We start from the raw sequence: 116026 nt of genomic DNA, 5'->3' as shown, positions 1-116026 counted from the left end.
AATCAAGGAATATCGAATTGATTAAAAATCCTTTTTTTTTTTTTTTTTTTTGTGAAATTATTTTAAGCTTAAATTAAAATAATGTTTTTTGTGTTTTTGGGAGAGTTCCTATGCCGTTTGATTTGTTTTCAGGATGGCACATCGGGCCACATCAAACGCTTATGCGGGCGGAATATGGTCCACGGACCGTAGGTTCAAAATGCATTGTAATAAGCGCTATAATTGTACAAATGAATAAAATGTATACATATATGTATTTGTTTTTCTTTAATTCCTTCATTTTTTTCCATTAAAAACCCAACAAAAATTTTATGCATGAAATAATTTCTTTATTGGAATTTTTTTTTTTTTACATCAAACCAGAAAAAAGAGTGAAATGACAAAAGTACACACACAAAAAAGTCAAATAAAAAGCATTGATTTCTAAATTCTGAATTTTTAAAAAAAATTATTCCGCATTTTGGTTGCGCTTTTTGGAATCATGTAATTATTGTACACACTCTTCCGTTATTGTGATAAAAATATATTTTTTAATTTACATATTTTCTTAGCATTTTATGGTTTTCTTTCTCAATTAAAAACTAAATCTCTCAAAATTTGGAGGTTCATGTTTTTCCATTGCGACGATTTATATTTTCACATTCGTTTTTTTTCCCCACATTGCGTTTTTTTTTTTTTTAATACCATGTTTTCCACTTTCTAACCTTGCGTTGTCATTTCCAGTCAAGCGGAAACTGGCAGACCTTCAAAGTGTCCCGCTGTCACCACATGGCACCCCCCTCGCCCCCTTATGTGCGACTCCTCTGCCCACTTGGCCCGCACTGCTAAGCTGTTTCTGACGGAAACACGGCCATTGCAATGCCTTTCATGGTACCGACCTGGATTCCCGCGTCAAAGTCGCTTAACCTTCACTGCGCCTTTTGTGTGCCGCGTCTTGTGGGCGGCCCTCACGTACGTGACTCCCCGCCGTCAGGTGAGCGAAGACTGTGGCTTCTCTCTTGGCATTCACCGCGTGCCTTAATTGTATTGAAATTAAATCAAGGTCCACTGTGAACACAAAGAGCACAAACCAAACACCGGAACCTCGTTGGCGTTACCCGCCGTGGATGCATCGGGACAACGTACACGAGCAATTGCAGCGGGGGGAGGAAAAAAAAAAGGCAACAAAAGACATGCATCCATGCGAGATATAGCGAGCTACCTTTCGGTGGCTGGAGACGGCCGGGGCTGCCGGCTCTCATTCCTGCACACAGCGCCATCACCCCTCTCCCCCCCGCACAAACCGCCGCTTAACATCTTTAAGCGTCGCATCGTTACAGTCGGTAAAGCCGCGTTGTTATCTCTCATCCACCTCTCTCGCTCCCTCCCTCTTACGTACTCCCACTCTCCCGTCACCTCTCTGCTGCTAACAGGCTCGAAATAAACAATTGGCAACGGTGAGGTTTTTAGCACAAATATTAGTCCAAGGAACTTTACAACTTTTTTTTTTCAACAATTAATCGGTTTACCTAGGAACAAAAATAACAAATGCACTTGTTGTCATATCCCAGTTGAGAACAGGAGAGGAGGCTGCAGTATTTCCTCTCGTTTTGCCGCATCCGTGGTCCTGATTCCGCATCCCGAGGTCCTCTTGCCGACTTGCAGGATAAAGGGGGGATGCTGGGCTGGCGGACAACAAGGGATGGGAGGCATGCAGTCAGGGAAATTAAAAAAAAAACAGGTAGGGAGGTTTAAAAAAAATGATGCATATATGTATACCGTTGTGGAGGAAAATCCATTCAGGGAAGGAAAAAAAGCCCAAAAGGATACATATATAAGCCAAGAAGGTATATATGTATGAGCATCCAAGGGAAGAGGAGATAAAGGGATGGAGGAGGAGGAGGAGTAGGAGGAAGAGGCGACTGGTTCGCGCTCAGACACACTGCGCCGAGGCGAAGGCACGAGCGGCAATTTATGCTTTCTGGTCGACACCACCCCCCACCTCACCAACACACACACACGCACACCCACCCACACACACACACACACACACTCACGCATAGACAGGAGCGTCCCGCCCCTATCTGCCCCTGTCCCGTACTGGATGCGTGGCCTATTTGATCAGTGCAGAGGGATTAACCAACGAGGCCAGCTGGCAGGGATTACACAGGAAAAACTGGGATGGGGGTGGGGTGGGGTGGATGTGACTATGCGATGGTTTTGGCTCAAAGGGGGTTGGGGGGGGGGTTGCACTGTCTTGTCTCTTTACATGCACATGTATGTGGCGAAATACGCAGCGTTCGTGCCTGAAAGCGTCGCACGACGATGTCGATGGAGGGGTCAGGGAAGTTCATGTATGATACGTCACATGGACGTGTCGTCATTGTTAAATGAATGACGGCGTATTGGGTTCACTGCAGAAAAGTCCCACAGTGCAAGAACATATTTGGTTGTATGTGGAAGAGCACATTAGACGTGAGGTTTGGCGGCTTTGCCGTGTATTGCATGCCATATCCGTTGTTCACTCTCGATTCACTGCACGAGTAGAGAGGAATTTTGCAGTACAATGCGACATTCACTGCGTGACCACTTATGAGGTTCACCGTATTGCCATAAATGTACTCGGTTCACATTACGAGAACATTCTAGTTTCTTTGTAGGGGAGGAGGGGGGGCGTTCGGTTCACTGCATGAGACCGTTCGATTCACTGCACGATGTGTGGTGCACTCGAAAAACTCAGAGAGCGTACTCAGTTCAACTTAAAAGAACTCTGTAGTTTATTTATTTATTTTATTTTGTTTAATATGTGGATGTATGAGATTCAATATGACAATTTACCATAAAATCCAGCAAATTGCACACACACACACAAACACCGTTAATTATTTAATTTATTATTTTTTTTAACTCTATACTTATGTATAATACGGTCCCCTGATTTGTATCCTTTATTATGAGAGTGAAAAATCTGAATGGCTAAAAACTAAAAAAAAGAGATTTCAAACGTACACAGTGCAGAAAATGGCAAAAAAAAGAAAAGGATTTAGTTCAAGGTTTGGTCTGTAGCATGTCAGCAAATAGTGAAAAATGTTCATCATTGTCTAAAATAAAAGCAGGGGTTTTCAAATATTGGACAATTTTCTTTTAAACATGGGCTCTGAATGGTAAATTATCTCAAAATAATTGCAGATTAATTTGATAAAATATTGTCAATAACAACAACGTAAATTCACTGTATGAAGTCAAATAGGATGCACTGTAGAAGTTCACTCCAGGAGAACTAAGTTAACTCTGACAGCATATTCGGTTCAAGGTATGAGAATCTGAGAACGTATGAGGTGCGCATTCTAGGTTTCCTCTATGAGCACATACGAGGTTCACCGTATGAGAGGATTAGATCCGCAACGTGAGAATATGAGGTTCAATGCATGAGACTACGTGCGGTTCATCGAGGTTATACAAGGTCTCTGGATTGGCTGAGGAGTGAGTTTTGTTCTTGGTGTTCTATTATATCTTTTCACAGAACAACACTGACCAAAAGTCATTTTGCTGCAATGTTGAGTGCTAATTGGACAGCAGTTGACGTGTACTGTCCTCACTAAATAAATCAATACGCAGATATCAATGTCTGAAATGCGAGTAACAAAAGTGACAACACCCTAAGGTGAAACTATCCAAAGTGCGCCCAGTTAGCCATCCCCGAGAAGCGTTCATGTAGAAGCGTCATACATGTAAGCGCAATGGCCGCCCCTTTTGCACTGCGCTTTTGATAAATGTATGTAAATGCTGCAGGAGACAGCACGCGAAGGGGGGGGGGGGCAGTGAAGGGAGGGGAACCCCCATGGGAGATGCGTTGAGGGTGGAAGGGGGGCGGCTGGGCTGACAATGCAAGGTTTTGCCCCCTGACCCCTTCCGCGCTCCATCATCCGTCAGCTGATCGCGGGAAACGGGACAGCCGCAGGAACAAAAAGCCCCAATCCACCCCCCCTCCTCCCACCACCCTTCTCCACCGCTAACGTCGCATCGAACGTACCTCCATCTCATGCTTCACCTCCTCAACCTTTACAACCGTATTGCATCCATCTGTTATGCTGCGCTTTTATTTTATCCCCTACATTTTTTTTATTTTTTTTAGCAAGTGCATTGACGGCCGTAGTAAATTTTAGGAAAAAAATATGATTCAATTCACCGCGTTTTATTTTTGGTTTACGCTCCACACTTAAGCTCCCGAATTGTTGATTTTTCATGGTATCTGTACTGTTCATTTGCATTTGATTGCCGCTGCTCAGACCACATTTAGACACACATGCCGCCTTTCATCTCCGTTTTCGTCAAGGCGTAAAATACCTATTTTAGTGTTGTGCAGCAAAAATGGTCAGAATTTATCACATTATTTTATAAGCACAAATAAAAGCGAGGTGCAATTTTTCGCTCGAGCTGCGTCGAGTGTTGCTATGTCGGTAAGCGTCGTTGCATGCTGTCGACTGCAGTTTGAGCTACAGTGCATAGGACAGACACACACACACGCACACACGCACACGCACACCCCCACATGCACGTGCAGGGCCATACAAGCGCTGCTGTAAAATCAAAGCGACATTTTTAGGCCCTCAAAGACGGCACAAAATGGCCTTTTTCTATAGCGGATATGAAGGACATGGTGGACGTGTGACCAGTAAAATGAGCTTAGATCGCCGACGTCGGACGTCAAATAACAGAAAAAAGGACTGACTCGTTCTTTGATTTAGGGAGTCACGGATTTTTTTTCTTTCTTGAATTCGGTAAGGACGATCAGCAAATTCCTTTTGATTTTCTTCATTTGCTCTTTAGGACGTACCCTTTCTTCCTTAACCTATATAAAGCACTCATTAGAATTTTTATATTTTAATACAAAAAGCTACTAGTCCCCGAATATAATTGTAGTGCATTACAAGACTTGTACTCAACTTTTCCTTTATCATCATCACTGTCATTACATCTGTAATTACACATGTAAAATATAATTATCATTCATTGTATATAATTTGAACTTGCACATTCTAATCACTGCCTTTTAATGCTAATAGATGGGAAGAAATCCCAAGGTTTTTCTGCCTTATACTGAGCGACGGTGTCCACTTTAATTTTGTCAAATATGGTAGGGCTTTATAGCACGGCATGGAAGGATGGACGAGATTGACTGTACGAAAACTTCTGCTGTTCACGCCCTAAGAATACACTTTATGAGGACATACTAGCTTCATTGCATGAGAATATGCTTGTCTTATTGTGTGAGAACCTAAAAGGATGACAATGAGAACATACTGCGGTTTTACTGGAAGAGAATGTATTCACTTTTTGCAAATGTACTCAGTTATTTTTGTATGAGAACGCGAGTTTCACCGTAGAACACATGAGGTTAAATATACGGAAACATAGCTTTGCTGTTTGAGGTCCACTGTATTAGAATTTACTCGGTTCACAACGAGAACACACATCTATATATATATATATATATATACATATATATATATATATATATATATATATATATATATACACATATATATATATTATTTTTTTTATATTGATGTTTTTGATGATTATTTATTTTTCTTAACTTTAAAATTTGGGCTGTGGAGATCTTTTAACACGTTATAAATTTATAAATACCATACCAACTATGGTTGTATCGTGTCAAATCGTATTCTCATTGAAGTAATCTGAATCAGATTGTTATACTTGACAATGTACCGTTCTTGAATCGTATCATACCGTTCGCATCAAGATACTAATCGAATCTTCTTTTATTGAAGAGATACACCCCCCTCGTGAGACTGTAACCACATTTTAGTTTCACAGTTTGAGAAAATGTGGTTTATTTCACGATAATGTCTGCGGTTCAGCGTATGGGGTGGGGGAATGAGGTTGATTGTGCAGTTCTAAGTATGAAAATTACACTGTACTGTGTACGAATTTTACCGTACGACAGCACACTTCGCTGCACAAGAACACAAGAGCTTCGGCGTCTATAAGAATTCCCATGCAGGAACAAGGCGGTTCGGAGTAGAGCCGGGTCGAGACGAATAGAGCGCAGGTTTCGTCCCCACTTGGGTAATCCGATGGAGAGATTAGCAAGAAGGCAGCATTTGGGCGGGATTAAGGAGTCATTAGAGAAGACTGGTGCCCCAGAGCCTCGCTCATGTGTTAATGTGGCTTTGCACATCCTCAGTCTGCACAGATTGTCTCCCATCGGCCACTAAATACACTCACGATATTAAAACAGGACCCACGTCCCTATTCATGTACCGTATCGCTCATTATAATTTATGTTAAAATACACAGATAATTTGTTTCTGGTTGTTGTAATCACTCTAGTGCTACGGAAAAATAGACAACAAAATATGAAGAATACATAAAGTGTACAGAGAGTCAATGAAAATATATTGAGTTATTTTAATTATTTCATGTTGCAGTGATGATTTAGACTTGCGGGGGTGATTTTTTCTTATTTCAATGAGTGTTTTTTTTTGTTTTTTTTTTGAGCAGTACATTGTAGCAAAGTACTGATTATTTTGATATTGGTGCCCAAAGAGAATTTATATAATGCATTTAAAAATGACTCAAAAATGTCCTGTGTGTGTGTCTGCAATATCTCTCCATATTTGTTTTTTTTTATTTATCCCATCCATTCATCTCAAATTCTGAAGTTTCCTGTCCACCATGAATCACTGCACTGGCTTTATATGTGAATATATTCTAAATTAAACACATTGGGTGTGTAGAATCACATCTGCTGCACTTTTAATGCGATATAAGACATTTACTAATTCAAATAAATAATCGAGAATGATTTGAACCTGCACAGATGTAAAATGATATCGCGTGATTGGGGGTAACGCGGCCTTCGTGATGACGAGCGAGTTTAATCGGGATCACGATGTGTGTGTGTGCGTGCGCACGCGTTTGTATCTCTGTGTGAGTCCGTGAGTGTGAGGGGAGGGCAACTGTGTAGTCTGTTCGATGGATTTTCTTTTATTTGTTGTGTAAGTATTAGTGCAAGCATGTGTGCATTTGGTGGGATGCTCTGTTCATTGACAGCTGATCAGTGCAGCCAGTGGGGTGTGTGTGCGTGCGTGTGGGTGTGAGTGTGTTTGTGTCACCGGTGTCCATGTGCTCCAGGGACCATAATGTCACTCCTTTATACCCCACCCCAAATAAATTTGTCACCGTTGGGGAGCCTTTCTGCAACTTTCCTTTAAGCATGCCGACACACACAAAAAAAAAATAATAATAATCCGCCGCATTCTTCCCCAAAAATAACAAAAATCCCACCGCCTCTGCACACACCGTGCCCCACTTCCCTTTACACCCCCCCACCCCCCAGCCTCCCTCTTTTTTTTTCTTTTTTTTTGTCAAATAAATTGCTTTGTGACCTACTTCCCGTTTTTGCACCGTTCCTCTCATGTTCACATGTTATTGTTTGACACACGACTGATTCGCTTTGGGGCGTACAGTGGGGAGGAAGAAAATACAGCAATAATGATATCAAGTGTAAAAAAAAAAAAAAGAAAAAGGAAACGACATACTGCGCTGAGTTAAACTCCAATTGACCTTTTTTTCTCAAAAATGCACTTAATGAAGAGGATAGACAAATCGACATCTACTAAACTAAATATTTTATCCATTGAATCTGATTTGTTCCTGCATTTTTTTTTTTCAATCAAAACACTGCCAAACAGTTACACGGTGTTGCATCTCATTAATGGTGGGCAATACTTTTTATCGCGTTGAGTGCATCTTAAAATGATAAGTACTCTGCTTTTTATTTTTTTAATCGTACTTGTAATGAAACTACATGGCTGACATATTCCGTGATGAACAATAACGCTCGCAGAATGTCACGCAGGCAAATCAATTTTGCAGCCTAGTTAAGCAGAAAGCACTGCACTCTTTTTTTTTTTTTTTAACTAATAAGCGCGACTAATTTATAGAATCTCGATGCATTTTTTTTTTTGGAAGTTCAGCGGCGTTAATAGACAGCGAGCCATGCGGGGTGCAATTCTCTGATTATACATTTACACACATTTTATTTCTTCGATAGTTGGTGTTCGGTTTACTGTATGAGTGTCAATTTACAAGGTTTACTCCTTTAGCCCATGTGAGATCGATTGTTGAGAACATAATGGATTTTGAGTATTCGAACATGCACCGTATGAGAACATTTAAGTTGTATTATTTGAGAAAAGCGCTGCATGAGACCAAATGAGGTCCGTTGAGCGCATCTGAGGTTCATTGGAGAGAACATTGGTCTGCTGTATGAGAATGTATTGTATTTTTTAAACTTTAAGGTCCTTATTTATTTATTTATTCGAATAGTTTGGCTGGTCCTGCAACTTAAACTCAGCTTCGTCGAGTAAATATTAAAATTAGAGCTCAGACTAGCAAACAAAATCCCTGTTTGCTAATTCTCTTGATTTTCAGTGGATGGCCGCTAATTTATTACATACATACAAACGTCGACGCGACCCATCCAAAGAATGTCGAAGAAGAAATGGAAGCGGAAGACGAACTAGAGGATGAACAAGAATGGTAGTCATGTCCACTAACGTGGGACGTAACTCTGCTGCAGCTGCGAACGTACAAGGATTTAAAAGGCGCGATTACCGAACAGGATTCAGACTTTTGCCGCAATGCAATATCGGATTCTAGTTAAAGGAAGTTATTTTAATCCAGAAAAAAAAAACAAAAAAAAAACTTGTTTGTTGTTCGACGTTTCATCCGAAATTAACTCTGACACCACTTTGAGAGTGTGTCTCTTCGGAGAGGCTGCACTCCCATGAATTTCCGAACGCAGCCTTGGTTACAAACCAGTCAGCAGATCGTGTTTGAACTGCTCCGACACTTTTTTGGGGCACTCTGAATAATCCAACGGCGCGTTTTTAACAATGCTATGATTTTTCCAAACCGTCGGAGTGAAGCAGATTTTGGGTGCGAGTCCGAGTTCCACTCTTCTTCGTCTTGGGTTTTTGTCAAATAAATGTTCCCCCCAAATGCAACTTACATACAATATTCTTGTTTATTTTGTTTGTTTATTTTCTTCATGATGTATTTTGGACTGGTATGACTCACCGTATACTCTGGAGTGACGTATATTCTGAAAAATATGGTACTCAGTTCATAGTATGAGATTATGAGACTTTCTGTATGAGAACACTGAAAATGTATTGTCGAGAGCTTGTGTAGTTGACTGCATATGGATTTCACTCTATCAGAAAATATGAAAGTCATTCGCTTCACACTGTATGAGAACGTCTGAGCTTTTTCAGTATGAGAACAAACTTCACCTCATGAAATGATTTGTGGTTCACTATATGAGAACTCCGTAGTTGGATTGACGCTAGGAGACCGTATTGAGTCACTGCATGAGAGTCTGTAGCACTCCATGTGGACATGCACAGCCGTCACCATGCAACAGTGGGCCGTGCCCGTCGTCCGATATAATACAACAATGTTTTTTTTTCAATATGAGATCAGGAGAGTCCTAATATTGGTTGGATGTGTATGGGTGAGTCATCATACTTCAGACACATGGCATACATATCTGATTTATCTCCACATACGAAAAAGGCCCAGGAATTGTACCGTTTATACTGCATGAAAAAGGTACACGTATAAAACTATAGGAGGAATTAAGTATTTGTTTCAGGCAAAATACTCTTGATGGACTGCTAATGTTAGCCGTGGCTAATTTGGGGGTCGTCAACTGTCTTATCGTGGGTTGAGGTTTTTTTTATATAATTTTCTGTTCTGCAGCGGTTGACAACACGCGGGACAATTACGAATGATTCAAATGCATGAGCAATGAGCAAGTGTTTAAAGCGCCGCCACATCACAGCAGTCCACTTCCTATCACTGCGCTAAAAGCGGCCAGGCTAAGCCACTCTTGGCCTACATACGAGCCTAAAACAGCAGATTAGGGAACTGTCCTTCTAATCCCATGCACCAGGGCATGTGCCACTGTCGCCATGCAGCCAGCAGCCAATAGCTTTGCCGCTACCCTCGCTCTAGCCCCGCCCCTACCAATCCATAACATCTCTTCTTTTTTTTGTGGGCATATCTCTATCAAAATAAAAGCGTACTGAGATTAACACCCCGCCCCCCCTTCTTCCTCCTACCATTTTGAACCACCTGGCTTCCTCTATGCACTCCCTCACCTAAAGCACCAGGCCTGAGATTAGGGTTAATCTGGACCTTGTGTCATCCCGCATCCATCCATCCATCCATCCATCCAGCAGCAAACCCCCACGCGGCTCCCTCTTTACCAAAGAGGCTTTGCTTTTCAAATCCTTTATGCCTCCATCCTCCCCTTGCGGTGTCTTTTCCGCCAACTTTTCCCTCCCGCCGCAGCCAATCGGCGAGCGGAGAACGTGTCCCCAAGCTACGCTGCTAAAGACACGGGAGCAAACTGATTCATTGTTTCCCCTGCTTTCAATGCATTCGCAATTGGCCACCGCTGCAGTGAAAAGTGGGTTGCGCGCAGTGGTGGATGGTGGCTCGCCGTACAATGGAGGGGCTTTTAAGTTATTTAGATGGAAGTCTAGAGGAGTCATCCCAAAAAAAAAAAAAAAAAAAAATCACCCATTAAGACAGCCGGGCCCTCGCTCAATCCTTGCCCGCAGGGTCAAAATGAAGGTTCCACAATGGTGGCGTCAGCAAACATATTGTTCCCCAGCGTCCTTTTCATCCATTTGGCTTTGTCTCAGCACATAAATGGCATCTTCTCCCCCAAGCAAAGTCTCTTCAGGAATAATAATGATTAAAAAAAAAAAAAAAGGAGAAGAAGCTGGTGGGACGGAGATTGAGCAAAAGATGTAGGCCAGAAATAGTTGGTAAATGAAGAAGGGGAGGGGGGGGGGGTAAGAGGGAAAGAAGACCCTCAAGCATTAGTAGAGATGCTGGAATGAGAAAAAGACTGCAGACCATCATAAAAATCGAAAGAGTCAGCATGCATTTTCCTGTTGGAAATTCAGCAGTGGATTGACTGAGTTGAAGTTGTTCCGTTGATCACGCTCATTGAAATTCCAGCTTCCCAATAAAACAGCAACGAAAAAATTGGAATATGTTTTGATACAACAGGAATTTTTGTATTATGGTTCCTTCATTGTGCGACTCCTTCTGACGATGGCGCCTTGGCTGAAAAGTGCTGTGGAAAACATTTTATATTCCTCAAAATATCATGAAATTATTAACAATGTTGTTTTACCCGTTCTCCATTTGTATAGAAAACACATTTTATGTGGAAAACACTCCTAATGAATAAAAGATAAATATAATTTTTTTTTTTCATTTTTCATCCCCCGGCACTGTGATTTAATGGCTAACACGTGCGCCTGACTTATGTTTGGAGTTCCACGGGAATGCAGAGGGTGGTGGCAGGGGGCATCCATCTGAGGGGGCACAGCCGCAACAGCCCAAAACCTTCAAACAACTTGTCCAATACACAAGAAACGGTAACACGTTCAAACAGCCGACAACGTTACGCGCACACGTTCTCTTTGCTCTGTGGGAACTGCTGAAGTTGATGTCTGATGACTCTGAATGCCTTCCAGTGGAGTTTAGTCGACCTTCCCTCGTCTACCTTTGATGCTCGGATGGCGCACGACTCTAAATTGAAACTTGCCTATGCATTATACTGGAAAAAGGCGATTGCTTAAAAAGATGATGTAATTGAAAGAAAATCGATGACTCTCCCAATGCTAGAGTGAATGTACGTTTAGGACAATAGTCCATACTTTTGTCACAAGAAATATGACTCAAAATCCGTCACGTCGTCGCTTTATGAAAACGAACCCCCGTGGTGTGTCACGCTGCTTATAACCGACCGTGGCAGAGCAATCAAACGCTTTTGTTTCGCACACCGTCCCACCTGCTCGCCGCCACGTCGGAGGGCCCTTTTGAAGCGGTGCGAGGCGGCGTGATTTATTATTCTAATTAGTGCAAAGTGAGACTCAAGCAACGGCCCGATTACACGCCAAAAACCGGTAAAAAAAAAAAAACACTCATCAGACTTGTGAGTCACACAGTTGCTTCCAGACAAACAAACCATTGCGTTCACGCTTCCCGGACGACAACATGGCGGCAGGCAGTGCCGTGTTCTCAATACACGGCACTGCGTGTGTTTATTCATTTCCAGGTCACTTGATAATCTCTTTGATACTTAAAGCACATCTGCACGTCGCTCTGCTCTTGTTGGCTCACAATGAAACAGCTGCAAGCTGGCGTACGCATTAAATCCTGCGGCACAGCACAAACACACACACACACGCACACACACGCACAGGCCTACACAGGCATGTACACACGCGAACACATACGCATGTACGCACATACTCTCACTCATAATTAACCTTTTATAGGACAAGGAACCATAGATGGTTGAAGTTCCAGATGGACCCTGAATGGCTCGCCTCGAAGCACCAATTCCAAGATTAAACAAAATAAGATAATAAATATGACATTTATCGCATATTGATTTGGAAATAAATATTTTTAAAAAATGATCATAAAAATGTAACATTATTTCACTTCAAGTTATCCAAATACTAATCTTTTTTTTTTTTTTAAATGCATATATATATATATATATATATATATATATATATATATATATATATATACATATGAAATCTTAAATTTCAAAATTAAGTTCTTCTGGGTACAGAAATTAACTTTTTATTTTTAAATGAAGTACCAAATAGTTCATGGTTAAATATTTGACAAGATTCCAGTTGCCCATTAAAATATAAAATTAGTTTGCTTTGCATTGTTACCCAAAAGGTTAACCTTAATTTATCATGGCGGCGCGGTGGACGGCCTTCCTGTGTGGAGTTTGCATGTTCTCCCCGTGCCTGCGTGGGTTTCCTCCGGGTACTCCGGTTTCCTCCCACATTCCAAAAACATGCACGACAGATTGTTTGGACACTCTAAATGGGGTGTGTGTGGGGGTGTGTGTGTGTGTGTGAGCGCGAGGATGGTTGTTTGTCTTTGTGTACGCTGCGATTGGCTGGCAACCCGTTCAGTGTGTACCCCGCCTACTGACCGATGGCGGGTGGGATAGGCAGTTTGACTAGAGCAGTATTGGTGGTAGCCGAGCGCGGGAACACCACCAACGGTCCCGTCATCTTGGTCTTGGACAGTCCGTCGAAATACGTGAAAGCGGTCGATGGTGCAAAAAGACCGCTGCCCTTAACTGTGCTAAATCAGCCAGCGGTCTCACATGGTCTCTGATTACAAGTCATAGCTGGGCAATTAATTGTTTGAGGAAAAACTGGAACTGTTGCCGAAGGCCACACAAACATGAGAACTCAGTTATGTTCAACATGATTTGAATGTTTTTGATTTATTTTTTTTCCCAATTAAGCAGTAAATTGTATCGCCACTTAGTAGTCCCGGTCTAGCTTGTTGTAATTAGAACATTAAAATTCAAACCTGGTGAAAAAAAATTAATCAGTCCCATATAATTATCTCCACATATTCACATTAAATCATTATTTCATAAACCATCACACAAACATCTATAACAGTGCCCATATATATATATATTTTTTTTATTTTTAAAGTGATGATTCAAGCTGTTCTTTTGATTACCAAATCATTGCAAGGAAATAAAACTGCTGCTAGCATGAGATTGTTGCTAACATGAGGAACAGTTGGTGTTGGTGCTATCCATATTAAAAAAAAAAATACAAGAATGGACAGCAAAGTCACTGATTACAGCGACAATCTATCTTAAATTGGCAACACTGAAAAGTCACTGTTCATGTTCGCTTGCACTGCCCACACATCCACATCAAAATTAAAAAAAAAAGCAGCGAGTACGTGACATTTTAGTTTGACTTTCGAAAGGCTGCAGAGACTGTGGACAGTCCGGCTGTACTCTTCCCAGATGTTCTGCAAATCCCGGTGTTCATTCATATGTGCAATAAATAAATTCTAAATAGCATTATTGCATCATACTAACGATGTGACAGAAAGGTTCTGGGGTTAATTGAATTTTAAAACAATTCTTGTTCATGACTTTCTTGACCATATAGAGCGTACATTAATGATTTCCTTTGGGAAATATTGCTTTGGTTTTCATGAGAGTGAATTTTAGTCAGACTCAAGAAAACCGAGGTTCCGCTTTATATTACAACTTGTGTCAAGTGGTACGGGAATAACACACAACACTGTGGAGCGACCACATCTCTTTACCTGCTTTACTAGAATGCTGATGGTCATGAAAGAAGCAATGTACACATAACAAGATCATTTTTAATACAGCACCTGTGCCAAGTCTCCACATTACGGGACTGCTTCAGGGCTGCTGTTTTGGTTAGCAGCATCACGTATTGGCCAATGGTCACAACAAAAACGCTATACCTTGTTTTACTGTCGTTGGTTGCACACGGCAATGCTACAGACATGTTTGCATACCCCTACCTCCCCTCCACATTCTCTCGACACCCCAACAGGCAGGTGAACCTGCCGCTTGGTTCATCTCTTTCTCTATTTCCTGTTCTCTTTCTTTCTGCCCCCCCCCCCATCCCACTCCGCTCTATTTCCATACATGCGCTTGCACTCCCCTCGTGTCGGGGTAATTACCTGGCATTTGCATTGCAAAGTCGCCCGTGCCGCCCTCAGCTCCTCCGCAGGTGATTGAGCTTCATTTCCCCGCCAGATAAGAGCAGGAAGAGGAATAGAGGGAGTTTAAAAAAAGGAGGGATAGAGAGTTGCAGCAGGGTGTGATCTTATTCTGGCTTGCAGTACATGCGCAGAAACACCGTCCTGACTTTTCCGTCACTTGTAGAGCACATAGGCGACATTAGGCGCCCACACATAAATAATCATCCTTATTACCGTCATATCGCTCCACAGTCACTGTACTGAAATCATGCAGGCCCGACAGGCATGCGGTTTCGTCTTTGGCCTTTTTTTTTTTTTTGGACATTATGATGAATACAATCAGTGTGATAATCTGTTAGCTGCTTTGTATGCTAAATGTTGTGCAGCCCTAATGATGAAATGAACCTGAAGGCAACTGATGGAAACTGCATACAATTCTGTGGATTCTTACATGACTGCGCATCTCACTCTTGCTAAATTGCTTACGAATGATAGATGACAGATTAGTAGGGGTGTGTATCTCTCCACAAAAGATGATTTGACACGGTTTAAAATACGCGTGGTGCGAAACGATTCAAGGACGATTTGATTTGAAAGCGAAACTATTCGATTCAGTCTGACTCGGCAGGATTCCGATTAGATTCGATATGGCATGGCTCGGTTAGAGAGGGTTTGGCACGATGGCTTTTTTTCACAAACATTTGATTGAACTTGTCAGTGCTGTTAATGCGCCATTTCCATCTACAATATTTATCTCGATTAAGAAAATATAACGCGTATCTCAATATATTTTAAAGTAGAACGTTTCGGTTTGATTTGACGCACTCGCATCTTTCAAGTTAAAACAATTTTTGGATTCAAATAGTTTTTTTGTTACACCCCTACTGTTGTTGAATATGTTTGTGATTGGTTGTTTCGGTTTGATGAAAGCAGATGACAAAGTCAGATTGTTCGCCCAGCTCCTAAAATGCAAACGGTCAAGTCAGGTCTCACTCTTCTTGACATCATAAATCATTTTCTGTGAACCAAGAAGCAGTCACCTAACTAACCATTGACAAGGCAACCACAAATTGTTCGTCTGTTATCATAATTGCCAAAGTCATTCTTTAACTTTAGCTCCAATAACTTGGTCCCCTGAGCAACAATGCAACTGTTTGAGTCCCATCCATCTTTAGAATCCGGCATTATTAATCACGTATAGAAGCAAACAAATTCATTGTTGGATTAAAGCAACGAGGGGTTTTTAAAATGTTACAAAGTGACAACATCGTTATTAACCGCATCGAGATGGTTCGAGGTTTTAATATGGCTGTTGGTGCGCATCATAGCAACGCTACAGTGAATTAAACATAACCAACTAAATGGCTTGTTTACAGACGATTTACTGTATTTGCATTATTTGGGATCCCGCCGCCATTTATTTTGCATGCGCTTTAACAAGCTATTATTCCTCTTTCCGGATTAACGCCTCCGAATCGGCAAAAAAAACAAAAAAAGCCACCGCTGCGGGCCGTGCTCCAACCTGCGAAGAGGCCTCTAAGCGCCGTGGAATGGCGCAAACTCATTTGCATGCACGCCACCGCCGATATTTATTTAAATTTAATTTCATTCCCGCACGCTGTGTGGTGTAGGCTTTTGTGCCAGAGTCATATTAACCCCTTGACTAGTTATTATGCGGTGCACGGCGTAGCCCACGCCCCATGAATATTCATATGTGGCGGTTTCCACCCAACGCCCTCCTCCTCATCCTCATATATGGTGGCTTGCAAATGTGCCACGCTCCGCCATTTGTCTCTCTCTTCTTTCTCTCTACCATCTTAACTACGTTTGCGTTGGTGTCCGCTGAGGCTTGAGTACATGTCAGATAAGACACAGATGCCGAGTAGGGAGTGCGCCCTTGCCGGGCGACAGGAGAAAATGGCTGTCACAGGTAATTAACGTCATGTCAGGGTGAGGTAATGGTGGTGGACTTTGTTGCGCCTCAACTTTGGCAGCAAAAAAAAAAAAAAAATGACCAGACACTCGGCACTAGAGTATAACGTCCGACGTAGCGATCACAGACGTTAGGATATTTCGAGACCGTCAAAGCTGCGGCATGCGCCACAAATTCACGCAGCAGGTCACGCAGTACTGATCTGAGAAAAAACAAACAAAACGTCGCCCTGTTTGTTGTCCCGGAAGTAATTTCTTTCGCCACTGCTGGAGTGGTCGGGGCGAAGCTATGTTGCGCGGCAGTAGTACGGGCTTTATTCGCACTGTGCATCACGAGTTGCGTGTTGATAAATAAACGATCCCACTAAAAAATAGCGTTTTAAACGTAGAGGAGACTGAGGGGTCGCTAAGCGTGCTAATCGTTCAAGTGAATTTAGAGTCGACCCCAAATAAGTGCTTAGGTGTTCAGTCGACTTTTAACAGATGTCTGGCTAGAACCGCATTGGGGTGTTGAGCCAGCAGCTAAGAACAGAAATGTTATATTACATTAAATACGTATCTAGACATGAAGTAAGGCGACGGCTACATTAGCTATTTAGCAGGCGCTGTCAGCCCGGAACACGTAAACGGTGACGTCATCTTGACGAAGAGGTTCGATGTCAAACATTAAATATCACCGCATCAATAGTTGCAGTAGTTTGCGCAACAGAGTTTTGAAATCTTCACAATAATAGCTCCCCAAATGATATATTTTAATCAATTTAGTTTTGCTAAGGGACAATGATTTTATTGTCATATAATTTGACATTTATGTAATAAGAAAATGCACATTAGTGCGAAATGCAAAATATTTTGGGGTTTAAAAATGCATATTCATAAACAATTACACATAAATACGAAATTATACTTGGCAGAAAGTAGTTTTTAAAAGCTTGAGAAAGAACTGCCGCTCTCACATCACCTCTTTAGTGTCCTTGCATTATTGCAGTTCAAGGTGTGTCGAGTAGCCAAAGATTCTACTCAAGTAAAAGTACTGCTACTTAAGTATAGTATGACTCAAGTAGAATTAAAAAGTAGTCCTCCAAATAATTAAAGTAAAAGTAAAAAAAAAGTATTTGGTAAAAACTCTACTTATGTACTGAGTAACTATAGCGACGGCTGATTTATTCTTGTATAATTTTTTAAACAACCATTCAATAAGACAAAATTACAAAATAATCATCTTCGGGTCCAAACCACCAATAGAATAAATTTGATTTAATGAAAAATAGCTTAAATTAAGGTGAATTCAAGTACTTTAATAAATATTAGAAAAATAATAGTATAAATAAAAAAAATAATTAGCACAAAATTTCAAACCGTTGTACTATTTTCAAACTTATTCGCTGCCATTGATGGATATCGAAGCCAAAAAATACATTCATCTTACATGGGCTGGCAGTGAATGAGTTAAACAAATGTAATCTGAAAGACAAACATTTGCCTATCTTCAGGGGGGGAAGAATAAAAAACGAATTTAGGAAATTTACCGCGACGTGTCTCCTCAAGTATGATGTTGAGTTCTTGAACGCTGAACCACGTTTGTTTAGGCAAACAAAGTAGACACTGCTTTGTGTAGCTGGTGTTTCCCACCCTTTTTAAGGGGGCATGCTTTTGATGTTAGGCCAGGGGTGTTCCTCCCCCTTCAGTGTCCGCATAGTCGGCATTGATGAGTGACATTTTTGATCCGTTCATTCTGAAAACGACTCTTTCCCGCTGCTGAAGTTGATTCTGGTCACGTGACGACTGACGAGACTGCAGGGTTACGACTGATTGGTGATACACAGTCACTTAGAAGGGCCTGGTGGATGTTTCTCTCTGACAAAATAAATGTGCCTTTCTCTGAGAGAGAGAGACAGATGCATACGGATTTAAGTATTGATTTCAATGTAGCCTAATGTAGCGGACTAAGAGTACAGTTTCTTCTTCAGGAATTTACTCAAATAAGAGTAAAAAGAATAGTACTTTAAAATTACTCCTCAAAGGACAAAATTTCCCAAAACTTAGTCAAGTAAATGTAGCGGAGTAAATGTAACTCGTTACTACCCACCTCTGATTACAGTAATAGCTTTTATTGTTTTTAATTGTATATTGGCATTTTCTGTCATGTTTGTTTGTACATTGTGATGAAAATCAAAAATTGAATCGCAATAGCTGTCAGAAAAATCGAATTTTTTTCTTCTAAAAGCATAAATTACTTGTGAATTTTTGAAAAAAGTTGGATGTGCAAATATGGGCGTGTGAGCTACAATACAAAAACCTGTCTCAGAATATATAACTAAATGTAAACAATATTATATTGTTTTTAAATAAAAAAAATAACTTGGTGAGATTTCTTCCTACAAGTTAAAAAAATATCCAATGATGTCTTAAAATTAGTGTTTTATACTCTCAACAATAGGCCGATACAGATTTTTTTTTGATTTTTTTTTTTTTAAGCTGATGCCATTTATAGATATTTAGCAGAATAAAATCCGCTGATAAATCAGCCGATTAATTAAAGAAAATATTTATTGAATTAAGAAAGTTTTTGGGGGGTCCCACAAAGCTGAATTACAGGCCAAACATTGGACAGTTTTGCAACTTTATCCTTTAGTATTTAACGTCACAACACAGAGAAAAAGCAGCAGAAATTGGCCTGATTTTGGCTGCTTGGGATGTTTGAACGTCTTTGTCTTATCTTTGTCTTATGTTTTAGTGTGTTCATGACTGTGTTAAAAATAATAATAATAATAACTATGAATCTACTATTAATGGATGAAATCTGCTGGCCAATTTATCAGTAAGACCCTAACCAACCTCCAAAGAATTATGGTGTTCTTTATTTTAAACTTGACTTAGAACCACTGAAAAAAATCTCACTAACAAGTTTTAATACCCTGTTAAGATTTTTAAGGAAAAAAACTGTGAAATATTCTGGTCACCTGTCATGCATTCTCAGTGAGTATCTTGTTTTTATTAGATAGTTTTATATTTACGGTGAAAAGGTTTTGTGTTGTCATGTTCAACTGTAATCATGAGTTTTCGACGACATTAGCGAGGGGTTCCATCAGAACGGAACGTGCAGCGACAGATTAAGATCAATATTTGACGCTTGTGTATCAAAACCGCACCACAAGACCAATATAATACGTACTGGTAATGTGTTTACAATCTGACATGTTTTGTTTAACTGGTGCTTCTCATCATCACCTTTCCGTTCTTCTTGCCAAAGTGCATCATGGGACGATGGGTCCAGAGGGCCCATCTGGGCATTACGCGCATGAAAGCTCCGCCCCATCATAAGTTCCTGCTCCGTCTGTCCAAGCAGCTCGGAGACACCGCGTGGCACAAATCTGTTCCACCCTCTATTCACGGCAGGGGCGATATGAGGGGCAGCTTAGTTTGTTTGAGTGCGGCCCTGGTGGGAGTTGGGGAAGTGCATATTTGCAAGCACGGTCAATTATACTTTTCCATACATGTGCACCCCCCCTTTTTTAAAATAAAGACCCCTTCTATTGAAGACTCTCCTAGTACTCCCCCTCCCTTCCTTGCCTACTGTCTTTCCAATGTACTCGCTGACCTTGGCGCGAACGATCCAGCGGCAGATTGCTACATGGTAGGGGCACACCTGCTATTGTTTTCAGCCAGCGCGGGTTAGAGTGCCAATATTTCTTCCAAGCAGGAGAGCAAAAGGCGGTGAGGCTGAGCTGACCAGTATCAATTTCGCTGCTTCATGCTTCATCATAACTCTTAAAAGTAGCTTCATGGGCGAGCTGCTTTTCCAGGACCGCGTTCAGAAAATGAAGCATCCGTAGTTCGAACAGTACATGAAAAAATGGCAACTGTTGTCTCTTAGAAAATGAATTGAATTCTCTTTATGCCTTTAAATCACTATAAATTTAATTCAAGGTGAACTAAAGGCTCTCTATCTCTGGTCCAGTCCTGATTATCTTGTGTTTTTTTCCCCGATGTTGTCCTTCAGGTTTTGCCACTTCGTTTTGAGATGAACTGAATTCATCATGGAATGTGTCTGCAGAATTTCAGTGGGTCTTTGGTCCCAATCTGGATGGACATTGATCTAATTCCATGCGACCTTTCATATATTGTTGATGTGTTTCCTAAAAGGAACATTTACTACTATTCATTCGTACACTGCTATTCTACTGTAATGGCGTTCGTCAACGTAACCGTTCTACGATTGATGAAGCAGCATCATGGGCATTCAGGGGTTTGATATCTGGTTCAAGGAGACTTTGCAATTGTCACGGGATGGACTTGTGGATCAAAATTGCAACCTTAGGGTTTGGAGACGACCACTCCAGCACCGAGGCCAATCTGCCCAATAGTCATCATCATGTCTCCTCGAATCATAATTGGATTTATATTGAACTGAAAGCGTCACCAACTTGGGGTTGGTTGGTGGTCAATAAAAACTGATTTGAGCTTTGGTTTACCAGAGTTCGCAGCCACATCCCTTGATGGGGTGGAGCCGTCTTTGTTGCGGGTCTACAGGTTCGCTCCCCCTTTGTCCCTTAGGCTTGGGGCAAATAAAGTACCCTTTTTGGCATGGGTGCCATGACCTTTTTGTACGCGTCTGATTGTTCCTTTGACCACTTGCACCTCCAGCAAGTCTCTTTTAGATTTGGCCTCTTAAGCATGTGTAATTACATAGGTGACTTGAGCGAGGCCATTGTATCGCTGTGATCTCTCTTTTGTTTGACTTGCTTATCGTTTGCACTCTGTGGCGCTCATCTAGTTGAATTCAGTTAAGACCATCAAGTAACTCAACAACACAGAAAAGAGATCCTTGGATGTATCTGGTTTGTTGAGCCATCCATTAAACTGTTTAACTCAGAATGAAAAGTCTTCTGGTAGTTACTGTTACCTTAATATCGTGAGCATTTAAGATAAAAGGACCGGTAAAGGTTCCTCAGAACTTGTCATCTTCATGATACTGTGCTTCGCCTGGCTGAAGGAGCGAAACAGAATTGGCATTGTAGTATGGCCAGCGGTGGGTGGTATACGACCTGACCACATGGTGCAATCCTTTCACGGTGGGCTAACAGAGTTAGTGGGTCTAAGCCAGGCGTGGGCAAAATACGGCCCAGGGGCCACATGTGGCCCGTTAAACGTTTCAATCCGGCCCGCCAAACTTGAAAAAAAAATAAGTGAATAAACCTTGTTAATGTTTTATTTTCTGAATATGGTGGTTTTTCAAAGAGATATTTATTGTTGAAATGCTTTTGTTCACTTTCATTTAAAATTAAATGTATTTTATTTTCTCAGATGAGGTGAGGTGACCAAAACACTCCATCCATCTGCTCCTGGTCCGGCCCCTCTGTCAAATATTAGAACCCATTGTGGCCCGCCAATCAAAAAGTTTTCCCACCCCTTGTCTTGGCCGTCCTCTGAACTTTCTTCAGATATGAGACAATCCCAATAGATTAGCATATTCAGCCCGATGCCATTCGGTATAGGCTTGTAGTTATGTTGCTCACTGCGCATGATTTAATGTGATGCTTATAATGCAACCCTGCTTACGGAGCTGATGGAAACGCAGACAGGTATTCTCTCTCAAAGACAAGAAAACTTCACACGACATGGAGTTTGATGAATGAGCCACCACAACGAGCCACAGCCACATTGTTTTGTTCATTTGGCTGTTACCAGTCTTGGAACACCTCCCCACCAGCCTTGCTTCCCCTCCCCTGTTACCCCTACTCCTCCTCACCCCCTTCCCATCCTCCCATACAGCAGAGGGTAGTTGGCACCAGTATAAAGCTTCAGCCCCCTTCCGACGACTCGTGCCTAGCTTGCTGCCAACCTGTGTGAAGCTGGGAAGACGAGTAGTGAGAGGGAGGGAAAAGGCTGAGCAAAGAGGGAATGGATTTTTTTTTTTTTTGTGGTGGTGGGGTGTGGTGGTGGGGTGGGGGGGGGGTGGAAAGGAACAAAACGAGCAGCCTGGAAGTCAACCTTGCCGTCACAGGTTTTGGCATCCGGGAATAGTGTCCCTTCCATGTTTTGCCGTCTGGACTGCACATTTCGGTGAGAACGACAAGGGCCACAGGTAAAACCGGAGGCTAATAAAGGCCAAATGCCCACTAACACTAGTCAAACTGGACTTTATTATGCTCTCACTCAAAAAATAATGGTGATTGTTTTGCCCTGGACCGCCGTTGACCGGCTGGGAGTTTGGTTCGGTCCAAATGCCTGTTTAACTGCAACAAAAGATGATCCGCAAATCTCGCAAGTTTGAAAACGAATGAACAGAAAGGGAATTTCCACTTAGAAAAACTCATTTTGGAGAATTCCTCTAGCCTTTTTTTTTTTAAATGTCTTTTTGTGTTTGGTGGAGTACTTGTTGAAGGAGGGTTGCGGATGATTTGGGAGGAGGGAGGTTTACGGGTAATGCTAGTGGAAGCCTGGCATAGTCTGGACTTCAGCCAGCTGCTCTATTCGATGGGAGGAGGCGGGTGTGCGGGGGGTGGGGCACACCCACAGCAAAGGCTGGTGTGAGAACAATCAGATTGCGTGCTTGTGCTTGGTGGAAATGCGTAAGGCATGTTGGGAAAGCTGTGCAAAGTGAAGCTGGTGAGCAGCTGGCACAAGCGAGATTTGTTTGGATGCGTTTTGTTGCATGCTATCACTTTGCTTCTTGTCATACTAAATGTGTATTTGTTTGCTTGATACCTTCACCAACAACAAAAATGCGAAGGCAGGTTTTATAAGAGGTTTTTGAGGTGATGACAGTTGCATGCATCTGTTTGCATTGGGGCCACATAGGAGTGGTAGTTATGTGGTTGTTGAGCTACTAATGTGCAACACTGCCACCGATAGGACTGGAGGGGAATTATATCACCGACACAGATTTGTTCGTCAAACAAGCCATATAGAACACATATCATTGTCTTTTGGCGGACACCTCTGTCCAAATTTGCTCAATTTTAATATCTTTTAATTCCTTTATTCTATAATTATTAACCTACAGATATAATATTCCTTTAGTCACTCTGTAATATATCTGTTCATGAAAAATCTAACTGGATGAAGTATACAGGCAGTACATATCATTTCTGTCAGACGATAAATAATGGCTTAATCAACATGTTTTTTTGTGAGAGGATTCTGTCCGACGCCAGCGCTTAGTATTCCAAATTTAACTACTCAACCCATTTGAACTTTTTGGCTTACCAAAAAAAGCAGCACCTTCTTTTGCGCATTTCTTGTGATGACTTTTAATGTTATTAGTCCCAGTGCAGTATTAAGATTGCGTTTAGATTTTATAGAGGCTTTTCTTTGACTTCACCTGCAATTAGCGCTCCAGTGGATTGACATGCGGTCGCTCCACAATGTTGTGTGACAATGTCATTAGTCATTAGTTCTGCGCTGTCTGCTTTGCTTATTTTGGGGGCATTTTATACAGTCGATTTTTGTTTCAAGGTTTAGAGGTTTGCTTGAAATGCTGTTAAAACTTGTAATATACCAGCAACAACAACTGTTGCATTTGAACCCTTTTGTCCCTTTGTTGCTTTGGTAAACCGATCTCTCCTCCTCCACTTCCAACACCACGCTTGTCTCGTTCATTGTTCTCTCGCTCACTGTGACGGCATAGTAAGCACACTTTTTATTTAACACGTTATCACGTATTTTATCACCAATATACAGTCGTTGTTTGGGTAGAATCTCTACCGCCTACAGTATTTGTTATTCTTTATGACTGAGAAGGTTGAGCAAAAGCAGTCACGTTTGTACTTGCAGCTTGGTTGCAGTTGGCAGAACACTTTCATTTCGGCTGGCAGTGGTGCTGTAAAGACAGCAGAGGGCTGCCTTAGGGCCACAGGTGACGATTCAAAACTTTGTTCTGCTTCTGTGATACGTTTGGGGTTTTTTCCCCGCATTTAAGTCTTGAATGTATACTTTTGAGCACAGAACAGCTATTTCCAGACTTTTTCAGTCTTTCAAATATGAACTTGCCCTAAAGCAGGGATTCTCAACCGGTGGTTCGGGACCTAAATGTGGGTCCGAAGTAGATTTTGGATTGGTCATGCACGGATGGGAAAAATATTGGAGGTCTTTTTGCTGCTATATTTGAGCCACAAATACGAGACAGTTAGGTGATGCTGCTTTGTGAGAGATTTGAGTTGTGGTTATGTGGCAAAGCATGATGGCACAGTTGGATGACTCATCGTTAAACACAAACCTCGGAATGCGTAATCATGTTTTATTTTCATACCACATTTCCAAAGTAATTATAGTGTTGGAATTTTAGTTGTAATTGGTATTTTGTTTGAATAATTTTTAAAGCAGCTTCAGTTTTAGTTTTTTCAAAAACACTTTGTTTTAGTTTTAGTGTTAGTTTAAATTTTTTTCATATATGCAACAAAACCGCAAAGGACTTTTTACCAAGCGTTGCATTTCGGGCTGAGAGCAGGTGAGCCAAACACACGTAAACTCGTGTCCTAGTACAATACAATACAATTTTATTTTTATAGCGCATTTCACAACAGATGGAGCTGTAACAACGTGCTTTCCATATGGTGTAATATAAATTAGCGAGGAATAAGAACACAAATAGTAACGTCATCTGCGCATAGAGTGCTACAAGTCCCAGAAGATTGTTCGACCTTTAAATAAATACATTTAAAATCAACCCCAAAGGCTCGTCTATTAAACTAATTTTCGAAAATGAAAACAAGGGACAAATTCTCACTATAAATATAATTTATTTTAGTTTGTTTTATGAACGTAAAAAGTAGTTTCCATTAGTTTACTTATTTTTAAAGAATTTAAAGAAATTTTTTTTTTTTCAATTTTAGTTTTGGTTATTTCATGAGTTTTCGTTAACTAAAATAACTTTACACATGTCCCAAGAAGAAAGCAACCGTATTCGTTTCAACCTGCCCAAGGAACATGAATAGGCGTTGACACCTAACAGGAACAAGAGGACCGACTGGCGCATCCGGATTCCTTCGATGAGAAAAAAGGGGGAAAAAAACAAAGGGAGGCATGCGGGCAAGAAAAACGTCTTCCAAATTCTACTCCTTGATTTTTTATTGTGCGACGGAAATGCATCAAGTGGTTCTGGTTAATAATTTTAGACAAAAGATCACACAAGACGGAAGTCAGAGGGAGATAAGGCAGGGAGGGAGCAGAGAAAACAAAAAAATCATCCGCCTTTGTTGAGAGTCAGAAGAGGAACAAGGTCAACCCTGAAGACACTGAGGGGGTTTCACTTTGTTTTGCCAGCATCATAAAATTTGGTTAACGTTGGTAACCGTCAGGAGTTGACCCACAATAAAATCTCAAGCACCCTTGCCTGAAAAAGACTCGAGAAGTCTGCCATTCTGGTTGAATGCTTACATTTTAGGTTCATTTCCTGAGGGACTTCGAAGACGAGCTTGTCCTCGAGATTTGACCAGATTTGAACCTGAGACGGAAAAAAACAGCTCAGATGCGTCTTTTTTTTCCGCAGAATTTGTGTGGAAAAGAAGCCCTTGAAGGCTTCAGGCTCCATCATGACGCAATACCCTTTGAGAAAGAAAGAAAGTGCGACTGTGAAACAACACAGACAGGTGTCAGCTTTTTATTTTATTTTTTTTAAGTCTTTTTCCGGGTCGAGCAGACCGTCCAAAAAATGAATTGCTAAGCTTAGAGTAATCGCTTCGTCTGAAATGTCGCACATGTAAGCACAGGTCTTTGGCCTAATGTTAGCGGATGAAAACATCCTGGAAATGAACTATTTTATCTTTCCGATACAACTTTGTATTCAGGTCATTGTCACACATCGCGTCTCTCTAAGCAGCTCAAGAGCTATCTGGCGTTGACCTCGGAGCAAGCATCCATTATTGGTGTGTGCCTAAGCTCTTAGTGTACCCATTGGCCTGTTTATCTGTGCACTAATATTAGTGGTTGCTGTACCAACCAGCCTTGCTTAGCTGAGATTTGCACGCTAAGTCACCTCAGTCTTCTTAGCCAAGTCTAATCCCCCTCGCACATCTGTGGGCTGCGCCGACATCACATGAACTCCTACTTTGCACACACTGACTTCCTTTTTCGCGTGCTAATTACATGTAGCACCGTTAGAGGTTCAAGTGCCAGCCCTGGGCCGCCTTTCACAGCGCTTCACTTTTTGGGGGGAGTTTTTCGGAGCTACTTGACAAATTGCCAAACCTGACAGAAATTGTTGTGATCAGTTGAGCTGCATTTTGAAGACATTTTAGTTCTTTATCCAATTGGATATGTTCAGCACTCAATATCGCACCTAAAATGTTTCTAAAATCCAAATGGGCAAAATTCGACCAACAAGGTTCTTTCTATGAAGCTCTAGTAGGGAAAATGTTTGTTGTATTTGTATTTAAAGTCTTTACCTTTTGTTTAATTTGCACATTGATAAAGGGATGGCAAGGTGACGATTTCTTTTGAATATTTTTTTTTTAATTATTGTCGTTGTCAATGTAGTATAATCAATATAATAATTGAATTAATTAATAATAATAATTAAATAATTCAAAATGTTTAAGTCTGATTTATTTATATATTTCCCGTTTTATTGGTCTCTCCTGAAATTCTTTGTTTTCATTCTTGGAGCAGAAAAAAATAAAATGATAAAATGAATGGCACACGACCTACCAATAATTTTTAGGTCATGTAGTTCAAGTCGAGTCTTATGAATAACCAAGTCAAAGTCAAGTCAAGCCTTTCACAAGTGTCATCAAACAAGCCCCCAAAAACTGACAAATTGAGTCACGTCACCCGAATCCCCTGACTGTGTTGTTTCGCACCATTCGTAACCTCCTTTTGAAGGAAAAATTATTACAGGTGCGAAAGCACCTTTAATTGACCTCTTAGCATGCTTCCTGTTATAGATAATATGCAAAGCGTTTGTTAATTGCTCACACTATCTTTTCACACTTGTTTTCCAACGCAGACAAGCATGCAGTCAACCAGAACACCACCGTGGAGCCTTTTCCTGAAGGCACGGGGACGATCATGTTTGGTAAATGGTTCAATCACAGTTTTACACGGTCAGTAATCGCCCCGAGATTGAATGCCATCGCCGCAATCCTGATGTTTATGTGCAGGTATGGGTTGTTTCTGGGGCGCCGAGAGGCTTTTCTGGAGAGTTTCCGGGGTCTTCTCCACCCAGGTGGGATTTGCCGGCGGCTTTATGCCCAACCCCACCTACAAAGAGGTCTGCTCAGGTATTGAACGTAACTTATGATGTTTTGCTACTGATGAATTTTAAGATCAATTGCTTCGGAGGTTTTGCGCCGGCGAGACACCTCGCTGCGTTTTGATCCGTCGTTCGGCACGATGCACCAGAAAAAGTACCACGGTCTGACTCATTATAGCGCACGCGTCGTCTCTCCGCCTTCCCTTCATCTGCAGGCAAACTCAGAATGCACTGCTCCAGATGGGCTGCATATACCAATCCCCCACCCCACCACTCACAAACCCACCCTCCTCCCCCTTCTACCATCCACACCCACCCATGACCTACTTGTACGGATTGGGCTGCGTTATGTGCTGTACTGCGGCGTTTCTCAGCAGCGGTTACCGCATATGAAGAACCATCAGTGGGATCCGTTCCCTGAGACTGTGATTTGGCATGAGCTTAAATCTCAAAGCCCTCAAACATCCCGATTACCTGTGTGTGTGTGTGTGCGTGCGTGTGCGCGTGTGTTTCCTCATCGAGATTCTAATAGATCCATGTAGGGCATTGATATATAATTCAAATCAAGATGTCTGGCTCTGTTTGGTGCGCTTTAATTATGAACTCCTCGTGCTTTCCAAAAGGCGCGTCGAGAGCGAGTACGGCGCCCCGATGGCGGGCGAAGTAGAATTGGACTCGGAAAGGACGAAAAAGACGCTTTGGGCTTTGGCTGGCAGACATTCTGAGAGAAAGCCCTTCAAGGGATTGTGCGCCAGCTATAGGATGGAGCTGGATGACAGCTAAGCTTGAGGGGGGAGGGCGGGCATAAACTTTGTGACGGGAAAGAACATCGGAAGGAAAGAACGGCTGGAAGGGAAGGTGCAGGCGTCGCTCCAGTAGCCATGACGGAGCGGAACGTCGGCCACGGCTTTGCGGTGAAGAGCTGTCAACACAACAGGGTAGGAACGTTCAAAGAGACAGACAGGACTGATGGAAGCGCGAGTAACGCTTCAAAAGGATTAAAGGGCAGACTGAGAAGTGGTAATGTGACAAAAGAGGTTAAGTCGTCGTCGTGGAATGCATTCTTATTAGAGGCGTGCACACCAGGCTGTGCAAAGGCCCACTTGGCATCTTTTGGGTCATTAGCAAGACCAAAAACTCACCAATTTTCCAACTGCACTTATCCTGGTGATTATGTACCTGCAGCGTTTTAGGGCCCAGAACACGACTAACCAAAAAGTCATTCAGTAATATCCTTTGGTGTTCGAAGAATTCCCCCCGTCACCAATTTCACCAATCAACTCAAAAATGGGAGGACATGATTATCGTTAATTCATCCATCCATCATCTGTTCCGCTTCTCCTCACGAGGGTCGCAGGGGTACCAGAACCCTTCCCAGCTATCTTCAAGCAGTAGGCGGGGGACACCCTGAACGGGTTGCCAGCCAATCGCAGTGCACACATAGACAAACAACCATCCGTGCTCACACTCAACTTGCCCAACAACTCAGCAAATGTTTCAAATATGGTGTTAAGGTACGTATTTTTGGCATCCTGATCATTACTTCCCGAAACTCTCCAATTAGAAGTACGAACGCTAAATTAGATGGACATGTTGATCTTTTCACGACACCAGTCTCACGGTCACATGCCCAAAATGAAGCAGGATGTTGGACATTTTAGTTTCAGGCGAATTCCAGGGGTCGAATGGGTCATTTGCGCAAATGAGCCTTGATTGCAAACTAAATCAAATGTTTCTAAAACTTGCAAGCGTAATAAGTACACTGGTAAAACAATTATGTATTAAGGGGCCCTGAACACTATCCCTGAGTTATAAAGTTAAAGAAACCAAAAAAAAACAAAAAAAAACTCTTACCACGGAATTCACCCATCCGAGCCCCAGTTGGTAGCCAATCAAATGACCTCACCATTCCCCGAATCTCACCAAGCGCGTATATCCTGGTGTTAATTCATGTCATCTGGGGGAGCTGAGACACGACCAAAATTCACTCAAGGACCCATACCAGAAATTGAACAAAAAGTCGTCCATTTTGGTTCTAGCAGGGAAATTGGCCGAATAAACAATTGGAAGTCAGGCGAATTAATTGCCCGGTTGGAGGACTCAACCGGAAAGATTTATTTTTTTATCATCACAGCCATTAAACTATTACTATCATGCCGTGCCCGGTGCCGCACATTTTAGAAGCAAGTCGCACAAAACTGGTCAGAACACAGATGAGAATGTGTGTTAAGAATATGAACACGTCTGAATTAAGATTGAGAACACGTCTGCGCTCAGAGCGCCTACAGAGTTGCAACAAAAAGCAACGAGTAAAATAAAGATTGTTCGATAGTTTGAAGAGAGATAAAATAAAGTTTTGACTGCAGGGGGTTGAGAGGACAGGATACTTTGTCAAAGTCACAGCGGCATCCATCCCGACGCGTGCCTCACCCCAGGCGGTTTTCGCACCTGCCTTGTACAGTTGGCTCGGATTGAACGCTTCATTTCGCCCCTCGGTATAGTTTGTTTGGACAGTTGTGAATGCAGCGATCACACGCGGACGATCAAAACAACTGGATGGAGACCATGTTGAAGAGAGAGACACTTGGTGATGAGAAGTAAAATGTTGGCAGTGTCAGTCTGCTTCCTGGATGCAATATATTGTACAATTCTACAAGTTTCAGGAGAGCAGGGGTACACACACCTGTATACCAGGGGTCGGCGGTCAAGGCCTTCTCTGCCGGCCTAACATAATCAAGAAATCAAGATCATATTCTTCACATTGATGTCATATTATATCCTAGCGTTGTAATTTTAGGTGAGTTTTTATCCAATCAGAATTCAGCTAGCTCATGTTGCCAGGCAGATTTCACAATGCCACTAGCACGCACTATTCTTCAGATACAATTGTGCGGGCATCTTTTCTGTCACTCGGCTTTCAGATTTGAGAGACGGTTGCAATAGCAAATCAGATCACGAGTTGGTAACTGAGCATTATTGCTGGCTGATGCTGAAGGTGATAAACACGGCTTGTGATTGGATACTCACTAATGAGAGCGCTGAGCGATGCGGAATCAACACACAACACACAAGTCATAACCGGTGACCGTTTGAAAATCTAAAATATATTCTTGCTTTTTTAAACCGAAATGGCAGAATGAGGGAAAAGTGAGGATTTTATTGCAGATACACTTGCAAGGCCATTTTCAAGACGGACCTTTCAAGAGAAGCTAGGTCATCCAACATTTACTCAGTAGTGTGTAAGTGTGTTTCTGTATATTATTTGTCCAGCTGTGGTGTCATAAATGAAGGTATTATGAGGGGGATTCATTTCAAGTCGGACTAAGTAGGACTTCACTGAAGGCCTATGTGTTGAAATGCACGACCCGCCACTGCTGTAAAACGATAATCGGGGGAATTTGAGCATTTCCAGAGTCAAAGGCCCGATTTGCAGATGTTTTTGAAGACTTCAAACTCAGCTATTATCCAATGGTGTGGGGTGTGTTACGAGTAATTTCCCTCTCTTCTAATCAATGTCAGCATTTGCAAACGTCTGCTTTTATTTTGGAAAACAATGATCAACATGTTTGTCCATTTCCGGACCAAACAAGTTACAGAATCAGAATTAATTTATGCTTATGTATATTTTGCTCTGTCAATTTAACATGTCCCGTTTTTGAAGGGATGTTAATTATAAATTGTTTTGATTTATTTTCATCGATTAATCGCCAAAATAATCCACAGATTAATCAATTTTTAAAATAATCGTTAGTTAGTTGCAGCTCAAAATGAATCCGTGTTCTATCATGCAGGTCTGACTGGACACACTGAGGTGGTGAGGGTGGTCTTCTCTCCCAAAGACATAAGCCTGGAGGAGCTGCTAAAACTCTTCTGGGAGAACCACGATCCAACACAAGGTAGCAGCGCTCGCATGCACAAGCACCCCCCCACCCTGCCCTCCCCCCCCAAAAAAATGTCACCCAGCAAACTCGAGGCATCCCGAAGGGGACACGGGAAAAGGGTGCATTGGAGCAGAAGGATGCTGCCTGGACGTGTACGTCGTGGTGGGGGAAGGTCTCGTGGGTGGAAGTCAATGGCAGACGGTGTTAATGTGTCTGACATCCAGCCATCCATGGAGAGACATGCCAGTGTGGTGCATGAAGCACCCGCAAAAAACAGTAGTCCGTTTCCTGTGTTCGCTGTAAACTTTGGAACATTTCACGTCATGAGTTAATATTTAAAAAAAAAGAAGGAAAAAAAAGTGTTACCTAGACGAACAAGTCGTTCCACAACCAAGTTCAATTATCACCATTGAAACGAACTGAAAACACACCACTTTTTTTGGTTTGTTTATAATTCTTAAAAATAGCACCGAATCATAAACATGACAAAAGTGGGTGCAAAAAAATAAACTGCTTTTACAAAATTACCCGGAAAGTCAGGTTAGCGGGTGCTCCTTGGGAGTGTTTTCCTTTTGTATTTGGGTTTGACTGTTTGGCCTATTCAAATTTAGCGCCAAAACTACCCCTCCTTTCATTTTCCCCACTTCCCTTGTATCTGAATTTTGCTCAGAATTGAAATTTTAGCTGCAACAAAGCAAAAAAAAAAAAAAAAAAATCTATTGAGCGACAGCTCATATCACAAAAAAGTTGAAATTTGGTGAATTGAGGAGTTGGGAATGAAAACAACCAAAAACAACAAAAATTGTTCAATTGTGTATGCACATCATTTTGACAAATAAAAATTTATCATATTAGTCTTTTTATGCGAAGACCATGGGTACTTCTATACTCGCCATGATGTTTCTGCAACATTTGTGTTCGCATCAAACTTGAAACTGGCATCCAGACAGCTATTTGGTCGTTAGAACTACACAAAGTGTACTTGTCTTTGACTTATGTTTAGTTTCACAGTAAACGGACTGACATAAAAGAGCTTTTGATGAATTGTTCCTTATTTTGCAAACCGCTGCTTGAGTTGAGCTCACTGCCGCCACCATGCAGCGTTCGTCACTCAAGTCTGTGCTCGCAAGTAAAAAAATTAAAAAAAACAAGGCACTGATTGCACCACTGAATTGTGGCAAAAATGTTTTATCATCACGTTTGCGGTGTGCGCCATGATTGAGACTCTTCTCTAATGCCATTACAAAATAGTTCAAGAAAAAGAGCTAATGGAGTGAATCCTCCCACGTTTTTGGGTGACTTTTCCCCCAAAAAAGTACAAATTCTCCATCTCTTTGTGAATCTCCTTTGGCCTACTCATTGGACGGGGTGATGTAAGAACATTAATGCACCAGGAGGATGCTGGGTGAGGAAGAGGAGGGAGCAAAAGGCTCGGCAAAGAGCTACTCTGCTCACTCACATGGAATGGAAAGGCAAAAAAGGGGGGGGGGGTAGGAAAAGTTGGGAGGAGGCGAATCAAAGATTTATCAGCTCACTTGTCACCGCCGCACGTACACACACATGAGCATGCACACACACTGCAAATGTACTCGGTGACATTACTTGAGTTCATGCCGTCATGTTTTGCATCCGTCATGATTGCACTTACATATTCAGCGTGACCCAAATACAGCGGCGCGTCAACTCTGGGATGCCTTAAAGTTGGACCAAAATTTTCCTGTAAAAAAAAAAAATAATGTTTTTCTTGTCATGAAAGTAGACATGGAATCATCATAATTAAAAGTCAGTTTAGCTCACTTCAGCCAGCATCAGATGGTTCACTATTTTACTTTTTATTTTGTCTTTTTGCAATCCTTTTTCCAACTGAAAGTTGGGGGTAAGAGAAAAATGAGAAAAAATTGCAACAGATTTAAAATGGAAAAGGTTCTAGTGGTGGCCATGACACTCCAGATGTCGTTAAAAGGTTACCTGTCCAAAACAATTCTTAATCCCAAAGATTTTTACTAGAGGAAACTCCTCAATTCCAGGGTTTTTCTGGATGTTGACTGATTTCGCGAAGCCAACAGAATATTGTGTTCTAATGCTGTAAAAACATGGAGCTATAAAAAAAAAAAAAAAGGCTAAGACGTATAAATGCGTCTTTGGGAGGGGGGACTACATTTTTGAAAACATGTATGTCTTATGGATTGAATGAATTAAAAAATACAATGACAGTTTAGAATTGATTTCAATGAGAATTTTTTAAACTTGGAATTGGCCCGCAAGTGTCACTGAAGAGCAGTCAGGCCACGTGACGTTCATAAGTTCCACGTCTCATCGCAACTAAGGGATTCAAATGCAGGGGGAAATGAAAAGGGGGGTCGTCAAGGTCATTCAAAAGTAGCGGAGCTACGCTGGAGCTGTAGGTCGTGTTGTGTGTCAGCACCGTGGGCAAAGACGCACCAAGGGGGCCGTGCCGATGTAGTCATGCGTTTCCCCTGACTCACAGCCCTGTCTTCCTCTCATGTTTTATTTACGGCCAGAGCCGTTTGTTGTCTATGCACTCCAATCCGCTGTTAAGAACGCCTTCCAAAATAAGCGCACCTTTTTTTATATATTCTTTGACTTCCCCGTGCATAACTCTGTGCCGTTGCGCCCCCCCATCCACTCACCCGACTATCACCCACCCGCCTTCACCGATTCGAGGTTCACGTGCAGCCCCCCAAAAAAAAAAAAAAAAAAAAACTCTGATTTGACAAATGTGGCGTGATGTGGCCCGCTGGCTGTGCCTTCACGCGTGCTTAAGCTCCAATTTATTCCGTCCACCTTACAGTGATGCGCTCGGAAGAGAATGGCGGAGTGGAGGAAGTTCATCACTTATATATAGAAAGACAAGAGTTTGTGATTTTGGAAAGGGGGGTGGGGCGCTTTGGGGGGTTGAGCCCACCCTTGCGCACTTTGTTGGCGGCGCCTGTCACATATGGATGCATGTTACGCCTGTTTCGCGATGTGCGCCGCTCCGCTTTGCCTCAGTTCAAAGGGGTTTAGTCCCGACAACGTGATGTCGGGGCTCGCGTCGGCTCCACCAATCCCGGCCCGGATAGCAACATTAGCAGCCAATCACAAACTCCCAGCAGCCTTTGCCGTGTGCCCTCTTTCCATATTCAGCAACACTAGTCTCAATCTGCCGGCTTCTCTGGGATGTTGCATAAAGACGACCCCCCCCCCCCCCGACCCTCCACGCACCCGCCCACCTTCTGCCCCCCCGCCCCCCCACCACCCATAAAAAAAAATTCAAAGCACCCTTATGTCTCGTGTTATGACGACTCTTCAATAATGCAACCTCACACATGAGCGCACGGTGACAAACTCACAAAAGTGACATCGGTGTGTCAAAGTGCAACGGCGACGGAGGTTGGAAACGCAGTTTGATATTTACAATCATACGCGGATATGCCGGAGCCTCACAACTTATTCCCACTTTAATTGCTCATAGTTCATACGAAGGCCTTGATTTATTTATTTTTTTCCCCCCCTCCCTGCTGTCCCCCATGGAACATCTTTTCTAGCTGCTCCAACATCTCATCCCCCCTTTTGCGTTAAACTCCGCAGTCAGTTTATTATTCCCAAACATGTTCCAATTCGCCTTTTTTAAATATTTTTTTTTAACGCATGCCTCCGTTCCCATTGCAACTTGTCCTAGCTTCTTTTCCTCACCCGTCTCACCTGCCCCCTTCCCTTCTTTGCGGCGGGCCCACAAGGCAAGCGACTGAGCGAACGTGCGGCCCGTCAGCACATCCGCAGAGCAGCGCAGTGAGTCGACGGCTCCCTGAGGCCATCCGCTCGCCACATAAACACTCTCGCATCCCCTCGCTCTTCTTTTATCTCTTAGTCACTCTCTCCTCCCTGCTCCTCATCCAACAACATCATCCCTGCTCTTCCTCGGCTCCCCTCCTCCACACCCGCCGCTGTTCATCTTAACAACCAAGGCCTTTACCCCCCCCCCCTTCGTTCTTCTCTTTGTCTCCGTTCCTCCTTCTTCCCTCTATCCTTCCTCTTTTTTGAGACCATGTACTATTTATGATATGACTTACTGATGCTGTGTCAGTGAACGTACATCGGCGTTCTTTATCTTTGATAGCGTGCGCACATACATGTACATAAATAAAACAATATGGGTACGTTTAGGCGAGGGGGAGTTTTTTTTTTTTTTTTTTTTCGTCTTCTGATTTTTAGTTTTGGGGCTAATGTTTTCATAACTGAATGATTTACGAAACGGTTTGCTTGTGTTTGATTGCTCACTTAATACAAGATAATCGACCAGTTTGGTAAATTTAGGATTGGCATGTTCATTTTCTACCTGGTCGCGAAGGATATTGGAGGTGACAATGCAAATCGATGACGCACGCGCAAAATGGTGTTTCAAACCTGCGACAAATTGTTGTGGTTGATTTTGCGTTTGTGGTTAGTTGCAAGTATCTGGTGTGTGTGAGTGAGAGACAAAAGGGAGAATTGATGTTTTTCACTTGTGTAAAAAATTATGAAATGCCAGAAACAAAAATGACTTGGACAAGTCTAATCAGCAATGCAAATTTAAAACCGGTCACAAGAAGGAGTCATGCCATTTGATTTCAGTGCATTGTTTCAGTGCATTAGTTGTGTTGCCCAAGAAACTCAATATTTCACAGGATGGCCCGGCACATCCCATTCTCCTGCACTTTGATTGAGTTAGTCAAGTCAAGTCAATTTTATTTGTATAGCCCTTAATCACAGACAGTCTCAAAGGGCTTTACATAGCCACAATCGACATCCCCGATCTTAACCCCCAGGAGGGCAAGGAAAAACTCACAAAACCTCATTAGGGGAAAAGTGAGAAACCTTGAGAAGGGACCACAGATGGGGGAATCCCCCTTCCAGGATGACCAGGCTGCAATGGATGCCAACTGGGCAACATTTGACACATACAATGATGCTATGCAATAATAGATGAGATAATGTAAGAGTCAATTGAATGAAGCGCTGCAGGAAGATGACTTCAGTGGAGTGGGTCCTCATCCAGGGCCGTAATATCCATGGCAGCATATGCGAAGATGAGCCTTCGATCTTGTACCGGTCAGTTGGTGTAAATTCAGTACAGCCACTTCCAAGTGAATCGCCATCACCTAATTCGGGGAATTGGGAACAGGAAAGAAAGAACAGAAATAGTAAACAGGCCAACAAGTAGTTCAATGAAGTGCTGAAATATAAGGAAATCAGAAAAGGCGCTGCATGAAGACGACTTCGGCAGAGCAGGTCCCTTCCCGGTTCGTCAGTGCCGTAATCTTCAAAGCATGTCCCCATCACCTAATTCCCAAGCAGGGGAAGGAGGGGGCAGAAAAGAGAAGAAGCGGCAGTAAACAGGCCAACAAATAATTAAATTAGATGCTAAAGTATATAAATAAATTGATCAAATGTCGCGCTGCAGGAAGACGACATCACTGGAACAGGTGCATGCCCAGTTGGTCAATGCCTTAAACTTCCCAGTGGGTCACCGTCACCTTATCCCCCAGCCGGGGGAAAAGGGGGCAGAAAAGAAAACAAAAGAGAAAAAAAAAAAAAGCGGCAGGAAACAGGCCAACAAATATTTCAGCTAAATGCACAAGAGTATAAATGCGTCTTTAATAGTGTTTTGAACATTTCTACTGAGGTGGCGCCTCTAATATCTGAGGGTAGTGCATTCCAAAGCATTGGTGCCCGAATAGAGAACGCTCTAGAACCTGCGGACTTCTTTTTGGCTCGCGGGATCACTAAAAGACCAGCATTTTGTGAGCGAAGGTTTCGGGACGGAACATATGGTACCACGAGGTCAACGAGATAGGAAGGTGCTAAGCCGTGCAATATTTTAAAAGTAAGTAGCAGAACTTTAAAATCACATTTCAAGTGGACCGGAAGCCAATGCAAGTTAGCTAATATCGGGGTAATATGATCAAACTTTCTCGTCTTAGTTAAGAGTCTAGCTGCTGCATTTTGAACTAATTGCAGACTTTTAATACTAGACATGGGGAGACCCGAGAGCAAAGCGTTAAAATAGTCGACGCGAGACGTAACAAACGCATGGATTAAGATTTCCGCGTCACACGTTGATAGAATTGGGCGAATTTTAGCAATGTTACGCAGATGAAAAAACGCAGTTCGAGTAATATTTTTAATGTGCATTTGAAATGACATAGTTGCGTCAAATATAACACCGAGATTTTTTGTTGAATCCTTTTGGGTAATATTACATTTATCGATATTCAGAGTGGTGTCTTTGAAAAGGTACCGATGACGCGCTGGTCCAATGATGAGCATCTCGGTTTTATCTGAGTTAAGACGCAAAAAATTGAAAGACATCCATTGTTTAATTTCGGCAAGGCACGCCTCTAATTTATAGCAGTCGCGCGGATTCGTTATATCCAACGGCATGTATAATTGCGTATCATCAGCATAACAGTGAAAACTAATGTTATATTTCCGTATAATATCACCAAGCGGTAGCATATAGATGCTAAACAATAGAGGTCCAAGTACCGATCCCTGCGGAACTCCACATGTGATCTTTCAAAGATCCGAAGTCGTATTGCCATGAATTACACGGTGCGTCCTCTCCGACAGATACAAATTAAACCAAGAAAGCGCTGAACCTGAAATGCCAACACACGTTTCAAGGCGTTTTAATAATATGTTATGATCAACGGTATCAAAAGCGGCACTAAGATCGAGTAAGAGTAATATTGATGAGGTGTCGGCGCCCATAGCTATGAGAAGATCATTAGTAACTTTAGCAAGGGCCGTCTCAGTAGAGTGGTCGGCTCTAAAACCCGATTGGAAAGGTTCAAATTGATTATTAGCAGTCATATATTCATTAAGTTGTTGCGCTACGACTTTTTCAAGAATTTTTGCAATAAACGGAAGATTTGAAACCGGCCTATAGTTGATGAGACTCTCTGGGTCAAGGTTTGGTTGCTTAAGTAACGGTCGGATAACGGCCGTCCTAAAAGCTGCTGGTACTACACCCGTGGTAAGTGATAGATTAATTATATTTAAAACAGACGGTCCTAGGGTCGTAAACAGTTCTTTAATTAGTTTACCAGGAAGCGGATCGAGCACACTTGTTGTCGGTTTTGCCGCACTAACCAATTTTGTTAGGCTCTCAAGAGATATTTTTTTAAATTGACATAAGGTTATCGGACAGTTATCAGCCCTAATGTCCCTATTAACACCATTTATCGCGGAATTCGACGGAATTTTAAGAACAGTGTCTTTAATCTCATCACGAATACATTCTATCTTCTGAGTAAATAATTGCATAAAATCGTGAGCTGGATAGGAAGAGCTATCCGAGGTTGGTCGCTGTTGCGTTAGCATTGCTATGGTATCAAATACATATTTAGGGTTGTTTTTATGTAAGACAATTAATCTAGAATAATAATTAGTTTTGGCTAGATTAAGCGCTTCTTTGTATATTAGTAAACTATCGCACGATGCCTGACGGAAGACCTCAAGTTTGGTCGCACGCCATTTGCGCTCAAGCTTCCTACAAGATCGTTTCAGTACGCGCGTTTCCTCTGTAAACCACGGAGTAAGCCTCTTTGGACGAGTTTTAGTTTTTAAAGGCGCGACGGAGTCAAGCGCATTTAACAAAGCGACATTAAAGTTGTTTGTGAGATCATCAATCGTACCAATGACGTATCAACAAAATGTTTTTTATTTGGTTGCTGGCTTACTCAAAATAAGCCACGCAATCAATTTCTTAAATAAGTTCTTGTGTGATTTGACCTTTAGCAATCTCGGTTTAAAAAAAAAAAAAAAAAAAACACCTTGTCAGGGTTTCAACATCCACTTAATACATCCGATTAATATAAAATTCATTTGAAAATCACAACATTCTGGGGGTGGTAAATTAATAAAATGTTAAAGGAACTTTATAGTGACTTGAATTCATCCAATCCATTTGTAACCCGGTAGATCCAAGTTCTTTTGGTCTGATGATGAAAATGCCACCATGAACACTGTCCAATCTGGAACAAATGTGCATTTCATGTGTCTTCAATCATGTATCCAGAACCTAATTTAGGTGTGGAGCTCGATAAATTTAAGTATGTAGGATTGTGTATTACACGTTTATTATTGTGAGGGCATTTTTGCCTATGTTTTCCTTATATTCGTTGTGAATAATTTATGAATCCCAGTGAAAATTTAAGACTCATGCCCAAGGGGGCATCATCAGAGTGTCCACAGAGCCCTAAAAATTCTTCAATTTGAATTTCCAAGATAAAGGCCTTAATTATCTTATGGAACAAAAATATGATGGCTGATTTGGTGCAAATCCAAATGACAACGTTTCATACTTGGAGGAGGGCTGCAATCCCACTTGAACTCTTTCCTTGTAACTGCCAGAACTGAGCTGTCGTTGATGCACTTTCCTTTTTTTTTTTTTTTTTTGAGGAGTTACAAATGCAACAAAACCAACATTGTGGCTGAGCTATTGTTCTGGCAAGAATGGGATCCAACCCCAAACTAGAAGCCAATCAGCGCATCTGCTCGGTCATACTGGTGGTCGTTGGTCCCGTACAAATGAGCATGAATATTCCCCAATAATCATATCTTCACCCCAGCTGGCTGCGACACACGCCAATTCCCATTTGGGGTTACTCCCGTGTCTCCCTGAGTCACCCCATTGCCTCAATTTAGGGGACTCTTGCCCCACCGTCTTTACAAAAAATGTACGGGGGGGCGGGAGAAAACCCCATAGGAGATCACCTTGAACTTTGACCCTGACCCTTGCCACCCCCTCACTACCCCCCACATGGTGTGCTCATTACCAGGTGTCACTTATTACACCCTGGCGCTTGACGGCCATAATTTATGGAGATTGCCTGACACGTGCGTGTGTGTGTGTGGGGGTGTGTGTACCTTGGTGTGTCTCATGACTTCTTCGTCCTTTTGATTATGTAAACTTATAAAGACATTTGTTTGTAAGTCGACAAACAGCAAACAAACATACCTCATTCGAGCACCATTTATGCACCTCACAGCAAAAAACAAAAACAAAAACTACAAGGTGTGAACAGATAATGATAAAATAGAATGTATGTGTTTTGATGAGAGAAAAAAAAAGGGTCACATTAACAATGAGCGTTATAGCTTTCACAGTTATGCCCTTGAAGAAAACAGAAACTTCAGTAGCCTCGCTAGCTTGAGAACGAGAGATAATTGTATCCCATCGGAATACATTAATACGCTGAATTGTGTCCACCGCCGATATTATTTTTTTTTTTTTTCTCTGCGTTTTCATGCCATATTTGTGCTTATTAATGAGAGCAGAGATACGCTGTCATTAGGTGCAGGTCAAAATAAAGCAATGTTTCATCAGTATCTCTTACCGTTTCATCGCGGGAGGTCCCTGGTTCGTGATGTTTCTGCAGTTTCGAGGTTCCCACTGATTCGAAATGTTCTCGTTTGCGACCCCTTGCACTGTGCAAGATCACCACATTAATAAAAGAAAATGGCGGTTTACATTTAATCATTTTATAATTGCAGCCGAGAAAGTTCTTTAACTTATAATTGCGAAAGCGTCTGCATCGTTTTGTGATAAACTCTCTGGGTTTGATTTACTGAAAATGTAAAACCAACAAAAATGATCGGGAATATCTTCTCTTCACGATGCAATGATCTGAGGGTCGACATGGAGCCAGTCACAAGAAGGTGTCATGCTTTATTAACAATAAAAAAAAAAAAGTCTTAAATCTGCATTGCCTTGCATCTGGGTCATTTGACGTTTGGTGCTGGGTGCTCACAGCAGTTTTTTGTGTGCGATGTCCCTCAGATTTACGTGGAATGCGCATGCCATGCACTCATCTTGAGTGCAGTCAAACAAATCACGGCTTGTTTGGGGTTGCTGACTTGACAAAATGATCAGAGTCATCAATTTCTTTTATATACCTCAGTAGTTTTTGTCTTCCGATTCCGTCACTTCAAACTTTATGTTGCTCTCCCAATTGCTCGATGTGGAAAGCCATCACGGCGACCGAAAGCGGCAAAAGCATCTTTTATAAAAATGAGTTTTGATTAGTTTTTCTTTCTAAAATGTTTTGTATTAGTATGAATAGTAGTTTTAGTATTTTTTGGGAATATTTTGGTTATTTGTCACGTGCAAGATAAAGTAAAAGATCTCAATAATGTTCTTCTCAAAGGGGCACGAATTACACTTGAAAGACATGAGACTATTGTACCAGATACACATTCAAAATGATTTTTAATATAGAGTCGATAACGTTTTCCTTTACCCCCATAAATATGAACACCGGTATTTTTTAAAATATCCCACAGCTGTCATCTCTTGAGAAATTCAGTGTGAGTTTAGTTGTTTTTTTTTCTTCCAATTTTAAAAATATCTCGCCGACTGCATGTGTGCTTACTGGGACTCATTTGAGTAGAGCAAGAATTATGTGTTACATTGGATGATGCTAAAAATAAAAAGTGAAAGGGTCACTGGGCTCTGACAACATGCCCAGAACCATGAAGTCACGTTTGAGAGTCCCCGTTGCGGAAAATACACGTTAGCGACAACGGTGATCATGATGTGGACGTACACTTTGTTCTCCCATCTCACACACACCTACACACGCACGCACACACACCAGATGCCATTTCGCCAGTCGTGGATCACGTTACTGTTTGGCTCTGAATGTTGTCGCACGTTCGCTCCCCATAAAGAACGGCTGCACGTGCAAATATGCATGTGTGTGTTTGTCTTTGTGTGGGGGTGTGCGTGTGTGTGTGGGGGTGTGTGTGAGTGTGTGCATCCACCGGGGATGCTCTCACTATCCCAAACTCTGCCTCTGTCTCCAGTGCATCAGCGGCGGCTTACATAAGATGAGGGCAAAAATAGCAGCTGAGAGAGAAGAGCGAGAGAGAGAGAGAGGGCTGTGCTGGCACGCACACACAGTCGTAGCGGGACCGCAGGGCACGCCACAACCTACTAGCACGAACGCACCACCATAAAAGAAACAAAAAAAACAAAAACAGAGGCGAGGCTGCAGTCATCGGCCATTTGTCCCCATCATTTATTTGGATTGCCCCGTAGTGCAAATGATTGTGGAACGGAATCATCCTTTATTGGTCCCTCAATGGGGAAATTGTGGTTTTACAACAGCTAAGTGGGCACGAGCGGCACACGAGGACAATATCACAGAATCAAAAAGGAAAAGTCTGTGTACATTTACCATATCATGCAAAGAGAATATGTATCGATTTAAAAATTGCCGATACAGAAAAAAACAAAACAAAAAGAAAAGCTTTATTAAGTCCCAATTAGAAGAATATGCAAATTACCAAGAAGAAGGTTCTCACATATCTGTCGTCTAGCTTTTACACTCACGCGCACTTTACACACGGAGATCTTTATTGTTATCACTTTCTTGGCATCTTTCTCTAATGAAGTTTACACCTCATCATCAGTGTGAGGTTTGAGGATACTATAATACAGGTGTGGGAAAACTACGGCCCGGGGGCCACATGCGGCCCGTTAAACGTTTTAATCCGGCCCGCCGAACTTGAAAAAAATGAAATGAATAAATACTGTGGTTTTTCAAGGACCTATATTTTGCTGTAATGCTTTTGTTCACTTTCATTTAAAATTAAATATATTTTTTTCCCTCAGATGAGGTGAAGTTACCAAAACACTCCATCCATCTACTCCTGGTCCGGCCCCTCTGTCAAATTTTAGAACCCATTGTGGCCCGCCAATCGAAAGGTTTGCCCACCCCTGATACAACACCACTCCAAAATATTTAACACACAAAGTTCGGAGCATAGAAATGCCTCGTTTATCTCAAAAGAAGAAAAGGTAAATGATAAAGTACTATATAATGGCTCGTACAACTGCTATACCTGCTTTTGAAATGAAATAAACTAGAACTGTGGATTAAAAAGTTAAAAAAATAATCTATAAAAACAAATTATTATTAGACTGAATTATTGTGGCATCTATCTTCGATTTTTTTTTTCCATCACTCCTCTTTTTGCTGTACTGTTTCAGTATAAAATGTATTTATCTATGCACTGATATTTCTCAAGTCCTCTTTCCTGGGGTACATCTGTTAGGCTCCACGGTTGATTGACTTTTAACCCGTTCCCACCAGTACTATGCAATCAGGCCACCTTTAGATTTTGTGTTTTGGTGATTATATAGCAACCATAATTATCTAGAAGAGGGGTCTTCAATCCTGTTCCTCGAGGTCCGCTGTCCTCACCCGATTCTAATGATCTGATAATCAGCAAGCTTATCTGAATCAGGTGTGTTGCTGCAGGGAGAGATGGAAAACAGGCAGGACACCGGCCCTCGAGAAACAGGATTGAGGTTCCATGATCTAGCTAGAATGTCAACCCCAAAAAAATAAAAATAAAAAAAAGCACAAAGCTGATCTTGAAAGTAGAGCAAAAAAAATCGCAACTTGTAACTGTAACGGCGCTAAGGGAGGCGCAATGAGCAAGTAGGCGCACACCTGGGAGCGATTGCCAATCAGCTCCCAGTCTTGGAGGTGTACACCTGGGAGGGATTGCTAATTAGCTCCCAGTCTTAATTGCCTCACGCTTACGATGAAGACGCTGGATCATTGCTTTCGTTCTTTATTTGACCTTTGCATCCTATCTTGCTTCAGAAAATTTCTTTGTTCCAGTTCCGTTCCATTAATTTTGGCTTTCTCCTGGTGGTGCTCGGCAATGAATTAATTTCGATTTTGGTTTCTCCCAATCAAAATGCATCAAATTCATAATTTACCTTTTTTTTGTGGGGTCGGAGCAATTATTATATTATAATTAATTTGTATTGATTAATTGTATGGTCACAGAATTAATTAACTCATTCAATCCATAATACATAAATAGACGTTTTCAAAAATGTAGTCCCCGCCTCCCAAAGATGTATTTATAAGTCTTTGCTTTTTTTTTTTCTTTCTTTTTTTTTTGTGCATCACAGCTCCGTGTTTTTATAGCATTAGAACTAAATATTCTGTTGGCCTCACAAAATCGGTCAAAATCCAGAAAAATGCTGGAATTGAGGGGTTTCCTCTAGTGATCATTTCTAGGATTAAATGAGTTATACTTGTTTCTCAAAGCACTGGACAAAACATTTTTAAGGGGTGCCCGTTCATGTCAGTTTCGCTATTATCGGCAGTGGTCAGTCTCATTACAGATTCTCTAGGGCTACAGTAGTGCATTTTTATGCAAAGTCATCTCAGGATAAGCGGTGTAGAAAACGGGATGGATGCATTGAGTTCAAATATGGAGGCAAGTGGTAGAAGCTGTAGGTGACCCAGCTATCTGCATTGCGCATGCACTCCCATGGTGCAAAAGAACCAAAGTGAACAGCACCGGCTTTAACTTCTCTTGACGGCCATTATGTAAGACGCCCCTCTTCCCGTTTTTAATTTGCCTCATTTGCAGTCTTCTCGTGTTCTACTTCCGTGCGAGCGCTGGATGGCCCTCGTGGAAATCCAGAGGCAGGAGGAGGCCGCAGGGACGGTACGTGGCGAGATGAGGCTAATCCCCGCTCCGGCACTTGTTAGCGGATGAAGGCTCGTTACGTAAAAATACATCGGAGGTAGGGGGGTTGGAATGAAAGAGGGTCAAAGCAGCAGCGGAGGCTCTGGAAGAAAGACGCACCCTGCGAGTGCAACACCAAGTGCATCAACAAGACGGCCTCGCACTTGATCCCCCTTCCACTTTTGTTTTTTGTTTTTTTTGGTTCAAACGTGCACACGCTTTAAAGTGTCGGCAGGAAATGAGCGAGGGGCGGGGTGTGGCGGTACGAAAGATTAAAAAGCCTCTGAAGAAAAGATTGAAGGATGAGGATAAACAATGAGAACCATCTTGCCGAGCTGCTGCCACCAATCCCAGAAGGTTCAAACGGGGAACGCGTGCTCTTTAGGACGTCTGTCTGATTCCCCATTCCGTTTGTCTGTCAAGCATTTAAAAAGGGGGCCACTTTGAAATGCTCTTGTTTTCAGCACCGCCGCTACTCCTGTGGGCGGGGGTTAATTAATATTTTCACGGGGTGGAGGTCAGCAACCCCCGCGTGGCGCCGCCGTTTGTGCGAGTGGGCACGTGTGACCCCGGGAGCCCCTCCCCCTTTCGGTCCAGCCCCCCCATTATCCCGTGCTTTCAAGAAGCAAGGCTCTCTCATGCATAATGCAGAGGGAACAGGGAGGCTCTCATTAATAATTACTGTTGCCTTTGACGGATGGAGAAAATAACGAAGGGGGCTGTTAAAAATGGAGAAAGCGCATGAGAGATGGCTGAGTTTTTTTTTTTTTTTGTTGTTTGGGGAGGGGGGCTTTGTTTGTTGCCGTTGTGTTTCTTTGAGGACTCAATTCTTTTGGGATTGGTTCTACAGTTGGAATCATCAAAAAGCAAGGCCGGCGCTGTGAGTGGGCGGAGCAAACTCCGAGCCGCTTTGATTGGGGAGTAACTGTGCCGCTGATTGAATAAAATAGAATCAGGCCTTTTTGAATTCTGGTTTCGACTGTAGCAGCTCACGAGAAAAATGTTTAAGAATAAGGCTGGAAAAGTTCAGTCGTGTTAACCGCCGTTTATCACGGCTTGGGGGGTGGGGGCACGCTCCAGACTCGGCCGCTACCCCATCTGCTTTAAGGACATTAAACTCACTAAAACTCACTGTTTAAACATTGAACTCATTTGAATATTCGATTAATTGTGAGAATATAACATATAGAAACTGTGTGTTAGATAGTTTCCTTTTAGGAGGCGGGATCTGCATGAGTGGCCTGTAAATGTCAGTGTATTTGGTATGTCATGTCAGAGAGGGCAAGGTACTGCTAAATTATCGACGCCCCCCCCCCCGGACGACCTATCACGGCTCAACTCGTCACAAACTCCCTCCCATTGAGGAAATACAACCTGAGGCTTACGCATGCGCCGCTAACCTAGCGTGACTCATAACAAACAAACAAACAAAAAAAACGGGTGGCGAAAGGTCAATTTACTGGCCGACTTGAGGAAACGGTCCGTAGCCCCATCACACAAGAGCTCTGGAGAAGCGAGGCCGGCGTACGTAGCAGTTAAGCCGCTAACAATCACCCTCCCCGGACACGCATCACAAGGGGAGGCTGGCGTGCGTTTGACTTTTTTCCTGGTTATTTTTTAACCTTAAATGTTACATTTTAAAATAAAACAAATTAGCCATTTCCCTTTTTTATTTTCAATAGTAAAAAAAATGAATAAAAAAAAAAGAAAGAATAATTCTATATATATATCGATATCGACCGATATGACATACTTGTGTCACAATATAGTTTTTAGCCATATCGCCCAGCCCGAGGTTGACTTCCCGTTTAAGCAATGACCATTTGAACACAAACTCATAGACATGCAATATAACAATACTCACACGTTTATATTCTTCATCCTCTGTGAATAAAAAGCTGATCTTTCTACATCCTTCTGATGTTCTTGGTGTGTTTATTTTTTAGGTATCAGACTGTCCCCAGTTTTGTGATACCATTGCTATCGTGAGCTACAGCTAGTTATTGCAATATTAAGTTATCGGCGTTATCATTTTAGAGGGCAGTGTAGGTAGTTATTTTAATGTCATTATATAGCGGGTTCGTTTTCGTGACATTATTGCTATAGTGGGACAAGCGGTGTGCTACGATTATCCTTCAATCCAAAATCTGGTGATATTTTGACATATGGTGACTTCCAGTGTTGCAATACCCGACAACAATGAAGATAGATAGTTAGGACGCATGAAGAAAAGAATGATATGGAGGAGACTATTGAGTGAGGGAAAAAAAAAAGCGTGGAGGCTTTCACGGACGTCAAAGCTGCTCAGTAACGTCACTTGTGAAGAGCGCACAAGTCATGGCGGCTCTTTGGCCTCCTTCTCCACGCATACTTTGCTTCGGTCCTCCAAAAAAAAAAAAAAACACTCTGATGTAAAGCTGATGAAAATGTTGACGTGCATAGATGACAAAGAAAATGAACGCACGCCCACCTACACCAGCACGTAGACCGGCACGTCGCGGACGTGGAAAGTGATCGCCTAAATACATTTTGGCTGGCTGAATTCAAGATGTGGGATGATGACATAATTGTGAAAAGCTTTTCGATGCAAATGGGAATGATTGTGGCGCTCGCGATTGTGTGTCCCTTTACGCAGGTATGAAGCAGCACGCCGACATCGGGACTCAGTACCGTTCTGTGATTTACACTTCCAGCGCCAATCAACAGGAGCTTGCGCTGCGCAGCAAAGTGGCCTACCAAAAGGTATGCGGGAAATACAAAGTAAAAGCTTTGGGGTAGTCACCGTCATATTTTACAATCTTTATAAGGCGACAGTCCTGTCATCCAAAAAATTAAATTAACTCATTTACTGCCATTGACGGCTAAAAACGTCAAAGATCCTTTTTTTTTTTTTTTTTTTACTCGGCTGGTAGTGAACGAGTTAAATTAAATTCAACAGTTTGTGGAAACGAAGAATGCTCCAATCACTATTCAAGCTTGTTCAACTTTGAAACTGTTTCTTGTCATTTTCTGCTGATTTTCCAAATATTGCGAGATGTGTTTTCGTCAGAGCAATAATCGCAATATTTGTGAACGAGTCATACTTCGATTCATTTTTTTTTTTTTTTTTTTAAGGTCACTTGCGCATTTTCCAACAGTTTGGTTTACGACTTCCTTGCATCACTGTTTTACTTTCCCATATTGATTTGAAAAGATTTTTTTATTCTTTTTATTTGAGCCGAAAACGGCTGGGTTAAAGGTTCTTTTCTGCATTGACCCGCCCGCCGTTTTCAAGCCTTCATTTCCAACCATTCATAGATTACTGATCTGTTTCAAAGAAAGACTGACATTGATTTCAAACGCTATCTGTCCAGAGATTTCTGACGGAGCTGAGATGACATTTGATCTCACATCGCATCTCTACTGATCACAGCTTTCAAACGGAACTTATTGATTTCTTTTTTTTTTAATTGATAATATTTGATTCGGGATAGCAGCGTTGGAGAGCACCGATGTCATTGAAATTTCCAGGCAGCCGCATCTTTTATCCAGCTCAGGACATTGTTGAATTTAATTCCGCTTTGATTTTTACCAGCAAGCAGATTTTAATTTTAGAAATTAATATTTTTGTGTTTTTTTTTTTTATTTTCAACCCATCATCTCCAAGCATTCAAGAATTATTGTTAAGTCTACGAAAGACTCTTATTGATTTCAAAAGCATAACTATCCAAAAAATATAATTGCCGTTCAAGCTCAGATCAGTATGCGTCTTGTCACCACGTTATTGCTCACACTTTTTCAAACATTCAACCGTTGAAGAGAAAATCTTTATAAAAGCTATTTGACACAAGGTAACGGTGGTAGCTGAGGTCCCTTTCTGCTTTCATTTTTTTTTTTTTTTCACATTTTGAATAATATCCAACACAAGGTTAAATAGACTGATTTCTATCCAGCGCCTTAACCATAAAAAAAACAAAATAGTCTCTCCTTGTCTGCTAACTGCTCATGTCAAAAAACATTTCATCGAAAATGAAAAGAAAACATTTCTTTGTTGGGCCATGTTTGATTTCAGCACAATTTCCAATCAAGCATGTTGATGCGTCAACTAAATGATTTGTGCCACATCCTCGCTGCTTAAATGAAGCCGCGCTTTAATTTTAATATGTAGCTGCTCCGCTCCCCGTTGAGCACATTTTCCAGGTTTCAAGTGTGCTTGTGGAGCGGCGAAACCCAACGTGTGGCGTTGGCCCATTTGTTTGAATAACAATGGAGTGGCTGTCTTTGGAGTGGCGACCTCTTCCGAGGCCATTTAGTTAAGCAAAGCCACCTGTGTTGAGTTGATCGCATCTACATCCTCGCTCTCCACCGCCCTCGTGCTGAAAGAACACAAGAGGGTGCATAGGTCATTGGAGTGGCACACGTCGGGCTCACCCCCACACCCCCTGCCCCCTTTTGTTCGCTCCATCCATCTGTCCATCGGTCCATCTTTCCGTTGATCCTCCCATCAGCTCGCCGTAAAAAGCCATTCAGCCGCAATCAGTGGGGAGCGAATTACGACCGGCCTTTTTTAACTTAGGGGTCAGCCGTCACGGGCCGAGGGCTGGGAAGGGGGGAGTGTTACCATGACGACAACCTCCCAACCTTGGCCTTGGGCTGGGGTCGGAGGTGAGAGAGGGGTGGCAGCTGAGACCAGGGCAATGGGTGGTGATTGAAGGCGAATAAATAGAGGAAGGTAATGAGATCAGAGACGACGAGAGTGACAACCTATCAGCTGATGGTGACACCAAAACCACCCCCCCCAACACACACGCACACACACACGCAACACCCCTGAAAATCAGCTGACTGTGATCCATATTCACATTCAGCACATTTAGTGACCTTTATTACAGGCATAAAACTAAAACAAATAAAAATCAAACTTCAAATTGTTATTTCATGCAAACAAATTTACGATTAGTAGTTTAAGAAGCCAATTAATGTAGATGAAGCCCAAAGGAGTTTGACGTCACTGCTTTAAATGTTTTAAATTTGATCATCATTTGTGTTTTGGTTTTCCATTATTCTTTTTTGACTTTGAGACCAATATTGTCCGGAAATTGCTTTTGTATCACGCCCGTTGTTTTTGTCACTATTACTGAGATTGGCATGATGCCTTTTCAAATGACCCGACAAGTGTTTGTTTCAGGCACTGTGTCCCTTCCTTTATATGTTCCGTGTGGGAACCGGGACGCCTTTGTGGCGTACATCATGTTCCATGCTGAAAAATATGAATCTGATGACTGTCTTTCCTGGCTAAACACAATGCATCATTTGTGTTCTTGCTATCGTACAGATTTTTTGGGATGTGGGGCACAAAACAATATTATGCAAATCTGAGGTTTATCAGTGTGTGTTTTTATTTAGGTTAAATGTTTTGAGTTTAAATGTTTCATGTTTAATGTATTTTCTTTTTTGACAAACACAAACCAAAAACTGATTTTTTTTCTTACATAATTGTGTTGCTAGTCTATGGCTATCACTTAACTTTTCATGTTTCTTGAAACAATGACTTATCAAGACGTTAGGTAAACAAATAATTACAATATACATGTATATTTAAAATAAGTAAAGCCTACCAACTGACCGTAATGAAGTCCGTATTGCGGGCCTGGTGATTTAAAATGGGCATTCTGTTGCTTTGCATTGTCGATTTGAATTTGATTAATTGTTCAGCCCTAAACAAACCTTTTAATTTGGACCCAAACAAGATTTGCTTTAACATTGAATATGGAACAAGCAAAACTTATTACTATGCAATATATAACTTAATAGTCCAGATATGTATAATCGAATTAAAAAAAAAAAAAAAAAACATCAATTATCACATTCATTTATTAAATAAAATGTGAATAATAATAAAAAATATTTAAAAAAAAAAAAAAACTAAAATAAATCAATCAACCATTTAAGCCCATGTCTTGGAGTCGCAAGAAAAAGTGTTACTATTATCATAGAGCCCAGAGGTGGGCAAACTACGGCCCAGGGGCCACATGTGGCCCGTTAAACGTTTTAATCTGGCCCGCCGAACTTGAAAAAAAATTAAATGAATAAACCTTGTTCATGTTTTATTTTCTAAATACTGTGGTTTTTCATATTGTTGTAATGCTTCTGTTCACTTTCATTTAAAATTCTCCAATGAGGTGAGGTGACCTAGTCCGGCCCCTTTGTCAAATTTTAGGATCCATTGTGGCCCGCCAATTAATAAGTTTGCCTACCCCTGATATAGAATGTAAAAAGTTATAGTGGTCATTTGGTATAGCCTCGCGGACCAAATATAATTACACTGCAGGCCAAACTTGGCCCATGGGCCAGATTTGACACCTTTGCTCTAAATGGTGGCTTTTTATTTGGATGGATTGGTCTGGAACATGTCGCCCCCGCAAAAAAATTGGGTTTTCCTACATCTATACCATTACACGCCTACCGTTGCGTTATTTGAACAAATCCAAAGTACTGCTAATAGAGTAGACTACCTGCAACAAAAGGCCCTTCATATGGAGCATATCGTCTTGTCAGCTCCCCAGTTGACGTCTGAGATCCTCTAACCTAGTTCGCACTCACAAAACACACATTTACAAACATCTGACAGCCTCCCCTCGCTCTCCGCCGCCACCGACGACGACGCTGCTGACACCACCGATCTGTCAGCGACTTCAGTGGCGCCGCAGTTTTCGACTGGGTCTCCGCCGGGAACGCAAATTTGACGCGCTCGCAACCAAAATGGTCGTTTTGCCGCATTGGCGCCTCCCGCCCATCTCTAAAATGGAGACAACTACGACCGAAAAGGCCATCCGCGCTCTTATCGAGGACAAAAAAAAAAAGCAGGCGCACATTCGATGGGGTGACAAGAGCGAGTGGGTGAGGCCAGAGATAAGACAGGCGTGGCAAACACCAAAAAAGAAAAAAAAAATCCAGACACTCACATGCAGACGTATATTTGGCTCATACCCTTCCAGCCCGATGAATAATTAACCCATATGAAAAGTCTCTTCTGCAGGGCTTTCAGTTTCTTAACTTCAGCATTGGGGTTGGGTGGGGGAGGGGGCGGTGGCATGGGGGGGGGGAGGGGCTTGTTTAAGTACGGGAGTGGGGGAGGGGAGAAGAGGGTTCTTCTATAATGAAATTTGAAATTTGCAGAACATCAAAGGCTTCTGGAGCCAAGCGCAAGAGGAGGAGTGCATCCCCATCACCCCCCACCCCCTCGCACGCGCCGCACCCCCTTTTCCAGCTTCCCTCCCTTATACTCAACCTCACCCCACGTCTTCACCCTCCAGGCCCAGGGAGAGGAGCGATGCAATGGGTTGATTCGGAGGAGGGCAGGGTGGTGGCATGAAGCCGATGTGTGTGCGGGTGTACACAAACAATAGGTTTTATCCAGCCAACCTGCTCATTGCGTGCGTGTGTGTGCGCGCCTGTGTGTGTGTGCACGGCCTCGGAGGGGTGAGTGTATCCACTGATAAGGCAAATTAATAAGCTTGAAAGATAGAAAGGAGGTCGTGGGGGTTGGCGTTTTGGGGGGGGGGGGTATAAAAATGGCGCTTAATTTGTGCACCAGCGTTCCAGTCGCACAAGGTCACAAGGAGACTTTTTTCGAAAGTTCTCACGTTTGTTAAGCTTGGGCGTTAAAGGGGGACGACGGGATCTTATGCGGCAATTTTTTTTCGTCATGTGAGCGCGGCGGCGGCTTCATAAAATGTAGGCGCACACGCTGAAGACTCAAGAAAATGGATGCCTGGCCCACACTGTAAAAGTGAGGGGGTAAATCTGCACATGCGAACACACACACACACACGCACGAGGATGGAATTTCATGTTCTACTTTTTTTTAATTTCGCAAGCAAGCAATGCGACGTTTTACTTTTTTTTTTTTTTTCTCCCCGCTCGTGCTTTGCAACACCATGCTCTTTTTCAACCTCATTTGAGTGTGGGCACCCATTGAAAATTAAAAAAAAAATTGGGGACTGCTGAGGTCTCTAAAATATATTTCCCCCTCTTTCTGGTCTTTTTTATTCTTTGTTTTTTCTTTTCCTTTTAGGATGATTTTTATCGATTAAAGGGCATGCATTAAAAACCACACAAGAAAGAGCAACATTTGAAATCAAATCTTAATTTTAGAAGATAGGAAATAATTCCTAAAATAATAATTGTCCCTCACGTCACGCCCTTGTAATATATAAAAAAAAAAAAACAGCCAAACAGTCCTTATCGCGGTGAACCAAAAAATCTGCGATGCCGCAGTAAGCGTCTGCGTTGGGATTAGACTGAGGCGTGATTACATAAATCGGCAAATTGAGGTCACATCCGTCTTCAAATGTCTTCGCCATGAGTCATCGGGTGTCACAAAGTCGATGTTAAAGCCTGGCCGCCGGCCTTACGAAGGCGGGCAGGGAGAGACGTTGGGGGGATGGGGGGGGGGGATGACGGCGGCAACGCAGTGGGGTTTAGGGCCCACGTACATTTCCACCCTCCACACCGCAACCGCCGCCCTCTCTCGGGGTGTCACGTCCTATTTGTGTTGCCGGGCACCCGTGTGACTGTGGTCGCGGTGAAAGGGGGGGGGGCTCAAGCTCTCACTGGCGTTCTCATTCTCTTTTGCTTGGCTGGAGAGCGGCGAGGACTCGGTCGCACGAAGCGGCCATCTGAGCGAGGGGGAAGGCGGGTAGAGATACACCCGTTCGGCCATTTTGTTGATGGGGGAGCGTTTCCGACAGGCATGAAGGAGGCTGACTGGGCCGGGGCGAGCTCGGAATCACACACGCGGAGTCACACATACACGTACGCACCACCTTGCAGGGCTGAACAATTAATCGAATTCAAATGGACATCGCAGTGTACAAGAATGCAATTTTCAAATCGCAGTCCGCAATTTGGTCGGTAGACTGTATTTATTTACGTCGAATATAAAATAGTGACTTACTGATTTTGTCAAGTTGTCATATTGAACGTTGATGAGACTGCAAGTTAATTTGCCTTTGCCCAACCTATTACAGCAAATTATTTATATTTATTGTAACTCAAATTTATTTATTGTTTGTTTGTTAAAAAAGATGCATGTGAAGAGGACCTTGAAAAAAATAATTAAATATTAAATTGCAATTGCAATTAGATTATTTTTCCCAAATCATTCAGCCCTACAACTTTTTTTTTTTCGTGACTGCGGTAAACCGTGGAAAACATCAATAGTTGTCTTTGTTTGATGAGATTGCATAAAGAACAGGTGTTAAATTCAAGGCCTAAAAGTGGGAAAGCTTGTCACAATTTTTCCTTCACCTCCTTGAAAACGAGCGTGGAAAAAATGAGAAGAACCAAGTGTAACGGCAATTTGGTCACATGATGGGCTGATTTTTTGAGTTCCCACGTGGAACATACAATATTAGATAAGGCAGCGGTTCTCAAACCACAGTCTGGTGACTCCCGCCGTTCAGGAAGATTGCAATAAAATGTTTGTTTTTTTTATTAAAGTGCATACCCACAAATGGTGATCGGTGCATTAATAAAAACATAAAACAATTTCTCGTCCCTACTTTAGCTTTGGCCAATTAAAAGTTCTGTTATAACAGTGACATAACATAAATCACATCATTTTTTCAGAATAAAAGGCATATTTTAGGGGTGATTTCTGTCTTTTATTTAGTGAAGGTCATAATATGACAATAATTAAGTTTTAAATTTGAAATTCAAATGATAAATTAGAATTTCTTCCCTCATCCGACTTCATTTCTCAATACAGTGGAACCTCGGTTCTCGAACGACTCTGAGGTCGAACAAATGGGAGTTCGAACAAAAAAATAGAGAAATTCTTGCTTCGCAGTTCGAACAAACCTCGGAGTTCGAACGCCGGTACGACGCGTGAGTGCGTACGCGAGGGTGGGATGCTGAGCGGCGTTCGGGTGTAGATCGCTCTCTTGCTCTCTTCGTGACCAACTGTTGTCGCGTGCGGACGTGCTGCGTTTTGCTCTCGCGTTTTATATAGGTGTACCAAGTGTTTTAGCCCCTAATCATGCCTCCAAAGAAAGTCAGTGCAAGCAGCAAAGGAATGGTTTCGGTGTTCGAACAATTCGCTTTTCGAACAGGGTTCAGTAACGGATCATGGTCGAGAACCGAGGTTCCACTGTACAACTATTTATTCAAACGGCATCTTTGTTGTTGTGGGAATTACAACATATTTCATATTTCTTCAAATTTTACATACCTTATAGCATTCGGGGTGCACGCAGTAGTTTTGCTTATTTGGCAAGGAGACGTGACTGTTTTTGCTTTATTTTAAACTTAAAATTTCAAACGGAACTTCCAACGCCATGAGAACATTCTCTCTTTAGATGGAACCAAAGCAGTCACTATTTATTTTTGTTTTTGAATTATCAAACTGTTCAAATTGTTACTTTTAAACTTTACATTGCAAAATCGAAGCTGTTGTTTAATTTTAGTGTCATTAGCTCTTTCTGTGAACGCAAAATTGCTCAATTTGCTTTTCCATTTTGTCCGGAATGCGAACAAAACCGTGATCTTAAAAACGGAAAGGTACCGCGATCAAGGTCATCTTCTGTTACTTTAGCGACGCATAAAAAAAAAAAAAAACTTCAAATAGCTGACAGTCACTTGCAACATGTGTGCATGGCAATAATGTCGGATAATGAGCCACTTGCTGTCAAATTCATCGACATTTTTATTTCATCTGCCTTGGTGCAGTTGTAGATTTCCCAAACTTTTTTCTTTTTTTTTTTGCTTCACGGACAAGATTCAAGTAATGCGATATTTTGAGGAAACAGCTTAGTACAAGAGAAGTTTGTTACTTATTGACTACTTCATTTTGTTTTGGCTGCTGTCATTGTTCAAAAAAAAAAAAAAAGCTCCAAGTGCTTGTCCTTTTTAATGCCGGGTTCTTGGTCTTCATTGTAGAACAGCTGAACTTTATTTGGAGTTAATCAAGAGGGACTGCAAATTTAAGTGTTTAAATTTGATTGCTACATTGTGACAACAACGATGTCCCCCCTTTTTTTTTTAATTGCTATTATCTCAAAACCTGGCATTTGAACAGGGGTGTGTAGACTTTTTTTGATTCTGTTTTTTTTTTTTTTTTTTTTTTTTTTTTTAATATTAGTTGGCCTGTTGACATTGCCTTTACTCGTCTATTTGCGAGGCACATATAAACGTCTAAACAGCCGTTCACACTATTTCCAACCTAAATATCTGTTCAGTGAAATGCATTAATTTATTCTTAACGGTCTCTTCTCTTCAATTTGTCGAGTTTCTTTTCGCTGCGCTGCTTCCAGTGCATGTTTGTGGATGCTTTATTTATTTATTTATTTATTTGTCCAATAAGATTTTGGCCTCACTGTTACCATGTCAATCTAATCTGCCCATGTGTACACAGTCAAATTTCAAATATTCTCAAAGAGTGGTAAAGTTTGATGACATCAGAATTCTTTCTCTGATTTGTTGGTCAGAAAAGAAAGTCCTTAAAGCCAACTATAACTCAAACAAAAACGTTAATGTTGAATAATCAAAATCTATGGTGAGCGTGATGTTTTATTATTATTTTTTTTTTTGTCCTGCTATTCGATAGGTAAAAGATGTCGATTTTGAAGTACTTCCAAGAATGTTTGTGGCGCAATTAAATGCTGCCATTGCATTTTCCCCACTGAAGGCCTCGGTACCAAATGACCCGGTGGTTGTGGACCCTGAAATTATTTCTGAACCATAACCTTTTCCTTGCATGTCTGCGCGTGTTCACTTCACACGCTTGAGGTCACAAATGTGGCGTTAATGTACACACCATTCTGCTTTTGGTCACGCAAAGAACTCGCTGTCTCGATCACGCAGAATGTTTCGCCCTCCTCCGGCGAGCTGCCGCTGCAATCGAGTGAGTGGAGCCGAGTCAGGTTAGCCACGGTGACGTGACGCCCTGCATTCTGATTTATAGATCTAAAATGGCTGCCGTGTTGTGACTGCCGTAGGATGGAGCGCGGGGGAAGCTAGGTGAAGGCGGGCGGCGGCGGGGGTGGGGGGAAGTTGGGGTCGCTTGGATGTTGTATGTTGTTTCCACCCCCCCATCCCCCTCATCTCCACCCTCCTACCCTGAAGGGTTCGCTGCCACCGTGGTTCCGTGGTGATGAGTGGTTAATTAGGCCACGGCGAGCCGAGTGGCGCTTGTGCTAGCACGCTGTTTAATGTAGCACATGCTGCTGTGTCACGCCGTTAAAAAACGCTAAACGCGCGTCTCTTCTGATATTCCATGCGCTGGGATTTGGCTGACGGACGCTCCTGCAGGGGGATTAGAGCCTTCACATTGTAGCAGGCAGCTGCCGAGGACTTGGAGGTCAGCTGCTGCCTCAGCCTCTCTGCAGGGTGCACAGCTTTTGATTTGGAAAACTCTGCGGCAGCGCCCCGCATAGCAAGTACCACGCTGCCCCCTTGTGGCCAACACTAGATGGCAACTCCCTTCATGCCTGAGCAATTTTTTTCACCTCACTTTTGGGAGCTTTTTTTTTTTTATACCACTTACCATTTTTAAGGTCACATGCAGAGGTGGGAGAAAAAGAAAAATTGTGCTATTGTAAAAATAAGTCAGAAGTACTGTAAACCTCGCTAATAGCAAAAATACATGGGTATTTGATGCTTCCTCTCAAAAAAGATTTGTCGTGTGATATAATAATAATAAATAATATCACATAATAATTTCATTTATTTAATTTCACATTTTCTATTAAGTATTTTAACTTTAATTAATTTGATATATTAAATTAAATTATTATTATTATTACATTCTAGATTGTTGCAACAAAATGGCAACGAATGACTTATGTCTGAATTAATCACCAGGATCCCACAAGGTGGCGCCAAAGAAATAGTCATTGCTTGAGCACAAACACCAATTTAAATTTTCAGCAAGGAAGAAACCAGGTTTAAAAAAAAAAGTGTGGATTTGGAAATGTTTCGCCCAAATTTCGTATCAGTTTTCCAAATAGATCTTCAAATGATGGCAGCATTTGTGCAGTGTTTAAGTGTTCTCGGATCCTTGTTTGGAGTCTAATGAGGATTTAAACTGCATTGGTTACTTGAATCACATTGTCTCCAATTTTCTTTTATGAGTTAGCTGTAACCTAATTTGAGCGACCAGCAAATCTCAGATTCATTGTCGCTCCAAAAAAAAAAAAAAAAAAAAGGGTGGGGTGGGTCTAAGGCATTAGTCAAACGGGGGCAGCATCCCCCCTCGTCATTGAATATTTTCAAAGATCGCCCACCGGCGCTGACAGCTTTGTGTTGGAGACTAGACAGTAGACTGGAGCAGGAAAAAAAAAAAAGCACTGACAATGCGGCCATATTGGCAGGGGCAGAATTCTCATTGCAAGCAATGTATGTGGCACAGGACGGAGACTCCCTACAAATGTAATGGAAAGCATTGACGTTCGCTTAGCAGTCGCTGAAGCCACATAGATTTTTTTCAGGTTTAACGGGCCGCATGTGGCCCCCGGGCTGCAGTTTGCCCACGCCTGGTCCAAATAGTACCGAGTGATAGATTCCTTAGGATGTGGAATAAAACTGACTATGATAAATACAAATCCTGGCAATAGTTCTTCCCCATGTCCCAGAAGGCGAAGCTCCTCTTATCCGCAGATTTCTGCTGTGTGAAGACTTCGACTCAAGCTACTTGTTGCCCACAGCAAGTCCCACTGCGCCGCCAACTTCGCTTTCCTTTTTGATCCGCGGACGCCGCGGAGAAAATCACACGGCCCTCTTAAGTGAGACTATGCAAGCGTTTGAAGCCTCTTCTCAAGGTGTTTAAGAACGTGTCAGCGGCAACTTGCGTCACAACAAAGGGAGCGGATGATGCGTCCTCCCACAGCTGAAACCGTTGCACTAGAAAGAGGACCGTGCTCCTTTCGTCTGTCACTCAGCGCAAACGCTTACGTGCTCTCGCCGACATGGGAAGTTCGCATGCGATGTGATGCAGATATAAAACGGCATTTAACATTTGTGTGGGTTAGTGGGAAGTTGCAAATTTCTTTCTTTTTTTTTTTGTAAATACATTATACAGTGGAACCTCGGTTCTCGACCATAATCCGTTACTAAACCCTGTTCGAAAAGCGAATTGTTCGAACACCGAAACCATTCCTTTGCTGCTTGCACTGACTTTCTTTGGAGGCATGATTAGGGGCTAAAACACTTGGTACACCTATATAAAACGCGAGAGCAAAACGCAGCACGTCCGCACGCGACAACAGTTGGTCACGAAGAGAGCAAGAGAGCGATCTACACCCGTACGCCGCTCAGCATCCCACCCTCGCGTACGCACTCACGCGTCGTACCGGCGTTCGAACTCCGAGGTTTGTTCGAACTGCAAAGCAAGAATTTCTCTATTTTTTTGTTCGGACTCAGAGTCGTTCGAGAACCGAGGTTCCACTGTACGTATTTAATGCTTTCAGCTTTGAACATTCCTTCAACTCAAAGTTCTGTGAAGCCACACCTGTTTGTGGTTCACGATTCACCGCTTTGTTTATTTATTTGTTTATTTATTTATTTATACTCTTCATTATTCACTGAAAAATTCAACGTGTGTTTTTAAAGTCAAATATGGCCCAAAGAAGGCGGAGACTAACCAAAATATTTTATTTTTAATTTCAAAATGGTATCCTGATTAAAATTGTGTTTGTGGAAAAATTATTAGTTTTTACAAAAATCAGTTTGCATCGATCTCAGGGGGGCGGCCATTTTATCCGGCGCCGCCCCCCTGCTGTCGACTGACATTAACGTCGTTTGTTCTCGGGCTCGCATTGCGAACGTCACGGCTCACCTGTTTTGTGGTTTTGGTCACGTGCCGCCCGCTGGTTGACAGCAGCCCCCCCCCCCCTGTTTTCTGGGTTGGGTCACATGTTCGCAATTTGAGCCTGAAGGCACTGTGACAGGATGGCCGAGTGGTCTAAGGCGCTGCGTTCAGGACCCAGTCTCCCCAGGAGGCCTGGGTTCCAATCTCGAATTTCCCCATTGTGGGACTAATAAAGGTAATATTATTATTATTATTTCCAGTTGACTACTGGCGGCGGTGAAATGCCAAAATGGGTGCACCCTGAGATGCGTGAAAGCAGCTGGATTCATCTGCGCACATGTAATTGTTTTTCCACTAGCGCAATAATAATCAGAATACCATTTTTAGATTTATGAGGTCACATGCAACATATTGAAAAGAAAATTTATTTGATTTCCACTTGAGGTATAAAAGTTGGTCTACCATACGCCCACTCTTATTTCAACAATGTTTTATACTTATTGTAAAGTTGTTGTTTTTTTTTTTAGGTTGCCTGCACACTGGTGACCCTCTTCAACCTGCATTTTGTCCACAGGAGCTGGAGGCAAAGGGCTTGGGCACTATCACGACAGAAATTGTGGAGTTGCAGCAGTTCTACTATGCCGAGGACTACCACCAGCAGTACCTGCAGAAACAACCTCAAGGTTATTGCGGCCTCAAAGGCACCGGCATTTCTTGCCCCATCGGAGCGGGCGAGGCGAGCCATAAGTGACGTTTTTAACATTGATTCACTCGTGATTGAGGAGGCATTTAATGAAATTGTCAATTCTGCATTTACTGAGACAACAAATTGTGGTATTTTTCTCTATATATAATGACTACCATATTGAGCAACGTAATCAAAATGTAATCATGTTTAATCAACACGTACTGTAAACGGTAATACTCAAACTTGGGTCATCCGAGTTCCGCAGGATAAATAGACAAAAAAAATGTGATCAAAGTTTTTAAAATGTCTATATTTTTGCAGACCAGCGCACTACTAAAATAAATCTGCTCAAGTAATTACTTCCTACCTTTAGCCTGCCCCTAAATTTTGCACCCAACATTTGAGACAATGCAATAATAATATTTCGACTCTCGCATATGCGATCAGTAAATTTTATGAATTTCCTCATGTGATGATCTCAAGATGAGCCTTGATTTTCCTCCGCCTTTCGTTGCTGTGATGTCATTGTCACTTGACCGCAAAATGGCCTCCCCGTGTGATGGATTAAAACGGGTGGATTTTGATCATTTTAATAATTCATATTTCCATAAGTGCAATATTAATCACAATGCCATGTTTAAGCTAGTGGGGCCGCATAGAACCCGAAGATAAAAACAAAGGGCATTTTTTTGCTCTAATTAGTTATATTTAGTTACTTTTATAAACCCAAAGCATTTTCATTTTTAATTTGTTAATGAAAATGCTTTTTCAATTTTATTTTGAGTTATTTCTTCAGTTCTTTGTTTTTGGTGTGCACCCTGTTGTTGCGACTTTTTTTGTATGATGTTGCATCTCAAGGTGTTTGGCCCACAAATATAAATTTTAAATTGTTACACATTTGTAAAGATAACAATCCCTGTGACATTTATATTTTAGTTATGGTTATTCTAAAGAGGGAAAAGAAATCTATTAGGGGTCCCTGGACACACACCCAAAAAATTGAGAGCCCCTGCTAAGAAAAAGGGAGGAGGGGGGAGTATTCTCAGCTGTTTTGAAATCACTTGGGGTGCAGTAACAGTCTTTGTCCACAAGATGGCATCATATGTCTGGATGAAATATACTGTATAGCCAGTTCGAGTCAATAAACAATTTCCAGAATTGTATTTAAATAGACAATATTCGACTGTTTTCAACAAAGCAATAATGTGGTAAGAATTTATGTTATTGAATCGGGTTGTTGCTGTCAGACATCACATTGACAAATGTGTGTTTTATCCCAACACTATAATTGGTTGACTGTTATCGTTTCCATAAATCAAACTGTGAACATGATACATTGTTGTCCGTGTTGTTCAGGTGAATTCCGTCCGGTTTTGGATTACTTGTCGCTTCATTTTATTTTTATTGCAATGAGTCACTGGCCCAAACATTCGCGCTGTGCCCTCATACCGAACCACCGCATGTACTGTATCCAGAAAACACTGCTTTAAAAATACTTTCAGATGAATACATACGGTATTGTTCTACGTACATTTAAACAAATCAGCCCCACAGCATAGTTAAAAATGAAAATCACACACAGATCATATCGCCAAATAAGCCTTTTGGTCAACCGCAGTTTTGTTTTACCCCGCTCTCGTATTTCCCCCTCCCTTCTCTTATTGTGTGTGTGCGCGGGTCACATCCTGACACCTGTGTGTAGGTGTGGACCAGAGCACAGGTGCAGGTGCAACCTCTCGGGGCCAATTTTCGTATTGGGACAGATATTTTTGCATGTGCCTGCATGCAGGGGTGTGCGTGCGGGTGTGTGTGTGTGTGTGTGTGTGTGTGTGCATGCTGGCGCGTGTGTGTTCTGTGGCTTGCTTGATGGAACCGCACTAAGAGGTATGTGGTTGGGACAACTAGCTGCTCCACAGCACCTGGTTTTAATTTAATTTGGCACAATGTCGTGTTTTTATTTTTGGACGTGTGTGCGAGCTAATGATTTCCTTTACTAAAATGATCGTCGACCTCTGCCAAGGCTGAACAATTGCCAAAGAGAGGTCGTTTTTTTTTTTTTCCCCGCCCTAGCATAGCCACAAGTGTAATATTGTTTGTAAGCAGAAGCAGCGATGAAAATGACATGCGCTCAGAAGTGGTGGTTCGTACTGTTCCACTCCAGTTCTGCCTGCTGGTGGTGATAATACAAAAAAAAAAGACACGTCGAAGAAAGTTTTATTTTGTATGAACTGTCAGAACATTTTCAACGTCACAAAATATACACAGTAAACTCAGCTCCATCGTGGGTTCCATGTCCGCAGGCTTCACAGGTTTTTATTTTTTATTTTGTTATGGGCTGCATTAATTTTGGTGTAATTCCACTGTTGGCCACAAGATGGCCGGATATTATTGATTCCACTATAAATTTCAAATCAGAAGACTGAGAGCAGGAAGTCCGCCAACAGTATTTCCAGATGAGGTAAATTTGTGATGAAAATTAATCCATTTTATTTCTCTGTAATCTTGCTTTTTATGTTGACGGTCTAATTTTTCTAACGTACGTCTTATTGGCATGATTGATGTATATTGTGAAACGTTAATGGAAGTTTGTTCCTTTTGAAAAATGGGACACTACTGCTCTCTCTCTCGACATATTATGTTTTTAAATGTCTTTATTTTTTTTAAATCATGTTTTAAGACATTATGAACTATATGCCCTTAATACTATAAAAACATTCTTATAGTATATATCAATAGGTTATTTCTGTATTGCAGATTTCACTTATTTGCCTTTATACACTCCTGGAAGCATTCTTCCTACCATTTCGACCCCAAGATGTTCTCCCTGATCTTGGGAAAGAGGAGGAAAAACAAATCACACAGAGTCAAGACTGGTGAGTAGAGAGGTTGTTCTGGCACAAAACGATGTTCTCGCCAGCCAGGAACTGCCCGATGCTCAGGACACTCTGAGCGGGCACGGGTGGGCTATCCATAACCTTCGCCTTATCCCGCTCACTGAACGGAGCAAATGCCGCAGGATGTGTTTGGAGACATACTGGTTCATCATCGCTGGTTCCACGTTGAAGAGGTAAACTTTAGGTTGGTGAATCCAGTCCTGGGACTTTTCTGACACACTCTCTTCTTTCCACAAAAAAACAGTTTTACATCTGACACCTGAATTTTTGTCCTTTCCATTCTATGGTGTCCAACATTTTCAGAGCAAACTTTTTCACATTTTGCTTTTCAGCATTTTAACAAATCTATTTGAAGGACAAATGTCAAAATTACGCAGCCAAGTTTAATTATAAGTGTCAATAAATTATTACCCGTAAAATCATTGCACTTGTTCACAAAAATTAAATACTGAAACTACATTTGTTTTATTTGTTTGTTTCAAAAATTTGTGTTTGAAGTGAAATTTTGATGTAATTACACGAACATTGACTTTTTTCACCATATTTCTAAAGAGTGCGTTTGATATAAACTGCTCAACTATTGTGAAGCGTAATGGTGGCAGCGCCATCCATTGGGGTTGTTTTTCTTCCACTATTCAAGTCAAGCTGGAAGAAATTCTCAAAAGTTTGAAGTTGCAGTCAGTGTTAGCACAAAACCTTGAGGCTTCTGCTTGAAAGCAAAACCAAAAAAAAAGAAGTCTCCTAGTACATCTTAAATTTATTTGGGGTTAATCGGAAGCACTTAAAATGGTGGCACGTGTCTCGTGGCTCCCATTTAACATTGGTTAATTCTGAACACATCCTGCTTATAAGAGGGTGTGCACACTTTTGCAACCACGTTATCTCATTTGCTTGTTTTGAAAGATTTTTTTTAATGGAGTTTTACAAGTTAGGTCACATTAATAGGGGGAAATAATTTAAAATAATTTATCTTGGTCTCTTTTTATATATATATACACATATATATATATATATATATGTGTATACAGTGAACCCCCGGTTATCGCGGTTAATGGGGACCGAGACCACCCGCGAAAACTGAAAATCCGCGAAGTAGCGTCGCACCTTAAAAAAAAAAAAAACCAAAAAAACACCGTATATATATATATATATATATATATATATATATACTTCGCACCTATATATATATATATATATATATATATATATATATATATAGGTGCGTAGTAGCGGCACACCTTCCAAAATGCTTAAAACAAAAAAAAAAAAAAAAAAAAAAATATATATATATATATATATATATACTGGTAGAGAGAGAGAGAGTGAAATTCATGTTATAACAAAAAAAATTATTATTAAAACTTATTTTTTTATTCCCCAGCCATTATTTTTGTATTTATTCAATTACCTCTTTTTGTATTTATTTAATTACTTCGACTTTTACCTGCTGGTACGCCGTCCGGTGTGCCCTGTGAATGTTATGATCCTCCAGCAGAACTGGAGGATTGAACAGGACTCTCCAAACGCAGACCCGGGAAAAAAGGTGGTGATACAAAGATATTTATTATAATCACAATATAGTCAGTGTAATCAGCGCGTCTCGCAGCAGCTGACGGCATGGCGCGAGACGATCGCTGGAGGAACGCCCACACAGCTGAAAAAACAAAAACACACGCGGCATGACAGGCACGGATCATGACAGTGAAATGAAAGGTGGCATTCTTCATTTATTTATTTATTCATTTATTCATTCATAACTGACAGCCTCGCGCTCTGCCGGTGCCCGGGCGGAAGGTGCTCCTATTCGGCTTAACTACTACACACGCCGGCCAGTCACCTCCGGAGCGCTCGCACGGTCCCGAACGAAACGAAATGTCGCCGCGCGAGTGCCCGGGCGGAAGTTTTTCCTTTTCGGCTTAACTGCCACGCACGCCGGGCGGTCTCCTCTGGATCTCTCGCACGGTCCCGAACGAAACGAAATGCGCTATTGCCCGGGCAGAGCATTCCACCCTCACGTACGCACTCACGCGTCATACCGGCGTTCGAACAAACGAGGTTTGTTTGAACTGCGAAGCAAGAATTTCTCTATTTTTTTGTTCGGACTCCGATTTGTTCGACCTCAGAGTCGTTCGAGAACCGAGGTTCCACTGTATATATATATATATATTTTTCAAGAATGTAGCTTTTGAACAGGGGTGTGTTGACTTGTCCTATCCAATGTAGGTATGTATCAACAATGAGGAGAGATTCCATGAATTTTGCATGTTCGTCAATGTGAGATGCCTCCTCTGACTCAAGTTGTTGTCGTGCGTTCTCTTTCTGTCTATTGTTTGCAACAAGAGATGTAAAAAGATCCACCAGCAGGAACCAGGCTTTGCATGTATGTATCTACGTGGGTGTGAGTGTGTGTCGAGACTGAGCCTATTGTGTGCAGATGGGCCTTTAATGGGCCAACAGCTGGCCGCAAACAGCACGGCGCTCCAACCGGCTGCTCACCGACCTACTCGTGTCATAGAAACGCCAACACTTCAGTTTTTTAAACTCTACTTTCTCTTTTTGTACCCAGACAAAATGTACAGAAGCAACAACAAAAAAAGTCAACGTGAGAAGTCGTGTAGGAAGAGCAAGCGTCAGGCCTGCGTCATACGCACACCCCCGCCCCACACCCCCACACACACACATATATGAACACGCATTGTCGCTCACCACCACCTCGAACGGCGCGCCCTGTGTGCCGCCTAATGCTCGGCGAGTCCGCGCCCACGCAAAGAAACAAGTGAGACACCTTGCAGAGATGTGCACCCACACATCATGCACCGTGGCCTCCTTTCCGCTGTTTCTCATTTTTCTCACAAGCCCAGTTCAAGAACTAAGCCTGCTATATGTTGACAGAAGTGTTGACTCGCACACATGTTCACACTCTGAGTGATTCTCAAACAATGACTACAGTTCAGTATTCAACTTTTAAGTTAACTACATTCTGGTCAGCTAGCACGCAAGCTAGCATGTTAGCGAGGTCACTAACTCCCACTCGTGAGCGTGAGCTAGCTTGCGCCCAGACTCCAGCTCTTTCAATTGGAACAAGACTTGTCACTGTGAATGATGACATTTCACAAGATCAAAAGAGTGGAATAACGGACAAGAATGCGAATTGAGAAACGGTTTAAATATGTGGTAGCTCAGTAAATGTAGCAGGTTACGGTAGCAGATGTTTATTAGCTGCTAAATTTTTGCTGAACTGTGGCTGTTTTTTCTAATGCGTTACTAGCAATGTTACATCATTAGCACATCCTAGTACAGCATAAATGATACGTTCCCTGAGTCTCATGTAAAAAATATTGCTTTGGCGCAGACTGGCATCTTGGTGCCGAGCAAATGTTCAACTGAGTGGAAAGGGATTCATGTGATTATAGTTTGCCGGGTGTAAAACTGACCTGCCTCATAGTCCGGGCCCAAACAGCGACAAGATTTACAAAAAGTTGGAGCCTTATCTTAAACTTACCAGAAAGTGTGATATTTCAAACTTTCTTTCAAGTTTGACCCCATTTTTGGCCTTTCTTAGAGGTTACATTTTATGGAACCCCTCGTAGAGATTTTATCCGATTGTCTTGAATCTGTGTTGTTTGTTTTTTATTTCTTCAGATACTGTTGTCGTGGCGATGCAATTTTTTCCAACTTAAGAAAAATAATGTTGATTTTGAAGGGCTTTACATTTGTGAAAACAGGAAACTTTTCACGTACATTATCCCGGCCAAAATAATCATTTTTTATTAATTTATTGTTTGTTTTCGAAAAAAATGTCTTTGAACACATTTTTACAAAACAGCTCCGATTGAACATTTTAGCAAAATCTACCAAAGGTTTGAGGAATATGTAACACGCTACAAAAGGTCTACACTAAGCTCGACGCAAAATCAGCTATGTTTTTGATTTTCTTTCACATTTTGCCTTATTTTTGGCCTTTTATAGACGTCATATTTCTTCAAATAAATTTTTAATCCGATGTACTTAATTTGCCCAAATTCCAATTCTCAGCCCGGTCTGCAAGGGCCCTTTATAGCTGCTGTCTCGAGTGATAATTATTTTTATTTTTTAATTAATTCCAATTATTTATTTTTTAAGAAATGAATTCACCTTAAAAAGTGCAACAATTCACGATTATATTTTCACTGGGAAAAAAAAAACGAGAAAATGCCTCGGTGGAGGTCCGCCCTCTACGCCGTGCCCTTTCTCTCATAGTATGCAGCGTTTTTTCGCAGCTGCCAGATGTGTTTTGCATCCTCTCCCTCCTCCCCCCTATGGTTCCTGCATGGGCGCAGGGCCTCTCTATCGGAGCGCCGGGGCTCCAGGAACCGGAGCACAGCAATGCCTCTGTGTTGCCCAGAGAAGCGTAGCCTTGTCTGGGTTGTTGCATCTGCGGCCCTAGAGGACAAGTTGGGGGAAGAGGGCGAACTCCGGGATGCGCCTGGTGTGCGCTGGCCTTAGATGTCCTGCATTTCGACCGCATCTTGGACTGAGCCTAATGCAAGCGTAAATGTCCTGGGAATAAATGCAAAGAAGTCAAGTCCAACATTTTATTTCCAATAACACGCGCCCAGCTTGTCTAAATAGAACATTCTGATTAACTTTGCGTACGGAAAAAAATGCAGCCATTTTTATTCCTCAGTTGGCAGTTTTATTTCTACACAAATCAACTCAAGCAAAGACAACATATTTTTGATGGCAAAGATTCACCCAGTTGAGTACAAAACTATTGCAAATATGTATTTTTGGATTGAAACTATTCTGAAAAGTTGATCCAAACTTAGCTTGTCGATGCTTTAGGTGAGGATAATTGCGTGCATCTGGTCGTGCTCATGAACCACGATGGCATTTCATTTTTTCATCTTCATTCCGAATAGATGTCATAGATAAAGGCTTTACCAAAAAAAAAAAAAAACAGCTGTGGAGTGTAGCAAAAATAGCACGGCGGAGACATTTACACGACTGTCTCGAATAAAAACAGCAACCATACTGTGGATATGAATAGGTCGATTCAACGCGCTACTTTGGAGCGACGTGCCTTCGGCGATGCTCGGCGAACTTCCGTGCTTTCCATTCCATTTGAAGGCACTCTCTTCCCTGCTGATATGGACACGCATGTCCATATTTTGGACGGGAAAGTCACCCGTGCCAGCTTGGCGTCCGCTCTGCTGCGTATTTTAGCCTGCTCGAGTCTACTTTTTGTTTACCCGCAAACGTGTGACCAATCTCTGCCTGACGCTGCGGCCAGCTACATTCGAAAGTGTCCCGTCCACGCCGTATTTTTTGTCCATTGAATCTGGGGTTCCACTGTATCATAGTCTTTCTCTCCAAAGGGAACACTAATGGGTTAAGGGCGGCTGAAGAGGAGGGCCGCACGTGGCCGTGGGGCCGCAGTTGGCTTGCTCGCCGGGCCGCCAACTTATTGGCTCACTTCCCGCACTGTGCACCTGGTAGCCAGTGTGCGTCCGCCCATGCTAGCCGACACTGGCAGCGTGTGACACACACACAACAACGCACAGGAAGTGCGGCGAGTCATTGTCACAATTGCCACTTAGCAACAGGGCGGCTCGGGACTTGGAAGATATTGGCTAAATAGCTTTGAAAATTGATGCAGAAGATGGCGTTTGGCGTAGATTAAAAAAAAAAATAATAAAGAAATAAAATCACATTTGGTCACACTCAGGTTTCAAGGGGGGAGTATTTTCCCCAAGTCTGTGTTGTGTTCATGTGACTGTGTTGCTGGTGACTGTCCCTGTCTTTTTTTGAAGGTCACATCGTGAACTGTTTCATATTCTGTGAATTGTGCCTTGCAACAAAAGGTCATCTCGACTTCAAAATCGAGTGCCATTAATGTCAACTATTTTCAGACTTTTATTCAAATACGATACTACGAGCTGATTTCTGATGCAAGTCTGTATATTTCAAATTTAAGGTACCGCACATCCTTCATGTTATTTCCGGTTGCTACAGTGAGCGGTGTTGTTTTCGTCAACGATTGACGATGTCGAAAATATTTCGTTAACGCCCCCTTTTTTCCATGACCATGACGAGCTAAACGAGGTTATTTGATGACGAAAACATGACGTGTGACGTACATGAAATTTTCGTCCACTAGACGGGACGAAACGGACTAAAACCTTGTTGAGTTTTGGTCTAATAAATTTTCCAAAACTAGACAAAAACTTTTTTGGGGCGTTTCCGTCGCCTAAAACCGACTAAAACTTTTTCCAGTATTTGTCGACTAACTCTAGACTAAAACTATCACAAATAGAAATGACTAAATCTGACGAAAACTAATAAGCATTTTCGACCAAATTACTAAAACTAAGACTAAATCTAAAATGCCTGCCAAAAACAACACTGTCAGTGAATCACCTCTTGGTAAGATCGACAGCGACATGCATTTCTTCCTCCCATCTCGTCTTTATCTGCGCCGTCCATCTGCATCTGTTCGCCACGCCTCGCCACGGTTGCCGGCAAGCCGTCCGTTACAACACAACACAGGAAAGTGCCATTGCGCAACCTTTGGCTTTCTCAGGTGCCGCTCTCATGACACGTACACAAAGAGGACGTGCATAGAGAACATGTTTTCATAAGCTCGCTCTGTGGCCTGCACCTTTTCTATCTGCAGCAAATCTCCACCTGATGCTTGCTCAGGGCATGCACTGGCTACGTGCTAGCGAGTGGAGACGCGCTGATGGTGGTGGAGGATGATTGATAGAAATGAAAGGCGATGATCATGAAGATGATGCAAGCATCTGCTTTCAACACCCACACTCTTCCTGCTGCTTCCCGTGTGTGTGTACACTGAAATCATACTAAAAATTCATCCTGACGAATGGTGACACATTTGGGTTTTTTTCTGAATTAATCATTTGTTGTGATGAAATATAAGTTCCCCTTAAAGGTGTTTTCAGGGTAGGAAACCAACTAAGATTTTTTTTTTTTTTTTTATGAAGAGAAAATGCCTTGATGGTCACACAAAAATGTGTGTCATCATGTGAGATGTAGGCAAATCCTGTGAAACGTCAGTTCAGTGAGCAGGAAATGTGAGTTATTGCAGCGTCAAAATTAGGATGGCCGAGTGGTCTAAGGACCCAGTCTCCCCAGGAGGCCTGGGTTTGAATCTCAAATTTCCCCATTGTGGGACTAATAAAGGGCATCTTATCTTATCTTATTATTTGACTGATTGTTTTAGCTCAGTGAGCATCCAAAGAAGCCTTTTAAATTAGCGTGTCCGTCTGTTGTGTTCTATTTAACAACATGTCCAGTTTAACTCATACAATCCATAAGACATACGTATTGTCTCTCTCCCCTTTGCATGTTTAGAACCATCCATAGAACTTCTTTCTACCACTCTTAAAATGTGTTTATTCTGTGATGAGTTCAACAAGGTTTCTCCTGTCTGGCTTGAGGGACCCTATTTGAGATTTGAGAATGTTTTTTTTTTTTTTTTTTTTTTTTTTGGAAACAAAAGCCGCCTCAAAAAACATCCGGTGGAAACTCTGGCCTGACAAAGTCGAGTCAGTTAGTGGAAAAGTTTGAGGTGAGAATGTGGCCGTCCTTGAGGTGTCGGCAGGGTGCACGTTTCTATTTGCGTGAACCGTGTATTTGCACATTCGATGTATTTGGATTCTGTGCATCAGGTTGACGAGGAAATCATCCTGCATTTTTAAAGTTGCAATTTCCAAAACGGTATCACCCACTCTATCAATCTGCAGTGAAATTATGTGAGATCTTAAGAAAAAAAAATATATAGAATATCATGTCTGAATATCAGAATTTCGGTTGTAAATGTAGCAGTGTGCTTGTGAGCGTGTTTAAGACATCACTGACGTGCCACATTTGTTTGTCCTTGCAGGCCATCGGCTCCGTCTCAGCTGTACGTGCGCACGTCGGCCTTCAGAGTGCACGTGGAGTGGCTCAAGGCAGCCACAGAAAGCATCAGCTTGCCTTCCTCCGAGGCGGCGGGGGGCGGGGGTGGGGGACGCCGGCGTTCACCTGCTACAGCTGGCCAGCCTCGTCAGGATCCAAGTGAGGCGGGTGAACAGACTGGACGACATTGCACGCCCAATCGGAACGATGCAGATCCCTCCAAAAGTATTGGAACGGCAAGGTTAATTCCGTCAGAAAACATTTGTGTTTCAGATCAAAAGTTTTGAATTCCTGCTTTTTTATTTTATGGGATTTACATCTAGTTGAATTAAAACAACTCTGAAGAGGAAAAACCCCTAAAAGAACTTAAAGAGGCTGCAGTACAGGCCTGAAAAATAAGTTTGAATGAAGAAAACCACCAATGATTTCATGTTTTTCACCTTAAATTAATGTAATATTGTCATTCCAATACTTTTTCTCACTCAAAAAGTGGATGGCTTCAAACAAAAGGTGCTCTATCCTGAGTTGTTTCATGCATCTGGATATAAATACCATGACGTAAAAGCTGGATTTGTGAAATGTCGGCTGATATTCAAATTTCACACACCCCCCGGCACGCCTGGCAATTTGGTAACTGAAAGTAGACGAGCACTTAAACCAGCTTGGAACAGGTCTGACTTGTGGCGCAGGCGATGTTGCCACTTTGGTGCATTTGAGCGAGTTGCAGGCAGCCAGATCACTCACGCGAAATTAAAGAGAATACGGGTAGCCGCTTCTATTGGCCAGGAAAAAAACTAATCTGGCCGTGCTCACTCCCACAACGGCGCAAACATCACTAGTTGGACTGCGCTTTGCACTGGGCATGAAAATGCTTTCATGTGAACCGACACAACGTGCCGCTTTGTGGTTTTCAGAGTGACGCGGTTGTCCTTCCCCCGGCCGCTTGCGTCACTTCCTGCGCTCTCCTCTGCGTTTGACGCGCTCTGGTGCTCCGTGGAGATGTCTTGCAGCATGAAGGTGTTCTGCGACTGGTCCAAATGCCACGTTCGTTTTGTCTCCAGTCATGTGGATCTTAGATTTCGCAATATCTGTCGTCATGGCAACATCATGCTTGGAGGTGGTCTTAAAGCCTTTAGCTTTAACATGCTTGTCTATAATTTTCTCTCCTGAGACGGGTCTCGTTTTTGCTTCCTCTGGTCCATGTTTAGTGCAACAAAGTGACCTACTTGTCACCCTACAAACAGGCCGAGTGACTAATTAGAGGACGCATCTAGTTTGAACGTGTCCATATGGTTAAATTACTTGCAGACTTTTCGAGGGCGACCATCATTTTTGTGCAGCCCTATTTCATGATTTATTTATTTTTGGTTAATTATTCCGTTGAACCACAATGCAAGTCCAATGTCCGATTTTCTTTGGTTGCATTTTTATTTATTCTTACTTTTATCAGATTGGAATTATTTCTGTGAACAGTTTGACGCCAACATTTTTGTCCCAGCATTTATGTTTGGTCATCTATCTATACCGAAGAAATACGATTCCGCTCAGCTATAGAAGTTATAGTGAGTATCCATTTTTGTGACATTTTTGTTTAACGGCGTACCATGAAATAGTTTCCGGTGCAAAAAGTGCCATGGCTCAAGACAGTTTGGAAAAGACTAAAGCTTTCCCGCTTCTCACCTGTTGGGGGAGCCCTTGAGCCAACAAACTAAATTCTTCCTTAATGCTGCTGTAAACTAGATTATTGCACATCCTCTGTCACGCTGCTGCAAGAAGACGGCTGGGCCTGTGGTGAGCCACAGACCAAAATAACTCCTCTTGATAAGAACACATGTGTATCCACCCACATATCGTCACACTTGCTCACGTTGAGACTTTTATGTGACAACCCCTACTAGAGAGGTTGCTCAAACTGGACATTTGACTACGTCACATTCATGAAAGGGGGACTTCGCAATTACAATTTTTTTTTTTTAAATGACTTAAATGATCTGTAGTGATTTGTAAAGTGATGCTAGCGGTTATGATGGACCGTAAACACTTAGGCTGTTTGGGAAAATATTTTTTTCCTGAAATGTGGCCACCACTCCCCTGCTTCCGTCCCACATATTTAGTATGTATGATCGATCATCTTTCACTTTTTCAAGCGTCCATTATGACCATGTAAAAAGCAACAGGTGCATGTTTCTGCAGCAACCTGTGCAAATATGGTGAGAACACAGACTGTTCTCGATACTATTTCAAGCTCCCCTGAGAACACTCTCCCTACCGTGCAATCGAAAGATCACTTGAGCTCTTACTGTTTTAAGATGACAGGTGGATGATTCTCCAGAAACTTCTGCAAATGTGCTGATTACATACACAATTCGTAAAATTGTTTGAAGCTTTCTCATTAAAATTATTACCTCTGTCCCGTAAGAAATTCAGTTTGATAGTTGCACAAGTCCTACCATGAGCATCATCTTCCTTGATTGAACACACACGTTGATATTTTAAAATATTTCAATTTTTTGTGTATTTGGGTCACTTTAGAAAAGGTCATCAAAGTTCAGGATGAGATAATGAAGTTTTTTGGGGTTATTTTTATCGCTGGCAAATGTCAGAATGAGACAAATTTTGCCCAAAGATGTGTATCAGAATTAAGTCATTTTAAATTGTTATAATTCAGCGCAAATATATTCATTTTCCTTTTCTCTGGCTGTGTCACTTTCACTCTATGTCTCAATGTCGTCTTTTCTCGCTGACAAGCTGGCATAGTGGCATCATTCTAAAACTGGTATTAAGCATTTCCTGCTGCGTCCGTTAGTGTGTGTGTGCGTGTGTGTGCGTGTGTGTGTGTGGGGGGCGGAACGCACCTGGTCGGCGCAGCTGTGAGGATCCTCGCAGGGGGGAGAGCGAGCTAGAGGAAGCAGAGGAAGAGAGAGAGAGCGGGATGGGAGGGAACCAAAAGGAGGCCCTGTGTGCTGGAGTGTTGGGCGACCCGGTGGGTTCAAACGCACCCAGAAATGGGGAAGAAAATTCAACTCGGGCTCGGATTTGGGGCATTGTTATCGATAAATTGCATTGTGCAAAAACAAGTGTGATTGAAAGGCGCTTTCTATATGTTTTTATATTTGATCAATTGAGTGCTTAGTAATAATCAGTGATGAGGAACCAAAAAAAAAGGAAAAGTGGTTTATGTTTCTTGTTTGACTTGCAGCTGTTGTTGTGGTGGGTGTAGTTTGTACGCTTTCCAGTAGGGGGCTCAAAGAATCTGGAAAACAGGTGACGGTGGTCAAAAATCAAAAATGATTGATTAGAATGAAGAAAAATGATCATTTTCAATTTTTTGGGTTGAGGTCAATGTTTGGGCAAAACTTTGTTTGTTAAAATGAGGTGTATTCTACTTAGGGGATCTTTAGTATTTGATGGGAGTGCTTCTTGTGTGGGAGGAAAAAAAATGCATTTTTGGGGTGACGTATTTATAATTTTTTTTTTTCTCATAATGTTTTTAACTCTCGCTGGTTAGGTTAGCCATTTTCAGTTAATGCTGTTGTGCAAGGGAGTGAGGCGAGCTAGATGAGAGCTACAATGTACTCTAACGCACAAATGAAATATTATACTCCCGTGTTTGTTTGACTGTGAGAGCGAGAAAAAGAGAAAGGGACAGACGCATGGTTTGATTGAGTTTCATAAAACCAATTTATTTCGTTGCATCCTCTATGTCATCAAGCGTTGCGTCGTGTTGCCGTGATTAACTTCTTTTTACACTTGAATATATTTATCTTTGTGGAGGGGGGGGGGTTACATTTTCCTCCTCCAAAAAATAGATTGAAACAAAATAGATTGCGTTGGACTTTGGAGGTTCCACTGTGTTAAAGTGACCATGTGATTAGTGATCAGTATTGTTAAATGCGAGATAAGAGGCGGCAAACAAACATTTTCTGGCTTTTGTCAGTCAAAGTGCATGCAGTTTCTCCAGGATGTAATACAGATGCACACACACGCACACACATAGCCTGGTCCACAGCTGGATGAGCGAGGAGGAGTAAGAGCTGGGGAGGTCAGGCAACCAGGTCAAAGGTGACTCTACAGAGAAGTGTGATAGAGGAAAGAGGAACACAAAGGAGCACGCACGCACTTAGGCAGACAGTTAATGAGTGATCAAAAATACGTCTGCGCCCTGACTCTTTATCAACATGTCATCCAGGTCAAAAGTCATTAGATTAGACACGTGGTCAAAATTCCATTCACTTTCATTCACGGAAGACTAGTAGGAGTTCTTGGGCGCTTTAGGCCAATTGTTTGGTTAATACAACACAGGGGCAGAACATTGAATGTGTATTTTTTTTAGGGCAGCGGTGGGCAAACCTTTTCATTGGAGGGCCACAATGCGTTCTAAAATTTGACGAGAGGGGCCGGACCAGAAGCAGATGGATGGAGTGTTTTGGTAACCTCACCTCATTGGAGAATAAAAATATATTTAATTTGATATGAAAATGACCTAAAAGCATTACAACAAAATATATGTCTGACTCACCACAGTATTTAGAAAATAAAACATTCGCAAGGTTTATTCATTTAATTTTTTTCAAGTTTGACGGGCCGGATTAAAACGTTTAACGGGCCACATGTGGCCCCCGGCCCGTAGTTTGCCCACACCTGGTTTAGGGTTATCCTATTTTGTGTTTTTCTGTTTTTATGGTTATAGCAATGGCAACATTGATGCTAGCTCTGTTAGCGCATCTGTCTCATTTTACATTGCGTCATAGCATTAAGCTAGCTTGCATATATTTCGACAGCGCACTTGAAATTCTTTATTTTCTCTAAAATCAACAATGCGCCTTAAATATGAATGGACGTTGTCTTTTCATTTCATCATTAATTTAAACTCCTTCCTATTACGTTCATTTTATTATTCTCAGGTGCATCGAATTGCTAGCAGCTAGTAACGTTTTTGTCATATCGTAACAAGAACTACTTCCTGCTTTTGTATCTAAGAATCATGGGAAATGTTACTAATTTAATGTTGCTCTCAGATTCTGACCGAACACAAGCTGAGTTTTTTTTTTTTTTTTTTTTTGACTGCGTTTTTTCAATACTACAATGTGGGAAGGTACCAGAGCGTGTTTACAGCTCTTGTACTGTCAACCAAAATAGCATTTAGCATTTGGCAAAGTGATAACACAACCACCGGTCACCAGATTGTCTAGTGATGTTCAAACGTTTTTGTTTTTTTTGTCTGTCAGATAATCTTCGTCTGAAGCAACCTTTGTGTAGTTGCGTGGCGATATTTTGTCTGATGTGAACCTAGCATAATAACGCTAAATCTATCACATAAATAGAAAGTACAATTACAATTGGCTATTAATATATTATGCTTTATCAAATATAAAAACTTTGCGATGTTTGTTATGTTCATTGATATTGCGCCTAATAATATGGTGTGACAAATGGTCCATAAAAAACAGAATGTGTTAGCGGAAATACATAACGTGTATTTTTCTGATTGATTTCTAGTTTTACATTAAACTTAAAACGGAATTGGGAATAAATACTTGAAGCAAGCACTTGGCTTCATTGTTTTTTTTTTTTATTGTTGAGGGCCCGATCGATTAATCAGTTTGCTGATTGAGCTCTTTTAAAACTGACAAAAATCGTCCAAAGTTCTTTTTTTAGCACTACATGAAGACAAAGTTAAATACATTGGAACATTTTCATCCCCGAAAAGTCAGCAAAAAAAAATTCCGACAATTATTTGTTCAATTTTACAACTTTAAACACTGACTGACTGAAGTATTGTAAAGCAGTCAATATTGTACCTATAATTCATAAATATCTGATTGTAACTGTACAGGGACCAAAAATAGAAAATGTTTCATTCATTATACATTGTTTAATTAATCGGTCGATAAATCAGTGATTAGAATTTTATTCTGCCAAAATATCTGCATTGCCCTCAAAGTATCCATTATTTTTTTTTACTCCTACCTAAATTTTTTGCCGCCATTCAAGACCAAAAAAAAAAAAAAAAAAAAAGATCTAAACAGCCTGTCTCTCTAAAAACCTGAACGTTGCCTCACTCGTTTGTCAAGGAACCACCACGTTGCCTGTTCTGTCAGTATTTTTATGGTGCTAAACTTTCCCGGAACAAGTACACATCACTAAAACTCTGATAAGCTATCCCCCCCCCCTCCTCCCCTCGTGTGTAATTGCGGTTGTGATGTTGATCAAGATATGCTAAGCGCCACGCACGATCGGCGATGCAAGCTCATGACCCCGAGTTCAATTAGCCCCGGCATTTGATGGCGTGACCCCCGCTGCTGCCGCTTCTGCTGCTGCTGCTGCTGCTGCTGCTGCTGCTTTACTCACACACTCGCGGATGCTCCCTCTGTCTGTTGCTCATCAATCTGGCCTTTGAAGGGAAACGCAAGGACCACAAAATAATGGTGAAAATTTGTCACAAGGGCAGATTTGTGAAGAAAGTAGTTGAAAAAAAAAGTAAGGAAGAAACAGAAGTCATGCGTTTGTAATGTGACACACATCAGCTGATGTCCCATACACGTCGGTTTTCCTTTGATTACACATTCCTGGAATTATTTTTCATGTTGGTCACTTTTTAGTACCACAAACAAATTTTATGCAGAATTTTAACAGAATATAAAAGTAAATAAGTAATATTCTGAGGGGAAAATACATTTGACACAAGTGTGAATATATGTGAGGATCAAAATCCTACAGATAAAAAAGAGAAAATGGCAAACAAAGGCAAGAATAAACTTGAGGGGGAAAAAAATATTTTGAGAAAATTATTTTATGAGAAGAACTTTGCAAAATAGTGAATCCCACAATATTGTTTTTTATTTTTGTATTTTCTTTTGCTTGTGCTCCCGCTATACTGTACTGTGAGTCAATTTCTATGTCATCTGTGTTGTTTTTTAAATACGTTTTTACAATACAGTAGTACTTTGAGATATGAGTGACTCCGCTTAGTTTTGCTTTGACTTGCGAGTGCAGACTTGAGATATGACACCAACTGCTCAGCAACAACATGTAGACAGATGATTAAACAGCATTCACTGTTACACAGTCTTTATCTTCTGCGTAGAACAGCATTCACTGCCAAAAAGGCGTTGAGATATGAATCCCACTAGATGTTTATGTTGCAATATTATTGCAATTATGAATATGTCATGTCATTATCCACACCGCTTATCCTGCACAGGGTCGCGGTAGGGTGCTGGAGCCTATCCCAGCTGACTACGGGCGAAAGGCGCACAACACCCTGAACTGGTCGCCAGCCAGTCACAGGGCAGACATAGACACCGTCACTGAGTGAGAACCGAACCCACGCTGCCCGCACACAACTCGGGCGAGCGTACCACAACACCATCAGTGACCTCAATTATGAATATTTCGAGTGAAAATAAAAAAAATGTAAGTTGGTATTAAGAAGTAAGCAAAACTTACTTTTTTAAAGGTTACAAAACGTTTTTTTTATGTAAAATTAAAATGAAAGAGTCACTTTTGGAAAAAATTATTTACAAAAAATAAATTAATTAATAATAATAAGAATAAGTAGAATAAATTAGAAGAAATAAAGCTGCAAAAATGATCAAATACTGCAAAAAGAAATTCTAAAGCCATCTTATGAAAATTAATACGTTTTATAGAAAAAGATTTTGGGGAGTTCAAGTCCCAATTTTCAGAAACATGGGATATATTTAGAACCCTATTGACTTTTGAAATCTGATTTCTGAATTTAAGATCTGACCTTCTGCTTTATGTAGCTGAAGTCTGATTGGTTGCTGTTTTCCTGTGTAATGACATGTTATCAGACTAATGCCCAACTATGTCTTTACTCCTTACATTATGTGTGAGTGTTGGCGGGGGGTCACAGGGATGTTCTTGACTGTGTCATCTCCAGCAGCTGTTTCCCTAAAACCCTGCCTCAACCCAACCCCCCAACCCCCCCCCCCCCCTCCTCCTCACCCCACCCCGCCGCCTCACAATGAAAGCAATACAAAGCAACAGGAAGTGCCTCCCGTTAACTGGGGGCCCAATCAAAGCCATCATTATTCCCTTGTCAGACTTTTGACAGGAAATAGCTTCTCTGGAAAAAAAAAATACAGCAGCTGTGCAGGGAGTGTGCTCTTATTGTCTCATTTGTTTTTTTTTTTTGGTCTCTTTTTAACTCATTGGTCGCTTTTGACAAATGGCTGCATGACGCATTTGTAGTGATTTTTTTTTTAAAAGGTAATTGTAATGCCCTTGCATTGGGGAAAGGAGAGCCATCATCTTGGAGCCACAGCTCACACACCGACACTCACACGCAGAGTTGTTCATGTCTTTAATGTCTCGTGACATCCCATCAGGCTCCGCCTCTTGAAGGCACATATTTAACACCTTGACACGATACTATACACGGTATTTTCTTCATGCTCGTCATTTCGCAGACACATTTTTGAATGCTGTCAGCTCACGAAACTTAACTCTTGCTGGACCACATGCCCCCCCCCCCCCTTTTTGCTTTCCATCCCAAATCCAGCGATTGCCTCGCAAAATGCCTCACCGAGCACTCACCCGCACGACCGCACACACACGCACACACGATCGCACACACAAACACGCACCCTGGCATCCATATCTGGATGAGCGGTGCTCGGATTTCAGCGCAAAGAGTTCAGGTGAGGCCTAACGCTTGCCAGATGCGGCGGTTAAGTCAGCAGGAGGTTAGCCTAACATTGCCATGTTGTTGTGCAAAAAAAAAAAAAGAGAAGTGGTCATCTGGAAAACGCCAAAAGCTCCTTTTATGGTCATCATTATCTAACGCTGCGCGTCCCATTAGGGCCAGTATCGACAGTTTTAGACTTTGCATACCACTTTTCCCAACTATATTGCAGTTTGGCAACCGCAACATCGCAGATTTGAGCCACTGAGATCTAGAGTGGGCTAACTCCATTTTTGTCTTTTTGCATGATTTGAAGTGTTATGGTTAGATATACTCAATGAATGAATGTTATCCTCAACTCAGGTACGATAAAACCTCAATTTAAGGCACTAATCCGGAAGAGCCGTTGGAGACAATTGTCTGTTGAGGTACTTTTTTTTTTCCGTGGCATAAAACCACTGAGTACAGTAAATAAATAAATAAGAAGCTTGAAGCCGTTTGAAAAGTTTATCAAACTGACCTTGTTGGTGCGGGGGAGGAGGCGTGCATTTGTTCACGTTCTGCTTGCTTTGTTACGATTAGATGTCATAGATAAGGGCCTGACCAAAAAAAAAAAAAACAAAAAAAAAACCTCAGTGTTACCAAAACAGCTTGTTCGAATGACACTGTAATAAATGAACAGAACTCGCTCCAGTTAGCCTTAGATATGAATTGGTAGAAACAACACGATTCTTTGAGCTACATGCTAACAGCTATGCTAAGCTAATTTCCATTATATTCATGAACTTTTTGATGGGACAAATTTCCACCACATATATACGTCGATTGCATTCGATGGAAACTTTGCCACTACCAACATGGCTGCCAAATTGATACGTTTTAGCCATTGTTTTGTACCCTTCAAAGTCTGTCAGTTCCAGACTTGGATGTAATTCGTCACAATGGCAGTAAATGGAGCTGCGGCACTATCAACGATCAGACTGGTCAATTGTTTCCGACTTGCGCTGATTTCTTGTCATAATTAAACAGACTTTACGATAGACTCGCTGCGGTGGCCATGTTGGCAGGGGCAACATTTCCATCAAAACAATATATGGACAGACATGGTGGCCATGTTAGCAAGAGAGAGAATCCCTTCAAATATCATATAGCATAGATGTTAGCTTAGCATTTGCTTTAGCTAGTTCAAAAGGAGCATGCTGTATCAAACTATATGAAAAGCTTTTCAATGGAACTTGAATCCTAAAAAAGGAAGCACGAACATTGTGGTTCAACGTGACCAACTGTACGACATTATCCCTCCCCCCAAGAACCAACATGCTAAGTTTTGATAAACACTTTTTAATTTTTTTTTAGGCTATGGAAAAAAAATACATTTTAATTTTTTGGGTTTTTTTTAGGCTAAGGAAAGTGGACTTCTCTATAAATGACCATCAGCTGTAAAGGGGAACCGCTTGACCCAATTAGTCAATTAATCAATTAAATTGAGTTTCCACTGTACTTTTTTACTGTGATGGCCTTGCATGGAAAAGAAGAGAGACAGACGTATCTTGAGGCTCCATCAGCCAATTTTCAAATACAGTGAGATCAGTAAATCACAGCTGTCAGCCACAGCTCACATCCAGACACTCACACACATTTATTTTGGTTTATTTGTCTCAGTTTCGAAAGTTGTTTTTGGAGCTGCAGTGCATCTCACATTCTTAAAAAGAAGCTCAAATGTGAACAGGCTCTGTGTGAATGCGGTTTACAGACGGGTTAAAGGACCGCCGGGTCAGGCTCGGAAAGGAGATAATAAAAAGCGGCACTTGAAAGGCCGCTGATAAGCTTCAGCGTGAAGGACGCGTCGCACGCCAGCGAGAGATTGGCCCTGACAAAAGGCAGTCGACGACCGTGTTAAATTGATCACATTGTATGGACGGGGGCCAGCGTCAAGTCTTATCCAATCAGCGGTAATACGGCGACCGGAGTGACCGAATGGGCCTCTCAATGTGACGGACAGACCGCGTCACGTCTAGTGTGTGTGTGTGTATATGTGTGTGTTGCGTTGTAATGACTGTTTAACCACCATAACGCTGCTCACCTGTGTCAACGCGTGGCGGGACTTAAGTCAGTTAATTATTGCCCTCCAGACGTCTGCAGCGAGGGGGGGGGGCACAAATTGTAGATTAGATAAGCAACCTCTCAAATTTCTACTGTTTGAATAGAAAAAATTAAGCAAAAGGTTATGTAACGTTATTAAAGTTAACTCACGGCGATCTCAAATTATCCTTCCTCATTGGAGTGGATGCGATGTGATTGGTCCGTATCGGCCTCTGAAAAATAGATGCAAACATACTGAGATAATTAAATAGAATGTAAAGAAATGCAGCTGTTTTGGCCACATTTTTGTCTCGACTTTGATGCTGCTCCTTCTCTTAGTGTGCGTCTTTGCCGATAGAAGCTGTATAATACACAAAGATATACGCAACATTAAACCCCAGAAATATGAAAGCATTTCTCTTAGAGCAGGGGTGGGCAAACTTTTTGATTGGCGGGCCACTATGGGTTCTAAAATTTGACAGAGGGGCCGGACCAGTAGCAGATGGATGGAGTGTTTTGGTAACCTCAGCTCTTCTGAGAAATAAAATACATTTAATTTTAAATAAAAGTTAACAAAAGCATTACAACAATATATATGCCTTTGACCCACCACAGTATTTAGAAAATAAAACATTAACAATGTTTATTCATTTAATTTTTTTCAAGTTTGGCGGGCCGGATTAAAACGTTTAACGGGCCGCATGTGGCCCCCGGGCCGTAGTTTGCCCACACTTGTCTTAGTGGATATAACACAGTGACTCGGATGCTTTACATTGATTCTTCTATGGGATTTTTTTTTATGTGCGATAGCTTTAAGCTAGCTAGCTTATTTTATTAGCTTGTTTTAAATGCAACATTCGTAATTCTCTTTATTTTATGTTTAGATTGACAGAAAACTTGAACTGGGAGTGGTAATTCACACGCTGCTTTCAAAAAATTCCATTCTTCCATTTTCTGTGTTGCTTTTGCTCATGTATTTATATCAGATGACTTGATTCCTTCTGGTGTGGGTTACAGCATTTCTTTGGTCCTTTTTTTTTCAAATGTGGGTACACAAATTTGGATCAGGGGAGTTTGTGTTAATATTGCAGGATTGTTATTTTTGTCCTTGAACAATGCTTGCATCTCAAGAAATAAATGGCAGCATATGCAGGATACATGCATAAATTAACACATTCTAATCGCCGTGGCCTTGGTGGTGGTTTACGTTCACCGCCTTCGAGTGCATGAGACACAACTTCCTCAGGCCTCTTTGAGTTACTCTGGAGGAAGCTGTATTTTTAGCACTCTTGAGTAATAAGTAGCGTATTTCCAGTAAGTGACAGTGCAGCTGGAGAATGTGTGCAGGAAATGTCCAGAATATAAAACAATACACACCCGCACACACACCCACACACCGTAGACAGGGCTGAAGAGATACGGTGTTCTTCCTGCAGTGATGGAACATTATTAGACAACGAGCGTCCAGTAGCAAGGTCAGCGTGTGTGTTGTGTTTGATTAGCCATGCAGCTTAGCGGTGCGTGCTTTTGTGTAGTTCTTAATCAGGTCATTCAGATCCCAGACCTTTCTTCTCCCACTCCACCCCCTCTCCTGTCTAGAAGACTACGACAGGGGTGACCGAGAAGGACACCGCTGACCCACATTGGGAAAGTGCAAGTGTGTGTGAATGGAGAGGGTTGGGATGGGGGTAATCAGCTGTGTATGATGTCTTCGGTCCCCATTGCTTCAATTCATTATCAACACAAGATTGACGAGGACTAAACATGTACTCACTCATATGCGTGTGTGTGAGTGATATAAGATTTTTGGTGACCCACTTGACCTAGATACACACATGCTCAGATACACACACAGGTGCAGACATACCCACCAGGGATGTAGTGCGCCCAGCTGAAGCCCTGTAGCACCACAGCATTTGCGGTTGTCCTCTCGTTTCTTTGACGCATTTGTCAGCGTGACCATGTCTCAGCACCACTCCAGTGTCTCTCACTTTCTCACTGTGTATGTGTCTGGCTATCTGTTTATGAATATGTCTGTCTATCTCGATAATAGCTAGCTAGCTAGCTAGCTAGAAGATAGAAGGCTAGTTAGCTAGCTAACTAGAAGATAGAAGGCTAGCTAGATGCTAGCTAGCTAGCTAGGTAGAAGATAGAAGGCTAGCTAGATGATAGCTAGCTAGCTAGCTATCATCTAGCTAGCCTTCTCTCTAAAATTGTAGTGTACACACCCACCGCGAGACAATCCGAATTGGAACTACTCAAAATAAATTTCCTCCCATTGAAGGCCTCTCTGAAGTCTTGTCCATGGGACAGACGGAAAACAGCAACGACCGCACCGAACGGAATGAATGACCATTCATGGAAGCGCGTCAGGGCCCTATTCTCTCCATTGCGCACTTTCAGGGGAAGGGCGAATAAACCGCACAGGGAGCGTGTGCAAGACATGACAAAGGCAAGCTGGCCTCTTCGTCCAGTCTGATCGCCATCCAGCACGTGTGTGAGGCGTGACGGAATCCACTCACACATACATACGGTGTGATCTAATTACTTTTATGTCTGGCTAATAATCTTGCGAAACTGTTTTCTGCGGGCAGAGCACGTGTGTTAAATTAATCCCGTTAATGACTCGGATGTCACGTGGCGGACCCAACTCACTGCAGCTTTGGGATTCTAATATAGCGGGACGTGGATGTGTGGTTAAGAAATAGATTTTCATAACATATGACTGCAGTGTTAACTGTCATGTAAGTGTGAGACATTAAACATGAAATGAACCAAACAGCTTACTTTGTAGCAGTATGGTGAGGCGTTCAACTACATCGAGTAATGTTTCGAGATGGCTCACAAGGTTCCAAACAACTAAAATAAATAGAGTATTCCGAAGTCTTTGATGAGGGTTGTCTCTGTTGATATACCGTCACAATGGTTAACCATGCTAGCATGCTAACTCATTCAGGGGGCTTTTTTTCACAGGACAAATTGTCTCGCTGGATATTTGTTTACATTTGTTCATGACAGCTGCATTTTTGTAGCCTGAAAAAAGTAACCTACGTTGGTAGATGTCGTCTGTGTTGATATAGCTCAGTTTTGGCCGTCCGTGAAAACATGCTAACTCATCCAGTGGGTTTTTACACAAGAAGATTTTGAACTAGGATCTGTTGGACATTTGTTTGCATTTATATGTGATAACTGCGTTTATGGTAACCTGAAAACGTTATCTGCATTGGTGTAGATCATTCTCTTGACTAACTGACCCATACCGTTTGAACAGATTTTTGAATTTTGAATGAACCATTTTGGACAAGAATGCATGAATTTCAAACTGAAGTCACCATTTTGTAGCCAAATTTGAGAAGTTATGCTAACAACTTAGCAACTATAGGTAACACAAAGCCAGGTGTTGATGCTCACCGGATGGCTATCGACTACACGGACCGTTCCATTCAGGGTCGAGCCAAGCGACAAAACAAATGTGTGACCAGCAGCTGGTAGCCTCCATCGCTGAGTCACATTGTGAAATGCTTGTTTTGGCCCCCGCATGGTCGGGGCTTTTTGCCGCCCCCTCCCTCCCTTGCCACCTGCCGTACATGTTGCTTAGCCTCCATTTATTCACGCGTGTCAAATATTCCCATCCAAGGACACGGGCAGGGTCACCTGACTACATCAACAGCCCCGTTCCCACGCAGCGACGCCACACCGGTGTGGAAGAGGCATGCGCTTTGTATGCCGTGCATGTCTAAGGTGGAGTTTACCGTGAAAACAACTCCATGCTAGTAGACGTTTAATTTTACATGATTATTATTGCACATGATGCAGCCTTTCCCATTACATGATTTCAGTATTTAAAACCTCCATAAAAGTTGTATTTGTATCGTCGCTCAGCGTGTTTCAGAATCGGTAGGAAATCATTACACTTATTTTTCAGAAATGTGAGCTACATGTTCTTGTTCTAACACCAACCCACCCGAACGATACACACTGTGAATTGTGAGTCCTGTTGCAACAGCACTGATATGCTCAAAAATACTTGTTAATGCTATAAGCAAAGATGTGTTTATGAACATTGGGTATTTTCAGATGAAAATACTCCATTTAGCCATAGAGCATTTTAGTTGCCTGCCAATGAAAATGCCATTTTTCTGCAAATGTTATATTTTGCTTTAAAAATGCAATGCTGTATCGTGCGTGTGTGTTCGCTGGCCGGGGATTTGTTAAAAAAGCAAAAACGGATAATTATACGTGACTGATTGGGATTTTTTTGTCATTGTGGTTTTGAAAATTTATTAAAAAAAAAAAAAGACATTTGGAAGAAAGAAAAATGTGGTTATTATATTTATTTTTTGGAACACTGTGGTTTGCCAGGGAAACGCATTTTTTGTTTCTTTGGAAAAAAATACATTTTGCCTTAATACAAAATATTTAGCTGCTAGGCATTAATATACTGGCATTAATATTATATTATATATCAATATTATTTAATTCTGATATTGCACTTATTCATATACAGTAGACATCGTGGGTCACACTATTTCTCAGATTATTATTCTCAGTAGTTAGAACTCAATTTATTTTGTGGTGTAATCCCAAATATGGCCACTAGGTGGTGACGGTATTGTTTATAACAGGGGTGTCAAACTGATTTTTCTCGTGGGCCACATCATAGTTTTGGTTTCGCTCGGTGGGCCACTATAACAGTGAACCCATATGAATCATGATCATCATATTATTATTATTATTATTACATATACACAACAAAGTGAGGGCTAACTAGATTTAAAAATCAGAATCCAGGAAAATGTTGTTTGTTTAACTACCATTCAATTAATTTTAACAGTGTGATTAGTCACAAAGAAAACATTTGGTATTTTGGCAAGAAATGTAGCCGTGCATGATTTGCCTTGGCGGGCCACACTAAATGATGCGGAGGGCCGGATCTGGCCCCCGGGCCTTGAGTTTGACACCTGTGGTTTATAACTATGCAAATTTGATGGAAGAAGAGAAAACAGGAAGTGTCAGACACATTTTTGCTTCGGAAATTAGAAATTGATTATTGACTGTATGAATCCTCTACCATCCTTCGTTTTACGCCTACAAAAAGCGACAATTGTATGTTCGTTTTATAATGTACATCTTGAAGCATGATTTTTTTTTATGTCTATTTGTTAGTTTGCAAAAAGTGGGATTCGATTACTTTAAACACAAGAACCTATTACGCTGTACAATATTTAGCCACTTGGTCATTGCTCTTTTTGCACTCTTTCAATACATGTTTGGATTATTTTAAAGTGTGTTTGAGTACTATGTAGCAGATCTGTCCTGTGCAGTGCTCCGGATGGATCGACTGGAACTGGATTTACACACACGCCACCTCAAGGAGTTTGGTGGTTTCATCCGTGGTTGTTTGTCAATATCAGATCTTGTTTTTAGAAATTTGCCATGGATAGTGTCAGTTGCTGTCGTGTGACGGCTGTAAAGCTTCTTAAACTGGCGCTGAACTGCAGTCGCGGACGGGAAAAACTTGTGGCTGTCAAATGCTGATTGGCCTCTCGTCTGCCCGAATGATCTCTGACACAGAATAGAATCAAGGAAGTGAATAGTAACTTTTTGAGAGCTCTTGGTTGAGCAATGAGCAAGTTACAAATCATTTTCAATGTCCAGACATTGCCCCTGCCAACAGTTTTCTCCCCCTGTCAAAATGAAAAATTTTCGTCCATATGATGATGTTTCCTGCATGTTTTTTTCGCCATGTCCATTATCAGGCGATCGCTAAATCTTGATATTATGGGTATTTTTGCGAAAACCATTAAAATCCCCATCATATTGCACACTCACTGCCCCTCGTTGGATTATCCAAATTCGCGGAAGATGCTGTGCGGCTGTGTGAGAAACAAGATAATTTCTGGATCTTCTGTTTTGGCTCTGACAGGCCCATTTGACGTGATCTTTTTAAGGAAAAAGCGCCGTGACCTCCCAGGATGACACGCGTCCATGACATCACCGCATATCACCAGAGTGCTTGCAGACGCCACAACTTTGTTGGTGAGTAAGATGACCTTTTTCCTGTCATTTGGTAGCGAGAGTTCATTCAAACGGCGTCCAGCTCTTTTGGTGACATTTTTTCGTTTGGCCTGTTAAATCGACACTAGGATTGTAGTTTGATTGAGCAGAGAAGACGAGGAGAAGGAGGAGGAGGCGGGTGGTGATCATTATGCGTGGCGATTGTTGATGGCTTGATTGTCTGCGTCCAGCTGCATGGAGGAGGGAGGGAGGGAGTGGGAGAGAAGTCGGGGAAGAGGGGGGAGGCAGACTCACTGACGCCAGGCTCGGAATTCTCCCATCCATTGAAAGAGAGAGGCGATTGTGTCCGTGCTCTTTGCCGGGCGAGCACCTGATCCGGCGTGTGCGCATGTGCGTCAAGTCGTTCACAGACAGTCTTGTATAAAGTACCTGAAAATGATACTTGTGTTTAAAAAAAAAAAAGTAACTCCACAGAATGTAACTTTGGTTTGGTTGAGGTTTAGTTCATTTGCCCAACTTCAAATTTGATCCAAGTTTGCTGCCTTCTTTTAAGTTCACCCATTTTTTTAATCTTTCTTTCTCTTTTTATTTTACCAGTGTAAGAGTCTAGAGATGCGGCTAAAGCGCCGGCAACCCGAGTAATGGGCCCCAAGATGATTGGGTCCCACGATTGACAGTACTTCCACAGTACGTAAAATAATTTCCTGATGTTGAATGTACTTATTTAAATATTGGAGTTCAAAGTACTTTTTAAAATGAGTGGTAAGAATATGGATTGCTTTTTATTTTAATGTTTTTATTTTTGAATGTTATCAGTGGTGCATGTTGGGTAATGAGCAAGGTTAGCTAGCGCATTCTTAGCCATGTGCTTAAACAAGCTTTTGATGACTAAAGGAACATTCATGTGTTGACGTCACTGGATTAAGATGAATTAAAATAGCGTGCCTCACTCTGGACAAGCAGGAATATTCTTCTGTTTTGTGAACAAGGAACTTCTTGTAATTTTATTTTGTTTTTATGAAGCTGGTTTGGGGAAATGTGTACATTGTATTTGTTGACAGATATATTGATAACAACTATGTAACTCTTGTTACGCAGATTACAAGACTAATCTGAGAAAGAGAACTCTTTAAAGTCCGAGGGATTCAAGTTATTTTATGAATCTCTTTGTATGTCATTTTCCCACCATGCGTTCATTGGGAGTTTGAAAAGGGCCATATTTATCCCTTCCTCCTTCTCTTATAGTAAGCTTCAAAAGCGTCAAACCAAGTGACATGTACCTTAAATCACACTTGGTATCATCACCCTACTGCACTTCACATTTACATGTCATAACCTCACATTTAGTCGCAAATATTTTCACTTTTGACTCTTTTCTGCGCTGATTTGAAACGCGGCGTCGTTGATTGGCAGCGGAAGCGAGCCAATCAGAGCGTTGAGCGTCTCTGCGCGAGGGCGGGAGAGGGAATTGACGAGAGGGGGAGGGCTGAGGGTGGGGGGGGAGGTCGCGTCGGCTGAATGGATGACGTCGGGAGGCTGGCGCCAGCATGTCTGGGACTGGCGCGTTAGATCAACACAGCTGGGCCGGGATAGGACACACAGCTGGCTGGCCGCTGCATTCCTCTACAAAACAGGATTGTGTGTGCGTGTGTTTGTGTGTGTGTGAGATAGAGAGAGAGAGACTCAGAGAGAGAGAGAGAGAGAGAGGAGGGGAAAATAAGACATAAATATAAGAAGCAGAACGGGACGTGCTTCCCTGTCAGCCAACTTGTGTCTCCGCAATTATTTCAGTCTTGTTGTTGTTTTTTCTGACTTTATTTTAAAAATTATATTATTAATTTTTAATTTTCTTTTTATGCAAGAGACAGATGTGCATTGTGAGCTCTATGTGGCGCATGAAAAAAGCTCACACGAATAAAAGACATCACTTGACCTTTTAGGGTTATTAGAACTGCCTGCACTTATTTTTAACTATAAAGAGTAGGAGTCCTGTTCTCATGGGCCACCAAGATTTTTTTTTTTTTTGCTCAGCTTGCACGTAACCAAACATATTGCAGGAATTGTAGACAGTGTTGAAACGCACTGTTGAGACAGCATATGGCAGTTTTTATGACTCAAGAAACTGGGGGGGAAGTTTCGGTCTGCGACAAAAGGAATAAATATAATAGGTTAATAAAAACAATCAAATTAACTATATTTTTAACAATACAACATTAAAAAGGTAAAAAAACAATAACACATTTATTCAACAATAATAAATGTGTCATAAAGTACGAAAATAATAGATTATATAATAAAATATATGCAATATAATGCAAATTAACTAATAGAAAATAAAATCATGAATCTATTTTGCATTCAAAACTGAAATTATTCTAATAAACCAAAGTTTCAATGAGTACAGGAATACAAACGACACTTTTCCCAACAGATGCAGCATAAAAAATATTGAAAATACTATGCCACAATATTATTGGAAATGGATTTCATTATGCGATCGTTTCAATAATATGCATTAAACCAGAGATGGACGTGCCATTATATTCAAAAAGACAAAACAAAAAGAAAAAGCCAGAAAGCATCGACCAAATGTCCAAAATATATAACTTTAAAAAAAACGAGTATTTGTTTATGAATTTTGGTACCTCAGAGAACTTTGTTCAAATTTACAAAAAAAATATTTTAAAAATAACATTACACTATAAGAGCATACCTCTTTCGGGAAAATATCATTCATTGAAAATAAAGACAGCTTTCAATAACACGTTTTGCGAACCACTACCTGGAAATGATTGATTGACTATCCCTTGAAGGCATCACAGATACCATTTCCTCATTCTTTACCACCGCCACCACTAGCCGCTATCGACCAATGAAAAGCCGCCTCTATTCGCGTCCACCAATCGGGGAGCGGCGCTGTTCTATAGGCGTGGTCTAACACTCTACGTATATAGCAGTACTGTATCGCTCGTCCTGACAGCAACGCAAGCTCCTCTCACTAAGGTGGAAGTAAACAGACCGAAGACTCTTCCTATTTGTCGAAGTCCGCGATGAAAGCCATCAGTCCCGTTCGCTCAGGGAGGAGCTGCTACAAGGCCGTGTGCTGCATTTCGGAGCACAGCGTGGCTATCGGCCGGACGGCGAAGCAGCAACAACATTCGTGCGTGGAGGTGCAGGCAGGCGACATGAATGACTGCTACTCGCGGTTGGCGGCGCTCGTGCCCAGCATCCCCCGCAACAAGACGGTGAGCCAGGTGGAGATTCTGCAGCACGTCATCGACTACATCTTCGATCTACAGATCGCCCTGGAGGCTGAAGAGACCCCCAGGCTCTTGTCGATAAAGGTAAGGCCGGTTTGGACTAGTCAACATTTGAGAATTGTGATTAATCTTGGTGCAAATATTAAAATAGTCTTAAATACAATGGAGTTTTGTTAATGAGAGTTTGGCTCTTCTTCTAGACTGCTGACCTAACCAGAACTTTCTCCAAAGATGAAGGGCGTCTGTGCCATTAGGATATATCATGTCTGATCATGGTAAGTACTACTACAAATTTTTAAAACATTTAAATCAGATTAATTTGTCCCATTTTTGAGGGGGGAAAAGTCAATTTTCTCTTGAAATGTTCACTGACGTCATCTATATTGTTTCATTGGGGATGGATCACGGGTGAGCAATATGCTGCGCATGGGTCGATATGCGGCCCACCAGAAAATACTTTCGATCCACCATTGAATTCTAAAAATTAAGGAACTGCTGTTTTTTTTATTTCAGGTAAACAACTAATTATGATATTAGACAATTATAATAAAAATTAGTTCTAAATTGTTGTCTCAAAACTTGCTTCAATTAACTGAGATTTTGAAGAGCACACAAGATGCTTTTCGTTGACCTCCCAATTAGGACCTTTTTGATGCCATTTCCAATTGCGTATAGAATTCAAAATCAGTATGTTTTTTTCCTCTGACGTGATTTAAACGTAAATACTAACATGACTAAGGTTCTTGCTGAGACATGATTTAAATGTAGAAATCTGAATGACTCTCCCTAGGGCATTGTGCAACAGTCACTTAGAAGCAAGGAAGAGAACATATCAATATAAATTCCATACTAAATTTATGAATAAATACTGGCAACTGTGCCTTTATATACACTTTGCGATTTATTAAGTTAAAAACTTCTTATCTTAAAAATGTGCTTTGTTATGAATATACATACATAAAAGAGGCCAACTAATCAACTAATTTCTTCAGAAAGTCCCGATAAACATCCAATGTGTTTTCCCTGAAAAACTGGTTTGCTACCCACATCAAAAAAAAAAAAAAAAGGGAAAATATTAAAACATTTTCTGTAATTAGTTGAATCTACAGGTGTCCACTGGACGTTATTATTTATTATCAATACTGAATAATGTTTTTAGTCAGTTTTGTAACACTTTTCCTGGCGTTTTGCTTGGTGGTCCATTTAAAATGCTCTGACCGGCCACTTTCATGGCCCACGGGCCGTATGTCTGCCACCCCTTCCTTAAAGCTCACAAAATGCACCAAAACGATGGGGGGGAAAAAAAACATTTTGGTCTCTCAAGAGTAAGTGAATCAAGTATTATTTTCCCTGCTGTTACGAAGCGAAGGAACTGGCTTGCCTTTCTTTTGGGGACAGTTGGAAAGGGGGCGTTTGTCAGTGTGAAATCTCTTGAAAACTCGTTTCAGATAAAGCAACCCTTTGAAATGCGTGGACAATTCAGGGCGGTGGCTAATTAAGCGAGGCCCGGATTCACTTTGTAAAGCGGATTCATTGCTATCTGCCTGGGGTTAATGAACGCTCCACGCTCGGCGCCAGTCTGTCTGCGGCGGCGGCGAGGGAGGGAGGGAGGAGGGAGTAGGAGGAATCTTGACTTGACTTTTTCTTTCCTTCTCTCCATGCAGGTGCAGGGAAACACATGTCTCCACTTCACTGCAGGCCAGAAGAGCACAAGGGGCGGGGGTCGCGGGGCAAGAGAGGGTGGGATAGGTATGCAGACGAGATGGAAAGCGCTGACTCTTTTTCTGCTCGTTACGTCCGGGATGGACACATCAACACACCAAAGCGTCATCAGGCCTCCATTTTGGACCCATTCCTATACTGCACCTTCAAATATTTGCATTCCAGCTGTCACTCTTATTTGTTTTGTCACCTCCATACAACACTTGTACATATCTATTAGGTGTGTATGCGAGGTTTCTTTCTGTTTTTTTTTATTTTTTTTATAACAATCCAGAAACTCTATAATAGAGTTACTTGTAAACTGTCTGTGGGGATTGTTGTGTTATTTCCACAGATGATATTCCACTGAGTTTCATAAACTCGTTATTGTAAAGTTTGTTGTGTGTAATACGTATGATGTTATGTCATGAAATAAATAAAGTTTAAAACAAACAAAAGCAGGCTGGTTTGATGTACGTGTTGGCTAAGGTGTAGACACTACCACAGGACGTGTATGAGTGGAAAATCAATCTTGGGCTTCCAGTTTGTTTCTTGATATTTTTCTAAAGTGTGTTGTCATTTGATTGAAAATTTAATTTGGTCGTTGTTTTGTGTTGATTAAACAATTACATTGCATCCGTCATCAAATTTGGCTCAGCGGGACTTTTATTGAATTGTATAATTCAATTGGATATAATTTTATTCTATTTCTACAAGAATTTGCATAAAACAACAAGGCAAACAAATTTAAAAAAAAATGCACTAATCAATAGAAAGCACTCTGGTACAGCAATACCCATGTGTACTCTGGCTATCTTTAAAAAAGGAAGTAGTAAAAGTGAAAATGACACCTTTGTGAAAGTAAAAGCATCTATGGTGTACCTAATAAAGTGGCCACTGCTTGTTGAAGTCATGACATTAACAAAACTCACTGGAAGTGTTGACTAGAATATGTGACTTGATGTTTATATTTGACATACAGCGGGAAAAAAAACAATCACTGAAAAGATTTAAAGGTGTTGTAACTTTTCTTTTTTTTTTTTAGTTTTTTCAAAAGTGAATAACTGGCTCCCTCTAGTGGCAAAAAGTGGAATTTCTCACTGCCAAACTAACTTGCTCCCGTCCAACAGAGTGGATTTATTCATCCATTCTGTCAAAATGCTAAATATATTGTAAATGATTAGAATCATTATCTCACCAATCAAACAATGGTTTAAAATGGAAAACAAAATCGTATGCGTGCAGCATTAAAATATGTGATGTAGCACCATCTAGCGGTCTCAAGGATCTATTTACTCCCCATTTTATTAGACAACAGTGACATCTAGCGGTAATATGAGAGTATAATTCCTCACCAGAAGTTAAAGAATGCTTTTTATTTCGGTGCATCATTTTGTTGCCGTGGCAATGCGCTTTTTTATAAAGAACAATAATTGATTTTTTGAGTGTCTAAATCTTGGTGAAAACACATGACACTTTGAAATTTTTAATGAAGTATTCGTGGTGAATATTTGGAGGCATATGTAAGATCCCAAGACCTACAAAAAAGTCCTTTATGCCTGTAATATGTAAAACGTAAAAGGAAATCCGCCATTTTGTCTTTATTTTGGAATTCTGCGCTATTTTTGCCCTTTCATAGAGATCATATTTTAATGAACTTTGGGTGTTTAATCTAAACATATTCAAGAAAAAAATTATTGAAAGCTTTCTATTTTGTCGGATGCCGTTACCATGGTTATGCGCAATTTGCAAAAAAAAAAATGCTCTTTTTGACAGTCTAAACCTAGGCGAAAATTAGTAATAAAGTAACCTTAGTTGTAAGTATTTGTTTTGAGCCAGTACTTGGTTTAATAAGTTTGAAAAGCACTGGCATCTACAACAAAGTTTTGCAGTCTGTGACAAATTTTTTTCCCAAACTACTCAGGGAGGGCAACTGAGTGAGAATGGTGGGGTTGTGTTGAGGATCCGTACACCGTTCACACCAACATGCTAAGACGTGAAACATTGGTGAGGGTTTGCGGATTATTGTTGACTCCCAAACAGATGATTCATTTTTGGAAAGAATAATCATAAAGTTATTCTGAGAGAAATGATGATGTCACACTTCTCACCGTGACAAAAGGTCCTTGAGGGAAGGTGCCGATTGATGGTGGTGGCGAGTCAGGGTCATGTCATATGGCCTAATGTGTGTGTGTGTGTGGGGGGGGGTCTGTTTATGTGTTGGGGGTGGAGTTATTTTCTTTCAATATCTCCTCTGAGCCAATAAGCAAGAGCAAGAGTGCTGCTCCTGCACAAATCCAATTATCACACACAAATTCTCCTCCTGCCTATGGCCACAATAGCCTTTGTGTGAGCACGCTGACCCTTTTTCTTAAGCCATACATACTCATATTAAGTCTAATAGAGTGCGTGAGGCAATTTGTAGCGTTTCCTGCATTTTAGAACGTTCTCTTTGTGTTTGTTCGGCCGTGATTGCCATTGGGCGTTGCGTCTTGGTGGCTACATACAACTCCAATGGAGAACTTTTCATAAGAGGTTGTGTTAAATATTAGAACGACATCTGACTAGTAAATGCTAAATAGAATATGGAGGATTACTGCCCTTAAAATGTATGGTTGGTCATGATTAACGGCGCATTCCTTACACATATTTTCCATTGAAGTAGTTGTATCATATTTTTTCTTATTTTCTAATCTAATAATATGATGTATTTATTTATTCATGACATTTATTATATTTATTGAATTTAAAATGCAGTTTCATTTTTATCCTGGGAGTGTTTCATTTACTTTTATATGTTGATGAGAGGGCTTGTACACTGACCAAATAAATTGTATTATACAGTAGAAAAAAAGTATTTTCCTATTTTTTTTTTATTTGTAGTTAAGGACGGAGGATTTAAGTGTAAAATTGTATCCTTCTGTTATATAATGCTCAATTTCCCCACAAACCAAAACGTATCTCTAAGAGTGTATGGATGAATAAGAATACTAATATCGTACATCCTTCCCACCCATATATATATATATATATATATATATATATATTAACATAATAACGCTATGTTTATCATATTCTTCCTAAAAGTATTCAATCTATCACTTTTGTTCAGTTTTCAGCCTGAGAACAATGTGTGCCCAAAGGAAACAAAAAGAGGTTACTGCGTCTTTAAGAGTAACCAATGCCCTCGCCCCCTCCTTCGTGTCTACCCAACCGCTTTATGCAAATGAGGCTTGCCGAGCGTGCCGCTGTCCAATCAGCGACGAGCTCCAACCGCGGGAGATCTAAATTTCGCGCGACGAACTTTGGCGCTAAAACGTCCGACTTGTTCTTGAATGGAGAAGGGAGCTTGGTGACTTCGGGGCGGACTGGGTCACACTCTCATGCACTGAAGGGGGAAAAAAAAAATAACGGAAGCACAGCTCCGCGAACCCTCGGGGGTCTTTTGTGCGAGCCCTTGGACCTTTAAACACACTTTAGGGTGCTTATTTGTACATTTTGAGCCATGTTTTGTGGCTTGCTTGTCGTATTTGTGTGCACTTAATAGGCTTCGTTCGCCTTTGGACTGACGTCATCACTCGGAACCAACCCGTTGTTGTTTCTTGCATGTATACGTTGTATATAATTTAAGACCGTGTATAAAGTGTAAATCTAGCTTATTTTATTTTTTATTTATTCATTATTTTTTAAACGGGTCCTCTTTGCGGTACAATGATGCGCCTGCCCAAAGGCGTCTCCGCTGCGTCGGGACTTCCGTGCAGCCAACCCAAGATGAAGCTTCTGGCCGGCGAGTTCTTCAGCACCGGCCTGTCCAGCCCGCCCCTGAGTACGGTACCGGTGGGCTTCTTCAGTCAGATCTGCCCCAACACCGCCGTGGTGGAACAAAGAAGCCATAGCCTCTACTCGACCCCCCTCGGACCCGACCAAAAGCCCATCAGAACGACCACCGGACGGCTCCCGGTAAGGAATCGAACAACAAAGCCCCTATGTGTGTGTGAGTGTGTGAGTGTGGGTGGAATAATGTGACACTGGAATGCATGTTTTCATCGGTGTGGGATGACACAATAGAGTCAAACATATTTGAATGGGTTGCATACCCGAAACATTATTAGTGTATATGAGGATTAGGGGTCCATTATTGTTGGAGGAATCGATACCATTGGAACACTCTTCTGATACAGGAAAAAATATCAATATATTTTAAAGAAACATTCTTATTATTAGTGCTGGGTGGATCCATATCGACACCGTGACACCAACTAGCCTTACAGATACACAATGAGCTATCAATGTTATTTAAATCAAAGTTATCATTAATGTTATATAAAAGTTGATATTTGTGTGTGATGCTCCGGACCGCTGATATCCATGTTAGAATTATTTAAAAAAAAAAAAACTGTGGTGTTCACTGTTACAGAAAACTAAAAGATACTGTCTGTCATTAGTTTTAATTGGATACATACGGATACATGACAAAATATAAATATGATAACTTTTTTTTAATTATTAAAAGGTTAAGAGAAATTGTCTCCATTAATATTGGGCGGGTAGATATTGATACTGTGATAACAGCCTTCTCGACACAAGACCTATCAAGTCTAAGTAAAATTTGAAATGACATTTTCATTAACCAAATCAAATGTCAAAAAAGTGAAAATGCTTTTTACAGCTAACCAAATACATCTTAAGTTTATTAAATTATAACTATCTGGTAAAAAAAATAATTTTAGTCACTTAATATCATACAAGACAGAGTCCGACATTAATGGTGGCCCGATGGCCTGCGGTCGTCACGTGACTGTGTCAACTTCAGTGATGCTGGCCTGACCAGGCCACCAGTAAAAATGTCATGATTAAATCTGTTCTATTCAATCAATTTATAAAAACAACTAAAACAATGCATTTTGCAAAAAAAAAAGAAAAACTTACAAATCTGCTCTAAAAACAAATTAAAATTAACTAAAAAAAACTCTCAAAAGTCAGGCACCGAAATTTTACCACTTTGCAATTATAATTAGTTTTATGAACGTAAAATATAGTTCTTTAGTTATTGTTTTTTAACAACATCCTCTTATTTTATTTCATTAACAAAAATGTTTTCTTTCATTTTAGTTGTATTTATGTCATTACATTTTGTTAACTATAATAACCATAATCCTGGTATCGGTGATACCAGACTTGGTATCATATGAGAATGTAAATATCTCAACTCACTTCAGCTCATCTTTATATATGTGGCACTGTTAGAACTGCAGCTCTACCAATCATAAAACACGAAGAATAATAAAACGTAAAACATTGACTGACATCCTCTATCCACCAGTCGGTATTTGTATCACTTTGTGTCCTATTTACTGATGACTTCCGTAGAAACTTGCTCCTCCTGTCCACCTGTGTCCTGTTCACCACAGGAGGCAAGGGGCAGGTTTAAAGGTCATAATTGACAACTGGCGTGTTAGAAAATAAGTCCGATATGAACTGTACACCCCCCCCACCCCCACCACCACCACCAGCTGTTGTTTTCAAAATTGGGCCAAAGCTACAAAGGTTAAGGGGGTGACATGGTGGTTATGTCCAAATCTCATGCTGACCCACCCCTCACACTCGGGCTTGTCGTCGCTATTAGCCACAGCAAGAGGATTAGCGGCGTCTTAGTACTGCGAGGGGGGCCACCTGCCCTTAGATGCGATGCGTTCAGGTGTTTCATGTATAATGCATCCAGAAAATATATTTTTTTGTTTTTAGATATTTTATGAATATATTTGTTACATGGCCCGCCACATTCTACCGATTTTTCTGTGGTCCAGGCCTGCAAGTTGCACACCCCTCAACTAGCGGCAGGGAGTCTTTATTGTACTGTTATCAGAAGTGGGCGGCGGGCTGCTGATAAAGACGCAATAGAGTGTTTTTGGAGTGATAGTGGTCTTTACATCCCTCCCGCACGTGTGTGTGCACGTATGTCAAATGTTCTGCTGAGCGTGCACTTGATTATTCGTGATTAGAGCTGATTAAAAAAAAGAAAAAGATGACACAATTTGAAAATGTCACTATGATTATTGTGTACAAAGTGATCATGTAGGGTTATCATTGTTGTCATTTATAATTGCTAAAATTGTCTGAATATGTGTGTTCTTGAAATCATATTGTGTCAGATTCAATTTGACTTGGATGAACGGCTTCCGTTAGGAGAGGACGCTCAACCAAAAAGATGTGTAATTCCCCCTAGATTTGAGGTGTAACGATAAATAATGAATTATCAAATTAGTCAATAATTATTTTTGACTGTCGATTAGATTTATTTAGAGATATAAAATTTGTCCCAACCCTCCGAATTTCAACCTCTCCATGATCTCAGATTTCTTTAGTCTTCTATAAAATCAGGCTGAATATCGTTTTGGTGAATCAAAATAAGACAAATATCTGCTTTTATGTTGTAAAAAATGACATCTTTGCCCTTTTGATTGCAAAAAATATTCTCCGATTTATTTATTAAATAATGTAGCAACTATATAATAAAATATTCTAATATGCGCAAAAAAATATAAAATTTTTTGAGGGCCTAATCTTAAGCAAATTTGAAACATTACAAGAGAGAAAAAAAAAGTATTTTATTATGTGACTCACAAGCGTGCCTTTTTTCACTGCTGTGATTGTTGCAACATATTCCGTTGTTCAATTCCGCTTTGGCTTGATGTCCTCATGTGACACGGCGGCCTGACCACAGTGCAGGGAATCTTCCGTTTAGCCATATTTGACTTAACAAAAAGGTGCTTCATTCAAACGATAGAAAGTCAATAAAGATAGGTAAAGTGAAACTAAAGCTGCGATTGAATCATCATCGCTGTAATAAAAGGCAATCACTTAGTGACCTGTTGACAGTGGTTCCAATGCATTAAAAAAAAAAAAAAAAAAAAAAGTATGAAGTCCGCCTCTTTCTCTTTCCCATTTGACACTTACTCCCGTCTCCAAATTGAATGGAACCGATACTCAACAGTCGCTGTTTATCGCATAACAGAAAGTTGATGCGCCGCCTGTTTTGCACGCTTAAGCAACAAGTGCCTTCAACGGTCAATTCAATTCTCTCATCTCAGAGGTTTGTTTGTTTATGGTCACGACTGTACACTGAAAATTGCCTTCATAGGCCCTGTGTCGACCAAGCGTGACGTGTGATGTAATTGTTTAACTCGGTCAAGTTGAGCACAAAAATTGGTCAAAACAAATATGTCTTCCTCAAAACTAGAATTGATCATTTTAAAACCGTCCGGAACCAATGTTTGTACACATTTGTTGCTGACGGACACACTCGACTGGCAACAAATCGTGCAAAACACGTACGTCCAATTTTGTCATTTTTTTTAGAAACATTTTCTCGTTAATGAGGTGTCTGCAACGCGGAAACATCATTAACTCATTTACTACCATGGACGGCTAAAGACGTCAACGATCCATTTTTTCTTCAATTATTTTATTTTTTTTTACACTTTTTTTACTTGGCTGGTAGTGAATGAGAATGAAAAAAAATTCTAAATTGGGAAACAATGGACATAAATGTTTTTCGCAGGACAGCGATGAAACGGACTTCCATGGAGCAAGAAGAATAGGATGATATCTCTTTTGCGTCGCTTTAAAAAAAAGCAAAGTAAAAATCAAGGATTCATTGATTACGTCAAAGTGGATCTGCCGTGATGACGCGCCGGTCGGTGGACGCTTATTACTAGTGTTTAACAACGAAGCTTTGGTGCATTTGAAGTAAACTAGCACTGAACAAGCTTCCATCACAATTTCTCGGCAGCAGCGGATCCATCGTTTGTTCTATCAACGCATCGGAAAGCAGTGAGTCACAAAGAGAATCTGGTGCAAAAACTTCCAGAGGCTACAGGGGAAGTTTCTTCTTAGAAAATGTTGGGAGTAAAATTAACAACAGCTGTAGTGATAACATGGTCAACAATTTCTTGGTCGCTTTAATGTATCAGTATGGATCGTGAGTTTTGTTGGTTGCTTTAGGATGGCGCTGAAGTTGTTTGATAGACAGAAAATTAGGAACGCTACATTGAGAAAAAAAAGGATATTGAGGAATTGTGCCCAGTCTTGAAATTTACAAATACCAGCAACCTCAACACCATTCAAGGCAAAGTTATTATTAGTTTTATTTTAATTTTTCATGTTTTTTTTTTTCCATTTCCACTCGTCCACGGAAGTTACGGTTCTTTGTTCACCAATCTGCAAGTGCTGCTCCACTTTTATATATAATCCTGATATTCCCGATCAGAGGATGTATCATAATTTAAAACATTATTATTTTGTATATTGCACTTTATTGATGTTTTTGTTCTTCAATTTTCAATCCCAAATCTTTGTTCAACAGCCTTGGCCCAAAGTTATAGGCAACCAACTAATAGGGTGTCTAACTGTTCCGACACAAATGTAGTTATTTTTGTAGCTTTTACACTTTTTCACAATGCCACAAAAAATGAACACTCTTGGTGCAAATAGACACCCAAAGCATCAGACCTGGACTGATCAATCAAACATTTTTGGGAGGTGAGTTGTAGGCAAGCCCTGCCAAAAGCTAAAAAAGAAATACGCAGAAAATGTCTTATGAGCCCAACTCTTTTGGAAAGAATCCACGTTGACGATGTCTTTGGCAATGCAGCCATTGTTGTTGTTGTACTATGACTACAAGGGTGTGGTAGTCAAGTGGGGGTTTGTGTACTAAAGAGTTGTTCTTTTGCGGGCGTTCTATAACTTGCCCTCAGCTTGGATGGAATCTGGAGTCCTATACAAGCCTGACAGGAAATGTTTGCTTCTCATGATGCCAATGTTTTTTCATGTTGATGCCAGAGTTTCTGCGTTTGTGGCGGCAATTAGGCAGACGGATGAGCTCAGGGTGTCATGTGACACTACTTGGGCGTAACGGCGCGAGCAGGCTGGGTGAGGTCGCGGCAAATCGTCAACGCTGTGATACTGCAAAACTTGCAGATAAAGTCCAAGGAGTACGGTTTGCTTTTTCTGACTTGCCACACAAAATACATATTAGCTAGCCATAAATTTTATTGAGGTTCTTAAATGTCACTTTGTTAGATCTACAGATACACTTGTGTAAAAATAATGTGTAAAAAAATAAATCAATAAAAAAACACAGCATATACCCTGCCAGGGGATCCCCTTCTGTGAACTGTAAGGAATCCATGTGCTGGAATGATGTTTGCACAAAACGGTTGACTCACCAGGGAAAATATCTTACACACACACACACACACACACACACACACACACCCGGTAGACTCCCACCCAGAGACCATACAGCTACAGGCAAGAACAGTTCAGGACAACATCACCCAAACACTTAAAAACCCAACTCTGCTGTGTGTTTAACTTGCGTCAACTAAAGTATTATGGCAAAATGGCGGAAAAGCACTCCTTGCATCCAAATAAATACATGTTAACTCCCTTCAACATATAATACATCGGTACAGCATTTCTCAAAGAAGTTATTTCTTTGACCTTAGCACAAAATTAGTGATTAGTTGTGTTTGTCAGCAAATAAAAGGATAGGTTAAAAAACAAAACAATCTACGAAATTTGCAAATGTCAAACAGTGAATATGCGGCGATTCGTTGTATAGCATCAAATCGTGTTTTAAAAGTTTTCAAACCTTTCAAATCTAAGCACATACAAGTACGGTGTTTCTTTGCCGTTATTAGCCAATTCTGTATTTTTGTTCCTCAGGTCAAATCTTTACACTTTAGAGTCTGTACTTTTTCACTTTTAGCGTAAGTCCAGGAGTTGACTTTTAACAGTCACCCCTCCACAAATATTTTTTTATAAATTAAATATTTTTTATTTATTTATTTATTTGCTATTCAAGGTTTTGTAGGACACTACTTTGTTTACCTGTAGTTCTTTGTCTCATTATATTATTCTTTGTTTGTTTTAGACCTTTCTTGTCCTGTTTCTGTGTCTATTGTTTTTTTTTTTTACAACATTTGCCCATATGCTTACTATAAATTCTGTTTTGCTCCAGATGTCGCCGGCTGACAGGTGGACATGTCGCGCTTTAGCACGCTAGCACAATGGCTGCTTTCACTGTCCAACACAACTCGCCGCATTTCGAGTCCCCGAGATTGGAATCTGTCTCGGATAATTATCAGCCAGTAGCTTCTCGAGCTTCGCGGCGTACCGTAAAGTTGCCAAGTTTTTACAGACGAGCAAGGTAGGACACCGCAAGGTGAGATGCTAAATGTTGGCAGCTGATGTCTCGCGTCGTGGGGTGTGTTCCGAAAAGCCCGAGCTTACCGTTGCGTGAAATTGTTAGTTGCCCCAGAGGGCCCTTTTGGCCTCATATCAAAGAGTGTTCCAAACACACTTTCAAGGCTGGCGTCTTTACGCAGCGTTTAATGCCGATGTATAACCTGTCGCGCAGGTTGGATAGCTAAGGCAGTTTTTCCCAACCTTTATTTAGCCAAAGCAGCCATTTTACGTTAGACAAATCTCACACTACGCATCCAACAAGAATGCCACGAAACATATGAACGAACTGTGTAAAGTTTAATTAAACAAAAAGCTAATTTACTGGCACATACGTTTATTTTTTTTTTCTTCCTGGAATCTAATGTAGGCGTGTTTACTTGTTCTGCCTGGCGTTCTGTCTCCAATGTTGATGATGTCATTTGTGAAATTGATCATCGCTGGAAATACTACAACTTTTTTTGTTATGTTACACATTTATTCTTTGAAAAAGTGTTTACTTTGAACATTTTAACTATAAAGTGAACTCCCGTTATTCACGGCGGATATGAAGGGAGCGCAGCTGACAAGAGTAAAAAATTGTAAGACCCAGAAATGTTTGCTTGTGATTTCCAGTAGAAGGCTTAACTTTGCAATTGTATTCTCAAAAACAAAATTTTACAAACGTTTTTATAACCAATCTTTTCTTTCTTTAACCTTTCCCGTAACATGACAAAAATCCTCAGAAAACGTTTCTGGTAAATGCTCTATTTTTTCTTTGCGTTGTGGATTGATTCTCCAAAAAATATTCTTATTAGTCAGACTTTTTTTCCTTTATACCAAGAGTATGACTTCAGCATAAAAAAACAGTACGTGTCAACATTTTTCTGGAACAAATCAAAATTTTCATTCTAAATTTTATGATTTTATTTTCATGTGACATTGTGACTATGCTCTTGAGGAAAAAAAATAATAATTTGAAACACTTTTCTCATTTCATTATGACTTCACACATTGTTTTATGCACATCCTTTGTTTGTTTCAACTTGATATTGTTTTTGTTCACCACCTTGTTGCTGCAGCATTAAACTGAAGAAATGTAAGGGAAGGCTTTTAAGGGGGAGGGTTGATTCTTTGAAGCATTTCTGACGTTCTGCAGGCGGCGAGTTGAGATGATTAAGCTCCCCTCCCTCTGCAGCCCCTCTTGAATTGCTGGTGAAAGTGTGAGAGGATGCTTTGTTCCTGCACTTGAGGGCTGTTGGCACATTTATGACGGGCCTCTTTTGCACTGCTTTGTGGCACACTTTTATGATTTAACTCTGAACTGGCATGTAATCAGTCAACGGGGTTTGTGATGCAGGAAGTCTGTTACTACGTAGTAGGCCTACTTTTGTCTTTATATTCTAATGTGTAACTTAAATTGTTTCTTCTTTCTTTAGGCTAAAAGGAAATTGGATCTTGAAGACCCGGTTTTCCTCCCCGAGTTCCGCACCCCAAAAGGCAAAGGCGGCATTGCGGCAAGTCCGAGAAGTAAGAACACAACTTCAAATGAGAAAAGTGCATTTTTATTGGAAGGTTTTAGAGATGGTTTGCCTTTTAGCTCCAAAGTCACCGGGGGAGCGGACGAGATATGACACCTCGCTGGGCCTGTTGACCAAGAAGTTTGTGGGTCTCATTGCCGAGTCCCCCGATGGCGTTCTGGACCTCAACTGGGCCACGGAGGTGCTGGAGGTCCAAAAGAGGCGGATCTATGACATCACCAATGTTCTGGAGGGAGTTCAGCTTATCCGGAAAAAGTCAAAGAATAATATTCAGTGGCTGTAAGTTGAGGCTTGAACAATTTTGTAAAAAAAAAAAAGCTTTTTTTTTCTACTCAATATTGCAATTGTGATTATTATTCAATGTCCAATGACCATGTATTTTTTTTGTACAAATTCATCCATATTGCAAAAAAACAATGTCAGATTTATTTTACAAAATTGGTTTTGGTTTTATGTCAGGCTTACTCTAAAATATGAGGTATAAAATATAATAGAGACGTATTTAAGAAAGTTTATCTCCTTCCATTATAGTTGTCAGTTTTTTTTCAGTATTGATGTCTGGCCTACATAAGAAGGAAGGTGAAAAACTTTCGTTTGAGAATTGCAGTTTACTTGACATAATCACACAATACTTGGTGACTTTTTTTCTAAATCTCATACAAAAAAGACTCCATATTAAAAAACTAAATCTAACCCTAAAACTAATTAAAAAAAAATAAAAATAAAATGTAACTATTATGAAAATCTCACACAAAAAAATATGCCATATTAAAAAACTAAAACTAACCATAAAACTAATAAAAACAAATAAAAATAAATGTTAACTATTATGAAAATCCAAAACTAAATATCCCTGATTAAAAACAAAATGGAAAAAAAAGACAAAACATAATTGTGTTGTTCTCACAGGGTTGGAGACGTGTTCGAAGGCGGCACCAGCGGAGGACGGAAGGTCCGAGCGTTGCAAAAAGAGCTCAGAGACCTGGAGAGAGCCGAGCAATCGTTGGACGAGCTCATCCACTCCAGCAGCGCACAGCTCAAACAGCTCACGGAGCACAAAGACAACCAAAGATATCCTTCACATAATCACAAATCTCTTCTCTTTTGAGCATCTTCTTCTTGGGCTATTGCTCCTTAACCTGACATTTCCACGCTGGGCTACGTGACATACCAAGACATCCGCTCCATCGGCAGCTTTCGAGAGGAAACGGTGATCGCCGTCAAGGCGCCCTCCGAGACCAAGTTGGAGGTGCCGGACGCAGCGGCGGTGAGGACGTGACATTTGTTTGAGTCTTTACAACTTGGCGTCATTCTTCTTCTCACTTTGCTCAATATGTCTTAAAGCCTGCCACACACTGCGTGAACCGTGACTTCCCGTTTGGCTCGTGTTTCAGGCGTCGGTGTTTATTCTTTTGTTTATTTATTTTTGTTTGTTTGTTTTTGTCAGGGCTCTTTACAGATCTATCTGAAGAGTAAGAATGGTCCCATAGAAGTGTACCTGTGTCCGGAGGAAGGTCTCGAAGATGCCAGTACGTTTAAAAGCTCGGTCACACCGGAAAAGCCCACCGTGAAAGCAGTGAGCATCAGCAGCGTCAAGGAAGAGCCTGTTGAAGGTAAGTTTGGACTTTTTTTTAAACAAGTTTCACGTTCGGGTAAGAAACCACGGTTCGGATTTTTTGTGGTTTGGAAGGCTGGGTTGAGGTTTCAAATGAGGATTAACGTTCCGGATGAGGTTTTCAAACCCGGTTTAGGTTTTCAACAAGGGTAAGGTTTCATAGCATTAATGTAGAGTTGGTTCACTTGTAATAATATTATCTACAATATACCAATTACATATACAGTCATGCTTTGACTTACAAGTTTAACTCGTTCAGAGAGCAAGCTTGCAACTCAAAACACTTGTGTCGCAAATCAAATGTGACCTTTACGAGCAGCTTGTGACTGATCAAAGTTTTTCATGTTAAATCTACTAAGAATGTCACAAAAAGTGGATAGGTGACGTTTATATTTTTAAAAGTTGAAGTGATCGTATCATTTACGTATATTTGCGCACACACACACACACTACTAAATACTACTACTACTACTAAATAGCATGGAAATACTTTGTATAGTTTGCCAAATGTGAGATTGTTACACTGATGGTTTGTCAATACATTTTGCCATCATAAGCACACTTTCATTTGTGTTGTTTGTATTTTATAGAAAAAAAAGACTGTTCAGATGTTTGAGGAGTCACTAAAGCAAAATTTATTCGCGTAGAAGTCATTGTTGAGCATAAAATTAATTAAATTAAATAATTAATTCAATTATAATAAAGTTTCCTGGATTTTTTTTTTTTGGGGGGGGTGAAACCAACCTGTATTAAATTTCTGATTATTAAATGTAGAAACAATATTTTCTATGATGGAAAAAGGAAAATTTCATTTTTTTTAGCTTAGTCATATGACACAATATTCTGTGAGCCTTAAACGACCATTCAGAATACTCTAAATTGGCTGGTACGCTACAGTTTCTTTTTTTTTTTTGTTTGTTTTTTATTATTTTTTATTTATTGGTATTTGTTAGCCCATCTATGGCGCGTGTTAGCATTAAGATAGCAAGTTATCAAATGAAGCAAATGTATGCGGTTATTTTAAATATACAACAGAGGGAAATTTTCTTTTATGTTTAGTTTGACTGTCGATTTCAAGTGTGAGTGGTAATAAACAGCTGTTAAGCTGCTGCTTGTTGTGAAATACGCTGCCACCATCTTGCGCTCGTATGTTGAATTTTTACTCGCAAGTCAAAGCAAAAAATCGGTCAAGTGTCTGCTCGATTGCAAAAACAAGCAAGTTGAGATGCCATTGTAATTTCGTAATCCCTACTTAAACATCAGGTTGCAAAATATTGATCCACATTTCCTATGAAACATTTGAGACATTCTTTCATTGTTCCCCCAACACAAACGCAGTGAGCATGTCCACAGCGGCCACTCCAACCTCCTCTTCCTCGTCTTCCTCCTCTCTGCTGGACGTGGAGCATCTTTTGGGTTTGCCGCCGAGCTTGCTTCAGATGACCGAGGACCAGCTACCCGGCACGTCCTTCCCCGCCGACCCCGGTGAAGGTGGCAGCGCCCCATTTGTCAGCTTCTCCCCACATCTGGACCACAGCGACTACCTGTGGAGCCTGGAGGACGGCGAGGGCGTGTCCGACTTCTTCAACACGTACGACCTCAATGATCTCCTGTAAAGGTGACAGAACATTTGGAAAAGATGGAAATATGAAGCTGTGTCAGCCCCGCCCCTCCCAAAAATGTAGTGGAGATAAGTTGATTAGTTTGTGTTGGAGTCCTGCGAACAATCAAACCTAAGGCCATGAAAGAAGTACGATACTCGTACAGGCCAGAAAATTAGGTGCATGTCTAACATTTGGAAACCTTTTATTTTAAATCATCCGTTGTCAGATTAAATTTCCAGAAAATATTGTTATGAGTTAACAAAGAGTTGTGGGTTCTTGAGGCTTTTCTAAATAGATCCTCTGAGGTTTCATTTTTGCTTTCTAAACTTGCATGGCGGACACGATGCAGTGTTGTTCTTGCTAGCCGTATATGGAACGTAGGTGATGCCAAAATTAAATATAAAGCCAATTAAAAGAAGACAATTTGACTGAAAATATGTGAATAGAAAATTATTTAATAAATTTAAATGTAATAAAAATATTAAATTGAGTTAAATTAAAGATTTTATTACAAAAAACATGAATAGATACAAAAAAACAACATTACATTAAAAAAATTATCAAATGAGTATGGTCCAATTTTTAATTCGTGGTTTGGACAATTGAAAAAATATTTCACAGATTAATTTACAATATATGAAACATCCATTTAATTGGCTTTATTTTTATTTAATTTTGGCGTCAAAACAACACTTCTGTTGTTCGATAATAGAAAAACTTTGCCCTCAAAGGATCTCAATCCATCTTTACAATCTTTGACGAAACTGGGAGAAGATAACTTAATTTAATTTAGGTTTTACTCAGGAATTCTAATCTCATCCTTTGATTAGCCCCATCAAGTCTTGCCAGCCTTTGGCCAGCAGGGGGCAGCATTGTTGTGCGTTAGCTTTAATTGACCATTGCAAAGCTTTCCAGGTTTGAATCACTGGAAAGGACGTAAAACTAAAGCCATAATACACCACTGAACGCTTGAAAAAAAATTCTGCAGTCGTTTGTTACCAATGTGAAGTAATTTCAACTAGTTTTTGGAAGATGCTTAAGTTTAATTAATTAACAAAGAGGATCAGTCACTCGTGTTTACTTGGAAACTTGGATTCCAAATTAGCTTGAAAATGATGTGGATTTACTAATGCACAATTTTTTTGTATTTCTGAGGAAGTCGTTTTATGCTCCTTTACGTTTAAATGTGAGTTTTTACTGCCACTATTTGTAAATGTAATATTTGATATGATTGCTATTGTTTGGACTTTTAGAAATAAGCTAAATGTCCTGTCCTAACAAAACTTGAAATTGTGTGTTTGGGTGTGAGATTTTTGTTTTTTTATTTTTGCCAGCATGGGAAATAGGTCTTATACATTGTGTGCCTGAGTGATTTTGTTTTATTTCAATTTTTATTATATACAGTCTGAGAATTTGTAGTCATTTCAATCAGATTATTGTTTTTCTTTGAGGTATTTGTATATAGATTATTTTGTATTTATACCAATTTTTTTGCTGAATTGTTTTCATACAGCCATTTTTTTGTATGACGTGCAGCACTTAATTTTTTTGTAACATCGTTTGTGTTGAAAACATGGAAATAAATAAATAATGAAGCCATTATTCCTTATAATTAGTTCCCAAGCATGTGTCACATCTACCGATATGTACAGTACTGTATTTCTCATTTTCGGGCAGGGGGATTCGCACTAAAGACCCCCGAAAGACTATTGAGCTAATGAGGAGTGACATTGAGAGAAAAGGTGGACATCAAGTGTGTCAACGACCAAGGCTGAACTATAAGCTCACTCGGCTGGGTGAACAATGGGCGCGCAATGTTCTCGGAGACGTAACATGCCAACAAAAGGCCGAGGGCGCCCCAAAAGGTTAGGGTTCACTGGGTCACAGGAGGGGGGATTTAGGAGTGTGTTTAGTAAGTTCAAATATAAGCAGACAAGAAGAATATGACTATTATTAGTCCTTATTTAAATGTGTGTTAGCTCATATGTTAGCAGGCTAGGCTACTTCCTATTGTCTGTCCCTTTGTTCGTTAGCAGTTAGCATGCTACTTCCCGGTTTATGAGTGATGACTTTTTTTTTTTTTATGCAGTGGGATGGACCAAAAGGATAAAAGCCAAAATATATAAAAACAAGGTGGAAACTATGACATTTTTGGATAGGCTATGTTTATCAGGCTGCTTCCTACTTTACAAACAATGGAACAGTTGCGTTTTTGATGAGGCTATTTGTGTTCTATTGTGACTCAAAATTGGGAAAAAAACGATATATATATATATATATATATATATATATGTGTATGTATGTATGTATATATATATGTATATATATGTATATATATGTATATGTATATATATATATATATATATATATATATATATATATATTAGGCCATAATAAGCATCACACATTCGTACAGCGTCCATCACAGCACACTTTCTCAGGTCTTAAATTGCCTGTGCCTGAACGTGCCTTTGTGTGCTAGCACGGCAGGAGGTCATGAGTGTGCTGCATCATAATGATGGGGCTGTTATTCAAATTATGGGTTTGCGCTTTTGCCAGTGGAATTTGAAAGCGCCTCTGAATTATATTTTCTGACAATGCATGATGTTGTAGCAGGATAAACTTTATATATCCATCCATTTTATGTACCGCTTCTTCTCACTAGGGTCGCTGGAGCCTATCCCAGCTATCTTTGGGCAGTAGGTGGGGGACACCCTCAACTGGTTGCCAGCCAATTTGCAGGGCACACAAAGACGAACAACCATCCGCGCTCACACTCATACTTAGGGGCAATTTAGAGTGTTCAATCGGCCTGCCATGCATGTTTATGGAATGTGGGAGGAAATCGGAATCCCCGGAGAAAACCCACACATGCACGGGGAGAACATGCAAACTCCACACAGGAAGGCCGGAAAAAACTTTATATATGTAGTACAAAAATGCCAAAGTCCCTGGAACTGAAAATAAACGTATAAGTTTAACACAGCACAGCATTGCAAAAGTTAGAACTCATGACCCCAAACTACTGTCCGAGTACTAAATCACTGATATACACTAGCGTGCTGTCGCTGGCCCGTTAAACGTACCTCCCTTTGTGGCGCCCATTTTGGCAATGGCGACTTTCACATCAAATGTATTGCATGGACGTTTGAACGTAAATATGATAACACAAGTTTGCGATATTCCTTTTGAAAAAAAAAAAAAAAACTACGCGCATTTTATTTCCTCAAAGGGGTCGTGTTGTAGCTAACTATTCACGCCAGTGGTAATGACATCATCAGTAATGATGTCATGTAGTAATGTAGCGCAATGATTGTGACATTATTGAAAAGCTGAACTCTTTTTGATTATGCCAAAACCTCATTTCTGAACGATGAGTCACTGTGACTCATTTTGCAGCGGCGGGTCACAAATGATTAAAAAAAAGTTTTTTACGCTATAGCTCCACAACTGAGTACTAGATAAGTCCGTCTTCACACATGCTTTCATTTATCTTCAAATATGTGTAATAAAGTCAGAAACATCTAGTCAGGCCCTAGCCTCGTCTAATGACAAAAAGTGATTTGGCGCCATCTTGGTGCATCCATAGACAATTACAAACCTTTTTGGAGTGATCATGAGTTACACACAGATAGCAGGGGTTCGCTGTACTTGATTTAGAACGTCTACATATTGTCTGTCAACACAGCTTGCTGCATTTGTGACTCATAAACAGGTTGGACAACTAGAGACAGTTTGTTGGGTTGACTTTTTGTCCCCATGCACCACCCAGCTCCACCGTACAGTATGCTGAGTCAGGGAATCACAAGTCTGAAAACATCGTTGACATACTGTTTTTAACAGATTTCTTGTTCTGCTTGTGGTGCGCTAAACAACAATGATTCAAACCTTCTCTATGTCCATTTCCTCCCATTCTCTGTCATGCGTTGGACCCGCCTTACCGTAAACCGGGTCTCCTGCCTTGACGTCGCTCGTAAATTGATAGCAGGACCTGGCGGGAGCTGAGTCAACTAGGGGGAAATGAAGAGTGGGGAGGGGGTGTGGGGGGGCATGGTCGTCCTCTGGGCTGCTGGGAAATTAATCTTTTAGAATCAGCAGTCATAAAGCTGTGGTTCTAAAACAACTACGACCTAAAAAAAAAAAAGCTTTGCTCTCCAAGTACCACTTAAATGACAAACTATAAAACAGGACTGTGATAGGTTCAAGGGTTCTTCAAAAACTAGACATGTTTTGTTCCTAAAAATTATTTTTATTTTTTTTTGTAACACATTATCCACAGATTTTGACATTTGACTTAAAATCCTGGAAAATAGAAAACTACTTAATCATGATTCAATTCAGTTATTTTGCAAATAAAGGTGAAATGCACATAATTGTTTGAACACAAACGGTTCAAAAAGAGTTAAGGCAAATGTACTGTCATTCAAAGTTAAACGCAACTGAACTGTTTTTAACAAAAAAAAAAAAGGTTCAAACCGATGACACATTATGCACAGTGTGAACATTTAAAGGGGGACATATTAATAAAAAAATGTGAGTGATATGATCTGTCAAAAAAATCTGCCCTCTCGGGCCCAATCTTGCACCTCTAATTTGATTTCGAGGAAACCATCACATAAAAGGAAAGAAAAACCTTAAATTATGATGGAAAATCAACCACCGCCCCAAAAAAAAACAAAAAAAAAGAAATCCCTTCTTCTTGGCCAAAACTGGACACACGACAAGCAAACTGCAACAGAGTGAAGAGACCGCAGGCAGCTAAGAGGATTCCAAACCGATACAGAATTGGCAACATTTCTCCTCAGGTATGTTTATCACTCTTTTTTATTTATAATTGCTTGTAATTTAAATACATAAGCTTCAAACCGACAACATTTAATGTTATTTGAACACTCCATTACTAATAAGTCATGCTACCAATGTAATAGCTTGGCCTTGTTAATAGTGCTAGTGCTAGCTTAGTACTGCTAGCACTGTTATTTTGTCAAAGCTACATATTGGTTTTCTGTGACTATTTATCACAACTTTGTACTTTCCAAATTGCATGCCATTAAGAGTAGCCATGATTGAATTGCTAGGAATATGTGTTAGTTTTGGTCAGACACTGATGGGGGAGGCTTTAGTGAAGTGGGGCTATATTCACATGTCGCTAGCAGTTTTAACACGACACTCTGCCTTTAATTCAGTGATTCTTTTCCATACCACTAGAGGGAGCTAGCATACCACTAGCATACACACCTTGATAATCACTCCTCTTAGAATTTGGCAAGACTCGCCTTTTGGCGGGCATTTATTCAAGAGAAACTGAGATGTTAGTTGTGCAATTAGCAGCTACTACTCAGTGAACTTGGTGTTCGTCAGGAATTCGAAACCCATGCCTTGTTTTATCTTTCCTTCCATTCTCGTTTTTCTCTCCAATCTTCTTTCTTTCGCTTGGGATCTGGCCTGTATTCTGGTGCTTGGCCAGAGCACACCGGTTCGTTGGGTTCGACAAAGGCTGTAAGGCTTGTGAAGGCTGGAAAAAAAAAGAAGCAGGGCCTCTTTTCAAGGGGCTGCAAAGAAACTGAAGGAGGGTATTGTCGGGACTTTGCGAGACTGCATGACATCAGCCCCAAACAGGCATGATGTATGCAGACCGCATAATGCACCTTCATTTTATGGACAAAGGTATCCACACAAGACTCTTAATGGATGAATTCATCAATCAGTGGTTGGGCTTTAGCCAATTACAATTTCTCATCTTATAAAGGCATTTTAGACATATTTTTGAATTCCGTGGGAACAGTTTGGGAAAGCCGCTTGGAGGAAAGTCACCCAATCAAAGAATTGTGGGACTATTGAGCTTGAAATTGTTATTTACCAGTGAATGGCCAAAATGGCCGACTCTACGCCACACACATGACCCTACCGTGTGCAATGGCCATTTTTTATTGACACACAAAGCAAACAAAGTATGAAGGGGTTAGGGCTGGGCGATAAACCGAAAATTTACCGTTACCGAAATGTATTACAGTGACCGACATAATTTTGCCCTTGTCGGTAAATTCGGTGTCTAAAAAAAAAAGAAAAAGAAAAGTCTTTTCTGTCTGTGGCGATGTTCATGCCTCTTTAAGACGGCTACAGCGCATCTAGTCACGTGACTCATGAATGTAAACAGAAGACGCGTTCGTTGCTGGCGATTCAAATCCTAAAGCGGCTGACACGGCTGCAGACGAAGTAACGTTAGTAGAAATTGTTCCTGTCGCGCTTGTCCCGAAAAGAAATTGGACATCTGTCGTTTGGAAATGTTTTGGGTTCCATAAAGACGATGTTTAAGCAAAGAACATGAACTACAAAGTGCATCGTAAGCACCCGAAACAGCGCGCCCAACCTTTTCTTTTTCACCACCCACAACACAACCATGCTGTTGACTTGGAGCTTGTGCTAAATGTTCAAAGTGAGAAGCAAGGTTCAACAAATGACAACAGCCCATAACGGAAGGCGACACCATACGAGCGAACGTCTCGGTGGTGGACGCGATAGCCGAGCACATAGCTAAAGATAGAGCTCCTCTAGTTACAATGGAGCGCACAGGATTTAAACGCCTCATGAAAGTAGCCGACAAGAGGTACGAAAATATTTGTCGCAAACCGTACTTCCCGGTATGGACAACATCGGGACGGGAGCGGAGACATGTCAAGCATTTTGCATCCACATCCGACTTGTGGTCGAGTCGCAACATGGATCCCCGTTTGAGCCTGACTGTGCATTACATAGACGACAAGTGGCGACCGCGCACCAGCATACTCGAGACGGCACATTTTCCTGATCATGCACACTTGTTTATTTGGCATTGGCATTCCATTGACATTTTTTTCATTTTATTTAGCATTTTGTTTACAGGCGACTAGCTCCTTTGCACATGGCATTATTTATATTGTTTACAAGATACCTTGACACAAATCTAGGCTTTTGCAAATGGCATTACAGCATCTTGGCACAATCTATTTGCAGAAAAAGATTTTGTGAGAGGTACCCTTTTTCTCCTGTTCTTGTGACATTGTTCAAATCATGCAAAGCAGGCTATTTGGAATGTTTATACAAATGGTTTTTGTACTTTTATTTTTCACTGAAAGTAATGTGTACCAGTTGGTCAATAAAAACAGTTAATATGCATTTCCTGCATTTATTTTGATTTTGGTCCTCAGGGGGAATTTATCGTGCATTTATCGTTATCGAGGTAAAATTGCCCAATTTCCCGCGATATTGATTTGAGGTCATATCGCCCAGCCCTAGAAGGGGTTGTGTTACATGTGTTTTTAGTTGCAATTGGTTAGGCCTCACTTCCTTGAAAGTGAGCTCTAATGATAAATAAGAGTGTGAGTGTTTTGTGCGTTGTAATAAAGCGCGTTGCGGACATGAGGCGTGTTTGTGTTGGCCCACACATTAGGCGGTGTGTAAACATATACAAGGGCGCACATGCAGCGGTCTTCATTGCCAACTGGAGGACAAGCGGCACAAGAAGGAGTTTGTCCATTCATGTATGGACAGAGCATCAGTGTCAGGTTTTTTTTCTCTTTTTCAGTCAGGCGTGGTGTGTGATGGAAGGGTTCCATGACTTAAATGTTTGTTTGTTTTTTTTGTTTTTTTTTTGTGGAGTTTTTTGCGCAACTTGAAAAATCTTTGTATCGCTTACTTGATGAAAACCAAAACCTTGATGAAGTGCATTTTTTGGGGGTTGCAAAGGTAATCCTGATGTGTGTGTTAAATGCAATTTCCTGTCAATCCCTGACCTGAAATTGCTTTTTTTTTTTTTTTTTAAAACATTTTGTTTACTTCTAAACTATGTTAAAGGTAGTGGAGGAGTTTCAACATAGTTCCTCGACATTAACATATCACAAAA

The 116026-nt window shown here is 41.1% G+C and overlaps 3 protein-coding genes and 2 long non-coding RNA genes across 6 annotated transcripts; 4 read left to right on the top strand and 1 right to left on the bottom strand.

Moving 5' to 3' along the window:
• Positions 1–307: 307 nt before the first annotated feature.
• Positions 308–1909, bottom strand: LOC148343030 (uncharacterized). Its single transcript, XR_015846429.1, has 2 exons — positions 1509–1909; positions 308–1047 (listed from the first exon to the last, which is right to left on the bottom strand). It is a non-coding gene; the product is annotated as an uncharacterized LOC148343030 (long non-coding RNA).
• A 14479-nt stretch (positions 1910–16388) lies between these two features.
• Positions 16389–61950, top strand: msrab (methionine sulfoxide reductase Ab). 2 transcript variants are annotated; one of them, XM_088314224.1, is made up of 6 exons: positions 16389–16555; positions 27506–27574; positions 27660–27779; positions 31543–31647; positions 47813–47919; positions 60540–61950. In XM_088314224.1, the coding sequence occupies exons 1-6, from the start codon at positions 16483–16485 to the stop codon at positions 60714–60716; spliced, it is 651 nt and encodes a 216-aa protein (XP_088170350.1). In that variant the 5' UTR covers positions 16389–16482; the 3' UTR covers positions 60717–61950. The 2 variants fall into 2 exon arrangements, with proteins under 2 accessions (XP_088170350.1, XP_088170349.1); XM_088314223.1 differs by having other exon boundaries at positions 60493–61950.
• Positions 61951–83578: 21628 nt separating this feature from the next.
• Positions 83579–89536, top strand: LOC148343028 (uncharacterized). The gene is made up of 3 exons (XR_015845034.1): positions 83579–83653; positions 88105–88217; positions 88794–89536. It is a non-coding gene; the product is annotated as an uncharacterized LOC148343028 (long non-coding RNA).
• Positions 89537–91158: 1622 nt separating this feature from the next.
• id3 (inhibitor of DNA binding 3) lies at positions 91159–93615 on the top strand. The gene is made up of 3 exons (XM_088290292.1): positions 91159–91540; positions 91657–91731; positions 93121–93615. Exons 1-2 carry the CDS (start codon positions 91247–91249, stop codon positions 91708–91710), a joined length of 348 nt encoding a protein of 115 aa, XP_088146418.1. The 5' UTR covers positions 91159–91246; the 3' UTR covers positions 91711–91731; positions 93121–93615.
• Positions 93616–96506: 2891 nt separating this feature from the next.
• Positions 96507–109711, top strand: e2f2 (E2F transcription factor 2). Its single transcript, XM_088304440.1, has 7 exons — positions 96507–97117; positions 104824–104914; positions 104985–105204; positions 105835–105996; positions 106078–106192; positions 106373–106538; positions 107879–109711. The coding sequence occupies exons 1-7, from the start codon at positions 96869–96871 to the stop codon at positions 108154–108156; spliced, it is 1281 nt and encodes a 426-aa protein (XP_088160566.1). The 5' UTR covers positions 96507–96868; the 3' UTR covers positions 108157–109711.
• The last annotated feature ends 6315 nt before the right edge of the window (positions 109712–116026 follow it).

The sequence above is a fragment of the Idiotropiscis lumnitzeri genome, chromosome 1 (genome assembly GCF_059441095.1).
Source record: "Idiotropiscis lumnitzeri isolate Australia: NSW breed Sydney's pygmy pipehorse chromosome 1, RoL_Ilum_1.0, whole genome shotgun sequence".
NCBI lineage: Eukaryota > Metazoa > Chordata > Actinopteri > Syngnathiformes > Syngnathidae > Idiotropiscis > Idiotropiscis lumnitzeri.
Note: the sequence above shows the minus strand (reverse complement) of the source record. Positions and strands in the feature narration are given on the sequence as shown.

Coding starts and splice junctions, on each gene's coding strand:
- msrab (XM_088314223.1), top strand. CDS start 16,483: ATGTCAGATAAGACACAGATGCCGAGTAGGGAGTGCGCCCTTGCCGGG. Junction 16,556..27,505: donor GGAGAAAATGGCTGTCACAG/GTAATTAACGTC, acceptor TTTCCAACGCAG/ACAAGCATGCAGTCAACCAG. Junction 27,780..31,542: donor CTACAAAGAGGTCTGCTCAG/GTATTGAACGTA, acceptor TCTATCATGCAG/GTCTGACTGGACACACTGAG.
- e2f2 (XM_088304440.1), top strand. CDS start 96,869: ATGATGCGCCTGCCCAAAGGCGTCTCCGCTGCGTCGGGACTTCCGTGC. Junction 97,118..104,823: donor CGACCACCGGACGGCTCCCG/GTAAGGAATCGA, acceptor TTCTTTCTTTAG/GCTAAAAGGAAATTGGATCT. Junction 106,193..106,372: donor AGGTGCCGGACGCAGCGGCG/GTGAGGACGTGA, acceptor TGTTTTTGTCAG/GGCTCTTTACAGATCTATCT.
- id3 (XM_088290292.1), top strand. CDS start 91,247: ATGAAAGCCATCAGTCCCGTTCGCTCAGGGAGGAGCTGCTACAAGGCC. Junction 91,541..91,656: donor CCAGGCTCTTGTCGATAAAG/GTAAGGCCGGTT, acceptor CTCTTCTTCTAG/ACTGCTGACCTAACCAGAAC.